The following is a 144,179-nucleotide window of genomic DNA, read 5'->3' on the forward strand; positions in this document are numbered from 1 at the left end:
ATCAGTCAATTTCAACTTCTCACGGGAAAAAAAAAGATCTTGCAAAGTTGGAATTGATTGATTGAACTTTTTAGTCCCACCCAGTCTGCCATTACCACTGCAGCCACACCCAGCCAATGGGCCACACTCAGCCAATGGGCCACACCCACCTGGCACTCGAGGATGCATAAATGGGTTTGGGGTTGCAGTTTGGGCACTCAGGCTCTAAAAGGTTCGCCACAACTGCTATAATCCATGGGAGATCCTTGTTCTGAAGGTCCCATCTTAGTTTCAAACAGAATCATGGCCACTAACTATAAGGGTTTGGCATTAGCTTTTCCCTTCCTAATAAGAGTTGCGTGAGTCAGCTAACAAATCAGGTAAATCATTGTAATACTGATATTTTGTCTTTCTCTTGTTTAAATTCATTATATTGTGAAACTTCCTCCTGCTGAGGCGGTATCCTGAAAATGTGATGTGGATTAAGGGCATGATTCACTCTGGAAAAGGAGATGATAAAGACAGTTTCAATCTTTGAAATTATATCCTTCTACTATGCTATATGCTAGTTTAGGTAATAACCTTATTTTGCAGCTAGATGTTAAATATTGTTTAGTGTGCTATTTGCTTTAGAATGCAGAAATTGGTTTAAATTGGTGTTTCCTTGAATCCCTTCTTGTCAAATATCATCACCTTCTTTTCCTCAGAGGATAATCTAACACAGGGTCCCCCAACCTTGGCAACTTTAAGACCTGTGGACTTCAACTCCCACTGCTATAGAGGGACTTATGATTGTAGAATTGGTGCTCAGCGTACAAAACAAAGTACATCAAATTGTTTTCATAATACTAAAAAAAAATTGATTTTTTTTAACTTTACGACAAAAATCTCTACTGTGTTACTGTTTATAAATATTAGAAAGCAAAACAAAAAAGAAGTGGCAAACACCCTTAAAGATAATATAAATATTTGCTTTTTGACCTCTTCTTTGTTCTTCAAATGATTTGTGGTCTCAAGTGATGTAAACTTCAGAAACCCTGCTCTGAATGTTTGTACTTGCCTTGCTACCGAATAAAAGCAGTCGTCGCTATAACTGATGCAACAGCAAAGTTCACTATCCACATAGCCACCACCTTAGTAACCATGTCACTAAGTTCCTTAGCATATTTTACTATCTACTCCTTGGCTAATATTTGCCTTATGCCTGAAGGATGGGTAAATCTCCAAAAGGTAAAACAAAATACAAAAATAATATCCTTTTAATCAAATTCTTTCAAATATATTGTAAATACCCAAAACAGGTTCATTGGAAAAAATCTACTGCATTCCTAGAATTTGCCGATATCTTTGTTTTATGCCTTGTCTTGCTTATAATGTGGACCAAATAGTTAAATTCATATTAGTCATAAATTACTATGCATTCATTCTAACTAAAACTGGTTATATTAATATTTAACCATATGTTTTCTTAAAATGAACCTTAATAACCATACTTTACTGTAATTTGATGTTTGAGAGATGAGAAATCTGTAATGGATCTGTGCAAAAAAGTGACCATGAAGAACTAGATCTTATTACTTGTTTTCTTGATTTAAAATTGTATCATAAATAGAATCATACATGTAGTTTATACAAGTTTATTTAGAATACCTTGGCATGCTTGGAATACAATTAATAATTAAATTAATAGCTATGCAGTGTAAAATAGAAATGAAATAACAGAACATGGAAGTTTACTTTTTACAAAAAGACACCCCAAGTGTATAATTCTTTTTATTGTTTATATCTTATTTCTACTGCATTCACTATTTAGTAGTTAATTTGCTCATGTTTGCAGTCTTGAATTTGTTGTTTATTATTTTAAACAAGATCCTACGAACTTCAAGAAAAGAAATGCTAAACTGAAAATCCATTATGTCCTTAAAAAGTTAGAACTTTGGCTGGATTGTATTCAGGATGTTTTCTTAACATTAAAAAAGATTCTGAAACTGGGGTACAAACAGTCCATTTCCAACATTTCTTCCAATGCTAAATGAAATACAAAATATATTACAAAACATTTTACATAGAAGACTACAACTTACCACAAAATTATATTTCATTAGAATGAATATGAAGAACTTAGTGTGAGATAAACAAATCAATCACTTGCTTCAATTTCTAGATTTTAAACATGGTTTATTAATTACTTATTTGGATATAGAAGAAGAGAGATCAGCACTCATTTTCTCTCTTGCCTGGATATAAATAGAACTCTATGAGACAATGTATGCTCCAGCACATCTGGATCCATTTTCAGATTTTTCGATTCAGCAAAAAAACAGACATTACTTCCTGCACCACTAAGTGCCTGAACCATCAATCTTAGTTAGATAATCTTAGTGAGGTTATTAATGAGATCCTATATTTAGGTATATTACTAATTTAAATAATAGTTTTAAATCAGGTTTCCTTTTACATATACAATAATACATATGTTAAGAGATTAACATATAGGACATTAAGTTAATTGCAATTAAATTACTTAGAAAATTAGTTTGAAGCTTACAGTATTTTCTACACATCGGGCAATATAAACCTTTCCACGATCATGCTACAAGTTTTACACAATACTTCTACTCAAATTTTCAAGCCGTTAAGATCATTTTTGCTTACTTGTAAAAAAAAATAAAATTCTCCCCAAATGAAAGAAAAATTCCTAAAAGTCAAAAAATGTTTTATTTAGTTCTTATTAAAACAATAAGTATTGATATTTCCCAATTCATATGGATTAACTAAATATTGGTCTTGTTCCAAAGAAATGAAAAACTGTTAATATTTCAAGTGAAAATTATGGAAGTGCAAAAATTCTCAAGTGTTACTTCTTGAAAAATGATATACCATATATGCCGGCGTATTAGGCGACCCGGCGTATAAGACGACCCCCGTCTTTATAGCCGGGCCGCATTCCTAGAACGTCGTCTTATACGCCGGAAACTACCAGTATTTCCGGTGTATAAGACGACTCGGCGCATAAGACGACCCCCGTCTTTGGCGCCGATTTCAGCGCTCGCGGAAGTCGTCTTATACGCCGGCATTTACGGTATGTTTTCTTTACCAAAGAAATACAAATTAGTTTATTTTTCTGCAGAAAGCTAACACCAGCTAACACAGTGCTTCTCAACCTTGACAATTTTAAGGCATGTGGACTGCAACTCCCAGAATTCCACAGCCAGCAATGCTGGCTGTGGAATTCTGGGAGTTGCAGTCCACATGCCTTAAAATTGTCAAGGTTGAGAAACACTGAGCTAACACCTTGTAAGTGACCACCTTTAAAGACCCACAGCATAAGACTTAATTCCATAACAATTTTTGGAGACATTCTGACAAATCTGAAGGAAAAGCTTTCCAGCATTTCTTTATATTGTCGTATTTTATCAGCAGAAACTACAACTAATGATAATCCAAGAACATGTTAGATACAGTTAATGAATACTTTAACTCAGTAATGTAGCTAAGACTAATGCATCCTTATTTTTGGAAGGGGCTCTTTACAATGTCTAGGCAGGGGTGTTGTGTGTATAAACCTTACAAGCAGCAGCCAACATATGCCCAACAGAGAAGAAAGTGAGACATTACAAATAGTAGTAAGACACTATTAATTTACACTGCCTTTAATGCAGCAACTCAGGCTGATTTTCTACAAAGGGGAGCACTCCACTAACATAGTATGCAATTCCAAGAGACAGCAAAGCAATGACAACAAGCAAAAGTAGCACTCGCCAAAAGCCCAGGTCTTCTACAAATTCTTGCCATGTTGTTCGGAAGCTGGACAGAACACCTTCCCCTTGTTGCAGGTTGGGGTTGAGGAGAGAGTGACTTTCCATGGCACTGTGAAAATAGAAATAAAAAGGTCACTGAAGACAGAATTTGGACACCAAACATTAATTCTGATTTACTTATACCGGAAACAGACAAAGAAGTGGATAACAATAGGATTAGAAAAACCAAGCTTGATTAAGCCTCTTTTCACTTTAAATGGCAACTGTGTTTCACCAGCATTACAAATGTTTCAATAGTATTTCCAGCAGTAAGCATGTTATACCGGAATTCAATTTATTTAACTAAAAATACATTGTATATTTTTTATAAAACTGTTTCATGCCCCAAACCCCACACGTATACACACTTTTATTGCTCTATCACATAGACCAGTGTTTCTCAACCTTAGCAACTTTAAGATAGGTGCACATCAACTCCCAGAATTCCCCAGCTGGCTAACATAGTTTATAGGCCTCTTATGAGGAAGGCATAACTAATCTATTTTAAAAGTTTCTTTTTTTAAAAAAAGAGAGTTTCTATGCTGTTTTTACAGCCAAAATCATTGCAAAACAGAAAAAAAATCCAGTCCTATAGTCTCAAATCCAGTAAAAATAATTCCAAAATGAAGTAATATCCCAATTCTTAATACTCATAATGCATAAGAGGGAAGGGTGGCGGTAAGGTCTATTTAAAAGAAAATAGAAATACATGTGAACAAAACATGTACATCTAGAACGGATCTCTATAAATGAGGAGCCACCACTGAACAGGTCTTATCTTATATTGCTGACAATATAATTGTATCTGCCACACTCCAAGATGAACCACAGCCCTTTGACAGCTCCATATATGTATATACAGACAGTCCTTCAAATAATCCAATTCCATACACCTTAGGCTTTAATGGTCAAAACCAGCACTTTGAACTGGGCTTGGTTGTGGAAGGCAGACAGTTCATTTAATATAATATTGGATTGACATGTTAGGAATGCTAAGCTTCCACAAGTATTTGAATAGCTGTAATTTGCAAAGCGAGAAACTTCCAAACATTTTTTAAAATCAAATCCATATGGAACATATTATAATTCTCTAGCCTGAATGTTTCCAAGGCACAGCAACTAAAATAAAATCTTTCATCCGTAGATCGACTCACAGCTGGCATGCTGCCCTAGACTGAGAAAAGGTAGTCTTATTATTGTAGCAATCAATGCTTTCCCAAATAGCATCAAGTCCAGCCTTATCCCCAAGCTACAAATTTAGGTCTTCTGAGGGAGTAGAACTCCATTCAAAGTTAGGGGTACCACCAAACAGGCTAATCAATTTGTCTTATTTGGACTAAGTTTCAACTAATTCATCCTCATTTAGTCTCAACTGTCTCCAGACATTTATGATCTCTGGCAAAAACAAAAATTGGTAACCATCTACTGTACATATTAATTTCAGCACTGCCTTCACTGCCCTTCTTCAGCAACAGCATCTAGAGCAGTGTTTCTCAACCTTGACAATTTTAAGGCACGTGGACTTCAACTCCCAGAATTCCACAGCCAGCATTGCTGGCTGTGGAATTCTGGGAGCTGAAGTCCACGTGCCTTAAAATTGTCAAGGTTGAGAAACACTGCTCTAGAGGTTAAATAGTCCATGGACAAAATATGCCATCCCAAAATCTTGACACAGCACTAAATTTCTCCCACCTGAAAGGACCCCAATGAATTATGCACAGTGTTATTAGCCCCAATCCAGTGAGATCAACACTGCAATAATTGATATCAAAGACTGCTGCAGATTGCCCATCAGGACAGGCAGTTATCTCTAACAAAGCTATCCTGGTCCCAAGCTAAAAGCTAGGTAAGGTTCACTCCAATAATCAATAATTTCCAAAAGTATATGGATCGAACATACCATCATTCTCTCCAGAATCTTCTAAGAACAGGCTGCCCAAATTTAACTGATTTTCCACCAGTACACGTCTCTGCATTTCTAAGATCTACAAGCATCATCTTTTCCCTCAATAAAAAATTAACAACTTTTAAAGGTACAAATAATGACTTGCCTCCAGAAGCTGTGGGTTCTCCAACAATGGAGGCTTTTAAGAAGAGATTGGACAAACATTTGTCTGAAATGGTACAGGGTTTCCTGCTTGAGCAGGGGGTTGGACTAGAAGAATTCCAAGGTCCCTTCCAATTCTGCTATTCTGTTAATTCTGACAGGAGTCACTGCCTCTTAAAAATTCTATATTTGAATGGGAATTAGCTACCCAGGCCTGGTTACTATCTATGGACCAGAACTCTATCAGATCCAGCAGAACAGATGTGTTCCAGGTCCTATCTGCTAAAGAGTTCCATCTGGTGGAGCCCAGGATATGTGCCTTTTCTGCTCCAGACCAGGCTCACTGGAACAGAATTTCCCCTGTATCTGTTAGCTGTTTGGAAAGCCTTCAAAATGTGGTTCTTTCATCAACCCTGGGAATGTCATGGTGTATCTACAAAGTGGTCAAATAAGACTAAATAATGGTGGTCATCCTGCTATCTTGGAGTTTTTTTTAATGTTTTTATTCTTTATGCTTTTATCTTTTTTTGTTATTTATCTCTGATGTATTTACACTGTGATATGGTTTTAATTGTTATTTTGGTGTATGCCGGCAAGAATCACTTATTGTGAGAGAGAGATATACGAGCTGGCTGGATGACCTTGGGCCAGTCACTCTCTCTCATCCCAAGCCCTTTCACAGGGTGGTGTTGTGGGGAAAATAGGAGGAGGAAGGGGTGTTAGGTATGTTCATTGCCTTGAGTGATTTATAAAAAATAATAAAAGACAGGATTTTTATAAATACATAAATATAAATAAATCAGGAGGAGTTATCACAAGAGATAATATGCATAAAGTACATGCCATTTCTCAGACTTCTTATTTTAGTTTTTAAATACAGTATTTTCCTCCCTACAAAGCTGTTTGTTTGTAATTACAGAATCAATTGTCTCATTCTCATGAGAACAGAAATAAGGGCTTTTTATATAAAATAGAGAAGTATCCATTGGTGCATGACAGAAAAAAATCTTAAGACTCAAGACAGTTAATGTATAACTGCTAAAGAGGTTAAATAAAGGTATAATATAATCTAAGTGGAAAGGTTATGTGGCTATTGAAAACAAAGTGGGCTCTACTTAAAGAGAGCTACTTAAAAATACAGTCTCATTCCACAAAACAACATAACATGTCTTGTAATGAACTGGTAAATACAAAAAGAAAAAAGCTTAATAGAAAATGTACCTATGTAGGCATTTATTTGTTACATTTACAACCCTCGGAATCAACTTCCAAACTGCAATTGTACATAAGTACAAATGCTGACTGGTTACGTCACACAGAAATAAATACATTCACAAAGGCAGTATTTTTGAACAAAAAAAAAAAAGAATTCATCCAAAACAATGTTAATTTATCATCTGTCTGAATATTTTATTTGGCAGTAGAACCACTTAGTATACTACAAGGGTGGGCAGTGTACAGGCTGTGGTTTTTAAGTCCCTGCATGCAGCCCTACAGAATTTCAACAGCAAAATACTCAAGAAACAGCCGCACAATTTCCTCCCATCTCCAGTGGAAAAGAAAAAGAATTAAAACAAGCCTTGATTTAGGCTTAACTCTCCAAAAAAAATCCAACTCTGAAAATCTAGGGGATAAAAAACCCTTGAAAATGTTGATCCTACCCACAAACATTTTCTGTATCTTATTTCTCTAGTCTAGACCACCCAAGAATTCAGACAGAAAATAAGAGGTGAACTTCCAGGCAAAAAAGAAAAATTGTTTCGTAATAAGACAACAGTTTCTAAAATACTGAAACTGCAAACTTGTAAAGGTCCCCACTTCCAAAAACAACAATACTGAAAAGAGAACAGAAACTGAAAACAGCATTGCCTTGTTTCCACCCTGTCCTATCTTTTTCAGAATGAAGATCCAAACATATCAATGTTCCAACTTGTTTTGTATAAATATGAATCATTAAGGTAAGCATGTCCAAAGCAATGGAGATGAGGTTGTGAGCATTCAGTCAAGTGCCAGAAGCAACAGCTCTTTTCTTTGCTATCTATTTTAGAATGCTTAACTATATAGCATGCAGCGGTCAGAAAGCTGTAAGTACAACTCCTACCTACTCTTCAAGGTCTCATATTCACAAAGGCATAGTGGCTTCCTTTAAAATAGCACAGTATTTTTATGAGGCATGTGATGTATTCTGTGAAACCCATATCTTTTGTATGAAAAAACTAGCCCACAAGTTACATTTGAGCTATACCACTTCAGAAAGCAGACTGGAGCTCAGTGGCTTCTCTATTCGAACTATCTAGAAAGAGAAAATAATCTCAAAGAGAAAGAAAAATTAGAACCTTCTCTCCAGCATTGAATTTTCTATGTGTAAGTATTTATTAATTGTACAAGGGACTGTCAAGTCATATTTCAAGTCAGAGACAATGACTTAGTCCAATTACGCAATTTTAGTTGACTCCTGAAGTTCATTGGCCACATGAAAGTCCAACTTCTTTAGAACTCTTTCCAATGAAGCGTCTAAACCAGTGTTTCTCAACCTTGACAATTTTAAGGCATGTGGATTTCAACTCCCAGAATTCCACAGCCAGCAATGCTGGCTGTGGAATTCTGGGAGTTGAAGTCCACATGCCTTAAAATTGTCAAGGTTGAGAAACACTGGTCTAAACATCTCCAACTGCAAAACTTGGGAGAAAAATGTCATATAATCAGCCCTGACCTTTTCCACTATGCAGATTAAGCTCCAAATACGACATTTTTTCCAATGACATTTAACCAACAAAATAGAATCAAAACAATGGGGGAGGGAGGGCAAACCTTTCACTTTCAGCTGTCTGCATTGTTTCCAGCTTTGAGTGTGCTCCTCTGTTGAACCCTTTCACTTCTTGCTCTTCCAAAGATTCAAGCAATCGAATCACATCTTTATTTACTCCTCTTCGTTTTGCCAGGACAAGAGGTGTTGCACCTTGATGATTGCTATGTGAAGTGAAAAAAAGAAGGTAATAGAACAGTTTCTATCTGAAAAATATATGCATATCAATTGTATGTCCCAAAGGTGCTTTTCTAAGAGGCAACTGGACTTTCTTATTTTTCTTTGAAGACGTTTCGCTTCTCATCCAAGAAGTTTCTTCAGCTCTGACTGAGAATCTCCACAGACATATCAATTGTATGAAAAAAAATTCAGTTTATCTCAGTTTATTGGAAACTATACCTCATTATTTTTCATCCACAAGTCCGAAAGTGCTTCACGTAATAGGGCCATAATTGCAGACAATAATAGCAGGTTAACAATCTGGCTGAACTTGCATTAAATTACATTATATTTGAAGTCAAGCACTTTGATCATACAGTTACTCTGACTTTATTTCCTGTGTTACAAGGATGTTATATTCTTGTGGATTTTAAAGCAAAAGATAATTTAATTAAGAGATCTTTGGAAAGAAAGCTGTTAATACATTGCTAGATCTCTCCCACAAAACAGTAGAAGCTGCTTTCTTTCAATGAAAAACTGAAAATCTCCAGTATTAATAGCAACACAAACATAAATCTAGCTATTGTATTAAGCAGAATTAATTAACTAGAAGTAGAAATACTTGAATCTTACATATGTTTCAATTGCATCAGATTTAAAAGTCAAGACTATGTATAAAATGATTAGATTTTGTAGGAGATTATTACATTACAGTATCGGGTAACCTCTATTCAGAAAGACAACAATATTTGGAATGATATAATTTCTTTCTGAAAACTCATCTTTGTACATGGATTGGTCAAAAAAGAGTTGTGAGAAGCGCTGAAATTGAAATTAGAACATTATTTTCTCTGTATTAAAGGTTTATGATTTCAAGAACAGCATGTATTTGGGAGATATTACCTTATTTATTTGATCCCACCTTAATTATTTTTACAAATAATCCAAGGCGGCCAGCATATTCAACACATCTTCCTTCTCCTATTTTCCCCACAAGAACCCTGTGAGATGGGTTGGACTGAGAGAGAGTGATTGGCCCAAAGTCAACCAGCTTTCATGGCTAAGGTTGGAATTGAATTTGCAGTCCCACTTTCTAGACTGGCGCCTTAACCACTACACCAAACTACCTCTTTTTATCTGAAACTTCAAAAAGTTGACATTATACATAGCTATTACTTTTTAAAAAAACCTGCAGGTATTCTAAAACTGTAATTTCTTTTAATGTGATACTTGAATTACAATTTACCGAATAGCTCTATGCTTACAGCCCTGTACAATATTAGCATAGCCTCCATTCTTGTCAATTGAAGCATAAAAAAGCCAATTTTATAATGTTATTGTTGCTCTAGGGAAGCCACTTTGACAGCATGCTAAGGTTCAACCTATTATTGCAGTTTTGAAGTCAGCCTCCTGCCATTATGGGTTGTTTTTACGTAGCAAGCATAACTGGGACTAGCAACTTGGTCATTAAAAGAAACAGCCGCTAAGCGAAATCCCAACTGTACTTATGATCTTACTTCAGCTTTCTTTTGCTTTATGACCTGTGAAGGTCATAAATACAAGGATTGGTTGTAAAGTTAATTTTTTATCACCATCATCAATTGCAAATGGTCAGTGTGCAAGGCAATCATAAACTCTGTAAAACTTTGGTGTTTGTTTCTAAAATAGATATGCTAAGAATGTTTTACATATACAGGCAGTCTTCAATTAATGACCACTCAGTCAGCAATTGTTTGAATTTGCCTTGGCCCTGAACCAATGGTACTTTTGACCGGTCCCTAGAGTTCCAGTCATTTCACTGTCTCTGTGGTCATGATCCAGGTGCTCAGCACCCTGCTTGCAATTGCAACACTGCAATTTCCTGCAGTCAGATGGTCGCCATTTGCAATCTTCTTTGTTGGCTTCCGACAAGCAAACTCAGTTAGGAAGCCAGTAGGAGCTTGCAAACGGCCATCCTGTTGCCACTCTTAACTGAGGATTACCTGTACTGAGATGGAAAGCTAAGATGGATAGTTGCTTTTTAGTTTTACTACTTATTGAAGCACTTTTGTTCTTTTGAAGCTGAGACAACAGGCACAAAAGGGGGAATAAAAGCAACTTTTAGGCAACAAGTATTCAGAGCTAAATTGGTTGGGTTTCTTTATACTTAAATAAATTAGGTGATCAATTTATTTTAAATGCAAGTGTAAAAATCACATTCAAGCTTTATCATTTGTACTTTTCACTTTCTTCATTGTTTTTTTGCCATCTAGATCAGGGCTTTTCAACCGTTTCACCCATTGTACCACTTTTAAGATATGGCAATATCTGAGAACCACCAGTCGCCTAGCAAGGTGTCAAAAACTTGATGACAAAAAAAAAGGAAAGAAACTGATAAAGTACAGGTAGTTCTTGACTTACAACAGTTCACTTAGTGACTGTTCAAAGTTACAATGGCACTGAAAAAAGTGCCCCCCAAGCCACAGCTGAGCAAGACATCTGCCTGCCCACACAGCAGTGCTCTTCCTCCTGTCCGAGGTTTTCATTGTTGTGAGCATTTCTGTTGAGGATTGGCAGCAGGGGTGGGGGTGTTTGGTTTTTAATCGCCCCGTCTGCTGGGTGGTTGCAGCAGGTTTTGGTCACTTCACATGACCCTGGGACACTGTGACCGTCATAAATATGAATCAGTTGCCAAGCATCTGAATGTAAATCACAAGACCCTGGAGATGCTGCAACATTCCAGTTGATCGGCGCTTCTTCTGGGCTCAGCAGAAGTGCCAGGATCAGTGCCAAGCTCCAGCTGGAGCCTGGTGCTGACCCTGATGCTTCCACTGAGCCCCGAAGAAGTGCTGATCCTGGCACTTCTGCTGAGCCCTGACAGCCCTGCAGCTCCAAGCTCTCTCGCTCAGGCTTGTGCGGTGCTGCCACTGGTTCAGTTTATTCCCCTCCCCCACTACCACTTTTCTGGGATGGTCGCATACCACCTGCCAGGTGCCAATGTACCACAAGTGGCACCTGTACCACTGATTGAAAAGCCCTGATCTAGATGGTAAGCAAGGCAGTCCCACCAGGACTTAATTTTATTTTTTTTGTATGGTGATAACAGTTACAGCACTGATTCTTCCTTGAAACTTCTGTTCCTTTATGAAGAAGTGATTCCCAAGTTAATTATGAAATCCACTGCAAACTTCAAATAAGTGTATGCTAATCTCATCAGTTCCCGCACTTTTGACACAACTTAATCATCATATACAAATAAAATATTGTAACTCAAATATAAAAATACAGAGGCTTAGCATCAATTATTTAAGAACAATTATTAAGTTTCAAACCACTAGGATACATGAACAGAGAGTTCAAAGAACAAACAATTCTGGGATTATTGTTAATTGTGTTTGTCAAACAGCTATTTATCTAGTACACTAAGTGCTTTTGTCTGGACACTTGCATATGACAGATGCTCGGAGCCTGGTAGAGTGAATATACAACATTTCAGAGAAAGATTGATTCATGAATTCTGAGAGCTGGTTGGGTGAGCACTGAAAAATAACGAAACACAAAGGACGTGCTGAACCATTTCTGTTTACATTGGAATAAATATACATATATTTCAAGTTATTAAAAGAGGTCAATTATTTTGAGATATCTCCATGTCAGGGGTTGGTGGCAGAATCAGAACAATGCCATCTACGCACTTGCTCTGGAGGAACCAATGCAAGTGCCCTCAAAATATTACTGGACTACAACATCAATCCTCATCACCATTGGCCATGCCGGATAAAATGGAAAAGATTAAATGTTTGGCAGCTACACTGTAATTGTAGTAGCCAAGATAGTACTAGAAATGATCACTGCTTGCTGGTTTTTTCACAGCTCCAGTGCAATATGATATCAGGTCACTTTTATACAGAATGTTGTGACAAGAACACATTACCAAGAATAGTTACAAATAATTTCTATGCTGTTATTATCCCCCTGACCTGAAAGAATCATAGTGGTAAGTGCTACCCAAGAAAAATACAACAGAAAAGTCATCATGTTTTTTGTCTTTCTATTCATAATAAAAGTAGCATGTAGAGTGGGTCAAAGAGGCTTTTGTCAACAGCTCCCACAATCCTGAACTTTAAGGATTAAGAAAGCTGAAATATATTCCCAGGAGCTATTGAAAGTGTTAACAGATAAGACTGATTTTTTTAGGCGTATGGTAGAGTGACAACCTTACCAAATATCTATCTTGAGTCCATTGGAGACGAGGAACTGAATGGTATCAACGTGTCCGCACAGGTGAAGAGCTGTGTTACCTTGGTAATCTGTGGCCAAAAGATCCCCCCCAAATTTGTGCAACAACTGAGCAATATCAACGTTTCCTCGAGCTGCTGCTAAGTGAAGACCTGTTCGGCCACGGTTGTCCCGGATGTTTGGGTCAAAGCCACTCTCCAGTAGCCTCTTGGAATAGTTAAAATCTCCATCAATGCAAGCTTGTAGCAGAGGCACATTTGTTTGTGAAGAATCATTTACAAACACGTAAGACATGACTGAATGGGAAATGTAGCCAACCTGCAGCTGAAAGTGAAATGGAAGAAACTGTTAGCCTTTGTTACTAAGAATGCCAACATTTTAAAAAAATGTTTTTTAAAAAAATCAGAAAAGCTATCATTTAAGGCAGGGCTTTTCAACCTTTTCACCCATTGTACCACTTTTAGGATATGGCAATATCTGAGTACCACCAGTCGCCTAGCAAGGTGTCAAAAACTTGATGACCCCCCCCCCCAAAAAAGGAAAAAACTGATGAAGTACAGGTAGTCCTTGACTTACAACAGTTCACCTAGTGACAGTTCGAAGTTACAATGGCACTGAAAAAAGTACCCCCCAAGCCACAGCCAAGCAAGACACCTGCCTGCCCACCTAGCAGTGCTCTTCCTCCTGGTCCGAGGTTTTCATTGTTGGGAGCATTTCTCTTGAGGATTGGCAGCAGGGGTGGGGTGGGAGGTGTTTGGTTTTTATTCTCCCCGTCTGCTGGGTGGTTGACTCTGGGACACTGGGACCATCATAAACATGAATCAGTTGCCAAGCATCTGAATGTAAATCATAAGACCCTGGAGATGCTGCAACATTCCAACTGATCGGCGCTTCTTCTGGGCTCAGCAGAAGCGCCAGGATCAGCGCCGAGCTTCAGCTGGAGCCTAGTGCTGATCCTGATTCTTCCACTGAGCCCTGACAGTCCTGAAGAAGCGCTGATCCTGGCGCTTCCGTTGAGCCCTGACAGCCCTGCAGCTCCAGCCATCTCTCGCTCAGGCTTGTGCGGTGCTGCCGCAGGTTCAGCTCATTCCCCTCCCCCACTACCACTTTTCTGGGATGGTCGCGTACCACCTGCCAGGTGCCAATGTACCACAGGTGGTACCTGTACCACTGGTTGAAAAGCCCTGGTTTAAGGGCAAGATCCAAAAGCTGAATAGTATACATTTGATGCTCCACACTATTCTTGGAACAGAAAATATTTCTTATACTTTTGATTATGATTCTCTCATTTTTGACAAGTTAATTTTGGCCACCACAATGATAGTTGTATTCTCTAGATAGAATATCGTACTTTGATCCCCAGGCTTATACTATAAATAATATACAGATTCCTGAAAAAAAGAGAGAAGGAATACGGTATACGTTTCTTCAATTGTCAAAAAACATAAGCCTATGTACAATGCTCAAAATTTTGTGAACTCTTTTGAACGTTCAATATTTCTGCATAATTCTCTGGATCATTTTCCTCAATAAATAAACAATTTTTAATCTCTTTGTTTAATGGAGTTCTCTTTATATAATTTTAGGAGTTGTGTGAAGAACAGATCATACTTAAGCTCATATTTGTGCAGAAAAACTAAAAATTCAAAAATTGAACATTTTTATTTTACACAAATAATTTCATTCCACTAAATAAAGACCAAATACCCAACGATCAGTCAGGAATACAAAAGCAAAAATGTAAGATTTGATTTATATATTCTCTTTCATTTTCAAAAGGAGGTTATGTGACAATCTGCAGAAGCTAACAGAGTCCACACAACAGCTGTGGTTGACAGAATGCATTTATGATCTCTATTAAGCAAACAGCAGCTGAGGAAGATACACTTTAAAGAAAAGCTGGCATTATAGTGTGATAAGCACATCCACCTTCTCAGTTTATGAGCTTTTCTAATAAAGTTCCCAAGTTTTCTTGGAGATTTTGTGCTATTATTGAATGGCTCTTAGCCTTTTAGCATCATCAGAGTGAACCCTGAATATTGTTCTCTTTCACTCTTATGAGAGGTAAATAAATGGTGGTCAGAGTTATTTCTTTAGTTGTTGCTTAGCAGAAATGCTGACTGAGGTCAATGTGCTCCTTCTCTTTCCTGAAGAATTTTTTTTTTCAGTCACGGCTGGATATAAAAGCTTTGTCTTTATCCTTGCCTAGCAAAACCTGAGGCCAAGATATACCCTGCCTGTGTTTTCTGCTATTTGGGGAAATGGTGAAGGATGAAGGAGACCAGAAAGGAATCCTGATTACTATAATCTATGGCTTCATTTGGGAAGGATACCAAAAACTGCAAAATCTCTGCCAGGATTTTTAAATATATATGTTAATTCTTCTGCTTTTCTAGATCAGGGGTCCCCAAACTGTGGGCCACGGCCCACTACTGCGCTGTGGCCAATTCCTAACAGGGCCACCTGAGTGGCGGGCCAGGGTGTGCAAGTGTACACAGCCCCACTCGCATGAGCAGCGGGCACCAGCATTTGTAGCCCCACTCACACAAGCAGCGGGCACCAGTGCTCACATGCTCACAGCTCCACTCACACAAATGAAGCTGTGTGCACACATGCTGCCTGCCCCTCACACAAAACCATCCTCTTTTCCCCCCCCCCTCCCTCCCACTGGGCCCACCAATCCAGAAAGGTTGGGGAACGCTATTCTAGTACAATCTTAGAATATATTAAGTGAAATATGTCAAAATTTTCATTTTTGTTATTTCTATTTGAAAACAATTCCTTTATCTAATTTAACTACCTTTTTTAAAACAGCTTTAACAGAAGTAGCACTAATAGGACCTCAGAAGTTCTATAGACTTTCAGCTCCCTCTAGAGGTCTGTACAGCTGTAACTTCAATTCCATCTAGTATGAGAGAACAATAAGGTGGCAAAGAGTGCCTTAATTTCTAACCTCCAGTATGGAATTTTGGTGAGCTGTAGAGTTAGCTAATATCTCAGTGGAAGCAATTCCTGCTTCCTTCATCATCCTTATCAAGATGCACAGCTGAAAAATTCACCCCAGCTTTTTTAGCCACTGTAAACTAAACTCCCAAATGCTTCTATTTTCTAAAGTTGAACAGCCACGCCTTTCAAATTGGTTGCAAAAAAAAAAAAAGTTAATCACTTTAAAATCACCACTTAAAAACCATCATCAAGTATGAAAACCTTTATCAACTTTGGTACAGGTAATAGTGAGAAATGTTAAATCTTGCCTTCAGCAGGTGCAAAATATGATCAAGGATTGTTAAATCTGCTCTGACCCACTTAATAGTCCAATGCACATCTATAACAGAAAAGAAAAATCTTGTTAGATATTCGGTTTTCTGATAAAATACCACAATGTACAATGTAAATTAACTCAAAAACCAACTTTTTCATATGCTTCAATCAGGTTGTTTGTAGCAGTATGTAACCAATCAACTAAAAATATCAGTTTTCACTTCACTTTTGCAAAGTCAGCATAAGCAATACGGTGAAGCTTATTACAAGCATTCCACTTGTAATAAGGGATTAATCATTAAGTTTGACATGGACAGCTATAATCAATTTGCTAAATAACTAAATAAAATTGAGAAGCTTATATTACCGTAAAATCAAATCAATTTCTGATTCACCTTTCTCATCATATGTTTTCAAACACCACTTTTGTAAGCGCATGTTTAAATGCAGTAGCATGTGGAGGGATCTAGATTCCTTCTATTTTTTATAACTTTGTTGCCTCTTGAAAGTAATTTCTCTATTTTTGTGGCTCAGTTCTTGCTAACCTTTTCTCAAAATGTGAAGGAAAGAGCTCCTGAAAGTAATTTGCAGATCAAAACCAAATGGAACATTTTACATAGGACCAGGCAAAACAAAGAGATTGAAGCAACCAAGATTGTTTACTAGGCCGACCCAGCCCTAGCCTTGTAAAGGCCAGGTGGAAGGCCCTTCCTTTGGCAGCTGGCGATGAGATCAGATAAACTGCAGGTCACAGGTTGTCTAGTATATTTATTATTATTTTACTGAAGGGACTCAAAATTATTCCCCAACATCTCCCCATTATACTTATGTGATATCCAATCTTGGTTTCTAGCTATTACAACGGGAGTTGTTCGTCTGGGTGACATTTTGTGTTCGCAAACTTCAAATGCACAATTTTGAATGATGGTAACATTTGCTTATTTGTCTACTTTCTTTCAATATCTATATGCTGCCTACTGTCAAATGCTATAGGTGGCTTACAATAAACAATTTAACTCTCTCCTTCAAATACATATAAAAATAAAATGCATATAAATAAGTGATATGTGCTGCAGATCCCACCTGCATATAAAACACCCTCCTTCTGTGCAAGATGGAAAAGGTTTTTCAAGTTTCCTGAAGCACATGAAGGATGAAGCAAACTGAAGCACTAAGACACGGCAATGCCAAAAATGGGGGCAGCGGAAAAAAAACCACAACTCCTAGTCCCATCAGATAACAATTGCACAGGGACAGGATTTGGGAGATAATTAACCCAAGGAGATTTGGTTGGACAGCAATCTTTCAGATAACCAGGACCAAAGCCACATAGGACCTTAAAGGTGATAACCAGCACATTGAACCATACCAGGAAACTCACTAGCCATCAACAAAACTTCCAAAGCAAAGAGGTCACATTTGCTGTTTCTTGATCTGCCCAAAGGGGTGACATTTCCAGATCCTGATATCCTCCACGCCCTGGGTCAGCACTTCCACTTGTTTAGCACTGAGATACATTGCTGAATAACATCAGCACACACTGACGGTACTGAACTGCATACTGGCAAATTACCACTCCCAGCAATTTTATGTAAAAATAAAGTAAGTGTTAAAAATAAGTGGAGAGTGGACCTTATCCACTTCCTCAGGTGTCACAGACTGAAAATAATCCTATATCACAAGAGAAAACCAATCCATGGATACTCTCTAACTGAAGTCTAACTCCTACCAAATGTAAGCGGCTTTATCCAGATAAAAATGTCTCACAGCACTCTTCAAATAATCCTGATTACTCTTCGTTAAAAGGGAAAGGGTTACCTTAAATAGGTCTGTTGGTTGGTGTTCAGCCAACATAAGCAAACCAAATATGTTTATAACCTAAATCCACATTATGTAGGCTTGAGCATGAATTCATACCAATCAGACTCAAGACAAATCTTTATCCAGCAGTACTTTAATCATTTTCTCTGCCACTTCATTTGCTAGAGCAGATCAGCACAGAGGGAGGCCACTCCAGTGCAATCCATTCCAAAGCCTTGGACGGCCTATTATTCCAAACCAGAAATTCAGCCAAATTTCCTGCCAAAAGAGCTCTGAAAACCCATAAAATCTATTAGAAACTTGGTGTGGGCCAATCTACTAGATCTCCCTTATTGTGGAGTAGGACGCTATGCCCAATTCCATAGCAATCAAAATAATCTATCCACGACAGGCAGATTACAATTTACAATCCCTCACTTTCGGATCACACCTTGTCTTCCACAAAACAGAGGGCAGATCTAGTGTGCGATTTTCATGTGGGTTGAGCTCACAATACGTTGGGTCTGATCCACGACTGTCATGGCTCCTGTGAACTGAGTTGCTCCAAACTCCTTGTCAAGGTGAATCATGTTGAAGTCTTCCAGGACTCATAAGTGCTACTTAGGCAATCAGGCTGAGCAGTCTTGGCAGGGCTGCCATGTGTAACAGGAGGATTTATTTATCAAATTTATATGCCACAACTAGCACACCCAACTTGCCCAATCACACAAATAATACCTCAGATCAGGCTATTTCCGGTCTAGCATCTCTAGGAAGCAACAGAGTCTTGTGGGTGCCAACAGCTAGGCTCCTCTTCCTCTGCCCACCAGAACCTGAGTGGGCAAATTTCCATGAGAACGTCCCCTGCTTCTCTCCCCATGAAGCCGTGGGAATATATTAATGTTAACTGCATAATTCTAAAATATTTTAAATAACAATTACTAAAAACCAAAAAGTGACTTAGTTGTCTGGTGTTTTATAAAAAGCACTAATAAGAAACATTTCTCGTTTATGTTTAGTATTTATTTTGTGAATTCTTTTTACTTTTACTAAATTCTCTATTTCTTCTGTGCATCACACTGCTCCTTCACAGAGTTCAAAAAGTGTATACATATTCATCTTCAAAAGAATAGATAAGTGATGATTTCTACATATTTCAATGTAATATTGTGTTGTTATTATAAGATGTAGCTCCCAGTGAGTGAAGGGATTGACACTGAAGAATAGGAAGATGTTACGGTGGACACAGAAGATATATTGCAAAATATCATAGTGAATATTATATGTTCACAATAAAAATTCCTCTGATGAGCTTATGGTCAATAAACTGATTATTTGCCTCTTTTGGTATGTTAGCATTGTATATTAAAATATAATCCTAACTCAACCAACTTGGTTGCTGGGAAAAGGACAAATAGAGTAAAATTACTATCTCCAAATAGATTTCATAGTTTTGAACATTAGAAATGTATAGAGGTTTTTTTGCCATTTCTATCAGCATATCATGAATGCATGCAGGCTTTATATTGCTAAAGTGATAGCTATGATTATGTAATTCAATGTTGTGGAAGTCACATAATTTTAGAGAACTTATAAACAAGAGAAATATAATGATTAACAAAATAACTCCTGGTTAGATAAGAACGAGATTCCCAATTTTGTAGACTTCCAAAATGCAGGGGAATTTTGGGGAATTGATGTTAATACATCTGGAGATTTTCAAAACAGGGAAACACTGAACTGGAACTTTTTGAATGAGCAGTTATTTAAAGTATAATTAAGCATAACAGCAGTAAAATACAAACAGAACAAAATACATTGAAACACACAAAATAATTTGTAAACAACTTCCCTTGAAATTTTCCTGAGAATACTTTTTTAAATGAATGAGCAAAAATAAATAAATAAATCATCGGTATGATGGCATATTATGTATTGAAATCTGTTGATCGTCCAACTCCAGTTGATATTATTAACAAGATAGCTTAAAGCTCATTTAAAAGGGGGAGGGTTTGATAAACAGCTTGCCGAACTACAACTCCCAGCAGCCTCAGCCAGCTTGGGCGTGGGTGGTTGAGGCTAGGATTTGTAGTTCGGCATCCAGTTAAATGTAACCAATACTAAACCTGATTCGATATTTGTATTTCTTGGTGTCAAAAAAAAAAAAAAAAAAAACAAGGAGAGTCACCGAGAACATTTTTGAAACGAATATTAATATTTCCAACCTACAAGCAGGATTTTTTTTTAAGCACGACCCTCGAGTGTCAGAAAATGCATCCAGGCAGCCTCGCAGGCTGTGAAACCAAATGGCGACTGAATTTTTCTACCTGGCGTTCCCATGCCTTGCTAAACCACCAGCACCGGCTCCCTCTCCAAGAACTCCCTCTTCCCCGTCCGCCTCCTCAGAGAAAACCCGCATCTAACCGGGCAAACGCAGCGGAGGAGGAGGCTCGTGTCGCCCAACTCGAGTCCCCGACCGGACAAAGGCTTTCTGGGCCGGCCTCCCGAAGGCGATTCCGCAGCGCGTCTCCCGCTTCTTCGGGGCCGGTCGCCTCGGCGGCGGAGAGAATCGCTCCCGAAACCAGGCCCCGATAGAGCCAAGCGGCGCGGTGAGCCTTCCCGCAGCTCCCGACCCAGCACTTCCGGTTCCTGGTCGCAGCTCCTTGCCTCTTGCACGTGAATGGCGGGAGTGCGTGGAGTCGGCGGAACGTAGCAATTTGTTGGGGAGAGCAAATTAGGTTGTTTGCATGGCTGGGGAAAGGAACATCACGGACATAGAAGTTTCATGGTAGGGACATTGAGTGATTGATTGATTACGTGCCATCAAGTCGGTGTTGACACCTGATTGCCATCAAGCTGTTTTCGACTCTTAGTGACCACATAAAGTAGATAGATTTTTCCCCGTGATGGTCCGTCCCTAATAATACTCGTCTCCACCGTAAGTCCATCCATCTTGCTGTTGGTCATCCTGTTTTCTTTCTTTCTTTCTTTCTTTCTTTCTTTCTTTCTTTCTTTCTTTCTTTCTTTCTTTCTTTCTTTCTTTCTTTCTTTCTTTCCCCAGCATTAGAGCCTGTCCCAGATAACTGGGTCTTTATGTAAGGACCCTGGTCATTTGCGTCTCAACTGAGAACTCTGGAATCTGTGTTTAAGTGTAAAAAATAGAGCCTTGATGAATGAAAGGTCCCCTCCCCCCCACAAAAAGGGTGTGGTATTGGCTCCTTTTCTCCAGATTTGTTTTTATTTTGCTTCTTTGCATGTTTGAAAAAGACATTATAAAGAGGCAACAAAAAAGCAGCTTTGCTTTTGCCACTTTGCTTTTTACCGTTGTTGTGTCTCCCAAAACTCAAACCTCGCAGCCCCTTTGGGCTCCTGCGTCGCAACTGGCGTCTCGCGCAGACCGGCTGATATCGGAGCCCCCTCCTCCCTGCCAGCCTGCCGGGATTCAGTGCTTAAGCAAGAATTCCTGCCCTTAGGTGGCAGAGAAGCCACGAGACCGGTGGCATTTTAAAGACTTCCTATGCTGTAAAATCTCACTCCAAGATGGAGGGTATAAAGTGACCTGAACGTACATCTTGGCTCCAAGGAAGAAGCTCTTGAGAATGAATCTGATTTTAAGTATCAATCGTTGCCCCCTTGGCATGGGTGCCCCCTCCCGTGGAGACATGCTATCCCTGCATCCTCACAAAAATGGCATGAACTGCCTATTGCATTTGCATTTTTTTGTGTGATGGCGCCATGTGGAGATATTACAGCTTCTGCTAGATGCAATTATGCACAGGCTAGAACTTCTGCTGTGTCTGGACTTATATCCTACCAAAGCATAATGAGATTTATTTGGTTTAGGTTGTGCACGAGCTCATGTACTGTGGCTTATTCATTGAAAATATAGCTAAGATAAAGCAGTAATTTAGCACCGAGGACCCCAATGTTTGTGTGCCAGAAGCCATATTTGGATAATACAGTATAGCACCATAGATCAGGAAACAAAGCCTTCACTGCAGCCAGAGGTTTCTGGTCTGAGGACTGCAGAGGCATAGCTAGAAAGGGAAGGTGGTAATGAAATATGTGGAATCTGTCCATCAGCAGGGAACTGTATGAAAACAAACTAGAATGGGAACAAATTTAGTATGGTGGGAGAAGTCATCAAAAGGAAGATTGAGTTTGAAAATAAGTCTGGAAAAAAAATCCATTAATGTATCCCTATAGGAATAGGGTTATCAGATACCCAGCAAAGGCAGGACTAACTTCTTTTTGTCCTCTGTCCAGCAGATGTAGACTTGAAATAAAATATTGCCCTGCATTTTGAGTATCTTTTGGAGGTGGGGAGTTAGGCTGTTTTTGCAATAATCATCATTTTGTTCTATATGTTGTTCTATATATTGACTTCTATATATTGTAACCTTCTTTCCCTTCTCGGCTGACAGTCTTGAAATCTGAGTTTATGTTGCTATATTTATTTCCCAATTCCAGCAGTCAGCTTCAATCTAACCCAGGGGTGTCAAACTGCCAGCCTGCAGACTGGATGCCTCATAGCAAAACTGCACCCATCCCATTGCCGGCAATGGCAAAAAAGTCGTGATACATTGCGACACATCACGTGATGTTGGAAGTTTGACACCCCTGATCTAGCCCCTTCAAATCTATGATCACTGTAGTTTGTGGATCGCATGACTTGTCCTACATTTCTATGGTGAAAAAGCAAATATTATCTCTATATTACCTTAGCATAGCATATGTTCTTGAAAATAAAGATATTTTTGGAAATATATTGCAACTGAAAAACCATATTTCATATACTTCACTCCCTTCCCGAGCCAGACTGCCATACTACCGTAAGGAGGATGGGCGGGGTAGACCTGATCCCCCTCTGCCATTTCGGAGCTAGAGGGGAGTGATGGCAAAAGGCTCTGCTGCCGCTGTGGGGCTTTCTTCATGCTCCATCCCACAGATCACCTGCCTGGCGACAACCTCTACCTTCACCAATTCTCCTGTGGCTTGCGCTGTCACTGGTGCCTGCCTCCGCCAGCCCTCCGTCACTGCCACTGGAGAGAACGGAGAATGGGGAGGAGAATGGCTCTGTGCAGCAATGCAGAACAGAGAAGAACACTTGCTTGCCGCCCTGCATCGCCCCGCATCTCCCTTCTCCATTCTCGAAATGGCAGCCGTTTCCTGCTGCTTCTCCTCCTGGCGCTGCTATAGAGCTTGGCGCACCATCGCCCAGCTCCTCCCTCTTCCTGAAAGCAAAAAAAATTCTTCACTAACCTGCTTTCCAGTTCTGGTGCGTTTCTCTCCTGCTGCAGGGAAACATGAGACTAAAGTTCAGTCAGACCTTCCAACTTCACAGCTGCCTCATTGTGGCAGCCAGGTGGGACAGAGTGGACAGGGTCCTAATTAGGGCTTATTTTCGGAGCAGGGCTTATATTAGGCCCATTCTCACAAATCAGGGTAGGTCTTTTTTGGGGAGTGGGGTTTATTTTTGGGGAAACATGGTAGGAGGTGTGCAAGTGACAGGAGGCATGGCAGAAGCACCGTGTGGCTTGGGGTGACCGCGAGAGAATGAGTGAAAGAGGGCTGTATTGCAGCACATGTTTTGTCAGTTGCTCCATCCTCTATAGAACTCTTTACTTGAATTATTACAATCCAAGCTCTGCAAACATCTATTATAATCCATATATGCTATTGGAAGTATTTCATGTAACTTCTAAGGCAGGGGTCCCTGACCCCTGGGCTATGGCCCATTACTGGGAAGTGGCCCATTCGGAACCAGGCTGTGCAAGTGGCAACTGAGTGTGCGTGTGCAGCTCCATTTGTGTGAGTGGTGGGTGCATGCGCCAGCTGCTTGTGCAAATGAAGTTGCATGTACTGATGCGTGTACTTACCACTCACACAAAACCATGTTATCTCTTACTCCCCCCTCCCCCGCAGTCTGCCAAGCTGGAATGATTCGGGACTGCTGTTCTAAGGTTTTCCACATTGGAAGACAATGCAATAGATTTTCTTAAGACACATTGCATTCAGCATATTAGAAATGTGTTTCTTTAAAAAAAATGCAACCAGTATTTTACATTTTCAGAATATTTATCAGACTGTGCCTCCCATATTACATTACTATTTTAAAACTCTTCACAAAAGTACTACATTTGACAATATTGTAATGCATTGGAATAATTCCAATAGTCCAAAGGGTAGTTTATTTCACTTATCAGTACAAAGAAGGAAAAGGGGAAATAGTAATCAAACATGTAGATTTTTCAATGAAGAATTCCTACATGAAATTATAGGGCTGTAAAAACGTCCTACAAATACATTTTCGGCCTGTATAAAGTTGGTTCCAGTTCAAATAGGAGATTCTGAGATGCTATACTTTCTACATAGGACATTCTTGCTATCATTCAGTACATTGCATAATTTATCATCTGATTAAAGCATCTGGAAAGTTTGTATCCCAAAAGGACAGTAATGAGGATTTGGTTGCCCAAACATTAAATACATTTTGTCTGACAGTTACAGGGAACGGAAGGTGTTATTTTGATCCAAGAAATAACATGTCTATTTCTCATGTGAAGGTCTTTTTTAAAAAATACAAAAACAAATATGTGGGTAAAATATTTACAAATCTAGCTGTAGCAAATTGTCTACAGCAGGATCCCCAGTGCTTGAGGACCATTGCATCTTCTGTTGCATCGACTGTTATTAAAACAATACAGACCTGTCCTCTTGTAATTTTGACATAGTACAGGTAGTCCTCAACTTACAACGGGACTGAAAAATGTGACTTCTGACCATTTTTTATACTTATGGCCACTGCAGCATCCCCATGATCATATGATCAAAATTCAGACACTTGACAGCTGACTCATTTATGTGGTTGCAGTGTCCTGGGGCCACATTTTGCAGAGTTCTGAAAGCAAAGTCAGTGGGGAAGCCAGATTCACTTAACAACCATGTTACTAACTTAACAACTGCAGTGATTCACTTAACAACTGTGGCAATAAAGGTCATAAGTGGGGCAAAATCACTTCACAAATGTCTCACTTAACAGCATAAATTTTGGGCTCAATTGTGGTCACAAGTCAAGGACTACCTGTAATGGCTGGGACCCTAAATGATGCAAGTTGCTAGTAAGGATCCTGGCTAAGTGATATTTTAAAACCAGCAAGAATGAATATTCTTTGTATCAGTGTCAATCACAAATCTTCTTCGCTTATCTTCTCAAATACACAGTCATCCTCATTTGATCTACTACTCTGTAGCCATTTTCTTGACTTAAAACCAGAATGAAATATCTGTAGAGAATAAAAAAAATATGATACATAAACCAATATAAAAGCATTGGGAAGCAAAAAAGTGCTACCAAATTTATGATTAAGAGAAAGAATTACACACTGAGCTTATGTTTAAATCATAACAAAGGAAAAAAAAGAATTTTCAGGGATCTGATCTAACAAATGCTATATGGCTATCACTGCAGCAAGTGAATTTAAGCACAGCAAACAATATCATCTTGTACTAAAAAGATAATTAACATCCGTATAACAATTTGTATTTGCATTTGTTGTTGTGCTTCAAGTATCCCCTTTTAGCAATTATGAGCTAAAGAAGAAAAAATTGTAGATGAGGAACAAAAACCCGCGATGCTATCAGAAGTTTGAAGCAGGAAATGCCCTAATAAATTCAGCCACTACATTTTATTAGCAATGAAGTCCCATAGACCATTTGCAATAATCCTGCAAGGCAAATATTTTAAGTTTGGGGATTGCAACTATCATATTTGTGGCTGCCCAGTGGATTATGATTTGCAATAGGCTACTTTTCAGTGTTCCCATTCCCTCACAGTCACATACATACTTCAGTTAAATGTGTTTCCTCTCTGTTGCATTAAACCCTCTGACTCTTGGGAAGACAGTTGTATCACCCCTGCTAATAGCCATGGTAAAGAGTTCTCTTACTATCCTCAACCAGCAATCCATATCAAGACTTAGAAATGATGACTTGTTCTCCATGGTTTGCCCATGGTTAATAATCTGCCCAACAGGAATATTGAGGTCCCTGAGAATTGCTTGGCTAAACACTGCTAAAACCGGGATATCCATATTTGTTTTAAGGCATTCTCATCAGAAAAAATAGGAATACAATGGCTAGGTTTATATGCACTGTGATTTGTGACTTATATATGAATCCAGCAACAGTGATTTATTAAGCTAACTATGATCAAAAGTAGCCATGGGTTGACGCAATTTATAACATTAGATAATGAAGTTCACTAATAGCTTCAAATTTCCAAACGTAATTGTCATCTCAGATCCCCCCCTACTCAACCAGTCTTTTTCCCACTCAAATAATGTAATTTAATTTACAAACCTGACTTGGGCGGATGCTTACTTTCTTAGCTGTATCTAATTCTGGATGCTCAATCTGCTAAATAGATAGGTTAAATAAGAAAGAAAAAGGACGTTACACAAAAAGGAAACACAGGTAGTCAGAATGTTACATCAAGTTTATTTCCTTGACCTGAGATGATGATGATGATGATGATGATAATAATAGTAATAGTAATAGTTCTTGCTTTGGCCAGACCCCACCTTGAATACTATGTCCAGTTTTCTGCATCATTCCAGTTTTAAAGAAATTAAAACAGGATCTGAGCAGGGGAATAAAAATGACCAAAGGACTTTGTTTTAGTCTCTAATCAGAAATGAAGGAGCTAAGAATGTTTTTGAGAAAGAAATTAAAAACAGATGTTCTAGCAGTGACAGATACTTGAAAAGATGCTATATAGAAGGTCAAGATCTATTTTACATCCTTCTAAAATATTGTTTTTCAGTATCAAGAACTTTAAGATGAGTGGATGCCGGCTAGGAGTTGAAGTCCACACATCTTAAAGATGCTGAGGTTCAGATACATTACTCTAGAGTAGCAGTTCTTAACTGGGGGCCATGTGGCTACCTGAGGGCCTTGGATATTTCAAGGCGGCCACAGGTGTAAATCATGTAACTGGGGCCATGTCATGTGCCAAAGGGATCAGCTAAAGGCAAAATGTATTATACTGCGAATACTGTCAGAATAGAATATAAATATATTCTATTTTCAAGCCAAATGGGTAAGTGTTAATCTTTTTTACTGGTAATGGGACCAAGACAGGGAGGGAGGGGGGGTGCAGGAGAGAAATGAAGTTGGAAGGGGGCCATGTGGAAAAAAAGTTCAGAAACACTGTTCTAGAAGACAGTTATAATAGAAATAAAGTTACAGGAAAACTTATATGGACAGATATATGCTGCCTTTAACTGAATAGCATTGGAGAAGTAACTGTAAAGGATGCTTTCATACCGGTAGCAACTATCATTGCTATAAGAACTTTTTACAGCAACAGCATTTATGTATGTATGTAAGGAAAAGTGTATGTAATCGGGGTTTTTTGTTTTGCTTTCATTTTGTTACTGCCAAATAGAAGATGGTTGTTGCTAAGGGTCAGAAAAAAGACTGAAATTAATTTGAGTTAAAAAAATTCTTACACAAGATGATACAACATTCTTTATACCATGAGGTATAAAGAAACATATCAGGACCACATTTTAAAAAGGTTGAGCTAGAACAGGGGTAGTAGGCAACCTCAGCTCTTTTATGGACTTCAACTCCCAGAATTCCTGAATCAGCATAGCTGACTCAGGAATTCTGGGAGTTGAAGTCCATGAGTCGTAAAAGAGCTGAGGTTGCCTACCCCTGATTTTAGAACAAAGAAGAGGACCATACCAAGCCAAATAAATTAATAAAATGCAATTAATACAATTTGCCATGTTTTCCCCTTCTAACAAAGCAACCATTTTCTCCTTGTAGTCAGCTGGACTGAGAGAAACAGCCTCAGCAAATGAGAGGTGCAGGGGGGTTGTTGGATGTTAGCCAGAAAACCAGCCAGGTGCAACACCAGAAGACTCAGGCACTGAGCCTAGAAGCTGAAGAAAGGAGCCTTCAGTGACTGGTACAGGCACCTGATATGACAACATGAACCATGGGACTTGTAAAAGAAAGGCTGCCTGCACTCCCACCCCACCCAGGATTTACTACAGTGCAGCATTATTACTTCTCTCTGTTTTACCAAAAGAGAGTTGAGCACTCATGGATTCTGAAAAGCAGAGAACAAAGTGGGAACTTAATGATTTGTACTCCCCTAGTTCTGGTGGGAGAATGAGAGAATGAGGAGAAAATAGGTGATGGGATCCTGTTAATGGGAACAGAGCCAACCGGAAGCCATAGGACTGGAGAGATAATGCCAGCTTTGCTCTGATATCTAATAATCAACACAAGTCAGGAAAATATCACCTCAGCACACGAAAGAATCCAACACTTTATAATCACACAAGTTCAGAGCACATTTGGAACAAGCTCAAAATCCACATGTGGAGATCCTCCTTTTTACTGAATCTTCCTCTTAGAAACATAGAATATTATGGCAAGAAAGCCACAAGAAAATCACTGATATACCCACAGTAGGTCATCATATGGCATTACAAAGATACTGCCAATAACTTAACCTCAATGTTCAATGAAATTAGATTATCAACTTTGCTCACCATCTCTTGATCATTCTTGGTTGTTGTCATCAGCTGCTCTGATATTATCTTTTTTAAGCAACTGCTTAGAAGAAATGCCTACAAAGATGAAATTAAGTTTTCATTAAAAGTCTGAATTCCTTTTTATAGTTTATATTAGTCTCAGCCTGTGATTTACTTGAAGGTGGTGGTGAATTGAAAACACACCCCTCCAAATTATAAACATTATAAAAAAAAAAAGTGCAACACCCAGCTTTCTAACTTGTGAACCAAGAGTTGCCAACTACAACTATAATCAGTCTTCCCTCCTTCTACCTACGCAGCACAAAAAAGCCAAAATCCAAAAACTCAGGAGAGAGAGCAGGATAGATTTTCCAGGAAATTAAATACAGAAGGAAGAAAAGAAATAAAGCCCTATTTAGATGATATTCTTTAATTCACTGGGCAAGCATCTCTTCCCAGATAAAGGAACTGCACATTCACCTGTTTTCCACATAGTTCTCTTTTCAATGAATGGATTTGTCTTACTCCTCCAGTTCATCAGTAATATGATCATTTCAATCCATAGGTAATTATTTGGAGAAAAAAGTTGTTTATTAATCAAACACATCCTTTAAAAAATCCCAGCTGATGTTTACATATTCTGGATTGGTTGCTAAATGAGATATCGTATGTTTTTTTTTTCCCCTCCAATTTATTACCATATGAAATAAACCCTACCAAATCTATCCTGAAGTGAACAAAAAAAGACCCTATGTCTTGTAACCAGTTAGGGAAAGGGGGAAGAGATGTAACTCAGAGGCAAAATATATTTTTGTTTGTAAAATATTTAGTCATTTAGGAAAGAGGATTTGCTGAAACCTTATTTGGATCAATATTAACAGGAATGTGTACCTGGGCTGGAAAAGATTAGTAACCCTGATATTTATGCAGCCATATAATAATCTTTTACTGTATATAAACCGAAACAAACCTGTTTTGTATTGAAGACAATCCATCTCCACTTATCGGATTCATTGTACTCAATTCTGAGTTCCAAGAATTGATCAAGTCCGTGGCCTAAAACTGATCCCTGAATAGTCAAATTGGAAAAGAATAACAAGAACAATAAAAGCCATATAACAGTATATCTTAAATTCTCCCATCTAGACCATGTGATTCTTTTTATAGAGAAAAGTCACTTCTGCCAAGGCAGGAAAAAAGAACAAGGACCTGGCTTCATATGCTTTGTAGAACAACTAAGATATATAATGTTAAGATGTCAGATAGAAAACGGAGAGCATAATAATAAAAGAAAGCAGCTCATAACCATTTAAATTCAGTATTTGCAGACTCTTAAAACCTGGGCATTGTGATCCTGAAAAATGTCCTTTCTTGAATTTAGCAGGAATATTTTGGAAGGAACTGACTTGAAGGATCATGTTTCTATTTTGCAGAGTCCAGATTTACCTTCCATCACCAGGCAGCCCCAAGTTTGAATAAAATATCAGAAAAGATCTTCCTAGCTCAGAGGCTTGTGATACTACAAGATTCTATCAAGGACTCCACCATGAGAATGAGGATAAACTGCAGAAATTTGAAAAATGAATGTCCTTTTTCACACCCTTTTATAAAATATATAGACATGCATGTATAGCCAACAGTTTAAAATCATGATTAATTGATGGGATTCTAAGTTGCTCACTGTCTTTTTCTTGGGCTGTGATTAGATCACCACATTAACGAGGAGGCCTTTGTAAAAAATAAGGGCAAATAAAGGGCAGATTCTTCCAGCCAGCAACAATAGATAGACTGTTAATGCTTTCCTGGGAATCCTTTTCTTTCTGTATTAAAAAAAAAAAAGGCAAGGGCCAATCACTCTAATTTGGCCTCGGGGAGTTTCTTCTGCAGAGACTTGCAGTGAGTGATTTCTGCTGCCCTGCAGGTGGAATTTTGAGGAAGGGAAAGAGGTTTCCCTGGAAGCATTCATGAGCCAGATGGAGACCTGGTTTGTGGGCTGGAGATTTCACTACATCTGCTCTAGCTTTTTTGGAATATACGTAGTCCTCAACTTATGACCACGATTGGGACCAGAATTTCAGTTACTAAGCAAGACAGTTATGAAGTGAGTCATACCTGATTTTGTGATATATATTTTTTTGGCATGGTTGTTAAACGAATTACTGCATTTGTTAAGTGAATCATGTGCTCATTAAGCAAGTGCAGCTTTCCCCATTGACTTTGCTGGTTGGGAGGCGGTTGGGAAGGTTGCCAATAATGATCACATGCTCTTGGGACACCGCAATTTTTGTAAATATATGTTGGTTGCCAAGTGCCCAATTTTTGATCACATGACCGTAGGGATGCTGCGATGGTTTTAAGTGTGAGGATCAGTTGTAAGTCACTTTTTTCAGTGCCACTGTAACTTTGAATAGTTATTAAACAAATGACTGTAAGTTGAGGATACCTGTACAGCCCAGGGATGCTTCATGCTTGCCATTTAGATGTTTGATGTGTTTCAAGAAATACCAGCTCTTGTGAGTACCAGAAATCATAACAGATTTTTGAAGTTTATAATCTGAAACTGAGTCCTTATAGGACTACTCAGAAGGAAAAAAAAGAACATTTGGGAGAAACATCTCAATGTCATATTTGCATCATATTCTGCTAATCAAGAAGTAGGAATAACTACTAAAAATAACCCGTTTATTTTCTTCTCTTTTCAGCCTATACAACAGGGATTCAAAACATTTTGGTATCAGTGGATATGTTGGCATTTTGAGTGCATGTTACAAACAGCTGGCATCTGAAAACAAGCTGATGAAGCGGTTCCTTACCAGATCGTCTAACTTTGTCTTTTCAGGGCCATTGTGCATATTCCCAAACAAGCAGAGACCTGAATCCCTTTTATTTTGACTTTTATTTCTAAGTCTAGAAAGTCTAAGTCTAAGCCTAGGCAGTATAGGCAGGGCCCACCCACATTCTTGGAAATAAAGATACTTGAGGATAGCCATTTGCCTGTTTCCCATTTATTTTTGTTTTTTGGGGGGGTGGGAATAATTTTTAAAAAATCAAATGGAGCCTAGCCAATACCAACAGGTCACTCAAAGCTTACATTAGTCTCTTAGGGATCATTGGCCTGGGTTATAAATGGCATTTCCTAATAGTCTTTCCCAACTTGGTAGTGTCAATATGTTTGAAATACAATTCCAAAAATTCCAGCCTACGTGGCTGAGAGGAATTCTGAGAGTTGCAATTTCAACACACATGGAGAATATGAGTTTGGAGAAGAATGTCCCAATTAATATGTGATCAGTGATGACATACAATGATTGCACAAATAGCTTCTTACCATATGTTCATGATATAGCAAATACACACACAGAATCTATGTATGGGCTATATGTTATTGTTCACAGTCTATAAAGTAAGAATATTAATGCACATAACAGGACTTCTGGAGGTACAGCAGCAGCAGCAATCAATAGTTCAGCACGGTACTTACAAGAAATGTGACCTGCCAGCACCTTATCCTGTTGATCTTGAAATTGACTTCTTTGATCTGATTGCTAGGCAACTTTATGCAGCAGCTAATTTCATTATTTCCCACATGAATAGTGGCAGTACAACCAACTTCAGGGTAGTCACAGGAACAAGGAGCAAGTTGTATATATCCATAATGCTGGATCTCTCGAACCAGCTCTAAAAACTGCAAGAGAAACAGCAACTAGAGGAGAGCAGTAGGTTACACATAACATCTGTAAAGGTGTCCAACACAACCAACTTCACAAGAATCTAGCTGGCTCCAAAGTCCTTTCTAATCACACAGTATGACCAAGTGCCAGCTAACTGAATAGTATGAGATTCAATGCAGTGATTCAATGAAAATACAAATGCCAAAAGTTATATGGAATGTTTAATTGATGAGAAAAAATGTGCTTTCCAGGAGCAGCCCACCAATATATATTTAATTCTCTGGATAGGTAACTTGCATCATACATTCCTTTCCTACATCTTCAGATGCTGAAAAACTCCTAAAGATTCTCCTCAACAGTTACAAACTATAATTTATAGTAATCATGGGGAATAGTTTTAAATATCCAAAATTCACCCGCATATTCTATAAAGGTCTAAAAAAATACATCTTATTTTCTTATATGAATTGCAATCTATAAACTTGCTGGGTATATCTACGCCCTAGTTCTTCCAAAATTGTAATTCCAGTCTAGCATGAGGTAGTATATAAGTTCTGCTTCTCTTTCGTGTTTATTTATTTATTTATTTACGAGACTTATATACCGCTTTAAGTGCAAGCACCCTCTAAGCGGTGTACACCAGTAAGCAATGTATATATATATTTACATTGCCCCCAACAATCTGGGTCCTCATTTTACCTACCCCGGAAGGATGGAAGGCTGAGTCAACCTTGAGCCGGTGAGATTTGAACCGCTGACCTGCTGTACACAGTCAGCTAAAGTGGCCTGCAGTACTGCACTCTAACTGCTGCGCCACCTCGGCTCATCATTTTATAGCATTTGCTTTTTTAAGTATATACCAGGAAACAGATTGGAAGAATACCACTATTTCAAACAGCATAAATAGGGAACTGAAGCTGATCAGAAGGCTGTATTCACCTGGGCCCAAGAAAGTTTGATACAAGACAATGTAAGGGAAAACTCCAATCTTTGCACAGGAGCCATCCTCCTGCTGGCAACCTTGTTGTCCCCTGCCTCTTTCTGCACAAATAACTTTGCATCTCTTCCAAAAACAAGGACATGACAGTGACAGACAAAACCAATCCAGCTGGTGCTACCATAGAAGCAATGACCAAAAGGCAATGCTTCCAACAGATTGGAATCTATTCCCATTTTTATATAATAATTTCTAATTTTAATTATTAGCCTAGGCATTTTATAAAAATTAATAGACATCAAAAAGGAATGGTTTGAATACATTCTGCATTCTGCACTAATTTATTTCTTGTAAGTTGCAATTTCCCCTTTCTTGTGATTAGAAAAAAAAATGGAAAGAGATGCTCATAAATTTCAGTGTATACATTTGCTTATTTGAGTGGGGGAGTGAATTATAAATAAATTATGAACATCAAGGCACTGGTGTAAAGACGGATGAAAGTCTAGCTATCCTTTCAATATAATTAAATGCAGTTCTGGCCCAGACCCCTGTATGAATATATAAATTCCAGTTGCAAGAAAAAAAACAAAACTTGGCTTCCAAACATGAATCCAATTATACCAAATATACTCTAATTATTCCAACCCCAAAGGATGTGTGTGTTTTCTTAAGTAGCTTTCTTTTCAGTTTTCAGATCATTTGCAATTTGAGGAAGCTTCACAGAAAAGCATTTACAAGCTGAGTATCTTTTACAAGTCTTCAGTTTAATTACCTCTGAAAGAGAGGGGAAGAATGTGGTGGGGCTTCAATAACATAAGAACGAATCACTCAACTTCACTGGAACTCTGGGGGGATTCAGAAAATGGGGGTAGGGATATTAAGGAGAAATCCCACTGCCATAGGAGAAGGTTGCTTGATAATTTACAGTTAAGTTGACAAAATGGAAATTCTTCCTAGTAAACTTCACTGTAATATTTGTTATATGGACTTAATTTGGCTAAATCTTGCAAAAAAATTAAACTGAGAATAGTTAAATAATTTGCATAGAATAGCAGTTTTATCTGTAACATTCTAGAAATACCTGGCTTCTATAAACCAAATATCTATGCATCCACTTTCAAAAATGCGGATGACTATATATTACAATGAGTATATTAACTGCTGTTGCATGACAATATTTCACTCTACTGAACAAAAGCCTTAGTTGGGAAATCAAGAATGAGGTGACCTAGAAATGTAGTAAACACAGTGATAAATATCTTCAGCATCATTCCCAAGGCTGCCATCGATGGTTTGATGCAAATAGCCATAGCTTTCAGTGGCTGCTTCCTCTCCATGCAGCTTGCATGGGCTGTGATATGAGAAGAACAAGTTAATCCAGTGATGGTGAACCTATGACATGCATGTCAAAGGTGACATGCCACAATATTTTGGGTGCCATACCAGATTTCACCAAAACCTGACAACTATTCTTGAAAGGATATCCTATGTTTTTCAGAAACTGAAGAAAGAGTTGTGCAAGAATGGGGTGTGCTCTTGCTCAGCCTCCAGACCTCTGGAAGTTTCAGGAGAGGACCATGCTCTCATGCAGCCTCCAAAGCCTCACAAAAGCTGCAGAGGCAATGGAAGTTCATTCTACAAAGCTGTTTCAAAAACCAAGGTCCTTGTGGACCTGGAGCAGCCTCAGGTGCTCCAGGTCCCACAGGGGCCTCTCAAGAGTAAGAGCATACCATCTGAAGGTAAATAGTGTGTGGCAGATCCTGGAGAGCACTGGACTGTTGAGGCAAGGTTCATGAGCCTCGGGGAATGATGCAAAGTGGCCTTTTTGAGTGGCAATGGTGACCCTAGGGCTGAGGTCAAGGCCTGGGCAGGGTACAATCTACCTCTGTTCAAGGTAGATGTGGGGAAGATTGAGAGTTGTTTTGCTTTTGTTCGCCTAGTGGGGTGACATGCCAGCATAGTCAAGTTAGGCATTTTCTGATTTGGGACAGGCCAAGCCCAGAGTGCCATCACTGAGTTAATGTCTTTGTTTTAATTCCGATTGCCTTTCCTCTAAATCAGTATTTTTCAAACTTGGCAACTTTAAAATCTGCAGACTGTAGTTCTAAGAATTCCCTATGGTAAAACATAAGCACTTATGGTAATAATGGTTCAGCATGGTGGTTTTGATCTTCATTTCTAAATGGCTAAATTTGATGTTTAAAAATCTGAAAAACCCACATGGATAGGAGGTTGATATTCTTCTTCAAATAAAACTGAAGAAAAGGCAAGTCTTTAAACATGAATGCATTCTCTGGTATCTTCGGATGATAACATATATTCTGAAAAGGACCACCATAATTTAAAAACCATGTTACCTTCAATTTATTTGGTGCCTTTTGCAGCATTAGAAGCTTTTGCTTCTGTTCCTCTTTAGGTTTGACCCAATTCATCTCTAGCTCCTGTACAACCTTTTTTGAGAAAAAACCAAAACAAAATATATAAGCAAGTAAATGTTAGACTAGAATACATATGTTTACTTTCTGTAGGCTAGTAGCAGGATAGAGTTGAAAAACTGTGTTAATTCACAAATAAATAAATCATAGGTCATTTCATCTCAAAATTTGCCTAGCAATTTTCAAAAAGACATGCTTCTTCTTAAGCATACCTGCATGTAAAGTAAGTTCACCGAAGTTCTACAGTCCATTAACACTTTATCTAAAGAAGGATCCATATACCTGCCCAATAATGTACAAGGAAAGAGAAGCCATTAAACCAGTGGCATACATGCAAAGAGAAATGTCACCAAAATATTGTAGATAAAAAATAAATAAAAATAAACTGAATTTAAGCAACCAGTTCACACTTTTTATTGCATGTTATGATCGTGCTTGATACTACATGTATGATACATTCCTTAAAATCATTTTGTATTTTTGGTTTTATGTATGTGCCAAAAGCACCACAGATATACATAAGTCGCATGGAGAAGAACAAGCTTATTTTGTTCTTGTTTTTATTTATCAGACTGATGAATCTATTACATATTCAATAGATAAATCTATATTCAATTATGATACTATGTTTATAGAATTAGTGAAAAAACTCATTAGGTGCTGGAGAAAAAAATGTAACTGGCCACATATTTTTCAATGTTCTTTAATTCTTATGAAAAAGGCTCCACCAGGGTCTTTACCAGATTTTCCAACCATGGACTTTAATGGACAATACAAACATAGGGTGGAAATTAGATTCTAATGGACAATTTGGATTTGATTTCCACTTCAGATATGCTGTCCAATAATATTTCTGATACATTGACTGATATGACAATTCTGAACTTTGGGGAATTTTGAATGTACTGCTCTCAATGCATTTAGAAAGTGCCAAATTACTATCCCACAAGCTGTAATATATATGGAACTCATATTATGATTTTTCCCCTCCAGCACACTGGTATTTTTAAAATATTTCTTGCTAATTTCATTTCTGCTTCTTGCTCACCATTTTCTGATCCCAATCTTACAAGCCGATTCTTTTGCACTCCGGAGACTCACATAAGGAAGTTCAAATTCTGCTAGTTTTTTCAACACTGGAGAGGTATGGGTAAGAAGAAAGGGGGAAAAAACATTTTGATTTTTTTAATGCTATTACAAAGAAATACATTTATATCTAAATGTAGTGTTAATTAAACACAAGATTGGTGGGGTGCTAAGTATTCTGTGTATGTGCCACAAGCTGCTGACTTTTGTGATTTTTATAAATTATGCAAACCTGCTGATCATAGGAAGAAACAAGGAGCACTTACTCATATATGCTAGTATCTTAGAATCTCCTGTCGAGATTCTAAGATACTAGCAGATTTTCCCCATTTACTTTCAAATGTGTCTTCCTAGCCATAAGTTTTAGCAATAGGTATTATATTGGGAGCAGGGAACCTGGAGTTTTTTCATATCCCCTGTGTGTTTGTTTGATCTGCCGGCATGGTGGGATGGGGAAAATGAATATATTTGAATTGTTTGAATTGCACTATTTATAGGTTGAAAGATGCTGGATGAATTTTCTGCGGGTTGAGCTTAAGCATAATCAATTTGCCACTCTCTGGAAAATGGATGTTTTGTTGTGTTTCGTATAATTAAAGGTAAGATTTTGTATTTGGGGCCCAGATTCTGCCTGCCTTGTGCTTAGTCTTCAGTAACTAAATATGCCACTTTAAAAAAATTGTAAATTGTGGTCATGTGACTGCAAGATACTGCAAACTGCCCTAAATTCAAGCTAGTTACCAAAGGCTTCAAATGCAATGACATGACCACAGGGGTGGGGGGGGGGGAAATGTTGGCTCTTTATATCTGGATTGGGGAGCCTGTTGTAACTTGGAAAGATTGCTAAGTGACCAGTTATGGTATTAAATAAGGACTGCTTGTATACAGATGGCATGCAACATGAAAGTAATGTGTGTTACACAAATGATTTCTTACTGGATATTTGTCCATTGTTGTGATCTTGAATAAGAAATAAGCTGAAGTATTGTATTAGCTCCCTAGAAAGTTCAATCTTGTATGATATCACCTGGAGGAAAACAAAAGATGCATTTTCTCCTTAAACTGTTGAGTTAGTTATCAAATTAACTATTTTAAGTTCCATAGCTGTTTTGTTTAAAAAATTAGTGAGAAACTCTTGCCTCTGCTGACTGTGTGTAGGTATCTTTACAAATTCTCTCCTGCAGGAAATATGAATACAAAACATTTTTTTTCTCCCAAGTCTTTTTCAGATAGTGGGATAAAATATTTTAAGTAAATTTTTTAAAAAATTAAAAAACCTTCCCAAGTGCTCTCTGGTGAAACCCCAAGTATTGTCATGACAAATAAGCACTTTGTTGACTGGCCTATCTCTTTAGGTAGTCACAACACACTCTGGCCTGAGAAAATAAGTTGAATCCTAAACCAGTTTGGGTTGGCTTGTGTCTTAGCACTCAATCACTATGGTTTATACATTCAATCACTATGGGTGTCTGCAGGGCATGGTCTATAAAGACAAGATGGTGGCCACAGCAATACAACTGAAACTCCACCCGTTTTTGTATTACTTTTTAAACCATATCCTGAGGATAGCTCTGTATAGTAATTCCAACGTATGCTGCACAAACCATACTGGCTGGGTTTTAAAATTTATGGATTATTCAATAAACCAATAAACCACAATTAAGAAACCCTCACTTTGTGTGATGTGTAAGCCCATTTGCTGTTTTATGAGGCATCTGTAACAATATATTTCAAAAATGGGAAGGCTGCTAATTATGCTTGGACACACTTCATATGAGATGCTGCCAGATCAATGTGTATATATTACTTGCCTCTAGCACTCTTTCAGCAGTGTCTGATGTCTGAATATCAATCCTGAGATACCTTCCATCAGGAAGATAAACATCCAAAAAAGCTTGTTGGGTTTGGATTTTAAATGTTTCCTGCAAGACATGAAAGCTTAATGTTGAAGGCATTGATGGGTGGTCTCATAAGTATGCTGAAAACATAGCTTTATTTCAAGAAAAAGTATTTTAGTGGTAGACTAGGGGAAAGGTAAAGGAATCATTAAGCTTATATCACTTTTTCCAAGAAACCAATCATTTTTCTGAATTTATAATGTTCAGGCAAAAACTAAATATTTTACATAGGGGAACAAAAGGTGCAATAAAATTGTTCATAAATTTATTGCTAATAAAGTTTCTAGACAATCTATAAAATACCTTATAAAAGAATATACTAGGATGTCAGAACATTTCCACTACATTCATTTGATAATTATTATATTATCATATATAATATGCTATATATTTCAAATTATGGATTGTTGTACAAATGGCATTTATGCTTTGATAAAATTTATTATTGTTCCATATATCAGTTTTCCTATTGAAATGACATGAAATGAAATTTAATGGTGAAAAAAGTAAGGTTCTACATTTAGGCAAGAAAAACCAAATGTACAGGTATAGTATAGGGCAGTGGTTCTCAACCTGTGGGTCGGGACCCCATTTGGGGTCGAATGACCATTTCACGGAGGTCACCAAACAAGGCTGTCTGCCATTTTTCCCCCCTTTTCTTTGGCCACGTCCCTGGCACCCAGTGATGTATAAGTGGTTGGGGGTCACCACAACATGGGGAACTGTATTATGGGGTCACAGCATTAGAAAGGTTGAGAACCACTGGTATAGGGGGTACCTTGCTCAATAGTAGTAACTGTGAGAGGGATCTCGGAGTCCTAGTGGACAATCATTTAAATATGAGCCAGCAGTGTGCTGCAGCTGCCAAAAAAGCCACCACAGTGCTAGGCTGCATTAACAGAGGGATAGAATCAAGATCACGTGAAGTATTAATACCACTTTACAATGCCTTGGTAAGGCCACACTTGGAATACAGCATCCAGGTTTGGTCACCACGATGTAAAAAAGATGTTGAGACTCTGGAAAGAGTACAGAGAAGAGCAACAAAGATGATTAGGGGACTGGAGGCTAAAACATATAAGGAACGGCTGCTGGAATTGGATATGTCTAGTTTAATGAAGAGAAGGACGAGGGGGGACATGATAGCAGTGTTCCAATATCTCAGGGGCCTGTCACAAAGAAGAGAGAGTCAAGCTATTTTCCAAAGCGCCTGAAGGTAGGACAAGAAGCAACAGATGGAAACTAATCAAGGAGAGAAGCAACCTAGAACTAAGGAGAAACTTCCTGACAGTTAGAACAATTAACCAGTGGAACAACCTGCCTCCAGAAGCAGTGAATGCTCCAACACTGGAAGTTTTTAAGAAGAAACTGGACAGCCATTTATCCAAAATGGTATAGGGTTTCCTGCCTGAGCAGGGGGTTGGAGTAGATGACCTCCAAGGTCCCTTCCAACGTTGTTGTTGTTGTTGTTGTTGTTGTTGTTGTTGTTGTTATGTATGCTATATTAGTGGACCCAGAAAGAGTCTTTTCTGTTGTGCATCTGCCCTGTGAAATGACAACCCCTCCTCCAAAAATGAGCCCGACCCTCCCAATGTTTAGGAAGACCCCGAAGATACGGTTCTGCTGCAGGGCCTGTGGGTGCAGCCATGGCAGGAAGCCATTACAGTGGCTTTACTGAGCTGATGTAGATGGAATTATGCTGCTGATCATGATTTTCTGTTTTGAAATTGATTATGGACAGTTTTTATGTTTGTATATTGATTTTTTAAATTGGTTTTATTGGTTTGTTTTTAGTTGTGGTGAACTGCCCAGAGTGAGATGGATGGTCATGGGCAGCCATGCAAATCAAATTTATAACAAAGAAACATTGGACCACCAAGTTAGCTGCTGCAAGGTTGCACAGGCTGACTAGAAACAAAGCGTGACAATGACAAAGTAGCAATAATGAGGCATTGGAGGATCTGCAGAAAATACCATTTGATTGCAAACAAGAACTGGGGGAGGGGGGTCACAAAATAGACAAAGTAATAGAAAACAAACAAGCTAAAGTGCTCTAGGATTTTAGAATTCAAACAAACAAGCACCTGCCAAACATTTTAGACTAACAACTGTTGCTAAGAAAGACAAAAAATTCTGCATAGTGGATGTAGATGTGCCTGGAAAAAGCAGAATAGAAGAAAAAGAACTGGAAAAAATCACAAAATACTGAGACCTACAAATAGTGGCAAAGAAAAGCAAAAATAGTACCAATACTAATAGGCACCTTGGGTGCAATAAAACTGGAGCATCATTCAAACACCATTGGCATTACAAAATCACCATCAGTCAATTGCAAGAGGCAGCTTTATTTGGAACAGCTTATATTCTGCCATGATACCTTTAACACCATCCAACAAGACTATCTGCCTATCCCAGGTCCTTGGGAGGGACTTGATAGGTAGACCAAAATGCCACATCCTGTCTAAATATCTGACTGACTGTGTAACTAATCATAATAATAGCAACAACCTATATCAGTCCACATCAGTCTCATTTAGCCAAAAGACATAGTGAAAAAAATATGCCAGCTGGGCGCACAATTTCACTAACACACAAGGATAAAACATGCAAATGTTAAATTACAAGTCTTGGCCAATGCTTTTAGGAAATAATGTGGCAAATTTGATAATTAAAACAATACCTGAGATATTCATCAACCGCTTAATTAAAAGTTAGCAATATTGAATGCTATATCATTTGCAAACCATTTCCCAGGACTAATCATGAAGTTTAATTTTATTTGTTTAGACTGAAATAGAATAAGAATATTTGTTTGCCATATTCATTATATTCCAGCAATTTGATTGTGCTGTCATTAATTACAGCATCAGGAATGCTTACTATGCTTATTTTATAGAGCAATCCTATGATGTAGTGCTCTGGGTGAAAAGAGAAACAGAGGCTCCCATTAAACTATTGGAACAATCCTTATATTATTTACAAATGTACCAAGACTTTAAAGGGAAACAGTTTAAAATGATGTGAAAATGGCAAGACAATATCCCTAGAAAAATGGCCAGATCCCATTAATCAGAGATTATGCCAGTGATATGCCAACCACATGCCCACGTGACAGGCGATAAATTACAGCTTGGCAGTCCTTTTATGCTTCTCAACTCATATGGAACGAGCACACAACACAAAAGACAGGAAAGAGAAAACTCTGCAAACCAAAGCACGTGGATATTTTCTTAGGAAGAAATTTACAGAGGATCTACAGAGAGTGCAGGCAGCCCTCCTTGAAAGCACAAAAGGGGGAAATTATTTTGACAAATGAAGAAGAGTTTCAGCTATAAGCATCCATAGGTGAAGATTCCTACACCTTCATTAGGGGAGAAGGAGAATGAGTTGTATACACTTTCTGCATGCATGCGTAACAGGTGTAAACATTCAGCCCGGAATTACAGTCGTAAATCTCATACTGGTTATTAAGAAGGTCACATGTAACCGTGACCGATTTGATGATCTTTTTTGCAGGGGTCATTAAGCAAATATCATGATCGTTAAGTGAATGCATTTTAGCCACTTGGAAGTAAACACCAGTTTGTGGCAAAAAATATTGTAAATTGTGATCACATGATGAGATGCTGCAAACAGTTGTAAATGTGGGCTGGTTGCTAAGCACTCAAAATGTGACCATGATAGGGAAACATCTCTCAGAACTTGGAAATCAGGTTGTAAATAGCTCTGGAGAGGTGCGTCATAAATTTGAATGGTCACTAAGTGTCACTACACCAGTAGTATAGGAAAAGACATTGGCAATATTATATTTTTATGGCTCTGATAGAGAAGCATGAACTAGAGCTCACTGGCAGAAGGCCTTTTTAAAATTTTCACTATTGACTTTACTTTAAAGATCTGCCATTGATAGGATGTGATTTACACACTAGAAGAGCAGAAGTGTTTCCTCTGTACTGGCACAATCTCTGCCCCATTTGAATCATCTCATTTTAGTGGGAAAACTGGCAAACCATCCAAACGTAACTAGCAAAGCTACTGGGTATTCCAAATGATGCATCAGTTAACATAGCAGCATAATTATATCATGTATGTAAGTATGTATTTATATATATATTTTCAGCAAGTATTGCAGGCCCAATTGGGAAAAGAAAGTTCAGGACCGTATAAGTTGGAAACATGCGGAAGATGCCTTCATCCTGCAGTGGATAGACAGTGGTTAAAATGATGATGATATATGTGTATGTGTGTATATATGTGTGATTAAACTTTGGAATTTATGAGTTGTGCTGCTGACTACTAATGTGGCTGCTTCCGGAAAAAAAAAAAAGACTTGGACTAATTCTTGGAAGTAATGGTTATCAATGGCTATTAGCCTTGATGGTTGGTATGATGGCCTCTGAAGGTCAACCAGTAGGAGACTAGAGGACTTTCAGTTTTTGGCCACTCTGAGAGAACAGAGTGTTGGACTAGAGGGGGGTCCAATCCAGCAGGACATTGCTTATGGTTTTATATAGCAGGGGCCTCCATCAAATTCTATTGCTTGGAAATACACACTGAATGTCCCATAATACACACTGAATGTCCCATAAAGAGGTTGACACACTTCTTTCAACTTCTCAGCCAAGGGGAAATCAGAAACAAGAATGCTACACAATGCCTTCAAGTATGTATCAGGTGGTAAGTGACACCGCTCTGGTAACATAAAGGAGATGTTGACATTTTTACGTCAACACACCTCTCACCTCTTGTCCTGCCACAAGTCCAAAATATTTACTTTAATTTAATGCCAGATCTCAAGAAGCTTATCATACTTTAATGAAGCTTTCAAACTGGTCCCTAAGGGACTAAAAAGATATCAGGTCTTTTATAGCAAAACCTTCCTCCGGTCAACTGAATGCAAGAAAAAAACACCTCATGGTATATTCTAATAAAGAACATTATGAAACTGAAAACCTCACGTGTTAGTGTTTATTTTTAAAATCCCTGTGTTTGAGCTGCTTTAAAAGTAGCAATTTATCGCTGAGTGTATAGCTCTTATTTTTAGCCTGTAATAAGGTTAAAATGGTTAATTTTAAGAATAACTTCCAAAAGATAAAACAGTTTGAATTCAATATCTGCCATATAGAAGAAAGTAATTAAGAACAGCTCACAGATGAACATAGAGGTGGTCCTTGACTTACGTTTGGTTACTTACCAACTGAAGTTATGATTGACCCCAAAACATACTTATGACTCAAATTAATTCAATTCCCCAGCCCCCCCATCATGTGATCATATCTTGAGCATTCAGCAACCGGCTCACATTTATGTTCATATGCGGTGTCCTGCAGTTGCATGTCCACAGCTTATTATTAATTTTTTTTTTGCCAGAAACTAGCATTTACTTTTGGTTTCTCTCAAACGATGCCCACTGTAGATAATGGGTTCACTTAACAACCACAGATGACCCTGGTGATTCATTTAATGACCACTGCAAAAAAATGTAGCAAAATCAAGTTGGTCACATGATGATCCACTTAACAATTTATTACTATTTATTAGCACAATTGATTGCTGTAATTCCAGGATCAATACCAGTAATAAATTAAGGACTACACATACTAATACACACAAAATGCTGGCTGACTGTTGCTGTGGGTGGAGACAAGCTGGACAAAAAGAACAGAGGAACAGAAAATGGCTGGCTGATATAGTGAACGTCAGTACTCCATATTTAAATATTTTATTATAGACCTCAGTAACAACAAACTAGCTTCTAGTCTATAAGGACAGGAGCACAAGTAACTGTCCTTCTCTTACCACCTTTCTTTGAAACAAAAAAACCTTACCTGCTGTAATTTCCTAAAGAAACTAATAAAGACATCGCTGTTTGTAACACTTGGGTCAACGGAAACTGAAATAGAAGAAATTGCAATAGAATAGAAAATATATCTTAAAATATTCAACAGATGATCAACAAAGAAAAAAATATGCATAATTTATATAAAATAATTAAAGTTTTGATAAAGGCATATATAACTCAAAGGAAGTTTAAGATTTTCATAAATGAAGTGTTTTCTTTCATTACCTACAGATTAATGTTTAATCTCGAGAAATTAGATTCAGTTTAGAATATTTGTACAAGGTGAATTCTCTGTGCTTTTTTTTTTTCCAGACTGCAGATTTTTCTGAGGTCAGAACTTCCACTCCAAATATCACTGGATTCCCCATTCAACTACAGCATTTTCTGAGAGTCCCAAAACCTCATGAAAGACTGTTCAAAAAACCCAGTGAGCTCCAGTAGGAAGGAGCTGGTGCAGAATTCCTGGCCCTTAAGAACTGCACTAAATGCAGCCCAATATATCTGCTGATAAATATCCTTTAAAGTCCAAGTCACCTAAAACATCTTTTTCTGCACAATTTCTTCCAACCCCTTTCTAGGTTTATGAAATCATAGCATGCCCAATTCAGTATTTGCTTGAACGCTCATTAAAAATCAGTTGCCAAAGTAGTATTTGGTAATACCATTCTGTAGATATTGTTCTAGCTGCGTTCTCCTTTCATCAGCCATTGACTTTGTCATTGCAAGGTAAAACTTTGGAGGAAACGAAGGCATTCCTTTTCCAAAGACTCGTCTTAGCTGAAAAGATAAATAATCTTTAAATGGTACTAATCTGTTAGCAAATATCAAGTATTTATTACTTGAAGATGTGCATTAATAAATTCCCAAAGGTTACTTCCTTTAAGGATATTGGCCTTCATAACAGATCTGAATTGGCCTGTTCTTATGTTACCAACAGAAGAGAATATATGCAACTCAGTGTTGAATTGTGCAGTCCTTGATACTCTCTGAACTAGGTTGCTTGTTTGCAGAGTCATTATCTAGTCATTACCCAACTAGGTAACAACATCAGTGTGGAATTTGCTCTCTGGTTACAGTATATACCAGTGGTAGCAAACCTATGGCACGTGTGCCAGAGGTGGCACTCTGAGCCCTCTCTATGGGCACACGTGCTGTTGCCCCAGCCCCGTCTCCCCCCGCTGTCCCCTCCTCACCAACAGACCCCCCAGAGAATCGGCCCTGGGTGTGGTCCGCGCGCAGCAGCCCAGCCACGGACATGGCAGCCAGGCAGTGGGGACAAGACTCTGCCCTTGCGCCCCATTGTGTCCAGATGATGCTGTAGGGTGCAGGTAGAAGGCGTGGCTGCCATGGCACTGCAGGGCCGCCTGGGTGATCTGCGATGGGCCATGGAGGTGGTAGGTAGCCCTGCGGGCTGGCAGAGCAGGACGGGGAGGTGGGCGGGCGGGAGCAGAGCAGTTTTTGGGCACTCAGTGTCTAAAAGGTTCGCCATCACTGGTATATACTGTACAGTAGCTTGGTCTGACAGTGTTGGTATGGGCGTGTTTCTCCTTGTTAATTCCTTGATTAGGGTATTCTTTTTCTGGTAGATTGTTTGGCATTAATCCCTGCCTTTAATTCTCTGGGTGTTAATTGCTGGAGAGAATGCATTCTGGTCTGTTTCCTTCTTAGTTTTTTATTGCTCTTGAATGTTGTGTAAAGGTAGCTTATCTCTATGTGTCTACTGATGACTGATATTGTCTTGAGTGTCAAGTTTCCAGGAATTCCTCAGCATTTCTGGATTTAGCTTGAATTTCACAGATTCCTATTTGAAACTATGGTTTTGTCTGTTCATGTGTTGTGAATTTATGGACTTTTAGTTGTGTCATAACTACTAGTTGGTGTACATCGATGTGCTTTGCTAATCTTCATAGTGGCTTTGCAATTCTAAAGTCTTTAAGATCTGATCTGATGTCCTGGCAAGAGAGGCTAATAGGTTTATAATGCTTTCAATGACACTACCTATTTGATATTGTGAAAACATCATCTACTGATATAAAATATTTCAATGATGCAGCAGATAATTAGTCATATAAAAGAAAAATCACTAATGCTATTTGTGACACTATACATAGGCAACATAAGAATGTACTGTATATAGATATTTTTGGAAACCTAGATTGGGCAGAATAAAACCAAACTGAGTGCAAGATTTAAGAAAAGTCTCAGTTTATAAAAAGAATAACAAATACTATCAGGATGAGATATAGCAATTAAAACTTATCAAAAGGTAAAACTATTTTCTATTAGAAAAATAATAATTTTGGAGCAAACCCATATTGCTATGGTCCTTATATGCATGTAGTGGTGTAAGTAGTGTTCCCATATTTCAAGGTCTGCCACAAAGAGGGGGGAGGGTCAACCTATTTTCCAAAGCACCAGAAAGCAAGACAAGAAACCATGAATGGAAACTAATCAAGGAGAGAAGTAAAATCTACTACAGAATTAAGAAAAAAATCCTAACAGTGAGAGCAATTAACCAGTGGAACGACTTGCCTCCAGAAGTTGTGGGTGTTCCATCACTGGAAGCTTTTAAGAAGAGACGGGATAGTCACTTGTCTGGAATGGTTTAGAGTTTGCTGCTTGAGCAGGTGGTTGGACTAGAAGACCTCCAAGGTCCCTTCTAACTCTGTTATTCTCTCTTATTCTCTATGAATACTTTGTGTACTCATTGAAAAATATCATTTTATTCTTCTTTCTCTCTTTCCCTTGCACAATTGTTCAATTTTAAGAGATTCTCTAGTGGAGAAGTTCAAGAAAGTCAAGAAATTGGCCATTAACACACAACTGAAGTCTGGGCTCTTTTTACATGTAGCTCACTATATGAAAAGAAAGTGGGTCTTTCATTGCATTCTTACAACTGCAATTTTGACTTTTTTGATCTGCTTCACAGATACACAATTTGGTGAAAGGACAAAGAAACTTTTCTTTCTCTGGCTGATATTCTTATTTCCATAATTTCATTGGAATAATTAAAGGTTCAATAACAATGGTATTATTTACACTAAAGACCTATTTTCTGAACATAGTTTTGATATGTATGGTCCTCACTTCTTTCATGGAAAGCCCCAGTTCTGAAAATACTCTAAGGCAGGGGTAGGCAATCTCGGCTCTTTTATGACTCATGGACTTCAACTCCCAGAATTCCTGAGTCAGCATAGCTGACTCAGGAATTCTGGGAGTTGTAGTCCATGAGTCATAAAAGAGCCGAGGTTGCCTACCCCTGCTCTAAGGGAATATTATCCAAAGGCAAAGTGGAGAGCCTCTACTGTTGTATGTCCCTGCACACACACAAAGTTTCATGCAGCAATAAACTGCTAATGTGTGAACATTTCTTTCATGTACAAAGCTAGAAAGATGTCAAACATGGTGCAAAATTTAAGCCTGAACTGTGTCAATGACCCTAGGGCCTAGGCAAACAAACCAATCAATGTTATAAAAGTACCATTTGTCTTGTGGCTCTCTGATAGACAATAAAAAAACCCCAAGAAAAGTGGTTGGATGAGGAAAAAAAATAAAGGGAATGAATTCTTCATCTTACCTGTTCATTCCAGCGATGCAACTGACTGTAACGTAACTTGCAGAAAAGGAAGCCCTCCAGATATACAGAATATAGCTGAAAATACACAGTGTCTAAATAGATTGTTAACGGAACTCACCACTTGCTATCAGTTGTGTTCAACCTTGCATTCCTACCGGCCAAGAAAGAGGAACCTCATTCCTGTGGACCAAAATTGACCTTGGCATGCCCCAACTCATAGTGGCAGCCACAATCACACTAGGTGTGAACAAAAGGGTTTTGATTGCATCATTGTGGTCATCATTTTGACTTTTCTTACACAAACACACACACACACAGTGCTTTTTTTCTTTAAAAAATAGGTGCCGGACCTCACACACATCATACAACCCGCCTTGCCTACCCTACAAGGTTCCATCCAAAAAAGGTGCCAGAACTCCATTCTGGGCGTTCTATGAGAAAAAAAAAGCCCTGCACACACACATCATGAATACCTTTGCGCACAGATTTGTTATAGCTTGACCATCTTTTTATTCAGGAGGACTGGATCTTGAGACTAAGTCAGACTTTCTCAGCTTCAATGACTTTAAGACAGGCAGACTTCAATTACCAGAATTTTCCACCCAGTATTTTAAGTTGCCAAGATTGAGAAATGCGGGACTAGTTCTATTCCAGAAAAGATACCCATTACTTCAGTCTGGAATATTCTAAAGGAATAAATGTTAAACTATATCCCACCCTGCCAAGGAAATTAAAAGGAAGCTTGTGAATTTTCACAGATCACCTGATAGGAGTGTTACAAGCACAGCACAAGAACACTTGTCTTTTCTCTTTTTGTTCCCACACTTCCGTTGTGATTTTTAGTACCTATTTGAGCGTTCATTCCAATTTCTGTCATAAACTTGTTTGTACGTGTTATTTCCTCGGCAGCTTTGAGCGCTGGCCAAGTTGGTGAAGTTACAAGTCAAACCAAATCAAAACTATCCTTCCTTTCTCCCCCCCCCCTCCGGTCCCTCTCGAAAGCTCCTTCTGATCTCCCCTTTCCTCCCTTCCTCTCAAGCCCCCTCACAGACGCTTCTCCTCTCAGGCGCAGAAACGCGCATCCAGGCCGGCCAGCCAGCCAGCCAGCCAGCCAGCCTTGCTCTCCCGCTCAGGGAAGTCTTTACCCCCGGCAACCACGCTCCCACGCCGCCCAGCCCACACTTCGCGCGGGCACTAGCTGCGCTCCCGCCCCACAGAACCATCTTTGCTCTCCTTTCTTCCTTTCCTTTCGGGGCTGCAGGAATGGGTGGGGCACGCTCACTCTCCGGGTCGCCACGACTGTCTTAATCCCTTCCAGGCCGCCAGCGCTGCCCAACTGTTGATCCTCCCACCCCCACCCCCACCTCCTTTAAACGGGATCGTCGGCCATCAAATCCACCTGCTGATGCCCCCCCTCCGCCTCGCTCCGTCCCTCCCCACCCGGCGCACTCCGCTTCCCTCCGCCTTTTCCCGACAAGGGCTCTCGCCTGGATGAGGCAACTGGGGGCCGAGGGCACAGTTCCCCCCCGCGTGGGGCATCGACCGCGGAGCGCTCGAGGAGCAGAGCATGGCTCGCGCTGGAGCACCTGGCAAGGTCTGGCACTGCCCTTCCCGCCTCCCCTCGTGTCGGGATCCACCCCTCCTTCCCTCCCCGTTAAGGGAAGCTACTCCACCACGTAACGGCCGCCAAACTTCTCCAGCAGCTCTTCGGAGAGAGGGATGCTGAAGTGCATCTTCATGGCGCTGCCGGCCGCCCGGAGCGGAGTCGATGGAGCCGTCTGGCGGGGCCAAGGAGGTGGAGCAGGGCGGCCGCGGTAGGATTTGTTTGCTCCACACGTGACGGAGAAGGGGCGCGGTTGCTTCCCCCCCCCCGGCAGGCGAGGAGCGAGGCGGAGCGGGGGCAGGTGGAGGTGATTCTGCGGAGCGCGGGGTTGCCTCGCTTAACGCGCTACCTAAGGAAGAGGAGCGTCAGCAGTGGCCCCGAGCCGCGATGGAGCTTCGAGTAAGCTAATGGGTCAGCTAAAGAGAAATCGCTTTGCATTCGATTATTATGTTTAAGGGCAGCTGCTTGAACAACCCTCCTGTGTTTATGATGACTCCGAGCTCTGCTCTTGCAAAGCCTGTATTTCCTAAAATAACGAATTATCATACAATTAAAGATCAGTGGTTCCAAGGCCACCTTTAATTAAGTTCATAAAATCTCAGATTTTATTCAAAAGCTTGCCTCACCACAATAATTTGTGATTTTGTGCTGATGAAAGTCAATATATAATAATCTGGCTTTGTGTTGAGAGATGGTGTGTCCTTGCAGTATCAAGGGCCGTCTTTAAGGACTCCTAAAGAGAACTTCATAGGTCACAAGCAGTGCTCTGAATTTTACAGAGAAGCTACTGAAAGCCAAGGTAGCATCTGTAACACTGATTTTATATGAAAGGAGTAACTCTCATCTTCCAGCAGACTGGGTGCTGCATTCTCCATCAGTGCCAGCTTCGGGGTATTCTTTAAAGCAGACACAGGTAAAACGCATTGCAGTAGCTAATGTGGGAGATAGTAAGGGCATAGTATGGATAATCATTGCCTAGGCAATATGCTTCAGAAGGGACTACAATAAGAAACAACTGCACTGGAAAAAAAGCCTAACCTGCTTCTTTGGGAAAACTGCCTCCCCATATGGAGACATGACTGGAACAGGAGAATTGCTAGATGTTTTCTGAATAAATAATACACTTGCAAGATTCAATCCCAGCTTGTTTCTTCCCATTCCAGTTCTGTAACAGCCTCTACATCCTGAGTCGGGACTTTAACTACAGGTCAGCCCAGAGTGGTGATGTATTATTGAGTGTTACTAATATACTGATGATGTTGTATCCCAAACTGACAATGGCCTCCAGGGGCTTCATTAGTCATATTAAACCAGTGGTCTTCAAACTTGGCCCTTTTATGACTTGTGGACTTCAAGACCTAGAATTCCTCAGCCAGGCATGCTGACTGAGGAATTCTGGGAGTTGAAGTCCACAAGTCATAAAAGGGCCAAGTTTGACGACCCCTGTATTAAACCCTCTGAGCCTCTTGAGCAGCAGCAGTTCTCTAGTAAATACTATCTACTCAGGAAGAATTAGAACCATGTAGATGAGGCCCTTTGGCTCCCAGTTTTCAAAATGGAGCCAGAAGGATAACATGACTGATGGCAGTGGAGGCCACTGAGAGAAATAACAGTAGCTAGGATTATATCCTGGACCTTCATCCTAGCTGATGGCTGTTTGTGCACAATCTACAAGAGAATGCAAGAACACCACAAAAGCATTCTTTAAATATAATTCAGTGGTCTGGAAGTATAGAACAAAAAGGAACCAGAATCACAATGTAAGTGGGTTAATAGCCTGAAAACAAATGCTGGTACTTGTTATTGGGTACAACATAAAAAGCAGCAGGATGGTTTGCAGCATAGGTCTTTCACAACAGAGATTAAAAGACAAAAGAAAGATGTGTATGCCCTCACTCATAAAAGGCAGATCTACCATAGACCTAGACTTATGTCCTTTCTCAAGAAAGGTTTACATCTTATTTTGATTTATTTTCTTTCATCCAATCCAGTGCTGTCTATAAGCAGATATTCAGGGAGCTTTAACATTGCCTGATGATACTGTCACAAAGAAAAAGATTTGAATACCGTAAAACCTATCTCCTGATGTTCTCTCACAAGAGTTTTATGTATATTTTAAAAACATCAGGGGCAAAATAGTTCCTTGAGAGACTTCATATAACAGTTCCCACTTTGTGAACTAGTTGCTAGAAATACCATCTCCATCTAGAACATAAAGAATTGCAAAAAAGTGCCCCCAGTTGTGAAACCTGCCAAGCACTCCAGAAAGATCCTTGGACAATAATGCCATAAGCTGCAGAAAGAGCTGGGACAGTGTTTTCAAATTTGACAACTTTAAGATTCCAAATCCCAGAATTCCCAATTCAGTATGCCGGCTGGGGAATTCTGGGAGTTCACACAGCTTAAAATTGGAAAAACATGGATCTAGGATGCAGCCTAGGCAAGCCAAAAGATTTGACATACTTGGTCTACATAATCTATTTATGACAGTATGAAGCTGACCTTGTTAATTTTCTTGCCTAACCATGAAAAATTGGAAACTGGCCTGCATTGGAAATTACCTAAGTCTGAGGAATCCAGAAAGGCCTTCTTAAGCATTACTCTAAGAAGTGCCTACTTTAAACAATGAGATAAACTAGCAAATGAAGGGAAATTAAAATGCTGCTTGTATTCATATATCATTAGCTGAATTGTGTAGAACAAGCATGGTGGGTCATGCAGGAGAAAAGTAAAATATTTCCTTTTCTTCTACTACTAAATAGAATGTTTGACTGATATAAAACTGAACAGCAAAAAATCTTATGTAAGAACTTAGTTTCTTACCAAATAAATCCAACTGCATGTATATAACAATGCAAAACCCTTCCACGTATCATGTTTTATTCTTCTCCAATAGGTCTTAGTTGTTTCTTCAACATCTATCTTTCTTTCAGTCTCTTACATTTGCATCTTAAATTAGGGGTAGGTGTAACATAGATTATATTATGATTTATCTTTTCAGGCTGACGATTGGTGATTTGCCTTGAAATTTCTGATTTCTGAAATAGGATTATTCTTAGCTGGCCCCAAGCTCCCTCAGTGATCTACCTCAGTTCCTTGAGACCAACAGAGAAACTAGCATGATGGATAGATTGTTTGTACAGAAAAATGGGAGGTTTGTGTGAATTAACAAATGACCATTTGAAAAACAGTTATGGCATTTTATTCTCTGCCTTTGATTTACATACCTCTCATGTGTAGAACAAGCTGTAATTACTGGAGGTAGAAGTAGATTAATGATGATAGCACTGCCAGTCCAAATCTAGTGTAAACATCAGCTTGCAGACTGACAAAGAGACTGACAATCATCAAAGCAGAGCAGATGCAGGTTGCCCTTCCTTATAAAAGCAACAGGTGTCCTTTCCTTTCTAGCCACCATCACACCAGGAGAAAATGTCAAGCATTTTGTCATCCTAATTGTGTGTTTATATGTATACCCGTATACACACGCACAAATCTCATTAGAAAATAAAGTACTCTAAAATTGCCTTATAACCATATACCTCCTTTTAATAAATACTTTTCTGAGAATCTGTCAGAATCATTCCTTGAATTGTTTCCCTGTCTCAGATATGTAAAAGAAAGCCTGACAAATAAGACCAATCTTAGTTTCCAGAAGCTTATGGAGGTCAGAACTGCGACCAAGTTGCAGCACAAGAGATCTCAAAAGGGCTGTATCCTAAGATGCCACAGCATAAATCACTGAGGATCCTACTCATTGAACCCCAACACTTAAAATGGTAGAAGTTTGTCAAATAGGCCAGTCAAGAAGATAGTAGTAATAACCAAGCATGCTATCAATTGTGGAAGATTACTAAACCAGTTTTCAGGTGCCCATAACAAATCAGTAGACGTTTATTAGAAAGAACAAGCTCTGCCAAGAAAAAAGAGTCAAAGCCTGCTATTTCTTCAGGGAGTATGAAGAATTTTTTGAGATTGATCGGAAAAAAAAAAAAGGCAAGAGTTTCCTGGTTTATATTAAAAGAAGGGACAATTTTAGGAAGAAACTGGAAGTGAGATAAAAGCACTATTTTATCCCGGTGGAACACAATGTAAGGCGGATCTTCAAAAAGTTTCACTAACGTATCAGAAGTTACTAATCAAAAACATATTTTCATTTTCAACCAGCAAAGATCAATTGCAGTTAATGTTTCAAATACTTTAACATTAAAGTAGAAAGAATGCTCTAGGACAGTGATGGTGAACCTTTTAGAGACTGAGTGCTCAAACTGCAACCCAAAACCTAATCATGTATCATCGGGTGCTGGGTGGGTGTGGCCCACTGGGTGGGCGTGGCCGTAGTGGTCATGGCAGACTGTGTGGGTGTGGCCAAGGTGGGCATGGTCACCTCGATGTTGCTCATGGGGAGGGATGCCTGTGGGGGCTGGGCAGGGTTGGGGGAGATCCAGAGGATCTCTGGCAGGTGGGACAATGGACAGGAGGCTCATCCTGCATGGTGAGGTGAGGCAGGGCGGGAGTGCCAGTGCTGTGGGGCAAGGCGAGGCGGGCCGGGGCGGCTGCAGCCTGACACCATCGGCTCCCGCACACAGGCCAGCAAGCACATGGAGGCTGACAGTGTCTGTCAGCAGCCACAACCTGCGGGCCCCTTGACCGTCACACTCTGGGGCTCCGCAGCCCGTCACCAGCAGTTGAGAGAAGCTGCCTCTCAGCTGGACGGCCAGCCAACAGCTGAGGAGGCGATGCATTGGGTCATGTCCAGGGAAAAAGAGAGCATGCGAGGCCAGGAGGGATGAGATGGGGGGGGGAACCAGCCATGCTGGGATACATCCAGCCACGTGGAACCTCGGCGAGTTAGCAGGCGGCTAATTGAAGAGGGACGGTTGCCATCTCCAGAGCATGGCACGTGTGCCCACAGAGAAGGCTCTGAGTGCTGCTTCTGGCACGCGTGCCAGAGGTTCGCCACCACTGCTCTAGGAAGTAACCAGAAGGTAAAACAGAAGATAAAGTTTCTAAGGTCCTTTGAAGAACCACTTTATAAGCAATTACGAAAAAGACTGTTTAATATTCTATAGGAAAAAGCTGTAATTGTTGAAAGATAAATCTTTGAAGAAAAAATGTAACGGTATGTGGAAATGAACTTGGAGATAGCAGCCACAAACTAGACAACCATAATGCAAAAGGTGTCTTCAGTCCATGGAAGCCAAGGAGACAGGGGAAGCAGTTTAGAAGGACCTTCCCTAGTTTTTCCATAATAAAAGGAGGAATACTTTCCAACTTTCAAGATTCTGTTAATGTGATTTACAATAAAACAAAGAGGTGCTTGTATTCACTGAGGTGCTTGTCTGGATTACCTTGAAGGGCTAATGAAGTGAAGTAAATGGCAACAATTTTTGATTACCACAGAAAGATCCAGCAAAGGAAATGGATTGACATTGGGAGAGCATATGAGATTTCTTTCTGATTTCATGGAGCATTGTTGGTTGGGTAAACGATCTTTCACCTTTAAAATTAATAAGTTCAACATCTTGCTCATATAGAAGACATTGGTCACTAAACAAAGTTAATTAGATGGTATTTAATAAATAACTCAATTAAAGAAGGAAAGGACTCAGGAAGGTTTTGCCTTACAAGAGATCATAACGCTTACCACTTCGACGTTCCTAGTAAGTGGGCCATGGGCCATGGCTATTATCCTGTTTCATTTAGTAAACTACCAACCAGTAACTCCTGATCACTGTATGTAAACTAGATGCTAGGTAGCTGTGTTGGAAACCTAAAGATTGACTGGGAGCTTCTGGCTGAGGAATGCGCAGGCTTTGGAACAGGAGAATATATTATCCAGGTATTACTGTTATGGCATTTTTTTTTAAAAAAAAATAGTAAATCCAGAGCAGTTTGTAAATAACATTTGACAACTTTATTAGTGACTGTTCATTATAGAAAAATCTTGTAGGGAAAAATTTGTGGCTTAAAGCATTGATATAGACCTATTCCTGCTTTTATATATACCGCATGCTCCATATGTGAGTTAAGATTCCAAATAAGATGCATTGAGGCAACTTAAATTTTATCCCAGTTCAGAAAGGGATTAAAGTAGGGTGTTCACTGGCCTCTTTGCTTTCATCTTTTACATAATACCTCTAGATCAGTGGTTCTCAACCTGTGGGTCGGGACCCCATTTGGAGTCGAACGACCATTTCACGGGGGTTGCCAAACAAGGCTGTCCACCATTTTTTCCCCCTTTTCTTTGGCCATGCCCCTGGCACCCGGTGAGGTATAAGTGGTTGGGCGTCACCACAACATGGGGAACTGTATTATGGGGTCGCGGCATTAGAAAGGTTGAGAACCACTGCTCTAGATCCTGTATTTTCCAGTTTTTGATCTTCCTAAATAGCTTGAGAAAGTTTTCCCTGTGAGTCCTTAGTGTTCTCCGAGATTGTTTTCTTGCAGAAATTTCATTACCAAAGTAGGTAACAACATCAGTGCTAGTTTTCCATTTTATGAAAATGGTACTTTATTCCAGACACCAAATAGCCTCAAGAACCCTGCAATATTTTTCTTCTGATTAGAAGATAAGGTAGTTGTCAATACTGAGCAACATTGACAACAGACACACAGCAACACTGAGCAGATCAAGCGCTTTCAACCATTTGGCGTTTGTATTCCCTGGCTCAGGTAAAGGGTTTCAGATAAATTTGCAGTGCAGACAGTAAAGTGATATGGATTTTTCTGTTTAAAAGAGTGATTTCATTCTTGAGTCATCAAATTATTTGATACTACTGTTACTGGCTCAAATTTTTATATGGAGTTCACTTAAGTTCATGTTCTATTATTATCAAGAAACACTGCATTTTCCTTTTCAAATTCCCAACGGTGTCCATAACACCTCTTTGTGGTTGAAGGCCAGTTTACCCAAGGTGGAGATTCATACTTGGCTTATTTGTTTATTTATGAGACTTATATACCGCTTTAAGTGCAAGCACTCTCTAAGCGGTGTACACCAGTAAGCAATGTATATATATATTTACATTGCCCCCAACAATCTGGGTCCTCATTTTACCTACCTCAGAAGGATGGAAGGCTGAGTCAACCTTGAGCCGGTGAGATTTGAACCGCTGACCTGCTGAATACAGTCAGCTAAAGTGGCCTGCAGTACTGCACTCTAACTGCTGTGCCACCTCGGCTCATCTTTAATCTCTGGCTAAAGCTTGCTATTTCTCAGCAAAGTATTTAAGTGCGCCTTGCTATTACCTTTTTTAAAAAATAGGAATTTGTATAAGCTTATTTTATTCCTTTTGGCAAAATTCCTAAGAGATGCAGCTTAGTGCTTGGAAGATAGCTACATTTTGACAATATAGTGAGCAACGTTTAACACCAACTCTCTAACAGGAATCTATAAATCTGTTGTTTTACTGTAGCATTAACCTAATGTTTTTAATTTTTGCAGGATATTGTTAATTACTGGTCTTTGCTTACAATACCAACAATAGCAGTTCAGGTTTAGGTGGCCAGTATAGTATAATTGAAAATGGGGCTGACAATAAGTATGGTCAATAACAGCATTAATCAGGATAAGCTATTTGGAGTGACTTGAACATGATGAAGCAGCGAAGGGGTGTGGTAGCACTTGAAGTTGACCAAATCAGAGGCTCCATGACGCCAGCAATCCGATGCAAAACAGGAGTCAATTGACCTGGGATCTTGACCTTGTATGCCAAATACATGAAAATATTCTTTCTTGGAAGAGCATTATCTTCTTGGGAAATTAATGAAGCCACTTAGTGGCCTATTTTGGAGACTCCAGCAACAGATGTTTGTGGCAACCTAGTCATTTGTGAAAAGAAATGCTGTTTTTAGATATTCAGTGCACTTTCTTGCAAATCTTTTCTTTCCTAAATACGATTGCAATCAGAACTTAGGTCAGTTTGAAAGCTCCTGCAGTGATAATAACAGGGTAGGGTGCCAGAGCTGGAAGCCTGGTAGGGTGCCAGAGTTGGAAGTTTAGGAATTGATCTCTCTAGATTTCTATGCACATTTTAATCCGTCTTTCAATTTTTAAAGTTACTTTCCTGACTCCAATCCCATCTTTGTCAGTCTGGAAAATTTGACCCCAGAATGAAGCTTGGAGAAACAATGAATGCTTATAGTGAAGTGTTATGCTCAAAACAGTGAAACATAGTTTGAAAGATTTATCAACTTACTGCCAGTCTTCCTAACATATTACAGAATATGATAAGTATCGGTAAGATGTCAGTTATTCTTCTGCTCCATGCTTCGCATTTGATGTCATCACAAGCTTTGGATGAGTTCAGCCAATCCAAAGCACATCCATAACAATGTAAGCTATTCTTACTCTCCTCGTCCAGGCAGGAATCTTGTGTTTTCAGGGCTACAAGTTTGTACAATATGCTAAAACTGCAGAACTTAAGATTTGATTGGTCAGTTATAAACTAATACCTATTATTTATATTATCATTTTAGCCATTGTGTAATCACTGCAGGATAAAGGCCTCCAACCAATTGGCTTTCTTTTGCCAATTGCGCCGCAATACTTGCCAATGTCGTCAATCCATCTTTTTTTTAGATCTCTTTCATGGACACTTTTTATCAAGTGGGATATACATATATCTTGGCCAACAGGTATCAATGGAAGGTGATACAATAAAGGAAATTGAACAGCATGTTAAATGTGGTTGGCAGGTATTTGGCAAGCTAAGCATAATTTTCAAGAACCTCCCCCTATGCCTAAAGAGAAGAGTTTTCGATCAGTGAATGCTACCTGCTCTAACATATGCCAGTGAAACAAGGATATTAACCTCACAATCAATACAAAAGCTAAGAGTGGCACAAAGAGCCATGGAAAGATACATGCTTGGCATTACAAGGCAAAATAAATATGCACATGGATTAGAGAACGAACAAAAGTATATGATATCAAGAGTAAAAAAATGGAAATGGGCTGGTCACATAGCCACCATCATAGAATGGATCCCACTTGATTATTTATATAACAATCTTATTTCTCAAACATTTTCAAGGTTACACCACCACTGGTGGCATACACGTATATACCATAAGTAGCAAAACTTAAGAGATGCTACCTACAAGTCTACTGGCTAACCTAAAAAAGTGTGTCCCTTTCCATAAGAATTCCGAGTCTTAATGTCATTCTGCAGGACAGATTACCTAATACCATTTATCCTAACTACAAAGACAGGATAATATAGCTCAATGCTCACAAATGAGTATCAAAACAACTGCTTTTGGTGTCCTGTGTTCCATTACTTTGCTTCTATACAACAATAATTAATTAATCCCAGCTTGTTAAACCCAAGCAACAATGGGAAAATATTGATTTGCAAAAGGAACCAGTTCAATCCACTCTTACTCTTTACAAATATTTCATTACCTCATTTATTTCAGGTAGTGTCGTTGTAAATATCTGCTCTAATTCATCTATCTGTTCTATCAGGTCTGCTGTCATTATGAACACCACTCTATTCCAATTCCCAAATGTAATAGCTTTTTAAAATAGCAATGAGGGATTAATTTAAACCTATTTATATTATATTTTCCTGTACCCCTAATAATCGTATTACTGAAATTAATCTGAAAGTATCCATTCAGTTTTAATAACTTGAATAAACCGAATAACTACTTTTTTTCCAGCATTCAGTATTATTAAGAATAAAACTAGCTGTTTATAGTCCATTTTTAAATTTATAATCAACCTGTTAATAGCATAATATAAACGTATCTGAACTTCTAGTACAGGACTTTATAAATTCAATTCAGATCATTAGAAGAAAAAGAAAATTCAAAATGCCAATGTTTAAGGAATTTTTATTAAAGCAAGAATTGTATAATCCAAATTATGGTTCTTTGCTCAGCTATCAATCCTTACTGCTAACTACAACAGTAGTGATATTCTGAGCTTTTCCACAGTAAATTACAAAATTAAAGAAAGGAATGCTTTAAATTTTTTGTAGTGTGCTGAAAATTCTTTTTTCCCCGGGGTTTATAAAACATTAATTTGTTTTTTAACTTTTGCTATTTTTTTTTGGATTTTAAATCAATAGGTAATCTAGGACTAGGGGTTTTGCTAGTCCTGGCATTTGTTGTGTACATAAGCTTCAAAGTTTCCTTTCCTTTTTTTATTTATTTTATATTTTGCAATGTTTTTCTCAATATTTAGTAGTTTTTCCATGTTTAGATATTTTTCCTTCGGTGAAGCGATATAATAATACGTAGTCCTGGGTCTTCTGTAATCAAAAAAATATAAGAAGAAAGAAACACATTATTTTGAGGCCCATTTTCACTGTTAGTGCATTATTTCTGAGTCTCAAAAGCATTCTACACCTGCTTAATAAATCTGTTCCTTAAACTGGAAGTGAAATGGCCACTAAGCAAACATGTGATGGGAGAACTGCAAAGCTCACTGGCTGCTACTATCTGATTTCATGAACAAAAATTATACAGGCAGAAAAGCATCTAGCAATATTAGTTAAATATTTCCATTAACAATGACCGGAAGCTAGATGGATGCCTGCAATGAAATGCAACCCCTTTTATTTCACATATAAAGCCTATTCTCATGAATACTTACATTAGACACTTGGAACTCCTGCTGGATTGTTAACTGCTTTTTGAGCAGCTTCTTTAGCTTGATGGGCTTGCAGTACGGCTACAGCTTCATCAACCTAGTTAACGGGAAAACTGGATTACTATTATTTCTGTTAAAAAAATAAAATAGGCTGGATTCCAAAAAGAAAACCAACACTAACTGAAGAATCTCCCTACCTTCGAACGAAGAGATTCAGGAGACTCAAGCATGTGAAGAAGTTCAGAGTTGTCAATTTCCAACAACATACCAGTTATTTTACCCGCCAAAGTAGGGTGCATGGCTTGGATAAGAGGGAACAGACGTTCTCCTAGAAAATAATTCACAATCCATGACTTTACAAGACTGCACTATCTGTGTATCTATCCTAAATGGAACTACTTAATTAGTTCCATTCCACTACCACAAAAATAGTTTTTTCTTTTGGCACAAACTAGTTAAGAGAATAAACTCAAAGGTGCTTTAACAATGGAATCTTAAAGACTGGAATTTTGAACAGCTAATGCCATTATCAATAAAATGATTTGATTATTAAGAAATTCTTCTCTTGAAATCCTCCTTTATCCTGCAACTATGTAACTAGCTTCTTCCATCTGACACTTGCACCTTCTCTTTCCTCTATATAACTTTCAGGTGAGTTAACCTGATTTGTAATAGTGAAAATGTAAATAATGTCAACAAAGTTTTAAAAAGAATGTCATAAGGGATGCATGACACATATTCTTGGACATCTGAGGACTGAATTCAAAGTGCATGCCTGCATATAGAAGGCTTCTGCTTAGAGAAATGTAGTTTCACTCTTTGCATTTAAACAATGCATTAGGAAAAAACTGAGCTGCTTGCAATGCTTTATGCAGTGGACAGGAGTACTGATAAATAGGTGGTGCCACCTGCAGTTATCTTCCTTTTGTACTCAGTTCAAATATATTGCTGTAGCTTTCTTTCCATGCCCTCAACGTGACACACCAAAACCTGCTGTCCCATTCTCCTCATGTTCACATTTGCTTAATAGCAACTTACCCAACATCTGCTTTTGTTCTTGTGGAGGGGCAGAAGCCAGCATGGAAGCAGTCAATGGTTCCTGACCTTGTACATGGACAGCAGGCTAGAATTTCAGAACATTGAATAAGTTAACTAATTTGTTTTGATAATTTTACATCAAATATACTGATTAAATTTGCATTATTCTCATTCAATCATTCAGATCTGAATATCACAAAGAGCAGAATGCTGCATCTGAATGGCAAACAACTCACTGGAGTAAAACAGACTCTATTGGATATACAAATGAGCTTACTGACAAAATAATTTTACTTTAACCTATGGCCAGCTAATTCATCCTTTTCTTGAGTAATAAAGAAATCTTGAATAGAAATCCACCCAAAGCCTGCTTTCACAATTTATTTTAATGTATTTTGGATATTTCTAACTTTGCCTAGCTTCCAGCTGTTTTCCCAACTTTTAAGCTTGTTCCATAGTTTTTATGCTTACCTGCTGCATAGCAACCTGAGGCTGGGTGTTAAGATGCTGCTGAGGATTGCGAACACCTGCAGCATACTTATACTGTGAAACAGTGCGTACAGCTGGAGTGGCTGCAGCAGCTGCTGCTGCTGGACGTGGACCCATGGTTTGTGTTGATGTGTTTGCTGAAAAGAAAAGGATTTCAAGCTAAGAGAGAACACTTTTCAACTGTATTATGGATAGTCTGATTGCACAATTTTTGCTTAAGGGTTTTTAAAGTATATGACATTCAAACTTGAAGGTGCAAATGAACTGCATATATTTAACCAATTATCCTAATGTAATTTGAGTATATAATTGACAAACATAAATGACAAAAAGAGGAATTAAAGAAAACTAGGTATCCCACTCACTATACTTCTTAGTATTTTTCTATCCTTACTGCCATTGCTTCCAACTTACCCTGTGTTGTTTAAAAAGTAAAGTAAAAAACCCTTCAGAACTCACCAACACGCTGTGTTGACATGACTCGTGTAACTTGTGATGAAGCTGGCCTCATCGTACTAAATGGTGGTCTGGGAGCTGTAGGGCGGATGGCACCTGGCATATTCTGGAAAGCTGCTTAAGATAATTCAAATATGTATTTTAGAAATTAATAAAAGCCCACATTTCTTTGCTATAGCTCCCACCCTTTGGAATTCTTTCCCTCCACAGGTGACTGGGCCCCCGCTCTCCTGACTTTTCGAAAGAGTTTGAAGACCTGGCCAACTTGCATAGAACTCACTGAGCAGCATGCAACCCTGAGGGTAGTTGGTATCTTGATGGCCCTCCTCACATCTTTTAGCTCATTCTATTCCTGCTTTCATCTGGCTCTTTTACTGATTACATTTTTATAGTCTTTAGGGTTTTGTGTTTCAATTGTACACCGCCAGAATCACTCTGTTAGATGGGCAGTATCTAAATTCAATAAATACAAATAAATTCTGTAAGAAAACCAAGTCACTTACGATGAGGTCTGGCACCCTGAGCAGCCCAGCGAGGACTTGGTCTAAGTTGAGTAATCTGGCTAGTAGGATAGTAGGCTGCACGGTTTTGTGTCTGTTGGGGATAAAAAAGAGTTGATTTATATTCCACCTATCATTCAGGAGAAGCCAGGATTCACAAAGCTGCAGCATTATGAAATTAAACATTATTCCATTAAGCTTAATTGCTGGACTATTCCATGTAAAAGTTCTGAAGGCTTTCTAAAGCAGTAGAGATAAAACTATATTAACAGCCATCATATACCGTATTTTCCGGCGTATAAAGCGACCCAGTGTATAAAACGACTCCCAACTTCGGCAGCGAGTCGCATGCCTAGAAAGTCGTCTTATACGCTGGAAACTACCGTTATTTCCGGCGTATAAGATGACCCCCAACTTCGGCGCCAATTTCAACATTTTCAAAAGTCGTCTTATACGCCGGAAAGTACGGTATCTCACACAAAGCTACAGCTACACCAACTATATCTATAGATAGATAGATAGATAGATAGATAGATAGATAGATAGATAGATAGATAGATAGATAGAGATATTTAATGAAGTAAAGCTTAATAGGGAGAGGTTCAAACCATACCTGAGGGATAGCTGCCATGAAATAACCTGAAGGAGGTGCTGGTTGGTAAGGGTTGATGACAGGATTGGGCACTGCTCTCACACTTGCCATTCTCTGCATATATTGGTTGGTGAGATGAGCCTGGCGTTCCTCTTTACGTTGAGCTAAAGCCACATATAGTGGTTTGGTGGCCACAATTCTACCATTCATTTCTGTAACTGCTTTGGTTGCTTCTTCTGGTGAAGAAAAGCAAACAAATCCAAATCCTTTACTGCGGCCTCCTTCCATCATGACCTATCAAAAGAAGCACACAAGCTTAAAAACATTGTATATGAGCACTGCATCACACTGTACATCTGTATAGAATGTACCATTTGCACTTCTACCAATGACCGACTAAACCCCCAGCTAGTACAGATGGCTACACTTGAACTATGCTATCCTTCCATGTAGCCTACTGACTGGACTGATAACACGAGACGTAAACAATTTCCCAATTAACATTTGTCTGCAACCGTATGTTGCTTACCTTTGCACTAGTTATTGTGCCAAATGGTGAAAATTCTTTGCGCAGACGTTCATCATCAATTCCATCATCTAAATTTTTCACGTATAGATTTACACCCTTGGGGAGGGAAAAAAGAATGTCATAAACTGTAAAGAAGGTAAAAATTCAGCAAAAATGTAACTATCAAAGTGAAATTTTACCTGGTATCTTGTAATCCTATCCTGCTTCATTTGTTCAAATTTGCGTTTAAGCTCTGTTTGTCTTTCAACTTTTTTCTGAGCTCGACCAACATATATTTGCTTCCCATTGAGTTCCTTTCCATTCATCTCATCTACAGCCTTTATAAATAAAAAATATACTTTAAACTGCTGTTAACTGAATATACAATACTCAAAGCATAAAGAATTCTTATAGAAGATTTGATAATATGAAATCAATCCTGCATAAAAGCACAGACAAGACTTAACATAGTGCAATGTGCATCAACAAAAACAAGAAAAATCCCAAAATTAAATTAGCCATAAAATATTCCATAGCTAACACAAAATCATATGCAGGCTTACTTTTTGGGCATCCTCATGTCTTTCAAAACTGACAAAGCCAAAGCCTTTGGATTTTCCACTTTCATCAGTCATAACTTTCACACTCAAGGCAGGTCCTATAAAGCATACAAAATTTGTTACATATATTTGCCATCCACCTAAGTTTAAAGAAAATCTATGCCATAGTTTATAAAGATTCTTCCAGACGGAAGGGCATCAGAAAGATCAATAAACCCACTTTGTCTTACATTTCTTAGCTATTACAGTAACCGTAAGAAAATTGCTACTGGTATTATGGATTGAACATATTTTTATGTTGTAAAGCCCTTCCCCTATCTACTGTCCTCCAAATGGGTTCAATTAAACTCCAAGCGTGCCCAGTCAGGACAACAGTGGTATAGCTGGGGAAAATTGTATTGCTTACATATTGTATCCGATGTTAAAAGCACTATTTAATGTGGCTATTTAATGTAGCACATCAAACATTTATATTTTAAAGAAGTCAAGTCAGAAAAAGGGTGTAAATCTGTGGGTAAACAATTCTGGGTGCCTCTGAAGGTAAGTGTTCATTAAGTACAATTTTAACATATTTGAACTAATCAACACTTGCAATCACCCTGGACCTGTCTTTATAGCTGTAGTTCTACTGTTTATGACAGCAAATACTAGTGATATTTTGACATAGATTTATATACGTGGATAATCTGAGAATTATAGGTGCCATAATTAGTTAAATACATTGTATATACTCATGTATAAGCCGATCCATAAGAAGATACTTGGGTTTTTGACAAAAATACCATGAAAAATGTCGATTAGCTTATCCGCCAATGAAACATTTTCCATGGTATTTTGGTTAATAATTCGACTGTCAGCTTAGCTGTGAGTATATATGATATGTTGAAGTAATTATGGTACTTTATTCTTTTTACTGTTCTCAGTCTTTCGTCAACTGTCTTTAGTGGAAAGGCAATACAATATATAAATAAAAGAAATGAATTAAAACCAGTAGCCACAAAATCACATTCTTTAATTCCTATGCATTTAGAATATTACAGTTCTTGCTAACTCCAGTTAAAAGCTGGGCTATTACAATGCATTCTACATGAGGCTACCCGTGACGTACATTCGGAAGCTACAAGTGGTGAAGAACGCAGTGACATGGGCAGTTCTTTGGGCCTTTAGGTTACTCCATGTTACACCACTGTTTTATGAGTTGCATTGGCTGCTGGTTTTCTTGCAAATACAATTTAAGGTGTTGGTTATTACCTTCACGGCACAGGAGGAACCATCTCACCCCAATGGGACTGGCTCACCCCACCCATGCTGGGAGAAAGGGCATGCTGCAGAGCTGTTGGTCAAGGAATTTTGACTGGCTGGGTCCAGAAAAGCCCTTCCTGCCCTGGCTCCTGCCCTTTGGAACATCGTACCCACCAAGGTGAGATCCGCACCCGCACCCCCTGGCATTCTGTAAGGGCCTGCTGACCTGGATCAGTCAACTGGGCTTGGGCCCCAAAGGGAATACACCCTCTAGAGGCGGCTGTTGGATTAAGAAAAGAACCCACCTTCTCCCCATGTACTTCATGCTCCCTTTCCCATTTTTCAATTATAAATTATCATTATCATTTATTGTCTTATCATAATGTTTACCAGTTGTTCATGTTTGTAAGCCGTCCAGAGTTACCTCTAGATGAGATGGGCGGCATACAAATCTATTAAATAAAAGCTAACATTAGGGAGTTGCAGTTGGGCAGAAATATTATAGTAATATACCAACTCTTCTCTTTTTTATATACATGAAAAGATCAAGACATTACCAAACTTGCCAAAGAGTTCTTTCAGTCTCTCATCATCCATGTCTTCTCCAAAATTCTTGATGTAAACATTAGTGAATTCCTTAGCACGAGCTCCAAGCTCTGCTTCCCGCTCTTTGCGTGATTTAAACCTTCCAACAAATCTAGTTTTAAAAGGCAAGACAAGAAGCTGCTTAGATATTTTGAAAATGCTCGCTATATGACTATGTCTAAAGGAATACTCTTTATAGTCAATCTCTGAGGTGCTCACCCATATGTTGTGTCATTTCCCTGCATGCGAGCAGCTGCCATAGCACACTGCAGTACACGTTCAGGGAAATAGCAGAATACTAAGCTTGTCTAGTCTCCTCTCTTACAACAGACTTCTCAGAATGGAGCAATTATATTACCCCGCTGTGCTTTCCCATCCAGGGAAACATAGCAAGTGTGGTATGACTCCTCCTGATTGTGACATATTATGTCTCTCACAGTTCTTATGCAATACATAAGTTGTCCCTCTTTGTTTTTTCCTGAATATGTATTTCTAATAATGTAAGCCAACATTGGAACAAGAGCGTCTAATGTAGATTTCTGTAAAATGAATTTTTCTAAATATGGTTTAACTTTTAAAAGCTCGAAGAAAAACACTTTTATACTCACACTTTACGATCGTTAAGTAGCATTCCATTCATTTTTTCAATAGCTCTTTCTGCAGCTTCTTGTGTTTCAAAATGGACAAACCCATAGCCTTTGGATCCATTCTCATCACATACGACCTGTGAAAGTATTGGAATGTTTGTGAGATCAATTGAATCTAATCATATTAGTTCCAATTTGAAACATTTTCCCATTTTTTGCTTTCTTTCCACTCACCTTACAAGAGAGGATGTTTCCAAAAGCTGAAAATGTATCATACAAAGCTTTATTATCAATTGATTTATCCAAGTTTTTAATGAAAATGTTGCCAACACCACTTTTTCGAAGAGATGGATCACGCTGAGACCACATGATACGAACTGGCTTGCCTTTAATGACATCAAAATTCATGGTATCTAAAGCTCGTTCAGCTGTAAAACAAAAATATTGTTTTAATCCTAATAGAATAATGTCATTGTTTATAACTTCAACTTTATTGTTTGCTTCCTGAACTCCAAAGAATGGTTAGACTACTCATTCATCTGAAAATTGTGGAAGTGGCAAAGAAAAAGTTGACAGTTTAGTAGATGCAAGCTATACATTTGAAAGTGAAAGTACAAAATTTTGTACTAACAAAATTAATTATATTTTAAACTTTAAAAAACCGGATAGCAATATTCACCTTCTAATCTTGACATTTAAAAAAATTTAGGTGGTTAATGAATATATCATACTGTTGTACTACAAGTTGCAATAAGTATAAAACCAACCTGCACCACAAGTATTTTTTAACAGATGGAATATCATTCTGCAGTTATTAGCTTGCCACTAATAAAGAAATTTCTACTCATAAGCAAAACAACTAAAAGATTTCTTTAAGTATGACAGATTTTCTGCTTAGGGAATAAAAAACTGGAATCACACTATGGCATTTCCAAACTAATGTAAAATAAATCCTATTTTGCCATAGTATAAAAGGGCTGTTTTTTAGTAAATGCAGGAAACTTGTAAAATTGACTTTTAAAGTTCATCTTTGCTAAAGATATGTCTTCAAATTCCTATTTCATCTGCAACTCAATAAACTTTAATTTCTAAAGTATATAAAATGCTACTCAAGTTGAATCTAGAAGATGAATGTTAAAGAGTGTATGGTAAAATAGGCAAATTTGGGGGGCACAATGCTAGATAAATGGGAGAATGTATGGACGAAGGGACTAAAATTTACATTAAATTATATTTTGAAAGAAAACTTTATAAAATGATGTATCATTGGTACTTGATCCCAGATAGACTAGTGAAAATGTATAAAGGGATTTCTAATTAAGTGCTGGAAATATAGTCAAAATCCAGGTTCATTTTATCCTATGTGGTAGTCTTGTAAATATATAAAAACATACTGGATAAACATTAACAACAATGCAAAAAATATTTAAGATACAAATATTAATGAAACCTGAAGCTTTTCTTTTAGGTATGATGGACTAGTCAATTAAAAAACAATTTGGGATACTATTCCTTCACAGAGTGACAGCTGCGAAGATTTAGAGATGTCGATTGTTGAAGAATGGATTTTGAAATTGACTGAATTAGCAGAAATGGCGAAATTAACTGCTTTGATTAGAGATAATGGAATAGACAGCTATATAAGAGACTGGAAACCAACCATTTGTGAACCTTCTATGTGCTAAATATAATAATAGATGGTTAACAGAAGGATTTGAAGATTAGTGTAATGTTTAGCTCAACCTGCTTTTTCTTTTTTTTATTTACTTAACACACACACACATTTGTAAAGGGGGAGAATTTATTGCCTTTTTTCCTTTTCTTTCAGTACTCAGCCAGGGTGGATTTTATATGTTAAATATTAAATTTAATTGACCACTTTTTCCTCTTTTGTACATTTCCTTCTTTTTTGTTATGGCTAGGGTTGAATGTATGTATGATAAAACAATGAACTTATTAAAAAATAAATAAACCTTGCTCAATGAACCAGAAAGTAAAAAACCTCTGCAATACCACTGTCTGTTAGCCAATAACAAAAGGGGGATGGAGGGAGAGTCAATGGGACTAAAGTTTCAAAGGACTACCGCAAATTCAAAAATTAATTTGCAGGCAAACTAGAGCCTTTTGTGCAAGATTGCATCTTGTTACCCACCTATGTTCAATACAGAACAATGTACCATGAGAAATAACTGGAAAAGCTTTCCCCATTTCCCAGCAGTCTATGAATTGTTTCCTTATACAGTAGCATCTAGAAATTGTCTATCGGGAACAGAGAAACAACCCATAGGAATGATGCTACAGCTGTTGCATTCTGTATCCATTTATACACTATTACATCTCACAAGGCATAGTACATAACAGTGTTAGAATCTGCTAAAATTAAACATATAAATAAGTATTTTTATACCCACTACCATTTCTATAATCCCAAACAAATTTTGTAAAGCTAGATTGGCTAAAGATACAACTAGTCAATATCAGCAACTAAAAAGCTTAACCAGGCAACCATGAATAAAAAGTGTTCATAAGATCTATTGTCCTTTCAGGAACAATGCAAAGTGCAGCAACACAAATGGCAATAGTCAGCAAGGAGCATGTTAGGAAATGTGGTCAGACTCTGACAGACCCTCTGATGGAAAACAGAAGAGCAAGGTAAGGCACTGGCCCCATATTTTTAATTGCTGGTTTGCAACAGGAACTTCAGAGCTTTTAAATCTTAATCTGAACATGGAGTGCTAGTTAAATGTGCTACCTCAAGTTTTTTTTTTTTTTTTTTTTTTTTTAAGAATGCAATTCTGAAACAACAGCTCCACCTGCTGCTTTCAAGGCAGAGCACATACAGTGGGAGTTGCCAATTCAGTAGAGGTACGCTCAACCCTTTTGCATAGGTACAAAATTTCTGAAGGCAAAGAAAATAGAGGCAGAAGTCAATGGGAAAAAAGGAGAAAACACACATAGTGTGCCAATTTAAATTATTCTAACGAAGTGTACAGATCCTTTCTTCCATGTTTACTCAAATCCTAGTACTAATAAGATGAAGCAAATTATAAGAATTTGAACTCTCAAAAACATAAAATATAGTGATATGCTGCAGAGATGTTTTGCTTACATATTCTATTAACTCAAAAATATAAATTATTTTCAAAACAATTCATTGAAGCATTTAAGTAAATCCTAAATAGTTTTTTTCAGTAACTGTATATGCTGTAGTCTATACAGAATTTCTATACATCTCCCGCTTCTCTCTTTGGATAATAATGCCCTGAAAAAAGCATTTCAGGATTACCTGATTAAACTTTATTCTTCATTTTTAAAGCCATTGAAAATGCAAAATGTTAGAGAAAAAAACTAAACATCTTTAATTAAATGCATAGCTGTCCTGAGATGGTAATTAAGTTATTAATCATTAACTAAATTTGATGTGACAGTAAGCTAAAATTCTTTCAATTCAGCTTTGATTGGGAATAAACAATATATTGGTGAATGTCACTTCATAGTTCTCCTTTTATTTCCTCCGACATCAACAGTTTATTAGTTCCAATTAACTGCAAAACTCTCTAGTTTATTTCTCCAAAAAAATCATTAGCCATTGTTTGTTTTTATCTGCTGTAGGTTTATTTAATTTAACCAAAACTCTGGAAATTCAGGGTTTATTTAGATAATTTAAAAGGAATGAAGTAATAGCATTTGTAGCATATACCAAGATATTGTTCATTCATACACAAGCTAGAATTCTAAAGAATTCTGAATTCCAGCTTACTGTGATGTCTGAACACAACCATTATTTTCTGGAATAAATGAATCCTCAGCTGAGAAGACATTTCGGCAAAAAGCTAGCTGGAAATACTTTTTGAGAAACGGATCTTTAGAAATAATCCTATTTCTGAGTAATCCCTACAGCCTCAATGAAGAGACTGTTATTTGCTGACTGAATTTATACATAATCTGTCCTTCAATATACTGCCATGATTGGACAATCCAGATTTACAGGACTAAAAAACAGTGCCTCCCATTTTCAATTCATGCAAGACACTATAAATTGGAAACCAGTTTTCCATAATGATTTACCGATTTTCAATGTGATTTATTTTTCCTCAATGCATTGTCTATAACTATATGACAAGAAATAAGGTGTATTAAATAAATCCAAAATAAATCAAGAAACAATTTTTATTTCATTTATTCTTCATTGGCCATTTCAAGTACCATGGAAAAATACAAGAACATATTAAGGTGTGTATATGAATTTTAAAAATGTACTTTTTTAGCCTAATAGATGTTTGCTTCAGTATGCCAACTACTCTTGAAGCAGAAAACAAAATCACTTTGAAGATGATTTAGGAATAAAATCCAATTCCTGGTGCCTTTCATTAACAATAGTTCACCCTATCCATCAGTATAAAGTCTAGCTATGCTGGCTTAGATATCCTCCAATGGCAAGTCAGAGGAGTTTTTCTCAATTTCTGGTCACTCAAGACAGTAAGGCAAGCTATGGAACTCGGAAGAAAACAATGCTATTTTACACTTTAACATATGTCACAAAGCCAAAACGTTTTAAATGCTTTATGCAACAAAAAAACAGTTAAGTGTCAAAAGACTTCAAATGCAATAATCAAGAAAATGTTCTATTAGACGTGGACCAAAAAGATTTTAAGTAGGCTTTCAAAAAAGCGTTTAAAAGATGAACATGTTTACTTTTTAATATACGGAATCGGGCTCATCGTTGCTCTCCGGAGCCAAGGGGCTAAAAAGTACTCCATAGGAGGAAAGGATAATTAAACACGGCCTATATTGGTTTCAGTGACTGCAGGGTTCAGGGCCTCGCTTCCGCCTTATTCTTCCTCCACTTCTTTAAAACTTATAATTAAACTGGAATTTCCGCCAAGCTGCCTTTCATCAGCGCTCCCGACTCAGCGCCTTCGCCGGCGGAAGCGAGCGCCCGACACGCCCTTGCGGGGGACATTTTAAGGCCCTGCCTCGTGATCCAGAAGTCAGCGTAACCCTTCGCGGAAGTGAAGGGCCGAAAAAGGCCTTTCACGGCCAGGCCTCACCCTTCACTTTCGGTATCCTGCCACGAGGACTGGCAAATCTCCCTCCCCCCCCCGCCTCGTTTCTCGCAAACGGCGTGACCGATTCCCCCTTAACGGAAACCCAAGTAGGGGCATCGCGTGCGGGCCTCCCTCGCCGTCCTTTCTCCCCTGCCTGCTCTCCCGAGCGCGGGGAATTCCAGATTAGGCAGGCGCGGGAAGGGATAGGCCCGAGACAGCGCGCTGACTGTAAAATGGACGCGCTCGCGGAGGAGACTAAGCGGCAGCCCGCGTGGTGACTGCGAAAGAAAGGAAGCGGCGGCCGTGGGCCAGACCCTGAGGGGAGAGCCCTCCCTCAACCGCTCTGGCCTTCCCACGCCGGAGCACGAAACCCGGCTGTCTCGTTCCCACGTGTCCTGCTCTGCCGCTCCCGTCCCTCCTTTCCCATGTGCTCGCTCGGAAAAGTGGATCCCGGGAACGCCCGCGTGGGGGCGAGACCCCCTTCCTCTACTCCCCCCTCCGCGACCCTCCCCGCTTTCTCACCGTCGGCGGGCTGCTGGAAGTTGACATAGGCGTAGCCTAGCGAGCGCCGGGTGATCATGTCCCTGCAGACGCGGATGGAGAGGATGGGCCCGGCGGGGCTGAACTTCTCGTAGAGCATAGCCTCGGTGACATCGGGGTGCAGGTCGCCCACGTAGAGCGAGGCCATCGGGTAGCTGGGAGCGCTGGGGTTCATGCTGGCGGGGGGACGGGGAGGGGGAAGAGGCGGCTGGGTAGATTCGCGAGCGCCGAGGAGGCCGCGACGGGCCGGCGGGTTCTAAACTCAACGGCTCCGCGGCGGCGGTTGGCGACGGTTGGCGACTTGCTCGAGCGCTCGGAGCTGCTGGCGGGTGGAGGAGCAGGTGGTCCTCCTGCTGCTGCTGCTACCGCTGCTGGCGGGTCTTCTTCCTGCTGCTGCGTGGATGGAGGTGGTTTGGGCGGGTCTCCTCTCGGCTAAGCCGGGTCCGGGACTTCGCTTCGCTTCACCGGGTTATTTTATACCAAACCGGCCGGTTGCAGGTGGGGGCGGGTAGTAAGGCGAGGATTTTTTTAAAATATTTTTTCGGATTTTAATATTTTTTTTGGATTTTTAAAGGTTTTTTTCTTCTAGTAGTAAATGGTGCGGCAGAGCTGGTGTGTCCGGGGAAGGCCGGAGCACACACACTGTGCACACAGCACCGTCATCGGCCGGGGGACAAGGGGGAGGCCACCGCCCCAGCCACGCACTATATATAGCCGCCCCGCCCCCAGCCGCCTCCACCGTACAGCACGCCACGCACTGAGAAGCCTCTGTACGCATGCGTCGCCTCAAGGGGCTGGGGGAATGGGAAAAGAGCACGAAGAAAGAGGCGGGGCAACAGCTCGTAGCGCTTAGGTAGCACGTCTCCCTTTAGGAGGAGACGCAGGTGCCCAAATTTGGGCACCCGAAGGCGCATGAGCAATTGGTAGAGGCAAGGGAGGATGATTTTTTTCAGTTCACAGACTTATGACCAAGGAAGGAGGGTATTACCAAAAGGGCTGTCGAGAAGTAACCCGAGAAACGCATGGGCTTTCCGCTCGCTTGTGTAACGGCATACCCGTCATAGTCTTCCTTTTCGGGACAAGCAGCGTTATGCAAAGTTTGGACAAGAAAGCCTAATTCTGTTCATGTGTTCCAAAGCGCTGCAATTCAGACTGAAGGCGAATTATAGTTAAACAGACGGACGCGAAGACAGACTATGAAGGATTTTTTTTATCAAAATCATTGAACTGAGTTGATTTATGATTTATATACTGTTAAAAGTTTCCTGATAAATTAATTTTTTTTCTTTGGTTCAATTGTGTCGGATTTTCAGAAATTTCGTGGACAAGCCCCTGCACTTTTCTTGGCAAGATTTTTCAGAAGTAGTTTGCCATTTCCTCCTTCCTAGGGCTCATAGAAAGTGACTGGCCCGAGGTCATCCAACTGGCTTGATGCCAAAGTTGGCCTAGAGCTCATGGTCACTTGCTACCCAAACTGATACTGGCTTAAACTACTACACCAAACTGGTTCTCACTGATAATTTCCTATAAAATTGACATACATCCACACATATATGCTTTTCGGGGTAAAGTGGTGTTAGATAAAGTGAGAAAATGAACAGTAATGAGCAAAAAAAAAGTGAAAGAAAAAACTAATTGGATTATACAAATATTTCATACATTACCTTTTGTTCTTTAACATTGTCACTGTTCTTTCTTGAGAATTTCATCAACTCCATCTAACGTGCTCTTCATGTTTTCCCCTTAGCATGTTTACGTGTCATATATTTTCCTTTTTAATCCTCATACTTTGTATTCTCAAACCACAGCACACTTCTTTCATACCCGTTATTCACATTTGTCTTCAATCCAGTGCCCATTTATTCTAGACTTATCTTCCTTTATTCTATCATGTAGATACTAAGGATCGCACTGTATTGAAGTGTTTTTTCTGTTTTTCTTGACATATTTAATCCTTACTTTCACTGAGCAAAGTAGACAAAAGTATACTGTTAAACATTTTCAGACATTTATGTCCATAGATGACTTACTATCCAAATTTTACCAGTATTTGTGTATTTTAAATTTTCTCCATTGATTTTTCATTCTTCAATAAACATTTATGAGATAGACAGACAGATAGACAGACAGATGAAAGATATTAGACACTCTATTTTCCCTTCAAGCAAAATTAATATTTTTGATGCATTATGCATACTGCATCATAGTGTGTCAAATATTTGCTAAAAATAATTTTCAGCAAACCATGTACTGTATCATCTGCATACAAAATACAAATGCATTCATTTTCCAAGCCAACACAATTTGTCCTTGCCAAAGGCCTGGGTAAAGATTCCCAACTTCAGGACCTTTCAAAATCCTGGTAGGATAGGGACTGTTCCTGTCTCAAATATTAATACCTTTCCAGGTACATTTAACTAATTAACTTCCCTATCTTTCCCTTTATTTTTAGGAAAAAAACCAAAAGCATTCTTCCAATTACTAGATATAAATGTAAGTTCATATATGTCTTAAACAGTTACAGAGCATAAATATGTGTTTTTCAAACTTGGCAAATTTAAGATTTCTGGATTTCAATTCCCAGAATTTCCAGCCAACATTGGGTTTAAATTTGGGGTTGCAGCCCAAGCCAAAATGGTCATGAAGATTTAGAGCAGAAGAACTGGACGGGAAAGTCAGTCCTAACAATATGATGAAGTTCAGAAACTGCTGGCCTCTAAAAGCCTCTGCTCCTCTAAGCACCCTAAAGAATTGTGTTAAGACAAAAAATGGTACAGTGTGGAAAGTCACACACCCCCCAGAGAAAGAAATATTTTTGGAAATATTTAAAAGGCAGAATATAGTTCCCTTAAGAATTTTAAAAGCAGAAACCAACCCTGCCCCAAGTCTGTCTGTCCCAAACAGAAACCAAGTCTGCAGAAATGCTGGTGATAATCTTGTCAGAACGACTGGAATCAGGAAATTGGGATTAGGAAGAAAGATCCTTAGAATCAACACCAAAAATCTAAGCGTCATCAGCCACAGCCCCAGGGAAACAGAATATCACCCTTGGGACATAATAGGATTAACCCACCACCATCAGAATACCAGAAAGGCACACTCAGACTCAGGTCAAAGTTCATGCCATAGGAACAACTCCAAACAAAAGGCTCCAGAGGGTATAAAAACCCACTCCCTACATGTGCTCACTCTCTTCCAGAGCCATCTTTCTGTCTGGCTCTTCTCTTCAATAAACTGCAATCTTCTTTCTAAAGCAGTTGCCATGTTGTTTATTCCCGGCTTGGACTGAACCATGATGAAGACTTTTCCTTCAACAACAGGATGATAATAGGATGGGATCTTTTCATGTTGGCATGTCTTCATCATGCAAATGGTATATGTAGGGGAGTCCTAGATTTAGCTAGATTTTGTCTTTTATATCTTGCTTTTAATTTCTTTTGTTAATTATGTTTTTCTTTTTTTCTGTAATTTGCACAACAATGCTTTACCACATTGGGAATCTCTGTGGTATCTCAGCCTGGTTGCCTATCTGCCTATCTGTCTGTCTGTCCCTGGAGTTTATAGGGCAGGGAGCATATTAAATTGCTCACAGAGCTTTTTGACAGCATATAAAGAAAATAATAACATTTATACACGGAGAGAATCCTTCATGTGTGTCTGTCAGTTAAGAAATCTTTAACCATAATTAGCCTCTAATCTGAAATGCAACAACTTGAGATATGTTAGCACAGTTTTTGGAGGAACAAGCATATGGAACTTTTCTAGCAAAAACAATGAAGACTCTTATGGCAGCTGAGAGACCAAGAAACCACCAATGCAATTTTATTCTAGATAATGTGATGGCCACAAATATTTTGAATTTCTTTTCCTCTTGGTTAGGGTTTAGTAACCAATGTAATTGCTCAATTTTTTATGAGGCCAATAAAATAAACATGCAAACACCTAGGCTAGTTTATTGATAAATTCATGGGATAAACTGTTTACAGATAATATTAGCTCTCAACTGACTATTTTACTGCTAGAGTTGCTAGAATTTAGCTAAAACATAAAATTAGTTATGTTATTTATAGAATTTAACAATGTTTTAATTTCTTTAACTGGTATGAAGATTTATCTAGATTTATTTATTTATTTATTTTTCTCTATTATAATTTATGTCATGTTCTTCCTAAGATCCTTGTGTTCCTAATTCAGCTTACCTCCAAAAGTCTCTGAAGATGCTTACCCTCAAGTACTAAGTCAAGAGTCTCTCTTGACTGATAATTTCTGGTTTCTTTAACCATCTTTGGGGCAATAGCTTTTATTAATTGTTATTCTTTTGCTGATTGGTATTTTTTTAACTGTGTATGAGTCCTTGAGTGAATAATACTATAAAAAGTGAATAAATTAAATATTTCTTTCTCTGGATTTTTTCCATACTATTTATATACAGATTGAAACAGTCTCATCATTAGTTTAAATATACAAATCATATCACATAATCCAAAACCAAACAAATAAATGTGAGCACCAGGGAGTGCTAAAAAATTTAATAAAATTTAGTAAAATGTCAATAAAATTACAATAAAACCAATAAACCCACCACTCCCTACTACATGTGGTCAGCTTTCCCAGAGCCATCTTTCTGCCTGGCTCTCCTCTGCAATAAACTACAACCTTCTTTCTAAAGCAGTCTCCATTTTGCTTATTCCCAGCTTGGACTGAACTCTGATGAAGATTTTTCTTTCAACAATAGTATGGCCTATCTTGAAATAATACAAAAATAACATTATCTAATAGGTAGTTTATTGCTGAGACAAGGTCAGTAACAGCACCAGATACATCACAAATTGGATGCTGTTAAAGATATTACAGTGAAACAATACAGAAACATTAGAAAGAGTATAGAAAGATCCAAATGAGAGATTAGGCCAGCGACATTTAGAATGGAATATAGAAAATCATTAGGTCAGAATAACTGGATTTGGTTTTAAGGTTTGATTTTAACATTTTTGTTTTAGCTAAGATGTAACTGTAAGCCTCCCAGAGTTACCCTATGGTAAGATGGTGGCCGATAAATTTTATAAATAAACTGTCTAATTTAGCTTGTTTACTCAGCATTTTGCTGAGAGGCTTTCATTTACAGTAACTTATCATTTCTTCCAAGGACTGAATTTGGGTGTTTCAGCATGCAAAAATACCCTTGTGGAATATTTGACGAAGCTTCCTTAGACTCAGCAAATGACTGAGTCCAGCTTGGTCAGCTTTCCCTGCAGCATTCAGCAAACATTGATTGCCTTGTGTACATGGAGACAGTGAACCTGCTAGCAGTGGAAGCTCTAGGGACTCTACCAGGAAATTCAAGCTGCTACAGCAAATACTCTCCAACTGATACATGATGACACACCATGGTAACCTTGTTGTTTTTTGTTCTATAACCCTCTTAACTGCTAATTATTTTTTAACTGGGGTACATAACCAGTTCTGCTAAATTATTTATGGGGTTTTGGTTTTGGCTCTGTTCCTTAGAGGCCACTTATTATTTGTTAGACTTGTATCCCCTCTTTATTTGATATCACTCAAAACAGTACTCATTATGCACCTCTTCCTATTTTCTCTATAACAAATCTGTGAAGTGGGTTCATTTCTCATAGATCAGGAAAATGTGAAATATGTAAAAATAATAGCTGACACATATGGCTAAAGAAAAATGGTTGATGCGTACAGCTGTTTAACATATTCTCACCTCTTATTCATGATAGCAATAACAATAGCACTTAGACCAGTGGTTCTCAACCTTTTTAATGCCGTGACCCCAACCGGTCGTAAGTTGAGGACTACCCAACCAGTTGTAAGTCGAGGACTTTCCCTGCCCAGGAGCACCGCGCATGCGTGGTGCTGCCCCCTGCGCCAGCTGAGGCGTAGCTGGCAAGCTGCAGAGACAGTGCAGGCCGACCACCGGCTGGGCCACCAGCTGGCCCAGCCCAAGGGAGGTAAGGCACCCGCCGGGCCCCACGCGCGCCAGCAACCCTTCCTGCGCCCGCCGGCCTCCCATCTCCCACCCCTGGCCCTCTTTTACTTACATTTTTAATAGTTGCTCAGCAGGGAGGGGTGGAAACTTCCAGACAGCTTGCCTTCGCTGCAGACAACTTGCAGCACCGTTTGCAGAATGGGACTTTTGGCCAGCTCAGCAGGGCAGAGACAGCCTGGACAATTCCTATTGGCGTTTGAAAGCCAATAGAATTAGACTCTATTCAAGACAGTCTATTCTATTGGCTTTCAAAAGCCAATAGAATAAAAGGGAGTAGCACAGCTAAGGAAAAGGGGGAAAAAATGGCGGACTGCGTTGTTTGGTGACCCCTGTGAAATGGTCGTTCGACCCCAAATGGGGTCCCGACCCACAGGTTGAGAACCACTGACTTAGACTTATATACCGCTTCATGGTGCTTTACCGCCTTCTCTAAGTGGTTTACAGAGTCAGTATATTGCCCCCAACAATCTGGGTCCTCGTTTTACCAACATTGGAAGGATGATCAAGATATCTCTTCTGCCAGGTATATATAAAACTTTTGTTTTTGTATTTTTTAGCTTTTTAAAAATTATCCTTTGTATCCCATTTCATTATGCTAACCAAAATAAATATGTGATTGATTGACTTCTTATTCAGTTTGTGATCCCCTTGTTCTCCCTTTTTTTCTTACCAATCATTCTTTGGCTACATCTAGAATCGGTCTAGGGCCAATAGGAGTAGCTATAATTGAACACTAAATGAATATTAACACACAAATTAGAACTTCTGTCACACGTTCAAACAAGTTTCTTTTAGATGTGTTGAATAACTTCACCAATGTAATACATGCTTTTTCTTCATCAATATTGTGTGCTATTAAACATCGAATTCTCAAACTTTTAACGTCTTAGCAAACCTCAGATCCCCACAGACTGCTAATTCCATGGCAACCAGCAATTCATGCTCTGTAAAATTAACTGAAATAAAATAATATGCTTGTTGCTGTTTTTAGCTAGATTTGGAAACTAGAAATGAGTATGTTGGATGCTGTCACAGTGGAGAAGTTCTTTTAGAAACTTTGATTTCTAAAGGAGCAATTGCAACTTAAAAATGAAAGTGTAATCGTTGGCTGCAAATAAGGTCAAAAATGGGAATTCTAGGCCAATGAGACAGAACAAATGGGAACCAACCTAACATTGGAATTTGCTTTGGAGAACAAGTACATAAGCAAATTCCTGAGATCATTCAAACAGTCTGTCAAAACAATTCTTGGAAGTGGGTCATAATTCAAATATTTTAAGTGGCGTTCAAAGGTGAGAAGGGGAGCAAGGGGGGGGGGGTAAGGAAGGCATCTTCTTTAAATGTTCTTGCCAGCTCAGTTCCTTCTTTTTCTGCAGAACTAACGGGTGTGTGTGTGTGTGTGCGTGTGCGCACGCGCTTTGCAGAAATTCTACAGCTATAATTTGAGAGGCATTTCTATAAGCAGCTTTCTTGTTAGGACAGTCTTCATTTTAAAGGAGACTCCCCACTATCGCTTTTTTTTTCATTTTCCACAGCCCATTAATGTTTTTCCCCATTACTAATAGTAAGAAACCATTTAGTATTAGTGACCTGGATAGGAAACAATGCAAAGAACAAATCTCTAGGAACTCTGATTAGTCAAAAGTATTAGAAGGAAAGTGCATATCTGACTCAGAAATGAGGTAGCAATATAGAGGCAATTTGCAGTGACAAAACCCTGTTCCATTTTCTCCAAATCTTCTGATGGAAGTGACTGGAAATCTGAAATCTTTATGAAGGCTCCACTAGGAGACATCATCAACATAATAACCCATTTGCACAGGTTTGGTGGTGGGTGGGAGCTAGAATCTTCTGCATCATATTATAAATGCCTATTCAATTTTATGTATATGCATATGTATCATGTGTATGCATCTGTCACTAATGTCTGTGCAATAAATCATGATGAACTCAAATGCAATTATGATTCCTGTTTCTAAAAGGAGCTTTAACTCTTTTTTAAACCCTTTTTTTAAAAAATCTGCTGATTGGTCCTATCCTGCTTACAAAGAACTCACAGGAGAGAATTTGGGCAAGTGCCTGGTCTGCTGTTCACAGAAAATGGCCTTCTGCTTGTGGAATAATTGAACATGAGCCCATTATTTCTAGAGTTCTAAAACAGCAAGCTCCTGTATTTAGGTCAAGATATGACCCAAGTGGCTGGAGAGAAAGGTAAAGTGAGAGATTAGTTGGAGAGGTATCATCAAGCAGGGTTGAATTTTTGATAGAAATCTTGAACTCTCAAACCGAGGAACCAATCCAGATGTGAAGTCTCTAGATGGAAAGAGCAATGCAAGGCAATATAAAAGTCGTTCTATGAAAACAAAATACTGTGGTGACAGAGTACACTTCATACCTAAATTAACCCTGAATATCTCCTTTAAAAGCAGGATTTGCTGGTAGTTTAATCTGAGGTTTAGAGAACTTTTTCCAGTCATAGGATGGCATTGTGTATGGGTCATTCAATAATTAGAATATATAACAGAAATGTGAAATAAGTCTAACAAGTATATTGTAGTTGACTTTATGAGCTGCTACCACTTAATATAGAATACAGCATATTTCAGATTTATGAAGAACAGAATTAAAAACCACATTTGATGAATAAGCCATCTGAGTCTTTCTTGTTCCATTTGGTAATTGTCTCAAAATTCTACAATTGAAACAAGGAGCTGTTTGATTTCCCCACACCAATGCAGTTCCTGCCATTATCAGCCAACAATTGTCCGGCTGTTTGGAGATGATGGAGATTGTGCCATAACCCATCTGCGAGTGCCATCATATGAAAGGGTGATTTAATGCTAGTATAGAATGCCTGCCTATTATATGATTCTGTAAGAAATTCTGCAGAGGCAGAAGTGGGCAGCAGGTAACTCAAACAAGCTGGTCTGTCCAAAATGTAGATTGGGAGAGGCTACCATTCATTTCAGCAATCTTTGCCATGTCATTTCATCATCAAGGATCTGAGATATGCACCATCTCTGGTGAACATTAGTGAATTTTAGCCTACCTTAACTGGAGAGCAACAGCCTGTCTGGACTTCCTGTTCCTTGCACACACACCATAAATTCCTGCTGTTGGACTTGCCTTTTCGCTCTCCATTGTGTAGATTGGCTGAAGCCTAATCCTTTGTAATGGAAACTGGAATATAATTATGGAGGATTCAAATCTGAAAACAGAGTTCAAGCATCGTGAGAATGATTTCAGATTGGATACAGAAACTGTTCAATTTGCCTGCAAAATAATTCCAGCACATATAAAGGTGTACATTTAAATGTGACCCATTTGTAAATTCTAATTCCCAGCATGTCTAAAATTAGATCATTTAATTTACATGAGTTTGGACAAAACTTAGTAGCACTTTTTCGTGCGGCTGCTGATAAAAACAGGATCACCAACATGATTGCCAACGTCCAATAACAGATATGGCACAAGAAGAAGAACTATAGCTAAAAGTTTTGTTCTTGGGCTTTCTTTCTATTTCACTAGTTGAAAACATCCAGTATGCGTGACAAATTCTGCCTGTTTCTATGCTTGTGATTGCAATAGGACAAAGTGCTGCCTTTTTTATGGGTTACAGATCTAATTAAAGAAGATGACTGTCCTTTGGCTACTATAACCTTTATCTCACCTTGCTGATTGTTGATTTTAGTCAGCCTTAAAACAAAAGTTATAAATAAATAACTCTCCTATTGAGATTTGATCTTCACTTCCTGCAAATAATTACTTCCATTGTCCAATTAAAATACACTGCATTTTATAAACTTTATGAAGAAGAAGAACATTGGGTCTCCTTATCTAAAAGTTTATGTTGTAAAAAGCAACTATAGAAGCAACTTCATTAGAGAATAAATCCCACATATATATTTACTATTGCTGCTTGTAGTGGTTTCACATAGTTTCTATTTCTTTTTCAGTAATCATAAGCCAATCAAATAGGTGAGTGTTATTGTTGCCATATAACTGGGTATTTTTAAAACTATGATAGTCTTCTGCAATCAGAAGCTCTCTAGATTCCTTCCTAACTTCTAGCTGAATGCAAGACAGCTATGGTTTAACTTTCCATGCAAGTACCGTAGGTTTTAATCTAACAAACCAAACAGATGTCTCTTTTATATATCTTTGAAGATTCTACAGATTATGCCTTTTCCTCAAGCTATTCGGTGTGCTCATCAATGGATCTAATTTAAATGTTATATCCTGCAGACTTCTTATTATCACCATTCATAATGGTTCTGAAAGAAGTCCGAGTACAGTGGGCTATCATAACCACTTTCTGTCATCTTCAAAGGTCTAATAGTTTTGTTAGCTTCTCTATTAAACTAGCATCAGAGATCAAGATGTGGGAAAATAAAATAAATTATTTGAGCATTTTGTGCGGTTCACCAAAGCAACATGTTAATGTTTCTCTGGATAGTTACCTCATACATTTGTATTTCACATGGAGAATATTTAAAGAAGATTTTGCTCTGTCCTACTACATGTCTTGTGTTAAGCAATTTACTTTACCAACAGCAATCTGAAATTTATAGTAGGAATGATACCACTGTGCAGTATAAGATAAAGGTAAAGATTTTCCCTATCCAATCGGGTTTTAGTCTAGGGGGATGTGCTCATCTTCGTTTCTTAGTTGAGGGAGCCAGTGTTGCCCAAAGATGTTTCCATGGTTATGTGGCCAGCATGACATCACACTGCAGCACAAAGCATGTAGCAAAACATGGAATACTGTTATGTTCCCACCAAAGTGGTACCTATTTATCTACTCGCATTTTCATGCTTTCAAACTGCTAGGTGGGCAGGAGCTGAGGTAGGAATGGGAGCTTGCCCCATTGTGCAGCACTCGGGTCTTGAACCTAGGTTGTCAGCTTTCCAGCTTTCCAGCTGACAAGCTCAGCTTCCTAACTCAGGAGTGTCAAACTGCTGGTCTGCGGGCTGGATGCATAACGCCAAAACCGCGCCCACCCCATTGTCAGCAATGGGAAAAAAGTTGCGATATGTGACGACACATCACGTGACGTCGCGAGTTTGACACCCATGTCCTAACTGCTGAGCAATCGCACCCCCTCCCCCACTGTACAGTGTATAGTTAATAATTGTACAATTGATTTATCTTACCCATATCAGCACTGTTCTTCCAGCAGAGGAATTAAAAGCCAAAAATTGTTAATTGACAAAAATTGTTAACTGACAGATCACCTCAGTCTTGAGATGACAGATTTGTCATTTGAAATTTCCAATAGGCTGGTCACTTAAATTTTCTATCACAGAGTGATAGAAGTTTTTACGAAGAAACTGGACAGCCATTTCTCCGAAATGGTATGGGGTTACCTGCCTGAGCAAGGGGTTGGACTTGATGACCTCCAAGGTCCCTTCCAACTTTATTATTATTATTATTATTATTATTATTATTATTATTATTATTATTATTATTATTATTATTATCATCATCATCATCATCATCATCATCATCATCATGAAGTAGTTGCATTGAATAACCAATGAATAAATATTTCAATCTCTAGGAATGCTTCCTGAAACTTCTCTTATTTTTTTATATTGATAATGTAACTATTGCCTTTAAAAGTCCTTAATTGCTTCTTTTAACAATGTTTGGCAATAATATGATGCAACCAAGATCTTTTACAGCCAGTGTTTGTCAAACCTGGCAACTTTAAGATGAGTGGATTTCAACTCTCAGAACTTCCCAGCCAATGTGCTGAAGTTACCAAGTTTGACAAACATTGCTCTACAGCATCTTTTAAGGAAGGGCTCTGCCTCCTTAAGCACTAAAAGACAATTTACTAAGTATCGGAAAGCAAAAAGCTTATTGTCCTGTCTCCATTGCTCAATAGTGATTAAAAGATGGGTAAATTTCTTTCAACCTTAGCACCTTCAGCTGATGGCTTGGAATTTGAGAGCTGCTGACAGGGAAGGATCATAGTTGTCAGTACTTTTTTCCCCCATACACCAGGCAATTGCCATCCTCAAGGCTTGTTTTTAAAGGTCAGGCATTCACTGAGCATCAAGGCACCACGTAGTAAAAAGCTTATTGAAAACTAGGCACATAGAATATACCTCCCACAAAATATTTCACCATCATGTTTGTTCATTCCTCTTTAATTGCCCTGTTAAAATCCACCCCATTAAGATGGTCTTGTGACTCATAGAAACTTAGATGCAGTCTGAAAAGCCTTTTCCTTCGGTCTCTTCTATCAGTGTTTCTCAGACAGAAGTCAGCCTCCTCATCAATGAAAATTTAGAAGTCTTATGTATAATTTGTTATTATGTGAGCAAGATAGTAAGCATGTTAGAGTCTCTGAATATTAAGACATCCGATATATTGTATAAATAAGGATTATGAGAATTGGTCCAACCCATTTGGAGAGCACTAGATCCATAACTAGATCATACCACTGTCAGGGTCGAGCAGAATAAAGAACCTACAAGTTTTTTCAGTTCTACAGAATTTTTCACCAGGCAAGAAGATGAATGAAAACCAGCAAATCTCCTAATTAAACCACATATTTCATCCATGAAGTCTGCAGCTTCACACCAGTTGTAAAATAGAGATTGTTGAGTGTCACAGAAGAAACATTTCTCCTACTATTTTCCCTCCCACTTTCAAGTCCTCTGTTAGGTTGCACCACATCCTCATACATTATTGTGTAAGCTGACAAGCCCTGGTTGTGTGTCAATAAGATAAAAGAGGAGCTTGAAGCTTTCATAAGGGAGTGTCCATTTCTTTTAACTTATACAGGGTGCTTTGATAGCACTCTCTGGCTCAGTCAGTTTGGACACACTGTTCCGAGGTGATCTTTAAAGCGTTGCCGGGTCCAATTTAAAAGGGATTCTAAAGAACAAGGTCTCCCCCCTCCCGTTTTCTCTGTCCATAGGTGATCACAATTTCTCCTGCTGATGTAAAACAGTCTGGGGTGTGTTTTTCTGATTGCTCAGCTGATTGAGGAAGGTTATAAGGAAGTGTTTTTGCAGCAAAGAAAATTTTCTACTTCACTTCCTGTACAGATGTTATTCAGCCCAATTGTTTTATGACACAGTATAAAAGCAGAAAGAAGAAATAATACCATGAAAACCTGCCATACCAGAATGAAACATATACAATTCTGCAACCAATGAAGCAGAAATGGCAGTTCCTGACTAGGGAAAATAAAAGGGACCACTTAGTTTTGGTGTTAATTGCATGAATGCAAATATTTGTTCTATATGTTAAGAAAAAAGCAAACCATTGACTTATGGCCAATAGGTTCTCTCCATTATAGTGGGAAGTCATGATGGTCATAAAGCGGGTCACCCGCTTTACGACCTTTTTTGCATTGATCATTAAGCAAAGGCTGCAGTTATTACGCAAACCCATTGTTTGCTATGGGGCCTTTTCACTGAAAAGCAGAAGTAAATGCCGGGTTTTGGTAAAAACATCTTTTATTGCAGTCATGTGATTGCAAGTGCTGCAAACAGCCATAAATATGGGCCAGTTGCTGGGTGCCTGATCTACAGTCACATGACAGCAGAGGGGACAGCCATCATAACTTGGGACATAAGTACCTTTGGGAAGTTCTCGTTACTTCAAATGGTTGCTAAGCAACCAGTCATAAGTCAAGGACCACCTGTAGGTACTGTTGTGGAGTAGTGGTTAATCCAGCCTGTTTTTGCCAAAATTTAAGCAAAACCCACCAAAAACTACCGTAGTCCGTGCGTACACAAATCACTCAAGCACTAAAATCACCCAATAGCTCAGTGCAAGGGAGAAGGTCAGACTAACTCAGAATTTGGCTGAGATTGCCCATTACATTAATCAGTACTTCTCAAACCTGGCAACTTTAAGATGTGTGGACTTCAGCTCCCAGAATTCCCCAGCTGTATTAAACCAAAATGTAGTGTACATGGTTTTGGCTTAGCTATTTGTGAGTCCAGATGCTGTGGCTTCATCAGAAAATCATAGGTGAAGCAACACAATTCCAGACTAAGGAACAGAAGCACAACAAGAGTAACAATATTTATTAAAATTGTATGCCATCCAACTCTCAGCAACTCTGGATGGCTCACAACAATCAAAGACATAACAATGACATCAATAAAAGATAAAAGTAAAAGATGGCAAACAGGATGGAATGAGGGTTCTTGTTCTTCCTCCATTGCAGGCGTTAGTGAAGAACCATATCTTCTTGGTTCTTCTAAACAACAGCAGATTGGGACCATCTGCGTCTTGGGGTGGGGTGGGGGATCTTGTTCCAGAGGCCAGGTGTTCTGACAGAGAAGGTATGCTGCTGGGGTTCCAGTAGATGACACTGTTCAATTGAAGGAGTGCATCAACCCTGCAGGATTGAATAGATTGGGTAGATACTATGGGACATAGGTGGTCCCTGAAGCCACCAGGCCCTATTGTCATGTAGAGCTTTATAGCACCTCAGATTGCAAACTGGCAATCAGTGCAGCACATGAAGCAAAGGTATTACCTAGGCATATCGAGACATGCTCCACAATTCCCGTGACATTGCATTCTGGACTGGCTGAAGCTTCTAAGGGTCTTCAGTCACAGTCCCACATACAGCACATTGCAGTAGCTTACCTGCAAGGTGACTATGATTGACTATCTGAAAAGCCCCCTGATCTGCGAAAGGCTAGATTCATATAATATGCCACACTATAAAGTGGTTTGGCCTGGCATATTCAATAAATCCAGCCACTGTTTTTTTTTCAGTGAAGCATGGTTAAAAAAAACATAGTTTGGTAAAAAAAAATATATATGTTAAGCTCCAGCAGGATATTCCAAAGGTGCTTTTTCAGGAAGCAACTGGACTTTCTTGTTTTTCTTTGAAGACGTTTCGCTTCTCATCCAAGAAGCTTCAGCTCTGACTGGATGGTGGGGAATGGAAAGATTTATACTCCTTGCAGACAACTGGTCATTTTCATTCTTTTAAACTTTAAAGAGTCGTTGAGGCCCCTTGGAGGTTTGTCTGCGCCCTCAGGGTCACCGAGGTAGTGCAAATGTGGGCGGAGCCTTCTTGGCTGCAGGATGTTTTCTGCCCTGTGTCCCTTCACTGGTGAAGGCAGGCTGTTGGGGATATCGTTCAGCAGCATAGTCTCAACACCGCACTGTTTTGGAGAACTGCCAGAGCTCTCTTGAGATGATGCTACCTTGGCATTCTTTAGTGATCCTCTAGTGATCAAGAGCTGCACTCACATTTACCTTTCCTTACCGTTGGGCTCAGGGCACCCCAATATACTGTCACTCCAAGCAGGGCAAACATTTAAATGGTGACTCCAAGAGGCCATAGTCTACATGGCACTGCTGCTTTCAAGCAAATCCATGAGGTTTATAAGGTCATTCACAGGAAAAGAAAGCACCATAATGTAAAGTCTCCCTCATATATGTAGCCTCCCTCTATGCAGTGTTTTTCAACCTTGACAATTTTAAGGCATGTGGACTTCAACTCCCAGAATTCCACAGCCAGCATTGCTGGCTGTGGAATTCTGGGAGTTGAAGTCCACATGCTTTAAAATTGTCAAGGTTGAGAAACACTGCTCTATGCTTACAGAGATACGGTAATTTATTTCAAGGCCTTGTTTAGCAGGAATGACTTTGCTGCAAGAGGTGTATGTAAACAACACAGCAGTTTACTTTTCCTTGAAAAAAGTTGGGTGAACTAGGTTGCCATTGTGGTGTCTAAAAGCTAAATATCATGTCACACCAAAATCCCCCCAAAACAGATTACTGAAATTCAATGGTGCCATTTTATTGGTCTTCAGGGAATTAAAACTTGGTTTGGGGACAGAGAATCTCTGGAGGGATGCCATTCCCGTCCCTAATCCTCAGTCTTTCCTTTGGGTCATCTTTGGCCTGTTTCTATGGCATTTGAAGGGGAGGGGAGTTAAGGATGGGAATGGGAGCAGAAGGATGCTGGGAGGAAACAGCTCCCATCCCTTCTGTATAAAAAAAACCCCAGAGCAACCCCAAACCATTCCAGGTTGGCTTCCCCACATGGCTTCAGTCAGGAGAATGCTGACAAGCCCTCCCTTTGGGATGGGGCGGGTAGCAGTAGATCTGGCTAGACCTGAGCAGTTTTGGGGAATGTGTTCTGAACAGCCAGTCCCTGACAATGAGTTTTGCAATACCCAGGCTTTTTCTTGGAGGGCAAATAGAGGATTTGGCTAGATTTTGCAACCAAGGAATTAGTTGAACTTGGCACAAGGCAATCTCACCTCTTTGGAACCACTTCTGATAGATTAACTGATAAATTAACAGATCCTTTCCTTGGTGTTCCTGCAAAGTACTACCACCCTACCTGCAGTCATCCCAGTAAAATGGGCTGTGGGAAGGGGGCCAGAAAGTCAAAATGTGTATGCTAAAATATTCAGGCACTCTCACTTTAAAATAAAGGCTTGCTTCCATGTCATATTGCAAGAGGTTTTTTGTTTTTTGTTTACACACGGCATTTGCATCCATAAAAACATACTGAGTTTGAGCCAGTTGCCATTTCTACATCCTATCTTCTCCCTACTCATTCCAGATTTGTTGCAGAGGACTGGGCGAGCACCGGAGCGGATACATGCAATGGGATGATGTCTACATGAAGGGAACGACATGACATTGTCTCTGCAACAAAATGCAGATGTTGGAATAAACACATGCACTTGCGCCAACCATTGGATGGAAGGAATAAGAACCGAAGCATTCTTCTCCATTTTCTATTTTTCAGTTCAATTACAGAGAAATGTCCTATCCTTCAGGTAATTAGTAGGTTGGGTCGTTGTTGTGTGAAACCCATGCTTAATCAAGAGAAGGAAATACCTGGTGAAACCTCAAATATGGAATGAGATACCTAGCAGAGAATTTAAATTATTTTTAATTTACTATAATACTTTACAAACCATTGGCAAAATCCTTAATTTTAATACATTTTGCTTTTCATCCCTTTTAATATAGACTTTGCATGCAGGAGTCCTCAGGCTCAGGTTTGGTGCAGTAATTTCAAAGCTGAAAAAGAAAAAACCAGATCTGGTAAGATCTGATTAGTAAAGGACGACTATGCTGAGTTGGATGGATCAACAGAGACAAGACAAGGCTGGTCAATATGTTCACAAGGAGGTAGACATGTCCTTTTTTTGTAGGAGACAAAAGTAGGTGGATGTTTGCTATAATCATGCAATGTTACAGAAGTTATTGTAGCATGATACTGAACATCTGGAATTATTAAAATTACAAACACTATAATTTCTGTAAGTTTACATCATGGGTGTCAAATTTGATTGCGTCACGTGACATATTGTGATGTACTTTTTTTGCCTTTGCAGAACCGGGGTGGACGTGGCCTGCGCATGACACATCCGGCTCGCAGGCCACCAGTTTGATACCCTTGGTTTACATCCTTTCCATGTTGTATTAAACAATGTGGTGTCATTCCAAGTAGAAAAACATTTTTTAACCTATAGGGTTGATTGGTCAATGATAGAAATAGAAATTACAGAAATGATAGAAACTCTGTCTGTCTGTATGCCTATGAGGATTATTTTGGTAGAAAACTTGCCATGTTGTATGATCTAATTAACTTGTGTTCTGAGTCCTGTATCATTCTGGATTTAGATTTCTGAAGTGGTTTTTTTTATCCCTCTTAACTCCAATCCTCCCTTGATTTTTAAACAAACAAACAAAAATGCCATCAGAACTTTCTGTTTAGCAATTAATTCCAAATAGATTGATCTGCTCTGATGTAGACTAAATAGGGTTGCTTTTACAGACAAGGGTCTTTGGTTCAGAATGTGCCCATTATGTTGCTATCTGGAATAGCAGGTTAAATGGCATTATTACTGCATGGCTAAATTGGTGGCTACCAATTTATTTTCAGGTTTATTTCAAACAGCTGAGACTGACCTTCGAAACATTAACAGCCTCTGATCTGTTTATCTGCCTGAACAGTAAAATGGATATTTGACACCCAGTTTTGCAGTTCTCTGCTCTGAGAGATATGGCACATAGAGAGGAGAAGTTACCTTCATTGTTTCTGCCAGAGACAACAAAAAATACAGGGTTGACTTTGCTTTTCCTCCCCTTCTAGTTTTTTATAGCATTATGCTTAATAGGTTGTTAGCCTGGAGTCAAGACTGCAATTTTTAAAATGGTGATACATTGCTTAGTGATAACTAATAATATGCTCATTATGGACCAGAACAAGTTGATCGGTGAATTCAACACTGGAGACCTCAAAGCACAGATAAGCTACCTTTGAGGCAGTGGATGCATTTAGCACTAGAAGGTTGTGTCCCCAAATGGCCAGCAATCTATTCACAATATGGCATGGCATGGCAAATCATGAAACACTGCTTAACAGGACATAATTACGTTGTTACTTCCATTTTTTTTAAAAAAATATTCTTCCTTACTTTTCAAAAACACTTTGACCACACTTTTATCCTTTTGTGCCAGACCACCATATCTGAGCTACCAAAATTCAGACAACCATTGCAATCATAATCTTTCAGCCCAACCTATCTCACAGGACTGTTGTGGGGGGGGGGAGAGAAGAAGGGGGAACACTATGTCTATCCCCTTGTACATAGTGGAATACACTACAGTCTGTGCTCTTGAATGAAGATCAGGGCTTATATTGCAGCCAGGAATATTTCACAGCTGAAAGATCTGAGATACACTAATTCTGCCTTTCTCAAATGACAATATTCCCGTTTGCACACTGCTTGTCCTCCCTAGTTGTCATGCAATATTTCTAATGGGAAAATATGGGAATATTAGAAACAAAGCCCCTCCCTCAGTTCAGACACGCTGCTGATGTTGCATTTCGATTTCTCTACCGCAAGAGGGCACTGCTGTAATAAAGCTGCGGAATACAAAGAAGGAATGCTGCAAAACAAAATGTTGTCATTCCTTGAATTCTGAGACTATGCTCCTGTAGATCAGAGGGGGATGAGCAAGAGCTGCATTATTCACCAAATAATACTTTGGCCATTAAGCAGATCTGTATAAATTCAAGGGGTCTCCTATTTTGCACCCATACAACTCTAGAGATGAGTAGAACCCTTGGATTGTTTTCAACTGCGAATTGAAGCCCCCAGCTAATCATTAAGAAGTGTTAAGAATTTGGCACTTTTTTTTTCAAGCTTGGTAGATGACACACTTCATGGATAGGCATCAGTTTTCTCTCAAGTGGATGCTCTTGTTAAAAGGTCCAGAGTTTTTGAGCTACATTTTTTTTAAAAAAACCTTTACAGACAGACACCAAGCTATTTCCTAATTTTCTTGATTGTCTGCCAAAAATGTATTCTGCCATCTTGAGCTAAAGCTGATTGTATTGTTATCTACACCATAGCTGGGGAATTCTGGGAATTGATCTCCTCCCATCTTAAAGTTGTTGAGGTTGAAAAACACTCTATACAATTAACATTTCAAGAATGGAATTCATTCTAGGAAGACATTGGAGCAGAGTTCCCAAAGAACTATTTCTTCATCCTTGAAGATTATTTTCTAATTCCTTGCCCCATGTTGATAAAGAAATGAAATATTGACAATCAAAACCCCAACAACAAATAGTGTTTGTACTTGAGTTTTTGCCAAAGAATCCAAAAACAAAGCAACTGGTGATGCAGGTGAGGTTTGAGAGAAATATTTTAACTTGGCTTTGTCTAAGTTTAATTTGAGAGCAAGGGACAATTTTTTCTGCCTCTCCAGAACTTTTGAATGATATCTCCCATAAATTCCAGGCAGCACATGCAAATCTCAGACAATTTGGGAACAAAACATCTAAGAAGCAGCTGATTCCCTGCTCCTCTCTCTTCCTTTATATGACCCTGTAATATCTTAATTCAGGATAGAGTTGTGGGACTGAATGGAGCTGAGTGTTTACTGGTTGGATGCCCTTCCTGACACCTACATAGAGTTCATAGCAGATATTTTCACTTTGGGCCCTGAGAGAGAAACTTCTACTGCTATCTAGGTTTCAACCTTCCGAGATGGAGGTGAGCATATTTACCAGTAGGCCACCACTCTGGAGTCACAATATTCCATGTGGCTCAGACACCATTCTTATGACACACTTATCTCAGACAGCCCCTAACTCTCTCACGAATCTCATTACTACCAGCATCCAATCGTATTAACTGGGCCAAACATTTCTGGTTTAGGAAAATGAGATCCCTGCCCCAAACTCTTAGAAAGGACCTGGGCTGGATCCCTTACACCCAAAAGTCCTTTAGTCTTTCCCCAATAGTTTGGGCAGGCAGCAGTAGTCATGGCTTGACTATTGTAAAGAAACAGTATTTATGAAATGTTTTCACTTGAGGTGGTGGTATAATGGAGAGCTTTCCTTTTTCAGCTGCTCTTTTTCTTGAAAGATTATGTTAACAAAATGGGGGATGGGATAGTAGTGAAATTTGGGATTTAGATTAACCCTATGCAAGACAAAATTTGCAGCTATATGTAATCCACATTAGGGCTAGTCGACCAGGGCAATTGACCCCTCAGTGTTCCCACAATGTACAACCTGTACCCACATATGAACCACTTAAGCATGTGGTAGGAATAGAGTCTGTTGCATGTCTCAGGTACTTTTCTTTAAAAGATATTACCTGCAGCATTTCTATCTGCTTAGCAGGGGATGTTCCCAATCTCTGCCCTCCCCTCTGGATATATGAGCATTACTAGGCTCAAGAGTACTAGCCAAGGTTGCATTTAACTGAGCTGGCTGGAAATTCTGGAATTGTTGTTTCAGCTTCTTTGAAAACGAGTATGCATGATTATAAGCTTGTGTGTGGTTTCTCTTCCATCTGCCTTGGTAAATAGAGCAGATGCATGGCTTGTTGCAGTACAGGGTCAACAAGCTGAGCTAGAGTTATGACTTTGGTTTCGCAGAGTGAAAAAGAGAGAACATTCATTTTTGGACTAACTTGTTTTTCTTTCGTGATTAGGTGGAAGCAAGAAAGAGCAACATCGTGTCCAGCTGACATCAACAATTATCTAGCTTCCTTGTATAAAGCAACCCTATCTCACAAAGACATGAATTATCATACACATTTCACAATGTAATATCAATACTTTGACAATTAATATAGTGAGTATCAGGCCCCAAAGACATCTCATTCAGTTACACATTCTCTGAAGAGTTCATACTCCCAAGAAAGAGGTTTTTTTTTATTTACTTGAGGAATAGTTTTCTGTAATGGAATGTGTGTATAGCTTTGGGGGATGAAAGAAAAAAATGCTGCCTAGGAAGCAGTCACACAAGAGAGAAAGGAGCCCCCAAAGGCTTAACAGCTAACTAGTAATATTAGTAGATTATTTAAAAAATGGATGTTTTGTTGTAACCGTACAGCAAAATCTTAATGTAAGTTTTATTTATATTTGCTGTAAGAGAAGTTGAAAGTCATTCTTTTTTATATCTTTGCTTTTTCTCTTTTTTTGCATTCTTATTTTTTCTTTTTCTTAATTTCTGTTTCTGTTAGTTTTTATATTTCTGTTTTAAAATTTAGTGTTTAAAATTTGATAAATTTAAAATTTAATAAAATTATGCAAATACAGAGAGGAGGAAATTTAGGAAGGATCTGCCCTAGTCAGTCAGGCTCTTAAAAGCGATGGTAGGATATCTGTACCTTCAGACTTATAAGATTCTGTTAATGTGGTTTTACAATAAAGTAGAATTAGCTCATCTAGTTGTGTTTCCTATCTGGTTTACCTGGGATGGCTGACATGGTGTGACTGTAGATTCTCCTCCAGAGTGTTTGGTCCACCATTGAAACAGAAACTGCTGGCAGAATGAATTCTCTCTCTTTATATATCTCCCTGGAGGACTGGCATACTTCTTTGTGGATTACACTCCAGGGAAGAAACAAGTCATGACTGCTTGATATGAGCTAAAGTTTTCATAATATTGCACATTTCCCACTGATGTGATGAGCCCTCTTCATATGAGATACCTGTTTTGTTTGGAATCATAGTGATGTCATGTATATGAGTGAGCAGTTAGAAGAGGATCTAAACATCATTGTGTTAATCTCATCTTCATGTATTCATATACTTAATTTTTAATGGTTGCTGCTGTTTCTTATTGTTTCTTTGATTTTTCAGATTGGTTGGAAAAGCAGTAAAACATTAAAAAATCTGTGCAATGGTAATAGTACAAAAAGCAATGAGAGAAATGTGATTGCCTGGGTGCTGGAGCACAGGGGGGTAATTTTAAAAAATGCCCTCTCCAAAAGGGTGCTTTCCACCCATGCAGGCTGGGAATTATGGGAGCTGATCTATTATAATAGTAGGGCCACCAGATTGGTAAGGCTAACTCAAAACACCTATGCTGCTAATTCTTCTCTGGGATACCTGCTGACCCCATTTTGTGTACACTTTCTTGAAAAACAATATCCTCAAATGCTGCTGTTATTATTACATAATAAGTATCAGATATGTTATTTTAGATATAATACATTGTATCTGAGGACATCACTCTGGGTGGAGAATCAAGTGGCTGATGCATATTTCCCATCTCTCTGATCCCAACCCTTTCCATAGCATCTGTAGCCAGAAAGAAGTGGCTGCTGGCAGCACTGCCAAATAGCAACTCCCAGCATTACACTGCTACTATTTATAATTTTGCCTCTGCCTGCATTGTGCTGATGAGATAATAGCATCACTGTTCAACTGTGCAAAGCTATTGTTCTCTCTCTTTCTCTCTCCTCTACCCCTCCCTCCCACTTAGCTGCATTGCAACTGTCTCTCAATTACTTTAAAAACTATGCATGCATTTCTCTCTGCCTCTGAAAAAGACATGCTAACAGTAGATCAAAAGCTGATTCAGAGAGCATCTCCCCCCCCCCAAATCTCCATGTCTTTTCCAGCAATTTCATAGCTGTCATACTTCAAGCTCAGTTCTGTGTTTCATCCAACACATCTTGCCTCCAGTAGAGCTGGAAATAATCGTAGGAGTTTCACAGACTCACTCACCCCCTTTTGCTTCTCAGCAGTTGAGGATTTGTTGCAGGCAAACATCCAAGGCCAAAGTTTTTATTCTGAAATGCTACCTCTGGTCCTCCATCCTGCCATGCATATACACAAGACGTACTTTGAAATTGTGACTCCACGAGAATGTTTGTGAATGAAGGCTCAGAGTGAAATAATATGAAACTAGCATTTTTGAAAGACCTCTCCTTGAACAGTCCTCAGAAGACTGTTGAATCCTTTGGGCAAGGTTACCCATGGATCAAGGGTCAAAATAGTGTCCCTGACCATATGATCAAAGTGGGGGTTTTGATTGTATGGTTACAGCTGCCCCGTTTTATTCATTTCCCCACTTCCAGTTGTGGACACCCCTGTCCTTTTGCTTTCTCACCCCATGTAATGGATAAAATGCTGTGCTTCTATCTAAAAAAAGATGTGTGAAGTCATACACCATGAAATTGACTTGAAAATTTTGGTCACATCACTATCTCCCAGCTGACTTGACAATATTCTTGTGAGACATTTGTTTGCTTCAGACTGTTTTTGTTTTCTTCTTTTAAATTACACTGGTCAATGATCAAGTAAATTTATTGATTACTTATGATGCATAATTGGGCTAATCCCATCCATATCTTTTTGAATAATAGAAGAAATAAAAAAAACCCTCATCCTCCCATCTGGGGCTATTCTGAAAAACTAATAGAAAAGCGATGCTGTTGTGAAATACAGAAGCCTGCTTGATATCTGGCACCAAATGTTGAGTGCAGGACAGGCTTATCAATGGATTTCTAGCTACAATAGAATGTGCGGTTTGTGAGCCCTAAAGACCCCTGGCATCAACACTCGCAGAGTAATGGAGGGCTCCTTGTGGGCTTTTTAAATTTAATTAAGACATTAGAACAGAACAGAAAAACAGAATTGGAAAGGACCTTGGAGATCTTCTAGTCCAACCCCCTGCTCAAGCAGGAAACCCTATACCAGGGATTTTCAACCTTTTCACCCATTGTACCACTTTTAGGATATGGCAACATATAAGTACCACCAGTCACCTAGCAAGGTGCCAAAAACTTGATGACCCCCCCAAAAAAGGAAAAAAGTGATAAAGTGCAGATAGTCCGACTTACAACAGTTCGCTTAGTGACTGTTCAAAGTTACAATGGCACTGAAAAAAGTGCCCCGCCCTGCCCACCCGGTGGCGCTCTTCCTCCTGTCCGAGGTTTTCATTGTGAGCATTTCTGTTGAGGATTGGCAGCGGGGGTGGGGTGGGGGGTGTTTGGTTTTTATTCCCCCCGTCTGCTGGGTGGTTGCAGCAGGTTTTGGTCACTTCACATGACCCTGGGACACTGTGACCATCATAAATATGAATCAGTTGCCAAGCATCTGAATGTAAATCACAAGACCCTGGAGAGGCTGCAACATTCCAGCTGATCAGTGCTTCTTCTGGGCTCAGCAGAACCGCCAGGATCAGCGCCGAGCTCCAGCTGATCCTGGCACTTCCACGGAGCCCTGACAGTCCCGAAGATGCACCGATCAACTGGAAAGCGGCGTTGGTCCTGGTGCTTCTGCTGAGCCCCGACAGCCCCGAAGAAGGGCCGATCAGCTGGAAAGCGGCGCTGATCATGGCGCTTCCGCTGAGCCCTGACAGCCCTGTAGCTCCAGCCGTCTGTCGTTCAGGCTTATGCGGTGCTACCACTGATTCAGCTCATTCCCCTCCCCCGCTGCCACTTTTCTAGGATGGTTGCGTACCACCTGCCAAGTGCCAATGTACCACAAGTGGTACCCGTACCACTGGTTGAAAAGCCCTGCCCTTTACCACTTCTGACAAATGGTTGTCCAATCTCTTCTTAAAAACCTCCAGTGTTAATTTAATGTCTTCTTGTGAATGTTTTTCTTTTGTTTTGGTTTTAGATAGTATATTGGTATGCTTTTGATTGCTTTTAATTTGTTCTTTTTACCAGTTTTATCTTTTACCATGGATGCGGAAGATATCAGAAGTCTCACACTTGTGGCAATATAAAACTTACTTTAAAAAGACAAATATAATATCTGTATTTAGTTTAGGTTGCTTAACTATGATTTATTAACTAAATTATAATGGCTGGATTCACACAGCATGTTAAGCCATGAATATGTAAATCATAGCTGACAATACTTTAGAAATTCATTCACAATAGTTAGAAAACTTTTAGAACAGTTTATGGGTTTTGCTGCGGTATAAGAGAAAACTCTTCCAAGAATTGTAGAGATGTGAACCACGCCAACCCAAGTGATGACTCACCAAGCTGGAGGCAGCCTCATGGCTGAGTATGATGGCCTGCTGCAATCTCCAATTTTTGTATTGCCAGACAGACAAAAGATACATCCTTAGTTGCTGTACTTGAGTTCTGAACTCTGCTTGGGATGTACCCCCCCTTGCCCTGCAATGCCTTAGCTCACACTGAGTTGATTGCATCACAAATGCTATTAAGATGATAGTTACTGCTGCTGCTTTCCAAAATGGGTGAGAGGAGAAACGTACTTTTGGTATGAAGGCAGAGCTATGTACCATAGCTGCCAAGCTATTATGTCAACGCTGCTAACATTGGATGTTTTTGCTTTGACAACATATGGAGATGCAACCATTTTCCTTCTTATGTTTTATTCTTAGAATTGGAGTGATACTGGGGGGGAAGGAGGAGGAATGTGCATGGGAGTTTAGTTAGACATAACAATACTGTAACTAGTGTGAGAACCAAGGTTTTTGAAATAAGAGATGATAAGAATTGGCGGGTTGGAGAACTGGAGGGAAAGTCTGCATTTCAAACTTATTGGAGAATGTGATTTATGACTGTAAATTAGAGGAGGGAATTGTGCTTTGATACTATGTACTCAGGGGAGGAGAATTCAGATTTTGGCTTTCGCTATGTAAGTGCCGATGCTATGCTTCTTGAATAAAGATTCTTTAAGGTAAACAATGCCCTGAAGTTCTTTGAAGAGTTTCATCTGTCTGAACCATGACATATTATCAGTAACCACAACTTTTCTTGTGGTGCTATGCTTGGGCTAAAAGGGATGGATATTTGTGGCTTCTGAATAGAAAAGAAACATCAACAGTTGTATGCAAGGCACTTTAATTTTATCATCGAGGAACTGCAGTTTGGACAGCCATGCAGTTCAGAGGAAAGTTTCCATAGAAACTTCAGAAGTGGCCTTTTCTCTTTCTAAATATTAACATTACTGTTCCTGTTTTCCCACTTCATAGAATCATATTGAAAAGAAATTGAACTGTTGATATTCAGTTTCAAATTGTTGATATACAAACATATGCTAGGGCATGACCCCCAACCGGTCGTAAGTCGAGGACCACTCAACTGGTGCAGCACCCTTTGCAGAATGGGACTTTTGGCGGGCTCAGCAGGGCAGAGACAGCCTGGACAATTCCTATTGGCTTTTGAAAGCCAATAGAATTAGACTCTATTCAAGAGAGTCTATTCTATTGGCTTTCAAAAGCCAATAGAATAAAAGGGAGTAGCACAGCTAAGGAAAAGGGGAAAAAAATGGTGGACTGCGTTTGGCGACCCCCCGTGAAATGGTCGTTCGACCCCAAATGGGGTCCCGACCCACAGGTTGAGAACCACTGTGCTAGGGCATCCTTGCTAATTCTATGCCAATGCTCCACAACCTATTTATTAACTTATTAACTACTTATTAAACTGTTTAATTTGTTGTTATTGTTAATTACGAAGTCGTGTCCGACCCATCGCGACCCCATGGACAACGTTCCTCCAGGTCTTCCTGTCCTCTACCATCTTCTGGAGTCCATTTAAGTTCACACCTAAAACTGTTTAATATTGTTGGACAAAGTACAGATAGCCCCCAACTTATGACCGGTCATTTAGTAACCTTTAAAAGTTATGATGGACCCACCCCAAAAGATACTCATGGCCTGGATTCAAAGTTCTGACAGTCACGTGATTGCATTTTGAGTGCACAGTAACTGGCCATTTGCAACGTCCCAATGTTATGTGACCACAATTTATAACATTTTTTGCCAGCAACTGTTGTTTACTTCCAGTTTTCACCCAAAAACTCTCATTGCAGAAAATGGGTTCACTTAACAATCAGGCCATTTGCTAACAACTATTGTTTTCACTTAATGACTGCTGCAAAAGATGTCACAAAATTGGGTTCATCACGAGTTGGGACTGTGCCTCAACTCGACTTCGACCATCATGAAGTATGACAAATTCCATGGTCCATTATGGTTGTTGAGGAATACCTATATTGCAAATCAATTTATCTGGAAAGACAGATAAAAGAATAGGGTTAAACACATAAATACTGTATGGAAATATTCAGATGAAATGGTGAAAACCTAAGTTTGTGTCACTTTTAAGATATGGATACTTGATGCCTCCTTCTCCTACACAATAGGGGTGTCAAACCACCGGCCCGCGGGCCAAATGTGTCATGGCAAAACCGTGCCCACCCTATTGCCGGCAATGGAAAAAAAGTTGCAATGTGTCGTGACACATCATATGACGTTGCAAGTCTGACACCCCTGCCCTACAACTTCCCTGCATTAAAGCTGTAGGTTAAAAAAAAAAAACTTACATCAGTGTTTCTCAATCTTGGCAACTTTTAAGATATGTGGATTTCAATTCCCAGAATCCCCCAGCCAGCATGGTGCAACTTTAAAATGCACCATCTTAAAGTTGCTAAAATTGAGAAACATTGCTTTAAACAAGCATTAAAAATCATTTTTTGCCAGTCACACTGAAATGTGCAATATGTTCTACCACTCTGGACCATGATACTTTAGTTTGCTGGATGTTTAAGTTAGTCCTTGCACCAGAGCAGTTAACTTGGTTATGCAGAGATGAAAAAGAAGGAGGACAATGGATAAGGATGGTGTCCTACTAGACTTAAAATATTGTTAGATGTCAAGAAAAGAAGGCGGAAGCAGTTATATAGCTGAATATATCTGTGCTTTTTCTAGAAATAGCATCTTGGCTTTGCAGCAAAACTGAGGCTGTTTGGAGATATATTGGTGTGGCATGGATAATTTCCTGTTTTTTTCCTTCTGGATTTCCCCTAAGCAAGAAGGGTGGAGGTGGTTAGAAACTTATTTTTCAGACTCCTGTTTATTTTCTTTAATGAGATCCATGTGCTTAAAAATGTGCCAGGCTTTGAAAATTTGGGAGTGGGGAAGTTACTGCAGATGGGAGCAGGGTGCCTACATACATCAGAGCACAGAAATGGAAATGCTGATAGTTCAGACACAGTATGGGGACCAAGGGTTGAATAACAGTCAGATTCCTTTCCAACAGCTGAAATTCAGCAGATTTGGAGTAGGCAACATTCAGAATGAGACATAAAGCCCTTGCTCTCTCACCGTCATCCTCCCCATTGCCTCTTTTAAGGAAAATGTTTTCTGGAACAGTTTTAATAACTTGGTAGTTGTCTGATGTAGAGAGGAGATTAGGAAGAGAAATAAGGGCTTTCCTCATAATCATTCCTTTCCTACTTAAAATTACTTGCAAGGAGGCTGTCTGCATCTCAGAAGTCTCTTATAGTCGTTATTACTTTTCTGCCTCTTCAAATGGTCTGTTTGTTTTGCCTGTGTGATTTTAGGCCTTTGGAGGGGTTAGGGAGGTTTTTAAGGCAGGAAATGAGTGGTTTGCTTCCTGGGGATTCCTTACTCTTGTTCTCATTCTTATAACTGTGTTTCTCAACCTTGGCAACTTTAAAGCATGTGAACTTCAAGTCCCAGAATTCTCCACCCAGTTTGCCGGGTATGGGGAATTCTGGGAGTTGAAGTCTGCATCTCTAGAGATTCTAGAGCAGGGGTGTCAAACTGGCAGCCTCTAGGCCGGATGCGTCACATGGAAGCCGTGCCCATCCCAGCTCCAGCAAGGGGAAGTCGTGATACGTCGCGACACATCATGTGACACAGCAAGTTTGACACCCCTGCTCTAGAGGTTTAAAGGTTTCTGAAAGTTTCTTTCCATTACAAGAGAGAAAGGAAATCTCTCTGCTCTTGGATCTTAAGCTGGACTTTAAATCCCAGAAATCCCCAGCCAATATGCTGGTTGGAGAATGCTGGGAATTGAAGTCCACTTCTTTTAAGACTGCCAAGGTTAGCAAACCCTGTCTTGCAACTTAATATTTAGAACAAGACGCCCCAAAGATCCTGTGCTATCATCACTTTTCTAGTCATGTTTTCTAGCCCTCAGCTGGTTGCCATAGAGTTGTGCTCTCCTGAGCTAAACAGTGAATTTAATTTTACTAATATCTGAGCCCTGACTGAAGTTCTGAATGGGAACCAAAATATTCATAACCTTTTTAGAATTGTACACCAACTTCAACATATTATTGTTCCCCTAATAATAACAGGGGGCCCCCAACCTTGGCAACTTTAAGACCTATGCTGGCTGGGGAATTCTGGGAGTTGAAGTCCACAAGTCTTAAAGTTGCCAAAGTTGGGGACCCCTGCTATATACAGTAGTGGCCAAAACTGTGGAAACCTTTTGGGAAAAGTGTACAGTAGAAATGCCACCTTTGGTTAAGTTTCCACCAATTTTCTTCTAATTTCTTTCTAACTGTAGCCTTGTTCACTTAATAATATTATTTTACGTCACTTTCTGGGCAACCCGGCAACTCTTTGCACCATTACTTAATTTTATTACGTTTCACAAGCTCACTAAATGAAAGAACAAAAAAAACCCAACCAACTTGATAGTGATCACATAACATACTGACAAATGTCCTCCTCTCAGCTACATGACATCCATTACTGAATCCTACTGTGATCTAACTGGCTCATTGCCAAAACAAGATGACACCTGATTGGGTCTCTAAATACTCGTGTTGTGCTTCCTTTTTCTGGTTATTTGGCTATAACGTTTCATAGAATACATAGATAATTGAACAAACTTTGTTACATTACATTCTTGATTAAATTATCTTTCCATTGATATGTAATTTTATGGTACTACTCCAAAAAGAAAGTGGTGTTATTAGCCATCAAACCTCAAAAATACTTTTCCCAAAAGGTTTCCACAATTTTGGCCACTACTGTACTATTAAAATTCTCATTTCTGTAACCTTTACTTGAGTTGTTTTGATAACATAAGATTCTAATTGGTGGTCACTGCAGCAACTCTCATGGTAGAAATGTTACATGATGACTCTTGGTGTACTAGCTGAAAATTCCAGAGATCTTCAAGGGTAGTTCGACCTTCTGTGCATTGCTATAATCCAGCCACTAGTTTTAAAAAAGTATGAATAATTGAAAGAAAGGTCTCCTGATGCAAAGGAAGCTACAGCTGGCTCAAAAGATGTAATTATGAAAAGGCCCTTGTGGTTGTGGCCTCCACCTGCTGTTCAAATAGGACCTGTAAGCCCAGGATGACTGCATCCCATCTAGCTCCATCTGGGAAAAAAGCACTGTTCCAATTAGAGTCAAAAATGGACAATCCTTAGTCAGCTTCCAAATTAACAGCTACTCTCTTGGTAGAATTCAGCATATGCCTGTTTAATCCTTTCTAGACTAGTTGCCAAGTCTGTTATCTCTTGCCTAGCAGGGTGAAGATATAAAAGTGGGAATCATCTGCATATTGATTACACCTTATTTCCTAACATTGAATTACCTTTCTTGAGATGTTAATAGTAAGCGGAGACTGAACCCTGTGGCACTCCATAACTGTGGAAGAATATAGTATGGATTCCTAGGAGGGAGAGGCTGAATTCCAGAGGGCAGAGACTTAGTTGGTGTGTGTGTGTGTGTATGTGTGTGTGTGTGTGGTTAAGGCTCCTCCCTAGCTATAGTGATGCAGATGGTGGCTTTAGTTTGGTAAGATTTCTGTCTACAGGTGCGGAACAATAAAGAAAACTGTGGAGAAATTTGTATCCTTCTTAGTTCTTGAATTCTATCAATTATTTCTGATCTGCCTATAATACAACAAAGAATTCCAAGTGAACAAAGAAAATGTTATAGACCAGAGTTCCCCAACTTTTTCAGCCTTGCAGACCTGGGGGGGGGGGGAGGTGGAAGATGGTTGTGTGTAAGCGGCTGGCAAGCGTGCGTGTGCCAAGTGCATGCAAATGGAGTGTGCATGTGCTCATTCATTACTTGCGCAAGTGGGATGCGTGCTTGTCTGTTTCCCCGGACCGGTTGCAAACACCTTACAGGTGGCCCAGAATTTGGGAACCACATATGTGATTTATCATTTATAAAACAGCTCACTTCTATCTATAGAACATTGATTTGAAAGACAAGTATAATTTTGTTAGGATGAAAAGAGAACATACTCCTTCATAATATCCCTACAGTACTGAGCATTCGCCTACTAAGACTAATTGACTTAAGGAACCTGAGGTGTCTTTATCAAGTCAAAATTTGTACTTTAATGCCTGTCATATTCATTTCTCCCTTGAGTTTATAGAGCTCAATTGGCAAATAACCATTTTCAGTTTAACAAATTACATCAACTCCAGTTGCAAATGTATTTAACTTTTTCCACCTGTCAACAGGACCCTTGCCTGTATTATTTTAGCTCCTTGTCCCAAAATGACTGTGTAAAGCTGAACTCTTGCATTTCAGAGAAGAATAACAGCTCTTAAAAAGATGCCCTTTAAAGAGGCTGCTTCTGGTTCAGAAGCTTTGAACAAAGCCATACTATATAAAAGTTATTTCACAATAACTTCAGTGAACGAAATAACTATGTTTTTCTTTTGTTCTAATCTTTCAAGTCTTTTGTGAGTCTCTTATAACTTATTTGTAGAGCTGGCACAAGATCTGGATACTACAAGGGAGTAATCCTCTTTTCAGAAGCTGTTACTCAGTCTTGAAGCATGTAATAACAAAAAAAAAAAGTGATTCACACTGATTGGGAGAAGGAAGGCAATTCTCAAAAGTAAACTCACACATTATAAGAGCTGTATGAAGCCATTAGAATTACCTCCCTATTAAAAAAAAGTTCTAATCTTCTACAGAACTTTAGAAATACAGTAAGAGAAAAAAACAGAGAGATAGAAATGGATTTGATTACTGAGCTGATAAATCAGTGATGGTGAACCTTTTAGAGACTGAGTGCCCAAACTGCAACCCAAAACCCACATATGCATCGTCAAGTGCCGGGTGGGCGTGGCCCATTGGGTGGGCATGGGCATAGCCCACTGGGTGGGTGTGGCTACAGTGGTAACCGCAGACTGGGTGGGACTAAAAAGTTCAATCAATCAATTCCAACTTTGCAAGATCTTTTTTTTCTGTGAGAAGTTGAAATTGACTGATTGAACCTTTTTTTTTTTTTTTTTTTTGCACACGATGGCAGAGGCCTAAAGCTTTTATAAAACCCAGCTGAAGGCCCAGAGTTGAAGTCCATGAGTCATAAAAAAGCCAAGGTTGCCTACCCCTGGGTTAGGGTATAGGTTTCAACTGGAATTGCTTTACCCTGAGCATAAAACTGGGAAAGTAGCAATGCATTGAAAATACTTCTGAGCAACTAAAGAATTCAGAGAAAACAATTTTGAGAATTTGAGGTCTACAATATAGCACACATACATTGAGGAGGAGGAAGACTGCCACTGTAAACTTATAATGCTTGCTATAAGAGAACAAATTATTAGAAGATTATGAATCCCAAAGGATACCACAATGCTTCCAAAATCCATCTGAGTCATTTCTTATTCATGAAGGAAAAACCAGTGCAAAGAAAAATCTTCCTAATCTCCCGTTGGGTATTTTAAGCATTTTAGGAGATTCTTGGCATTTGTGAGAACTGTAACTCCCTCTGCCTCCCCTACTCCCCAAAATCTAACTTCATCCTAGCCATAAGACAACCTGAAAACATAGGACAGATTCACATCATCTACAGTTGTATCATTTCATGCTTGCAGTTCATTGAGCTTAAGAAGCCTCCTCATACATTTTCAATATTTTCAACTTAAACAGGTGCCAACAGTAGACATTTACAAGAAAAAAAAATCAATCTGCAGGGAGTAAAATATTGCTCAAATTGATAAGCTATCTCTCTGACGTTGAATTTACCCATTTGGATTTTGCCTGTAGAGAAACATTGCAAACTTAGTTTTGTAAACTAGTCAGACAAATTGTGTTGATTTTAAGTAAATTAGCAAAGATGCCATGTATGAAAAACCTCAAGGCTTGCCTCAGCATGCTTTTTATTCTGGCTATCAGTTTGAAATCTTCCGAAGACCTTCAATATTATCCTTCTACTCTCAGAATGAGATTTTAGAAGATAAGGAGACAAGCTACAAGAAGTATTTTATAGTTAAGAGGAAAGAAACCATCACCCACCCCTTTGTGGACCTAAGAAGATAGTAACAGGTTTTTCCCCTTCTTGGTCAGCAAAAAGCTTTCAAGCTGAAAAAGGGATATGCAAGGGGGAAGGCGTGTCTTATTGGCTTTTCTGCAACTTTTGAAGGATAACCTTATCTTCCACTATTGCTGGAAAAACTGCAATACATTGGAATTACAGCCATACTACTGAATCTCTAATGAAAGCACAGGAAGCAAAGTTTTGCTATTAATTTGCCCAGATTGTATATACAGAACATCCCCTATATGCTTCATCAGAAAAGGTATCAGATGACTTTGTACCTGAGATATTGAGATAATCTTCACGTTGGGCCTGCATTTCTATTCTTCAGATCTTCTTTGCCGTTTCCAGACCAATGTGTGCATGGGAAATGCACAAGGTAATTTCCACAGAAGGAAATTTTCTCTGAATTGATAAAACCCCAATTTTGGCCATTTCATGAACATGAATTAATCTTTGCTGCCTGCTTTCTAAAATGGTGAAAGGGAGAGAGCTCAGACCATAAAAATAAAAAGCTTATAAATGAGGGATCAGAAAACAAAATATTTTACATGCAACTATTACCAGAGGTACTGTATATTTAGATGATAAAAATGCTGACATTACATACAATTTTTTTTTGTATTTATCATAATTCATATACAACTGGAATTGTCTGACTTTGATTTTTTACCATGGTGAATTATATATTTGGGACTTCACCATTCATTGCAATGACTAATTTGATAAACATAAAAATTTTGCACATGCTCTCTACCATGGCAACAATGCCTCCCAGTGGGAACTGAAATATCCTGGTAGACAGTAATCCATTGGGAAGCATATCTGATGATGATAAATAATGCCTTGCATTGGCCTTCATTAATGATATCTCTCAAGGAGTTTGCTTATAAGATAATGGTAGTTGAGAAATAATATGCTTTATTTTATAGTCAATACCCAATGATCTCATCTGCACCATAACTAGACATCTATCAATTTTCTACAAGCAAGGGCTTGGCACATGATTTAGTAAACATGTGTTTTAAGATTGTTACAAAAACATATTTTAATAATTCAGGGCTGAATTCAGTAGCTGCAATTTTGTAGGGTTTACATATATTAACTACCACCTAATATTTCACTCTCAAGTTTCTTTGGTAGTTTCCAGGCAGACCAGTCTCACAAAAATATGGAAGATTATGTTACAATTTTTCAGATTCTGAATAAAGACAGCTTCAGAATTAGCCCAATCTGGCACCGCAGACAGTACAATGGAAGATATCTTCAACAGAAGTTGAGATGTACAGGAAAGCTACTGAGAAAATAGTTGAAAAGTCCATTCATAAAACTTTTATTCCACTTACATCAACTTAATACACATGTTCTTAACAGTTATGTTTAGATTGTTCATGAAAATTTTCAGGAGACATTAAACAAAGCTAGCCATCATCTCAAGTTATTTCCCTGTTAACTATTTTTACAGCACATGCATGTTAGGCAAAGTATCAAAAAAAATCACAAAAGCAAAACCCTAAAAAAGTTAAATACATGGGTTTGTTTTACTGCTGTGCTCGATATACAGTGTAATTATGGATATCAAGCATTTCATTTTTTACTGCATCTTTACTTGTACATTTGTTCTTAGGTTGCCTAAACCATTTAAATACAAATAAATTGTGTAGCAAAAATAATGAAAGCAACAGCAGGTAACTTTACAAGTAATGGAATGTGAACCGTTTCTGCCCTTCTCTAGAGAAAGTTCATTTGGTTAGCAAGCCACTTTAAGGAACATCTTTCAGCTTTAATCGAAGATGTATTCTTGGATTGTAGATTCCACAGATTCACATGATTGACATGTAATATCCATGGGACATAAATTTTTCTTTGCTGTGCGTTCCAACGTTGAAGTACCCACATTCACTACACCTATGTGGTTGCAACCATCATCCCTTTTTTAAACCACTGTGACAGACCAATATGCAAGCAGTTTTTCATTGCTCAACATAGGAAGTTGTTTAACATTGGCTTTTGTGGGAAGCCACAAAGTACCAAGAGTACTATGCCAAACATGTAAAACTTTTATAAAAATTCCACATCCCTATATTGGCCACCTTGGATGAAACAAAAGTTCCCCAAATGTTAACTGGCTCTATTCCCCTAATATTAAACATAAACCACATGGGAAATATAGAAATCCAAATAGAAGTAACATAAACCTGTCATAAATCGTAAACAAAAACTATTTGTGGGACAGCATGGATGACAAATGGTCTACTGTGTAAATTTTTGAATGAGGCAGACAAAAATTGGAAGGCTGGTTAATTCTCCCCTCCTTCTCCTGCTTCAGCTTCATCTCCTTGGGTATCTGATGTCCACAACTGTTTAAAAAAAAATGCAGACATGTGTTACTGTTTAACATTTTAGTGGTACAAAGTGTTCAGCAGGATTATCTCCTAGAAAGCTATGCTTTAAGAAAAGAGACTCAAGAGTTAAAATAACTAAGTAAAATAAATCCATACGACAAATTTTTACCAATTAGACTCCAGTTTTTATTAACAATGCCTATTTGATAACTTAGCATTAATCTCTTTATTCTTACTTGTATAAAGTATTTAAAATGCCCAAATACTTACTGTCAAATTGTCTCTCAGTAACTGCATTATTAGTGTGCTGTCTTTATATGACTCTTCACTTAGCGTATCAAGTTCAGCAATGGCTTCATCAAAAGCCTATGGTTAAAAAAAAGTACATTTGTACATGCAAAACCTGTTTAAAATATTAAATGCAATGTAATAATTAGATTATCAACTCACAGTCTTCGCAAGGGAACAAGCTTTTTCCGGTGAATTCAGGATCTCATAATAGAACACAGAGAAATTTAAAGCCAGTCCTAATCTAATAGGATGTGTTGGTTGCATCTCTTTTTTGCTGATTTCAAAAGCTTCTTGGTATGCTTGTTGTGACTGCTCCACTATCCCTGAAAAAACAGAGTAAACATCACACTAGCAATTTTATTTGGAGTTCAAAAGTAAAAGCATCGATTAAATTTATTCATCACATACACATAAAAGATAGTTTAGTTTCAGAAAGTGATTCTTTTTAAAATATATGCAATATTTACAGAAGTATGCTACTTCTTGCAATTTTTATATTGTTAAATTTATGAAATATACCTACATTTTCAGATTAAAATCTTAAAAAGAACCCGAAAAATATGACTTTCACAAGTTTGTTACTTCTATAGTTTTTGTGTCTGCCAGAAAAAGCTACCAGCTATTCAATTATCTGAAAATACTGTCAAAAATAATAGTATTTAGGCTAAAGAATACCAAGAATCTTGCTCTACTTATTTCTTGCTTATATTAAGGTGGTTCTTACCATCACAGCAATAGTACTTTTCCAATAGTACTTTTCAAGTGATATATTACATCTAAATATAGAAATCTTGGTTCCATTGGTTCTAGAAAATATGGTAATTTTAAAACGGAATTTAATTTTAAAACAACACACACACAAAAAAAAGTCCAAGTTTCAAAAAGGGTAAAACTGGTCAGCAAATAGTTTAATTATTTAATTTTGCTTACTGGCCTGTTTATGCTTGGGCAGTCTTTTGAAATCCAAGGTCAGGCACCTGGGTGGAATACATCACATCATATGTGGGTAGAGGGCTAGAAGAGCCTTTTAAAAATTGTAATATTTTGAGATCAAACAATTTTTGTTTTATATTTTTATCCTGCCTTTCCCCCAATATATAACTCAACTTGGTGAACATACCCAATAATCCTTCCTCCTCCAATTTTTCCCCACAACATCACTGTGAGGGGCTGAGGAAGAGTGACTGGCTCAAAGCCACCCAGCTGGCTTTCATGCTTAAAGTGGGACTATTACCTTCATCTGTTTCTCTCTTCAAAATATAAATGATGCTGAAACTTTATGCAATCCTAATCAGTGGGGAAAAGGGCTACCAAGGGCAAAGGAGTTGCTTGCAGCTCTGAACTACCTGCTGCAAGTCCTGGGCCAAGAATTAAGGAGTTTTGTGATAAGATTTAAGTCTTGCCCTTTTAATACAGCAACATTTATTAGATAAAAATTGTTCCAGTGCAGAAGAGGCAGATGCTATAGAGGCTAATTATACTAATTTTAAAAAATGACCTTGTGGCACAACCAGTATGGAATGATGGAATGAATGATCTAGATCAGAACATCTATTTTTAAAACAATGACAGGAACAACTTACTTCAGCCTTCCTGAGCTTGATTTGATGCCCTTCAGACTGTTGGATTACAATTCCCAGCCAGCAAAAAAATACAACAATAAAGGCCTTGTTCTAAATAGGCAGCAAATGATTAAGAACTATATTTTATGCTGGCAAATTCTGATAGTCAAATGTATGTAGTATATTTGGGATAACTATCTTACTAATACCCAGAATGAATAGTTTGCTACTCACAACAAGGAGCAACTATATTTTCATTTTATTATTGTGTCAAGTTGCACCCAAAGAAAAATTGCCTTGTATTCTATAACCCGAGAGCGGAGTAGAAGAGGGCCTTTTCCTGAATAGTAGATAGATAGGCATCATGGACTTTAGGGCTTAGTCGTATTTATACAGAAATGAGTACTTGATCATACAATCAGATCCTAAATATTTAAAACTGAAAAAAAAAAACAACCATTTGAATTATGTTCAAGACACCATATGATTCCACCACAGTACTGTTAACTGGCACATTTTGCAGAAACTGAAATTTCATGAGTCTCCAAACCTGTTGTAACCGATTGCCCAAGTTAACATTTGTTAATTTTCCATCTCCAGAAACAAAAGAAACTGGTAGGAAGGAATTCAAATGGTCTTAATTCTTTCCACGCTTACTGTGCAACTTGAGGAAACCACGTATTATCTTCACATTCTTTGTTACTCAATATCCTGTGTGAGGGGTACAGTTTTACCTGTGCTATTAATCTAAATACTCCTTAATGAAGTGAGAACATCAAATCAGGTAGTTCTCAACTTACAACCACAGATGGGACTGGAATTTCGGTCATTGAGCAAAGCATTCACTAAGCAAGATACCACACGATTGCTTTGATCAATATTGCAATCCCAATTCTCCCAGCTGTGTTTGTTAAGTGGAAGGAGTGAAAAAGCTGTGTGTTGAGGGCAGGCAGCTCCCCTCTATGCAGTGGAGAAACAAGGTGGGGATTGTGAAGATCCCCACTTCATCTTTCTAGCCCGGTATACAAGTTCCTCTTCTCTCCATTTGGAAGGGAACTCATGCACTGGGCTGGAAAGACGAGTGGGAATCACAGAGATACAAGCTTCATTTCTGTAGCCTGATGAAGATTCCCCCCCAAAACCCCCCCATGCAGAGGGAAAATCCTTTGGCAAGCAGTAGCGTGCAGCCTTCTTTGCCAGGTTCCTCATTGACTTTCTGGGGAAGCTGGCAGAGAAGATTACAAATGACAATCACATGATCACAGCGAATTTAGCAACCAGATATAAGCGTGAATAGGCCTGCTAAGCACTCAGATCACGATCACTTGATCGCAGGAGGGGGGGGGGGGAACCACAATATTTTATGAAGTTCCAGAAATACTTTATGGACCACAAAGCACCTTTTCCAAGCTGTCATAACTTTGAACGGTCATTAAGTGACTAGTCGTAAGTCAAGAACTACCTGTAATGTTTTGATACATTCACCATCAGCACTTGGATCCTTATAGGTAGATTTTCAACAGGAAAACCACTTTCTTGCCCATTATGCATGTGTGGAGTACAATGTGTGTGTAATTGGGCTGGGGCTTCTCTAGGACATAGGAGCCATCTGCTATACGGTTCCTAGCATTTTTGTAAACACAGGAGCAGTTACTTCCTTTCTGGATAGCCACAGAAACATGAAGCATCAGAAATTCTGGTCAGTTCTATCAGAAGTATTATTTTAAAATAAACATGCTTTGTTTCAAGGTGCACTCCTCAGCCCAGATAACAAACAAACAAAAGTTAAGTTGAGGTTACAGTGACTCGTTACTTTGTGGCAACCTTTTTGATAGTGTCCTCAACATTCTACATGTGGTCACTGGTCCAGAAGAATTAGAGACCTCTGCTCTCTATATGCAAATCTCATATAGAGCCCCCCAGTACTGCTTACATACCACTCTTACTTGGGCTTGCCTTCTTTTGCATCTACAAGATCCTGCAGTCTAGTCATGCAACAAGATCGGCTACATTCATCACACCATATCACCATTACCTTGCCATTTGTCCAATGATGCAATTCAGTAAAAGCTGGTGATTTGGCCAGTATTTGTACTAAGGAGATTTATCTCCCTATGCTATTATTCACGCTATCAATATTTAGGACACAACTGGAAGGTATTACAGAGATACTAATAAGAGTGACACAGCAGGCTCCAATAGCCATTAATTCTTTTTGCTCTTTTCTTCCGTAATCTGAAAAAGAAATCTTAATAAAAACTTTGCTTTCTGAAAGCTGTATTTCCATCCCTCAGGAACAGATTTTGGTCTCTCTTCCCATTAGCTCTGAGGCAATTATCTCAGGAAGCTCTAATTGCCTATGTATTTATCAATAAATAATACTCATTTGCACAATTATTTGGTTCACTTTTTTACAAAAGATTTAGTGAACATACATTAGATGATGCTGTGCATACACTGAAATCTAATCATATGATATAACCTAAATAACTATGTCTGGTCTTCAAGGTTTCATCCATCCCAGTATCTCTACGTTCACGTGATCATTATTGGGGGTGCTTGGCAACTGGCCAACACTTATGATAGCTGCAGTATCATGCAGTCATGTGACTGCCATTTGCAACATTCCCTGCTGGCTTTCCACAAGAAAATCAATGAGGAAGGTGGCAGGGAAGGTCACAAATCACTCCCATCCATTTTTCTTAAGGAACCCAGCTATGGAGCATGAGACCCCTTGTGCACACTCTTACACTTCACAGGAGCCACTCCCTGCTGGCCACGCTTGTGCCATGGCAGCTACTGCCCATCAAACCATCAACCTGCTTGAAAGTTGCCCACGATTTGTAACTTTGTGGTGGATGTCCCACTGGTAGAAGTCACAGTCACACGAGCTCCTTGCCTAACAGTGGCAATGGGACTGCCGGTATTGTTGTTGCTAAGTGATGTAGCCACATGATGTTGTGCTTTATGGCCACATTGCTTAGCCTTGTACATTCCGGTTCCAGTTACTGTACTTAAGCAAGGACTATGGCCATTCATTTAACAATGGTTCAAAATTACAATGGCTTTGGAAAATGTCACTTATGACCTGTATTTGCTCAGGTTTGTTGCATGCCAAGGGGGATGCTGCAATTGTTGTAAGTGTGAAGAGCGGCCATAAGTCACTTTTCTTCAGTGGTGCTGTAACGTCAAAAAGTGACTAAATGAATGGCTGTAAGTCAAGGACTACCTGTAAAGTTTTCTGACAGAATAGCCATTAAATATCCCAAATCAATGTTTAAAGTTGTGAAGAGACATAACATATACAGATGCACATGTATATGATATTAGTAGATATATTATAGTAATTTAGCAATTGAACTAACTGTAGAATCATTTGACCAGAAAGGATGGTTTAAAATTTAGGTAATTATTTCTTGTGACAAGAGCAGAATCAGATTGTCTATAATTTTTGTCTGTCCTTCTGAGATAGAGATATACATGTAGTTACATACAGATACACACTCCATCATGTCTAATTGGCAGTACATGAAGTCAATAATAGTTTGCAGTGGCAGGAACTAGGAAATAAAAAGTTTTTATTGCACAGTATGAACAGAAGATGAAAGCAGGGGTGGTATTTATAGATTTGTGCCCTGCCTCCCTTAAAAATCCATTTTTTTTCTAAACATCCATAGGTCTACAAGATATAAGGGAGAAAGAATGCTATGAATCACCAATAATTTGCCTAGTTTATGATGTAGATAATCCTATTTCCAAATTCCAGCTTAAACTAGCAGCTTCTTCTTAGCCTTTTGTTCAAAAAGATGAGCAAAAAGAGACAAATCTTTGGGGAGGCTTTGCTTATGCATTTTGTATTTATTAAGAATATGTAAAATGGAGAAATTCATTTCCTGGAACCAGAATGGGTTAATCCAAACATATGGGGGTGATTCATAACGTGTGTGTGTGTGTGTGTGTGTGTGTGTGTGTGTGTGTGTGTGTGTAGGAACAGGAAGTAACTTATAGTATTCTGGACAGTCTGACTACGCAAAATAATATTTAAATGCATGGACCATTCCAGAATGCTTGGATTGGCCTGTTGTGCAGAAGAAATGGAACATCCCGGGGGGGGGGGGGGAGAGGAGGGAATAATGTCCCAAAAACAAATAGAACAATGTTTCTTAGGACTGTGCAACACTTTGTATTTGAAGGCAAAAAGAGTTAACTTCCACTGTTTAAACCAAACATATCTTCTCTCGTAGGATAGCCATATCATTCTGGAAAAAGGAATATTTTGTTTAAGGAATATCATGTAATTAGTAAAAGTATGCCCCCAAACATTTGGAAACCTTTTGAGCTTTAAATCCAAATAATTATATTTGGTAATGTTTTCAGAATTAATGATCACAATGAAGATACCACCTTGTACTTGATTTTAAGCAAAAATAATACCATCAGTGGCTAAGCAAGACTATTAAACACCCTGGAGTAGAGCTTTGAAAAAGTATTGATTTTCCAGATCTGAACGTCTGACATATCCCTTTTCTTCTCTTTTCAGAAATACTACTGAAGAGATGGATGTCCCATTTTCAGTCCCCCTTAAAATTGCTCAGTAATGCACTTTAGTTTCAGCTCTATTTGCAAAACAAATCCCTCTTTTCAACATTTTCTTCTACATTTATAGCTTTAATTTTCATTTAGAAGAAGAAATGGTCTTGACAGTATATTTCTGCCAAATATCTTCCAACTCCTATCACTTCACCCCAATTTCAAGCAACTATAAGGTCAGAAAATTTTGCCTTCTCAAGTAATTGAAGAGGAAAGCAGAAAAGAATTTTGTATCTCTATTTTAATCTCAGAATCTTTTCTTTGTTCACCAGCTCTATTTACAACTGGCTTCTATCACAATGTCTCTGAACTGACTCAGTTTTCTCTGGCTTCCGTCTGTCATTTCTCCCCTCCCCTTTCTGATCATTAAGTTTTCATTCTTCCCTTATCTTGCTATCCCACCACTTCAAAAATTCTGGATTAGAAATCAGCCACATTTTCTCACTGACAAAATTGTCCTGATCACGTTTGACTGATCTTCTCAAGTTCTCAGTGAACACATCTCAAGTCAAAAGAAACAATCCAGACTTGTAGCCATTCCAGCTTAATCTACATTCATGCCTGACATCTGAATTTCAGATATAATCAGCAGCTGCCATAATTTTAATAAGGTATTGATAACTTTTTAAAAAAATTAAATGGTATCCATTTTCATTCAGGTGCCAAAGTCCTGCTATTATATCATTTTATGAAATGTACCTTAAAGAACACATACTGGAAAACAATATATATCTTTTGTTCATGTATAAACATAATTCAGTTAGAGAGGAGGACTATGAGAGAGGACTATGAAGATGTTGCCTAAATATATAGCCTTGCAACAATTAACTGTATGTATTCATATATCAACAAGAACATGTTTATATCTTTATCTTTGAAGCAACTGGTAACCCTCACTTACATGTGCTGGGAATTGTATTCCAATATGTCTCCAGGAAACCAGTTTGGGGAATAATACCATAAAGCAACATTCCATTGCTGCAAAATTCAGGTATATGTTGCCATTGCTGAAAATATTTAAAATATTTCCTTTACTGACTTATATCAACAGCCTCACCCACAGCTATTATTCTATTAAAGATGAATCTGTGAAAATGCAATGTAAAAAATATAACACACTGTACCTTTCTTGTCATCACCAGCAGCAACCTCAGCCAAGTAACGGTAGTAGTCTCCTTTCATTTTCAAATAGAAAACTTTGCTTTCTGCTTGGGAAGCATTAGGAATCAAAAACTTTTCCAACAGAGACTGCAATTAAGTTTCAAAAAAGAGAAGGGTTTACATATAGAGAACTTTTAATGTTATCAGCTATTAAAAATGGCTAAACTCTGCAATTAAGAAAAAAAAGGGTTTACAGAGAACTTTTAATACGTTATCAGCTATTAAAATGGCTAAACTCTTATAAAAAGTTTTTTTATTAGTGCTACATAATGTTAGAAATAAACTTAAAATGTCTAGTCTTCTTAAAATTAGCTCATCTGAATATGCATACTGATATTTAGCATATGTGGCTTCAAATAAAATAGAATCAAATTCATTTGGTTCCATTTGCTTTTGAAAGTTATAGAAAGTAAATAGTAACTAGAAGATTCAATAGCTCTATGTCTGTAGCATCTCACTGTTCTAATAAGGCATAAAGTGACTGACTGATGTCTATACAAAGCATTTAAGTGTTGCTAGTCTTTCAGCAATAAAGATATCTTCAAAATGAATAACTACTTTTATAACTTTTAAAACACCCAAATAACCCAGTTAGTACTCTTATTTTAGAAACTTTATATGCAAGCATTAATTCAGAGGTTTCAGTATAGCTTATAATATTGTAAAATAAAATGCAAAAAGCTGCATGTACGCGTGTATTGTTTGCATACGTCATTCTGTGTTTCCCACCTTGAGTAACTTATGAAATAACCATGAAATAAAAAAATCAAATAAACAAACAAGCAACCCTCTTACTGATTCCACTAGCAAAAGAAACTATATGAAAATGAACCTGCTCAGTTTTTCTAATAATGACTTCAACCTAAGGCTAATGCTCAATTCAACTAGAGAAGCAGATCTAAACTTGCAATTTGGTCTGCTTATATGACCAAGTTATTTAACTATTACCTCATATACAGATATTCTAGCAGAAAAACAGCTCCCACATGGCCACTATAAGGTTATGTATCAATAAATTAAGATTAAAAAATACAATAGTAACAAATATATTGATGAAAAATTTCCCAATTTAACAGTTATTACAACTCCATGTCATAATAATAGACCAACTATTTCTGCCTTATTTTTACATGTAAGTCAAGGTTGTGAACATACCCAACACAACTTACTATTTTTCCCACAACAATAGAGGGAAGTGGGTTGGGCTGAAAAAGAGAGAGTGATTGGCTACATCACCCAGCTGGTTTTCATGACTAAGGTGGGACTTAAATTCACAGTCCTTCATTTTCTAGCTTGGTGCCTTAACTACTAGACCAAACTGGATCAAATCAACATATACCAAAACTATTATATATAGATTTTCCCTTAAACAATAATAAACAAGCTACTATGCATTCCTCTAGATGTTTAGCATTAAAACAGAAGAAATTTTACATTAATCCTGGTCAGCAACAAAGTAATGAATTAAAAAAAACATGTTTCAATACTAATGACAGAATACTGTACTTCCAAAAGAATGTCACTGAAGTACAGGTTGTAAAAATTAGGATATAATTAAATATAATTTTAATTGATATACTGGATATCCAGCAAAACTGGGAAGTTACTCTTAGTAGCTGTTGCAAAAGGTTCCAAACAGTTTGCAGGGTATACGCACAAAAATATTGCAACAGAAGGAGCCTCAGTGAAGATTTTATCCAAATTGTGCTAGCAAATCAGAAAAATGATATAATGATCAAGAGATAGGAAGAGGTCAATCTGCATTTCAATACAAAAAAAAGACTTAATATAATGTGAACTATTGCACAATATACTTAGTATTACATGCTAGCCAAATAATGCTTAGGATCATCCATTAAAGTTCAGAACCTAGAGTGGAAAAAGAAATGCCAGATGTTCAAGTCGGCGTTAGCAAAAGCCAAGGAACACAACGCATTATTGCTGATGTACACTGGATAATTGAGAAAAGCAAAGAATACAAAAAATTGTATTGTCACTGCGCTTTATTTATTATAGAAAAATATTTGATTCTGTGAAGTATATCAAGCTGCAGAACATGCTCAGAAAAATGGGAATCCCAGAATATCCTATTGTTCTCTTTTGAAATCTAGCTGGAACATGGAGAAATAGGATGACTCCAGGTTGTTGAAGGATATATATTAAGGGAAGGTAGTTTGGAAGATGTTGAATTAGTTTTTAAACTGGAGGAAGAAACATCAACAACTTGACTATACAGATGATATTTCTCTTGATAGCTGAAAATGCAAAGGATCTGCAAACTCTAGTAAGAAAAATCAAGTAATACAATTAAAAACATGGGGCTAAAATTAAATACGAAGACCAAATAATAACATCAGGTATACCAACCCTCAGAATTGACAATAAAGATACTGAAGTGGTGGATAGCTTCTGCCTTTCAGGATCAACCATAAACAGTAAAACAAAACAAAATGAACAACAAAAAAACCCAAACAAAAAGTACACTTGGTAGAGCAGCAATGAAGGCCTTGGAAAAGATATTTAGCTGCCATGATGGGTCTACTTGGAAATAGCAGATTAATGTAAGCAAAGGTACACTTTGTGACACTTTGAGGAAGCAGAAATTGAACTTTGAACAAGCAAAGTAGGAAGAATATTGATGTTTATGAACTTTGTATTGGGAAAGACTTCTGAAAATACTGTGACCAGCCAAGAAAATAAAACAAATGGATGTTTTAACAAATCATACCAAAGTTCTCATTCAAGCCACAAATGAATAAACTCAAATTTTCCTACTTTGGACAAAGTATGTGAAGACTTAGCTCCCTGAAAAGATTCTAATGCTGGGAAAGGTGAAAGGAAAAAGAAAGATTGACTAGGAAGGAGCAAGATAGATACAATTAGCTACCATTGAAAGACCAGGTTAGGAACAGATTGTTATGGGTAAACAGAGTCAACAATAATCTGATGGCACATATCAACAGTTACTTTAAAAAGTAAACAGAAATTGAACTCCACATGAGATCATTTTGGCACCTTATTTCAAAATAATAAGTTGGAAAAAAGCAACTAGACCTTTATACAGTAAATAAAAATTCTGGAAGGTGCAAATTTAAAGATAAATGACCAGAAATTTCATACCAAGAATAAGACTGGTAAAGAACAGCTGTTGCTTTCTATTCATCTTCTGAACAAAAATGAAGACGCTAGCAGGGAAGAGAAATCTCCAATCTGCAATCATCTTGCAGCCCTAATAGGCTAGCAATTTTTTTTAAAAGCCCAATAATTTTAATATTTAAGAGAAGAACATTATTCAAGAAGTCAAACTGACTAGCATTTCTTAGAGGAGAGAGAATAATTTGAAAGCAATCTCACATTTTGTTTTATAAAGACTGAATTTAATAGGACATTAATTCTATTAATACGTTTAAGCTGAAGCTTTATAATATATCATCTGACCCCAAATGAAAAAAAGCTTTATTCAGCAGCTTGACATTATTAAGGAGTCAGTTCTGCTTGTATCAGTTTTTAAAAAGGAAGCATGTGTGAAAGAAGTGTTATTAGAATCTGGTCTATGTATCTGAAAGAGAAGAAACAGGTAGCATGGATATTGATAGAACTAAGCTGAAAGAAAGGGAATATGTTCAGCTTTTTTCTGGATACCAAGTTCTGCCGCCTGTATTTGTAAAAGCAATTCTATGCACTTTCTAGCTGCAGATCAAAACCCATGAAATTGTAATGGATATTGATCAACTCATACATAAACACATCAGCACTATTAGTGAACAGCACTTCTTGCAGTTTGATGCCATTGTAAAAAAAAAATACTTGTGCTTTGAAGAGAGGCCACTTTCTTACAAATAAAGTGAAAGATAGGGAAAGGATGTAATTCACAATTGCAAATAAGCCATGAAATTTGTGCCTAAAGTTCAAGAATCTTCTCTTTACTATTCTCTTTGATGTTGGCAACATTAACATGTTTCAGAATCTTATATTTTCTAATGCCAACATACTATATTTTCATGCAGTGAAGAATTTCTTTCCTATTGCTATATGCTTATTAATATGCTTTTCTCTCAATAATTCTGTTTCAACACCTTTCCCAAAAGTTGGCACACAGTAATATTACTTTACAAATCAACTATCATATAGGCACTATAGCTACACAGATAAATCATGAAATGGCACATTATCAGCAGCTAATAGGTTGGTTGTCCTGCCCAAACTATGTCCAAACTCCTGGCATGTTGAAAATTCTTGAACAATTAAGAATATATTCTCGATGATAGTGTACCGCTTTTTTACTTTTAGCACCTTACAATATATAGTGTTATAACTGGTACAAGCTGGCAGCTTTGTCCATGTATTCATCAAACCCCAAAATGCAACAACTCTGGCTGAAATGTTTGCTGTCACCATTCATGTTTCCCCCCTTGAAATCTCACTATTTTCTCAAAAACCAATCCAAGCCATAGAAGGCAGAATATGTAGGCAAAGATGCATAGTAATTCAGAACCACACATAGTATCTAGAAATGTCTATGGTTACAATATTGATATAGTTTCTTGTTTATATAAATCAGAAACAAAAAGCATATGTAACATAAATTAGATAATTCAGTTTTAAATACAATTATATCAAATAATTTAGTATGTGTGATATATTATATATAGTTTGACATTTGAGATTTTATTCAGAACGGAGTTCCTATCACTATTAAGTTGACCCATTATATAATTATATTGCAAGTTTAGATTCCCCCCCCCCCGACAAATAAATTGCAGATGGCAAAAAACTTTGTTCCAATAAATTAACCTTCTATTTAAGATTCTTTGCTGGCCTATTATGATGAAGAAACCAATTTTTAGTATTCAGTTTCTCATATGCAGATGTTGATAATGAGCATTAAAATCAACTGGGATTTCAGTAATTATACTAATGATGAATTGCACTATTAATGTTCTACTTCCCTTCTGATGAAATATTTCACTTGACCCAAACAATTGTGACTCACTAAGAGGAATGCAGCCATAAAAGTGAACAGTTTCCCCTCCCACCCAATACTGGTCTTTCTAACTCAGCAGTTCTCAACCTATGGGTCGCAACCCTTTTGGGGGTCGAACGACGCTGTCACAGGGGTCACCTAACACCATCGGAAAACACATATTTCCGATGGTCTTAGAAACCAAGACACCGCTCTTCTATCCGGCCACCACCACCCTCCTCTTCCGCCAGCACCTGCTCCTGCCGCCGCAGCGCCATCCTGCGGCGGCCATGCTGACTCCCAGCTGCTGGCCGAGAGCTGGGCTGACTCCCAGCTGATTCCCAGGAGCCGGGCAGACAAGCGGAGGCTGGGCCGACTCCGAGCTGATGTGCGCACACCGGGCCGACTCTCAGCTGGCTGTCGGGAGCCGGGCAGTGTGTAGTGGCCCCGCCGGTTCCCCAATGACGTCTGGACGCTGACCTAACTCCCAGCTGACAGTTGGGAGTTGGGCGGTGCTCATGGAGGGCCATGTGGATGTTGGCCGGCTGCTGGCTGCGTCCTCCCCGTCTCCCGGCAAGCCCAGGGGCTTGACATGCGCCCCTGACGCCACCCCGGGTTGGCTCAGCTGTGTGGGCGGCTGGTCCAAGCTGGGTCTGGGCCACTCCGTTGCCGCCACCACTGCAGGCTAAGCTGAGCTGCAGCGCCGAGCCGGTCCCCACCCCTCCTGGTTGCCTGGCTGCACTCTGCCCCCGGCCACCCTCTGCACCACGCTGGAGCTTCCCCCACGCTGCCCGGCTCGCCTCCCTCAACGTCGGAGGATGCCTCGGCCCTCTGGCACCCAGCGCGGCCCTGGGGTTGGCGGACAGGAGCGACTCCTTCCCAGCTTGCCGGGCTCCGGGCCTCGCAAGCGGCCAGGCGGCGGGGAAGAGGGCGATGCCCGCATCTGTGTCGGAGGCCAGTCGGACGGGCCAGGAGGGGAGAAGCGGCGCCTTTCGAGCGGGAGCTGGCGCTCCGGCTGCACCCTTCTTGCGTATGATGAGTCGGGGAAGGGTCGTGGCAGTGAAGAGCTGCGCGGCGTGGAAAGGGGCTGCCACGATCCTGCCGCTGCAATGGCGCTCAGGAGGCTGGAGGGGAGGGCAGGTCCCGGGGGGGGCGGCTGGGAGAGGGCAAGAGGCTCCAGACTACCATCCCCAGCAGCCCTAAAAAGCACTGTGGAAGAGTGGGGAATGCTGGGAGTTGCAGTTCATCACCATCTGGGAAAACATGACTCTCCAAAGATCAATCCTTCCTTCCTTCCTTCCTTCCCCCTTCAATCTCCTTCCTTCTCCATCGCCTTCATTTCCCCTTCAATCTTCCTTCCTTCCATCTCCATCCCTTCCCCTTCAATCTCTTTCCCCTTCCTTCCTTCCTTCCTTCCCCCTTCAATCTCCTTCCTTTTCCATCTCCTTCCTTTCCCCTTTAATCTTCCTTCCTTCTTTCCCCTTTCCTCCCTCCCAACATTTTTGAGGAAGGAAGAGTAAGCTTCTCCAGTGAGCATTGCTATATTGTTTTTGTGATTAATCACTATGCTTTAATTATGTTTAATTCGTAACAATGAAAATACACCCTGCATATCAGATATTTACATTGCGATTCAAAACAGTAGCAAAATTAGAGTTATGAAGTAGCAACTTCAATAATTTTATGGTTGGGGGGCGGTCACCATAACATGAGGAACTGTATTAAAGGGTTGCGGCATTAGGAAGGTTGAGAACCACTGTTCTAACTACATCAAGTCAACTGTAATCTTTATATTATTTAGATCAGGGCTTTTCAACCTTTTCACCCATTGTGCCACTTTTAGGATATGGCAACATCCGAGTACCACCAGTCACCTAGCAAGGTGTCAAAAACGTGATGACCAAAAACAAAAAAAGTGATAAAGTATAGGTAGTCCTCGACTTACAACATTTTGCTTAGGGACTGTTTGAAGTTACAATGGTACTGAAAAAAGTGCCCCCCCAAAGCACAGCCGAGCAAGACACCTGCCTGCTCGCCCAGCCGCGCTCTTTCTCCTGTCAGAGGTTTTCATTGTTGTGAGCATTTCTGTTGAGGATTTGCAGCGGGGGTGAGGTAGCGGGGTATTTGGTTTTTATTCCCCCCCATCTGCTGGGTAGTTGCAGCAGGTTTTAGTCATTTCATATGACCCTGGGACACTTCATAGTAAATCACAAGATCCTGGAGATGCTGCAACATTCCAGCTGATCAGTGCTTCTTCTGGGCAGAAGTGCCAGGATCAGTGCTGCTTTCCAGCTGATTGGTGCTTCTTCAGGGCTCAGCAGAAGCACCAGGACCAGCACCAAGCTCCAGCTGGACCCTGGCGCTGATCCTGGCGCTTCTGCTGAGCTGACTGCCCTGCAGCTCGTCTTCTCTTGCTCAGTCTTGTTTGGTGCTGCCACCAGTTCAGCTCATTCCCCTCCCCCGCTACCACTTTTCTAGGATGGTCGCGTACGACCTGCCAGGTGCCAATGTACCACAGGTGGTACCCATACCACTGGTCGAAAACCCCTGATTTAGATGAATTCTTCAGTTTTATTCTATTGGAATATTCTGGAGGAGTTACACCTAATCAATTAGAATTACTGATTTCTGACAGAAAATTAGAAAGACTACGTTAACTTTAGCAAAGGAAATCTTAAGTGTTCTGAAATATGTTCATTCTGACAAATACATTTGTTTTAAGAGTGTGACGTGTTGGAACTTCCTAAGCTTTAGCACTACTGATCTCCAACTCAATGAAACTGGAATGAGGAAGGAATCTCCATATGCACTTGCAGATTACTGAGGTTTTTAGACTTCTGAAATGTTTTCTTCACAGAACCAGTTCTTGAAGTCAAAACCTATCCTTCATCCTACTAATAATATACTTTTAAGGCTGTGTTTTACCTTTGGGAGGAAATTCATTCCAGTGTAAGGATCCAGTTTTTATGATGCTAAAGTTATCCTTACAATAGATCTCAACTGCCATCCTGACTTGCTGATCTTATTACAATTAAAAATATTATTTTCTAGATCATAGCAATGCCTCTCCATTGATACTACATGAAAAACGTATTTATGAATTAGCAAATACTATACAGTGATTCCATTGGAGTATTTCTTCCACCTTTCATTTATTTACACTTACTAAAAATGAAATTATCACTACATGTAATAAAAACCTGTGGCAGAAACATCCTTTTTGTTTATCAGTTAAGAATTTTTCATTTGGAATTCACTTCAAAGAAACCATGATTCAATATTATATGGATGCTGTAATGCAGACTTGTCAATCTTTGGTGCCATTATGAATAGTATGTAGAAACTATTGTTTAATAATATAAGATAATGGATTGAAAACTTAAGTAGTTGATTTGTGACAATTACTTCAGTTCATTCTGACAACCTCACAAGCTTATTTGCAACATTTTAGAATTTTTGCTCTCTGTATAAAGAAAAGAAACTAACCAATGGTAGTGTGAGCAGAGATGGTTTCATACAATTTTATCTTTTTGTTTAGATGTTATCTGATATAGTTTATTTAACAGAGCTAAGCTGTCATTTTGAAATCTGGATCTAAATGCTTGGAAAAAATGTAAATGAAGCCATTTCAATGAAATTGTCTAATAATTCCAGGTTTAAAAACAAGGTACCTCAAATTTTAACATACAGACAACGCATACAAATGCGTGCGCACGCACACACACAAACTCTCAATGATTCCAGAAGTTTCACAAGATATAAAATGGACTTTCTATTCATCTGCCAAAATATTAAAAGTGCTTTTATTTAAAAATTTCCAAAATCCACAATCAGTAACTATTAGCATTAACCACAAATGGTCAAAATTATAGCTGTTTTTATAATTTTCAGATGTTCTTCATCAAGCAATGTTAAAAAGTACATATTATAAAGGGGGAAGAGGAAAAGAAAATATAAAAGATTGACAATATCCAGCCAAAGAATTGTATGATCAGTGTTTTAAGATAAGTCTTGTTATTTATTTAACAGATGCAGGCTTTAAAATAGTAAATTTTATCAGAAATGTTTCTATATTATATTTATGATTGATTGTGCTAAAAGGCTTCAGGCTAATCCCTGGTTTCTAACCATTCCCAAAACCAAATATGCCACATGCAATTAAATATAGTCAATCAAGTCAAAACCCTTCATAGTATTGTTTAGCATTTTATAAAAATATGACCAGAAATCCATGAAATTTGCTCTGAAACCACAAACATGTCAATTACATCACTGACAAGAGAGGCGTATCATTCAGGCTTAATTATTCTCCTTTGTGCCAAGAAGTAAGTATTACAGCTATGTTGGAACTATATGGAATTATTGATTGGAAGCTAATGTACTTTGTTATACTTTTGCCTAAACTTAACCAAGGCAAAATTTGTGGTCACCAGGATCCTAACCTTCCTTTCAGCCCAGACCTATGTATTTTACTTGAACTAAGGGGCTTCCAGATAGGCAAAATGGTTAGTAAGACAAAGTCAGAAAAAGACAAACTGAGTTACAAATAACTGAGTCAATGTTGTTTTCAGGTGTCTACCAACAACTTGTGCTATATCTCTGACAGGTACTATACAGTATTTTCCAACACTAAAAAAATAAAAATAAAAACACCCTTCCTTTGTGATCCCTTAATTCGGGACAGAGTTGGGGTGAATGAATGGGGTATTTTCCAACACCATCATATTAAAATTCAGCAATCTCATGCTGTTTAGCGCTGGAATAGGGATAGTAACTCTTCTTAAGATTGAGGGTAACCTCTATTCCTGAGCTCCAATCTTAAAGGTGAGGCTAGGACTCTTCATCACAATATTAGCAAGCATAAAATATGGATTCCTAAACCCTGTAATTCTTCGCCAGTTGTTAATTGTGGGAACTGACATAAGTGTAGCACCATAGCCTGTGAGATAAAAGAGGAATCTGGAATTGTGTTCAATTCATGGATGGTGATTTTAATCTCCCTGGTTTCCATGATAGTCTCTATCTCATCATCCCTGAGAGTGATCCCATTGAAAAGAATATCCATATAAAATAAGGGATGAACCATAAAATATTTTCCCCAGCCTATTTCATATTTGCATAAGTAATTGTAAAAAAAATATAGCTTATAACCTGGGACACAAAATGGACAAAATATAGTACACAAAAGGTAATTCTATAATTTCAACTCCAGCTCACATGCCAGAATAAAGTCATTCAATTTTGAGAGAGAAAGTAAGTTTATACTTTAGGGACAATGCTAGAAGAATGGGAATTTTTCTCCACTGGGAATTTTTCTCCACTTTTCAATCCCAAAAGGGATGCTCAAGTAGAAAAGGGAAACAACTGCTCATCCTTTAGGAAGCAAAATATTAATTAACATTCCTTTTAACAAATACAAAACAAAAAATCTTGACTGGAGAGGCTTTTTTTTTAACTAAAGATCTAGAAGCTACATCCACTTCAGGTGTAAAGAGTGCAGAACAAGGACTGGATTTTTTTTTAATATATTCATGGAAATGATCTTGGTGATAAGTGGGAAAGTGGACAACAGATGGGAAAGGACAGGTCTGAATTATCACTCTAAAATTGGTCACCTGTGTGCTGTATCCGCCTCCACTTCAAGATGAAGAAATGCTACACTGCCAATGTAAAAGAAATGAAAACTTTCTTTTCAAACTCTTGATATAATAATTCTACTTAAAGAGTGCCTATTCATATAACAATAAAAATGTCCCAATTTCACATACACATAAAAATTGTTCCTCCTAGGAATAAATAAAGACCCTAAACACATAGTCATATCAACTCTCTCCTGGGTCATATTCTTTATAAAATAAGATTACAAAACGTTAGAGGCCGAGTAAATTTAATACTTTTAGCTGATGAACTACGTTCTAGGTTTACTGATGTTTGACAAAACAGGAATTTTTCAACATAGTTTACACCAATTCAAATTATCCAATTAAGCAGTTTCCTTCCCTAATTTATAACTAGAAATTCACAAGGTTTGCCATCAGTTGAAGTGTTGTAATAATCTGGGTGAACCAATTTATGACATCTGATGAAAATGGAGAATACAGCTTTATATTATAGCAGAAAAGTAATTTAAATATTCAGATTTATATAAGCTAACAGATACAAAATCATCTGCATAGCTTTAAAAGTTGTATTGCAATGAGCAGTGTTTTGAAAAAGGAAAATACCGTATTTTCCAGCGTATAAGATGACCCCCGACTTCAGAGAAGGTTTGCATGGTTAGAAAGTTGTCTTATACGCTGGAGGATACGGTATTTTCCGGCGTATAAGACGACCCTTGACTTCGGAGAAGATTTGCATGGTTTAGAAAGTCATCTTATATGCCAGAAAATACGGTATATTTTTGCTATATCTAAATAAAATATACTTGAAAATTAACTGGCTAACATGTTATTTCATATACATCAGTGGTTCTCAACCTTTCTAATGCCGTGACCCCATAATACAGTTCCCCATGTTGTGGTGACCCCCAACCACTTATACATCACTGGGTGCCAGGGGCATGGCCAAAGAAAAGGGGAAAAAAATGGCGGACAGCCTTGTTTGGCGACCCCCGTGAAATGGTCGTTCAACCCCAAATGGGGTCCCGACCCACAGGTTGAGAACCACTGATATACATTCTACCTCTCCTGTGATTATCACTCTTATTTCCTTAAGGCTTTATATGGAGAAAAGCCAAGGTAAATGAATGACCTTCAAATTAATATGCTTCAAATATGGCTTTTGGACATGCCTAAGCAATATATTAAGATGCATGTTAACTATGATAAAATCATTGATTCAATGCATTAAAGGACAATTCTTACTGAAATATGTCCAATATAATATAAACCCAATGTCAAATATTTAAACACAAAAGCTACTGGAAGAAAGAAATTGCTGGTTTATCAAAAAATAAAACTTAAAAAAGCACATATGGTATTGCTAGATTTTTTTTTTAATTCATACAATCACATTTAAAATCCAATGGTGTAGTTACAGAAAACTTGCTTGGAACTTACAGTTCAAAGTAGACTTTTAGTACTGTTGCTGCTCTTTCCCCTCTTTAAAAGTGCTCTGTAGGGATGAGTCATTGCTAACATTACATCATTTTATCTAGGGAGGGGCCTGATTTCTGTAGTGAAAATTACAACTTCTCATACAAAGCATATATCCTCTAAGTTACACAGATAATAGATAAGATTGAAATATTTTACTTTTCCAAAGTACTATGATCAAACACACTTTCCATTTACCTTTAGTCAATTGTAAATTATTTGAACACTGACATTGTCAGCAAGACTTAACATGTTATTGCAATATCTAAACAACATGCTAATTTCCAGGTATAATGTTTTAGAAAAAAGAAAATTATTCTACTGATTTTCTAAATATGGCAGTACAACAGATATGAGATTTTAAAAAACACATTAAAACATGGAGTTTGCCTAAACAATTTATCCACTCTAAAATGTTAAGAAAAAAATTAAAACAAATTCTTACCAACACATCATTACAGATGTCTCTTAATTCAGTCTCAATTTTCTCTCTGTATTCTCGAGCCATTTGCTGTTTTTTCTCAGCACCTTCTGTCTTTTGTTCAATACTTGAGACAACTCTCCAAGATGACCTTCTTGCTCCTACAACATTTTTGTAAGCGACAGAGAGAAGATTCCTCTCCTCATTGGATAATTCTGCTCCTTGCTCAGTCACAGACTTCATGCAGGCTGCCATATCATCATATCTCTCAGCCTGCTCGGCCAGTTTGGCCTTCTGCACCAGCTCGTTTTTATCCATGCTGATTTCTCTACAGAATGAAAAATTTCAAAATATTATCAAATATCTACCAAAGAAAAGTATTTGGCATTGAGTTTGTCTCTTAGCAAGGGGCATGGACAAATTGTTTAGGCTCCAATCTTGTATGCATGAAAAACACATGCAACTGAATTTGATTAGCTTTAATCCAAAATGAGTATAAGATTGCAAACTGAGTTCCTATAATTTTGTCAGAATAGGAAGAAAATAATTTGGATCTCTGCAATTTTATAAGATCTCCAAACAAGGAATGCAAAGCATTCCCTTGGAAGCTTCAGCCTTCTATCCCTAGATGATCCTGACTCTTTTTGCTATTTTGAGACAACCATTTTGGAAGTTTGCAATGTTAAGAATTTTGTTGGACAATGTCTTGTGAAAGTCAATTCTTTTTCAAATGAAACTCAAGTTATAGATAGTATCAGCTTCTTTACACTCTTACTTCCTTATACACAACTAAGAAATTTTTGATTATTTATCATTAAATTTAAAAGCATTAAATGTAACTACTATATAGCTAAACCAAACAGATTCTAAAATACATGTTAACATTAGAATACACAGCTATTACATTGGACAAAACTCAGTTCTATTTAAATATCTAGGATGAAGATGGAAGTGCTACAATCTACCCTGCTCAGGTTCGAAAAACTTTTGATTGTAATCTATCACAATTTTAGTATTTCAAAGAATGATTACTTCTGAATTTTCTTATCTATAATAAAATTTAATGCTAGAGAATTCTAAAACGGGAAAACAATATTTTACATTTAAGTGGTTCTGTGCCTCACTTGCAAGGGATGATCGCGTACTTCTGCTTTTTAAGTGAAAGGGAACAAGTTGGGGGGGGGGGGGAAGAAACGGACCAATTCCCTGTAGGGCAGACGCTGCGAACCGACTGTATAAAATGGTGCTGCTCATGTGGCCACGGGTATGTTGCTGCATTGGCACAGCTCGGAAGGAGACCGAACGGCGAGGCTACGGCGCACAAAAACGAATCCGACCGAGATGTGGGCGAGGAGGAGGAAGAGGACAAGATAAGCCAGGCCAGACTTTGGTCGCTCCTCCCTGCGCCGCAACCGCCCGCCCGGTTCTCAAGACGTGAAGCGCCTTGTCTGGGCTCTTTGTCATGGCGGATTCGTGTCAGAGCCCAGCCCACTTCTGTGCACGTTAATTCCCCCTCACCTCCGCCCCGCGCCGGGAGGGAGATGCAGCATCTCCGCCCCTGCAAACCGAAGAAAAGGGGAAGCCCAGGCGGCGCCTAACAGCGGGAGGACGAGCAGACACGCCCGCCCACCTGCCTGCCTGCCTTCCTGCCCCACTCCTTCTCTGCCCTGCGGCGCCATCCCGCCCCAAGGGGGCCTCTGGTACCGCCGCGATGAGCTGCTCCAGCCCACCACCTTCCTCCGGCGCTCCTTCTCCCCCGCCCAGAGAGGAGGCGGCAGCGGCGGCTGCTCCTTTCACGGCGGCCCCGCGGATCTTTTATGCGGCGACGAGCCGCGGATCGCACCGGTTGGATGCGCCTCTCCCCGCGGGAGGCCACACCCTAGAAGCCACCCTGCAGTCACTCCAGGCCGGGAAGGAGAAGGCCCCCGCCTTCCGAGGGAGAGATGCGGGGAGGAATAGAGAAGCCACCCGACTCCCCAACATGGCGCCCTCACAGGGCACTCCTCATTTTACGCCTTCCGCCGCCCTCATGGAGAGGTTGCTCGACACCCCCCCCCCGCCTGGCACGGGTGAATAAAGGGGAAGCCGGGCGGGCTAAGGGAAGGGAGGGGACGGGGCCGCAGCTCCTTCCCCCTGCCCGTCTCATACGAAGGCTTCCCAACGCCAACCCCCCGCCCGCTCCAACGCGATAATAACCCCAGCGCTCCGGATGCGTGGAGAAAGGGGCACCGCCCCACGGCTTCACCTGCCACCGCCTAGCTCCGGACAGAGGGGCTCCCTCCCAAAGCCGCACTACTTCCTCCCGCTCCCCACAAGGGGAGGCGCGGGAGGCTGCCCAGGCAGGTGGGGCCGGCCGCACCTGTGCGAGGGCTGAAGGAGAGAAGGCTTCCGCCGCCGCCAGAGAATGAATGGCTCTTCCCCAGCAGGCCCCTCGGACGAGTCAGTCCGGCGGAGGGCCGGTAGCCGCCGCCCTTCTGCCCCAGGAAGAACGGGGCCGGCGAGCCACCGCCTTACCCTCGTCTTCCCCTTTCCTCCCTTGCGGTCTCCTGTGCCCACTCAGCGGGTCCTGCTGCCCCACCTACGGTTCCGCAGCAAGAAAGGAGGGCGATCACAAGGCAGGTCGCCACAGAGCGTCCTGTAGGCCGTTACCTGCGAGGTTAAGGGTACCAGAGTCTCTAGGCGGGTGGACCGGCGCCGACTGTGCCTATATCGGAGCTCGCTCCGCTGCAGCCTCACTCTCGCTCTCTCAGCGCCACACACAGGGTCTCCGCCAATCACCGCGTCGCAACGCACGGGCAACACAGAGCCATGACGTCAAACGATACCATGGCAACCGCGCGCGGGCACGCGCCTGCGCCTACACTTTTCATCTCTCTCTCTCTCCCTCTCCTCCGACCCCCCCCCCACCGTTTTCTGTCCCTTCGTTTCTCGTTCCTACCGATGCGATGACTGCTCTAATCTAACCGCCGCCAGCGTGCGCTCGTTCGCGCGGCGTATCGGCCACGCCTTAACCCTGCTGTTACCCTGTCCCGACGACGGGGTACGCGCGTACGCGCGCTTAGATTCTCCCCCCCCCCCCAGTCTACCGCAGAGCGTGTTCGCACGCGCATGCGAGAGGGCCGCGCCTCTTCCCAGTGCAGCCGGCAGGTCAGCTCCTGAGCGGGTGGAGAAGGGCAGTGGGCCTCCGCTCTGTCTTTTTCGGGCCCGTAATCTCTACGTTACCGGCTTTGCCCATTCCTAATATTTTAATAGTGGAGGCAAAGTGGACCCTCGCGCCCGGAGGCGACAGAAACGCCCGACGCCTCCTTCCCTCAGATGCGCGCGTGGCCATCGCTCGACTCTCTTTTCCGGGTTTCCAGCCTTGGAGGCCTTGAGCCAAGTCTCAGTCATTCAAGGCCACAGAGGAAGTTCTCTCAGGTCCCTTTTCAACGGTTTGCTATATTTGCTACATGTTTGAAAGGGCAGGAAAAACGTGCGGGCGTAACGGGAGGCTCAGGCCTAACGCTGCGATCCGTTTTACTTTTTAAATTAAGCTGTGGAGCCATCTTGGGAAATGTACCGATCCCAGTACAGTATAGTTGACCAAATACAAAAGGTGACCTTGGCCGTTTTCAGTTGTTTTTTCAGTCTTTTATTATGTGTTGTATATGAACTTGCTCCAAAGGGCTTGGTGTTTATCCATGTGTGTCTGAATATTAAAGTTCCAGTTTAAACTGCAGTGTTATGAAGAAATTATTAACACTGCTAAAGTGCACTTTTTATGTTATCTTTGTGATAGAAAATGAAAGGAAATAATGCTTTTGAATTCCATAAATAAAAATACAATATTTGAGAAGCAATCCACATTTACATTGCACAGATTTAAACTATTTCATGCTGCCATGTAAATGATTAAAAATTGTATAATGCACTAATCTTTTGTTAATTACCTTAGGATTTTAAAATGTTGAAGTCCTGTAAATGGCAAAGATCTTAACAAAATGAAAAAAGAAAAAATGGACAGAAATACAAATTAAACTGTTAATTTTAATAAAGTATGGTAGCTTTAATGTTACAGCTTCCTAATGGATTCTTGTACACTTGTGAGAAAGGTCTATTAAAAACCTCATAAAGCTTTGAAAGCAGATATTTGTTATCCCCTAACTTTCATTTGATGACAAAAAAGTGTACGCAAGCAAGACATAGGTTAACCAAGAATTTAAAAACTACCACATATAAAGGGCCCTCACTAAAAATGCTGCTATGCATAATATCAGAATTGTTTGAAGTGGTCATTAAGTTTGATTATTTGCATTTATGAAGGTATTCATACCTCTTAATGTGTACAGCAAATACTCCAACTTGACTCTGTTCATGTTTATTGGAATTCAGTTCTCAGATTTCCTAGCCAATGCAATCAACATGCCTGAAGACCAACAGATTGGTGAAAACTGTCTTGTAGAAAGAAACCTCACAATTATTTGCATTTCTAAGTTCAGCTGGCATAGCTACTTTGAATACAGTAAGACCATTTTAATTTTCAAACATGTCAATATTTGATTTCCATTTCAGTCCTAGACAAAAAATTTTTAAAGTAAAAAAAAAATTGATTTAACAGATTGCCAAAAAATAGTTTGAGGGATTTGGAGACTTTCAAGCCTGGCATTGTATTTCTTATTCCATAAAGATAATATTAAAATAATACTTGCTTAAAAGGTTTTTGGAAATACTCTTATTTGCTATTTATTTGCCCAAGAAGTGTAGTGTTCTTAGATAGGCCTATTTTCTTTCATTCAGGTGTTGCTGTACACTAACAGAAAAGGAAAAAAGAATATGTCTGAAATGATTAAGTTAAATGTCTTCATCAGGGACAAGAAATCTTTGTACCTTTTTTGGGCCCCTGAAAAGGAATTTAATCAAGAATGTGCTTTAAAAATGAATTGAAAATGCAAGAATTATAAAAAGAACCCTTTTATTTAAGTAAAGGTATTTGAAAAATGTTGAATACTGTATTATTTTAGAAATCTGTACTTTATTGCATTTTCCTTAGCTTCTCTGAATGTGTGAATGTCATTTATATAAAGAGAATCCTTATTTCATTTTCTTAGCACCTAGCAAATTACTGAGGGAATATAGTTGTTCTTACAAAAACCAACACCATTTATTGATTTAGAGTATATGTCACTGACCTCTATTGGGTAATTTCAACGATGTTTTGAAATATGTTATTTTTTTCACCCTTACTGTATGACCTGTTCCTCAGGAAATTGCTTTTCTCTAGTTACATTTGCTTTAAATTATCTTTTCTCATATGCTCTTACTTGTTTGTATCTTAATGTAGAGCTGTCATACCTGGACTGCATGAATATAGATGACCACTGGGTGGAAACAAAGATACACAGAAAACTTTAATATACTGCCATCTTGTGGCTATCTGAATCTATGTTTGGTAGCTCTACTTAAATGTCAGTGCTGAGAGAGAATATTTATATCTCAGGATTAAAATGAGGGGTCCTTGGTGTTCTCTGAGTTTGATTGTTTTCTTGCAGACATTTCATTACCCAAACTACGTAACATAATCAGTGCTAGTGGAGAATGAGGTTTGCTTTCATTTTATATTCTAGGGCTTTGCCCTGTCAGTATGGGTGGGGGTAGTCTTGGGCTGTTGGTTGGGCTGTTTACTCTTTAGTTGAGCTTTGGTTGGGATGTTTAGCTTGTTTGGTAGTTCCTTGATTGAGACATTATTTGCTTTTTGATTCTTAATCTCACGCTAATCTTGGTGTTACTCTCTGCTCATCTGGGTGTTTATTGCTGGTGAGGAGATGTTCTGATCTAGCAGATCGCAATAGCAGAGCCCATCCATGAACACCCACTAGCAGTCAAAATAAATAGTGAAACCATAGTTTCAACTGGTAAACTGCCCATCCTAGACCAAGCCAAGTCCCTAAAACACTAGAGAATTCCTGGAAGCATAGTACCCTGACAAATCAGCCATCAACAGGCACATAGGAATAAACAATTTCTTTTTACCATTCAAAAGAGACAATCAACAAACCAAAGTCAGACCAGAACACTTCCTTATCAGCAATCATATTGTGAAGCATGCAGACGACATGGCAGTCCGTCTGGTAAACTCACAAGATTCCTTTTTCTTGCCATGCACATGTAAACAGTACATAACCCGAACTATACTTTGTCATATATATGGGCATATGCATAATTCTGTATTTATTTTTGTCATACGTAGTGTTCATTGGTGGTGACCCTTTGAGAGCTGAATGTAATGAAATTTCATTTTAATGTATGCCGATTAGTGTACATTCAAAGTAACAATAAAGTTATTCTATTCTAATAAACACCCAGATGAGCAGAGATTAATGCCAAGATTGACATGAGACTAATAATCAAGAAGCAAACAATAACCCAATCAAGGAATTGCCAAACAAGCTAATAATAAACAGCCCAAATGAAGAACCACGGAGAACACTCCCACCAGCACTCATAGGGCATGCCACTACTAGAGTATAAAATGAGAGCAAGCCCCACTCTCTACTAGCACTGATGTTACCTAGTTTGGGTAATGAAGCATCTGCAAGAAAACAACCAAGCTCTGAGACCATAACGATCCCTTAAATGTCAGTGAATGGAAAAAAACCTTGACTGCTATCTAGATGATTTATTTGCAGTTCTGCTTTCCACTGTCTGATAATCAGGTACATATAATAGAAATTTGAATTAGGAATACAGCAAGCTGCCTTGTAATTGGACTAACTAGGAATATATTTTGAGCAAATGTTGTTCTCTGTCTGCTTTTTTAAAAGTACCAAAGGTTAAACCTAGTCTATTAACTTGCATTTTATCCCTGACTTATACTTCATTTTATTATTCTGTTACAACTTTTAGTTAGTAGCTGCTTGCTAACTATATGTATACTTACATGGATAAAAAAAACTAATGCAGGCAGTAATTTCACTAAAAATAACTCTAGGCATACTACTATCTTAATTACACTTCCAGGAAGTTAAATTGCATAAGAATTTTGTTGGCTGTTCTTCATGCATTTGTATGGGAACAGTCTCACAGACATCATATGTAAGATAGCAGGATATTCCACCCCAGGATTGAGGTCATACTATACCAAATAGTCTCCGTGTTTGCTTTGAGCTACCAGAGTCTTCTGATGCATTTAGCCAGTGAACACTTTTTCTTGTTTGTTACAAGTTACTCAAGTACATTTATTTCATTTACTTTTTTTGAAAAAATGAAGACATTAAAATCTTGCCCTGAACATTAAAGACACCAGGCTGAACAGTTGTTCAGTAGTTTTTGATTTTTCAAGACCTGATAGTCATCAACATGCCAAGATTATCTGTCAGTAAGTGCTTTGACTTCTTGTAACCTCATGCTTGTTTCATGAGGACCACACATCAGAGGTTTCCCAACCTTTTGGGCACCAGGGACCGGTTACGTGGAGAGAGGTTTTTCCATGGACCAGAGGGGGCGTGGTTTTGTGTTCTGCCTGCACCCTGCAGATGGGGCTTTGCTTGTTTGTGCGGATCGGTTGCTGGCATGGCGTGGCCTGATACTGGTCCACGGACTGAGGGTTGGGGACCCCTGCTCTACAATATAACTTTTTTTGTAAGAGGAACTGCAAAGTAATGCAAATAGACATTAGAAAAGACAAAGGCTGTAAATAACTGTTGTGCACACTCAGATCTCACAGAAATACAAAGAGCTTAATCACATTGATCCATTCCCCCCAAATAAATTGTATTTGCAATTGTTAATACTTATTGTTTAATCTATTTGTTGTTTTAAAATTTCAATAAAATGATTTTAAAATATGGTTATTAGCTTACAGATTGACAATGAACATACCCATTATTCTGTCTAAATAAAGTTGAAAATAAGACTTTATACCTTTAACTATAGAGGAAAGCAGCATCTTCTTATCCATTTAAAAGGTGTATATATTTACAGGCACCAGGGAAATCAGGAGATTCGGGCTGTTCAAGTGGGTATAAAGATTTATTGTAAGCTTAAGCTTTCTACAAGAATCTGAACTATAATTTGGCGGTAGATAAGGAATTCACAGTGGGCTGGACTTAGATCTCTTATGGGCATAAAGGGACTCGTAACTGATGACATGTTTGGCCCCTCCCTCAGGCTCAGCCTAGTCATCTCCTACATCTGTCTTCCAGCTTTTGCCCATCAAAAATGGAAGCCACATTTTACTTGTGTCAGAAAGCAGCATCTTTTGTGAAGCCCTGATAAAATCTGGTACTTTATAAGGTATTTCTGTGTAACAGTGAGTGTGGATGTAGAACACACAGACTTTCAACATTTTACTGACATACAGTGGGGCAAAAAAGTATTTAGTCAGCTTGTTTGTATGTGGTCACCTACAAACAAGCAAGATTTCTGGCTCTCACAGACCTGTAACTTCTTCTTTAAGAGGCTCTTCTATCCTCCACTCATTACCTGTATTAATGGCACCTGTTTGAATTTGTTGTCAGTATAAAAGACACCTGTCCACAACCTCAAACAGTCACACTCCAAACTCCACTATGGTGAAGACCAAAGAGCTGTCGAAGGACACCAGAAACAAAATTGTAGACCTGCACCAGGCTGGGAAGACTGAATCTGCAATAGGCAAGCAGCTTGGTATGAAGAAATCAACTGTGGGAGCAATAATTAGAAAATGGAAGACATACAAGACCACTGATAATCTCCCTCGATCTGGGGCTCCACACAAGATCTCACCCCATGAGGGCAACATGATCACAAGAACGGTGAGCAAAAATCCCAGAACCACACGGGGGGGGGGGACCTAGTGAATGACCTGCAGAGAACTGGGACCAGCGTAACAAAGGCAACCATCAGTAACACACTACGCCACCAGGGACTCAGATCCTGCAGTGCCAGATGTGTCCCCCTGCTTAAGCCAGTACATGTCCGGGCCCGTCTGAAGTTTGCTAGAGAGCATTTGGGTGATCCAGAAGAGGATTGGGAGAATGTCATATGGTCAGATGAAACCAAAGTAGAACTGTTTGGTAGAAACATAACTCGTGTTTGGAGGAGAGAGAATGCTTAGTTGCATCCAAAGAACACCATGCCTACTGTGAAGCATGGGGGTGGCAACATCACGCTTTGGGGCTGTTTCTCTGCAAAGGGCCATGGACGACTGATCCATGTACAGGAAAGAATGAATGGGGCCATGTATCATGAGATTTTGAGTGCAAACCTCCTTCCATCAGCAAGGGCATTGAAGATGAAACGTGGCTGGGTCTTTCAGCATGACAATGATTCCAAACACACCGCCTGGGCAACAAAGGAGTGGCTTCGTAAGAAGCATTTCAAGGTCCTGGAGTGGCCTAGCCAGTCTCCAGATCTCAACCCCATAGAAAACCTTTGGAGGGAGTTGAAAGTCCGTGTTGCCCAGCGACAGCCCAAAAACATCACTGCTCTAGAGGAGATCTACATGGAGGAATGGGCCAAAATACCAGCAACTGTGTGCCAACCTTGTGAAGATTTACAGAAAACGTTTGACCTCTGTCATTGCCAACAAAGGATATATAACAAAGTATTGAACTTTTGATATTGACCACATACTTATTTTCCATCATAATTTGCAAATAAATTTTTCCAAATCAAACAATGTGATTGTCAGGATTTGTTTTCTCATTTTGTCTCTCATAGTTGAGGTCTACCTATGATGACAGTTATAGGCCTTTCTCATCTTTTTAAGTGGGAGAACTTGCACAATTGGTGGCTGACTAAATACTTTTTTGCCCCACTGTACTTGAGAAGGATATAATGAGGGGAAAGGGCATTAATGAGCTTTAGCTAATCTTGTTGGTTTTACACAAACTGGTATCAAATGTAATGAGAAATATAATTGGGCAGATGTTACTGCAATCATCGTCTGCTAGCAAGTTTACCTTAAACATTTGATTGGCCTGTATGGAAAGAAAATGAAGTACAAACTAGGATTTTAGCTACTATAGCTGTTTATACATGTAAGATCTTCAGATAATGATTTACAAAAATCAAATTAATGTGAAACATTCCATGGATAGGTTACATATCAAATTAATGGGATCCTCGGGATAATAGAATGAATAGAAACCCAGATGCTTACAAATATTTTTTGTATAGTAAGCAAATGAGAACACTTTAGCACTTTTATCTAAATCTACTAAGATGGCAGAATATGCTTTCAATTTCTGCAGAGAAATGTTTTAAAGAATGTCAGTGTTTCAGCAATTTAAATAGTTGTCAATATTTAACATAACGGCCACTAGAACTTTTCAGAAAGGAATGGTATGATTGGCAGATTTTTCTATCCATGAGCTATTTTAAATCTGCATGTAATTTTTATATCTGAATAAATACTGATGTAGAAATTAAGAAAATACTCTCTAATCGGATGATACGGATTAAAAGTAGAAACAAATACATGGAAAATTGGTGCATTGTTCTCAGACCAAAATTGAGCTCCCTCCCTTTTGTTTTGTCTTTGCTTCATATATTCTGTTTTCTTGCTCATTTCCAAATCTCTTGCACAAGAAAATAACTGAAAATTTATTTAAGTGATATTTCTAAAAATATTAGGGGGAAAGATTATTTACCTAAATTTAGAATTGGAACTCAAATGAAATACGGGTAGAAAGTTCAGGTAGTACTTTGTCATGTAAGTAATGCTATGTAAGTAATATTGAAGTACAGGTAGAAAAAATAGAAATATTACATGACATTAACTGAATGTAAAATTATTTTACTAACAATGGCAATAAATATTTGAAGTTCTTAGTGAAGTTCACTCAAGGACTAAACATAAATGTTAAACAACTGAATAATAATCTCTTTTTAGAATTAATTACTATTAGGACAGAAGTAATTGTTCCAGAAACATACTATATTTTTAGGTACATTTATTTCAGAAGAAATTGAGACACTCAGCTAGGATATACTTCGGAATGAATACTTTAAAACTACTCTGGATGAAATTATCCATTAAATGACAGGGACAGAATCATATACTGTACATAACATCCTGAGCAGTGAACTTTGTTATGATTATGACTACTATCAGTATCGTGTATATATCTTGCTGCCTCCCCAAACAAAAAAATAATCTGAATATACATTTAAGTTATAATGTGAATAGCAGTATCATATGGTAAAGTGTTTCTTTGGCTTGCTCAGGCTTATCTTTGCTGATCACATAGCACAAAGATTGCCATCTTGCCCATCCCATTAACAATACAAATCCACACTAATCTTTTTAGCTGTGTTCCAGTCTTGGGAAAGTTGAAGAAAGCTATTATTAAGGAAAGTCTATAATCTTGCTTATGTGAGACCAATCTTCTTAACTGAGTTCAATGCAGACTGCATTTGTGCCATGTTCTAAAATCTATGTCTCTTGTTCTAGAGTACAAATGCAAAACTGTGAGGATTGGATCTAGGCTTTTGTAATATTTCACAAACCAGTTACAGAGTCACAGCACGTCAAATATTGGCTAATAAAAAACTGGGTAAATAAATCATTCCCTATATGCCTAAGAGCAACACTTAGTACAAGTCATGCCGGAAATAAAATTGAGCAATCTTGAACTTTCTACACATCAACTGTATGTTTTAAAGTTTGAAAGAGGCTTTCAGTAACTTGTTCATTCTCTCCACTGTGAAACCAGAGAGTAGGAGGCAACAGAGCTTTGCAGGAATATAAGTAATAAATGTTGAGGGATCACTCATGAAGATGTGAATTATGGTAACAGATAAGAACCAACCTTCTATAACATAAAATGCATTACGTTAGACTTCAGATGAACAGGCAAGCAGGGTTGTATTTGTTTTAAATTTTGTGAACTTAAAAATACATTATGAATCTTGTGAGAACATAGCTTTGAAAACTGTGTTCTTATCCTGGGATCCAGAGACATTTATTTATGAGACTTATATACAGCTTTAAGTGCAAGCACTCTCTAAGCGGTGTACACCAGTAAGCAATGTATATATATATATATATATTTACATTGCCCCCAACAATCTGGGTCCTCATTTTACCGACCCCGGAAGGATGGAAGGCTGAGTCAACCTTGAGCCGGTGAGATTTGAACCGCTGACCTGCTGAACACAGTCAGCTAAAGTGGCCTGCAGTACTGCACTCTAACTGCTGCGCCACCTCGGCTCACTTGCCTCAATTGTCATTGCACCTATGCCCTTTTCATAGTATAAAGTGAAGTTATGCAAACTTTTGGAAAGGGGAACATATGTGGAGTTTTGAGATCGGGTGTTTGCTCTCGCATTATGGTTCCTAGAGGAGCAAATTGCCCCCTCACTAAATGGCTGCCATTGGAGGGCCAGTCACAAAGGACCAGTGTACTAGCACTCTTCCTTCCTTCCTTCCTTCCTTCCTTCCTTCCTTCCTTCCTTCCTTCCTTCCTTCCTTCCTTCCTTCCTTCCTTCCTTCCTTCCTTCCCCAAATCCCCCTTCTCCTATTTTCAGGACACCGTTCTACCCTAACTTATCTTTGGCGTTTTTCTAGGCAAGCAGATACCATCATAGAAAACACAGAGTCCATTGTTTTTATTTTTGAAGAAAACGTGGCCGTTTCGAATCAGAATCATTTATGGAAACGGTGATGCTAGAAATGGTTGTTGTGCAGAAGGCAAGCTGCCCGTTTGACAAGAAGTAATTAAAAATGTGTAAAACTCCAGGTGAGGCAGGCAGCCTGGAAAGTGCCAAGGGATCCATCCATCTGTTTTTGCCCTGATCCCTCTGTAATATTTATGAATGAAATGGGCAAGATAGTATTTTGTGAAATATGTTTACTGCTCCCTGCGTAACTGAAATAACACTGTAAAGGAAAGTCTTTTCTGGACTTCTATGGAAGGAATGATAATGTGCACATATTTATATCTTTGTATCATCAATGTGCTACACTGTATGTTTCAGACAAGGGGCCTCTTTGAAGAAGAAGTGCTCTGATCTAGTGGGAAAACTTGCCAGCCACTCAACCAAGGAAACCTGCTGTTCAATTGCTGTATTGAGAAACATCAGCTGGCCAGCAAGCTAGGATGCCTGCCAAAACAACCTGCACCAGCTTGTATTAAGCTGGAACAACTCAAACTATGAGTAGGCTTTGCACATGTTGGCCAGCCACGTGTCCCTACTTGGCTTGCGGGACACCCAAAAGACTAGATAGTGGCTGCAGCTGCATTTCTGCTCTGAAGAGTGTAAGGTTATGCTTAAGCAGACTTGGGGCTACAGTGTAGGCCAAAACGTTTGTTTTAAATGTTGGTATATCACATTGGGCTAAGGTATGGCCTAACTATGGTTTGCTGAATAAGCCACAATTGGCCAGCTGTCACAATATATGCTTTAACAGAATAAGAGAGTTGGAAGGGACCTTGGAGGCCTTCTAGTCCAACCCTCTGCTCAAGCAGGAGACCCTATAACTTTCCAGACAAGTGGTTGTCCAAGTTCTTAAAAGCCTCCAATGATGGAGCATCCACAACTTCTAAAGGCAAGCTGTTCCACTGGTTTATTCTGTCAGGAAATTTCTCCTTCTAGGTTGCTTCTCTCCTTGATTAGTTTCCAACTATTGCTTGATAAACTATAGTTGTCAGATTCATAAAACATAAACCCAAACCAGGCAAATCACAATATATAATGTGTGAATATACACTCTGGGCCTATTGTTTGACAACTAGAGTCACAAACTTCGTCATCAGCAAGGAGTTCCATACTGAAGGCTGAATTTCTTTGATTTATATCCCACTTTTTTCCTGGGAGCTGGCATATAGGGCAATCTCCTCCATTTTCCAGCAATAATTACCTGAGAAATAGGTTGGGCTGAGATAAAGTGACTAAGCTCCAAGTCAGGAGCAGGCTTCCATAGCAGAGAACGGATCTGAATCTGAGTTTTCTCAGTCCTAGCCTCACACTTGAACCACTGCACTAAAAAGGCTTAATCGGGCTTTGTAAATAATGTGTTTATTTTCAAATTGCAAGTTGAGTTTATGACCCCAAAAGGAAATTCAATTCATGGCCTTATTCAGGAAGAAAGGCAGCATTTGAAAGCAGATTTGGCTTAAATAATTCACCTCTCTCTCTTATTTTTTTATTTCCTGAATCAAAACTGCAGTTTTTCTCATTCCACACAGAGAGCTAAAGGAGATTACGTCATCTTTTGCTAAGAGAGAAGGTATGTTCACAACCCCCTTCTCTGATTAGTTTTTCCTAAGCAGAACATTGCAGAATAGCTCTCTATCCAGGAGCAATCTCCCAACAATTAGCTCTCACTGAGGGGCATAACTTTAATATCTCGGCCAATTAACATTCCTTCCTCAAGTCAGACTCCAGTCAAGAATTATCCCGAAGGCAAAACACACTGGTAATCTTTGTTAATACCAACAGCAAAGCTCAGAACAATGTGTTATTGTTACAAGTGGCTGCATTAGGATGTTTGGGTGGGAAACATTGCATAGCAGGACTAACTTAAGAGAGTTGGTTTAGAATTTCATTGAAAAAATAAATCAGCAAGAACCAGTGCAAAGCAATTGGGCTAGGACCCAGGTAGCTCAGATTCAAGTCTTTATTCAACCATGAAATTCACCAAATTTCATGTACCCTGCTTGCTATAAACCTCTCATTAACCAGCCATAATATATTTGCACACGATGCAAAGCCAAAACTGTACAAATAAGATTTTGGCTTAGCAGCCAACCAAATACTATGGGTCAGTTATGTGAAAGAGAATGGGATGAAAGGCATTTTAAAATGTTTGTTGAAATGACCATTCAGTATGAGATATATTAATGTTATCCAGCCTTTTAAAGCTACATGTTTATTCCCTTGAAGTCAGTGGAATTTTAATAGGCTAAATTTATGGTGTACTAATTCTAAAACTTAAAAAAAGTGTGCTCCATGGAGTCCTAGGCTAAACATGCCTATTTCAGTCCCTGCCCCCAGTGCAAAGTATAGAGCTGCCCAAGATAAACAATTTATCACCAGGTTTCAGTTACAAAAATGGGCTGTAGACAATGTGTGGTCCCAGTTCAGTTCTTGAAGAAGGCAAGATAGGATAGGAGGTAACAAAGCAAATAGCACAAGCAATGTGTAGTATTTAGTTAACAAATTATGCCTCAGACTGTATTTATGGAGATGTTAATTGCTTTTAACAAAGTTCACTCTCAAGATTCAGAACTGCCACAGGAATTTCACTTGAGGAATAGCAATGAGTTAGTGGCACTGGGTGTCTGTTTTGTCAAAAGATAGAATTAAAATATGACCAAGCAGAATTTCAAGCATTTTGAGAGCCGTAGTGGCTTAGTGGTTAAAATGTAGTATTACAAGCTAATTCTGCCAACTGCCAGTTTGATTCTGACCATCTCAAGGTTGACTCAGCCATCCATCCTTCCGAGGTCGGTAAAATGAAGACCCAGATTGTTGGCAATATGTTGACTCTGTAAATCACTTAGAGAGGGCTGTAAAGCACTATGAAGTGGTATATAAGTGCTATTGCTATTGCTATTATGAAACATTCTCATCTAGGCCATGGTGGCTGAGGCAGCTAGAATTTGTAGTTCAGCAATATTCCAAGGGTCTTCTATTCCCCAACTAGCTCTCTTATATTTGCGGGCTATGCACTTTAATCTAAAAAATAAAGAATTTTGGCTCATTTCTCTGGAACAAAAGATGGAGAAGCTCCTGTTTCATCAGCTAGGACATTTCAAGGATGGTCTTCCATCCTCTCTCATTTTTCTGGTTTTATCACTTTATTTTAAGACAACTGAATATACTCAGTCCTCATTGGCTGGTTGATTCTTGCTCCATGCCAGGATCTCCTCTACAAATTCTGTAGGGGAGTCTGTCTCACATGAATGCAGAAGGCAAGACAGAGAATAGTGTCTTTTGCAGAAGTTGATTTGGTTGAATGATAGGAGAAAGTTCCTAGCAAGATCATTGCAGCACTAGAGGGATGTGGCAGCTCCCCTTCCCTGGGTGTGTTCAAGCACAGCCTGAAA

The 144,179-nt window shown here is 39.0% G+C and overlaps 4 protein-coding genes and 1 long non-coding RNA gene across 17 annotated transcripts; 1 reads left to right on the forward strand and 4 right to left on the reverse strand.

Moving 5' to 3' along the window:
- Positions 1–3,498: 3,498 nt before the first annotated feature.
- Positions 3,499–20,692, reverse strand: ANKRD46 (ankyrin repeat domain 46). Of its 4 annotated transcripts, none has more exons than XM_039328809.1 (6): positions 20,495–20,692; positions 18,809–18,903; positions 16,264–16,334; positions 12,993–13,333; positions 8,638–8,796; positions 3,499–3,849 (listed from the first exon to the last, which is right to left on the reverse strand). In XM_039328809.1, the coding sequence occupies exons 4-6, from the start codon at positions 13,301–13,303 to the stop codon at positions 3,633–3,635; spliced, it is 687 nt and encodes a 228-aa protein (XP_039184743.1). In that variant the 5' UTR covers positions 13,304–13,333; positions 16,264–16,334; positions 18,809–18,903; positions 20,495–20,692; the 3' UTR covers positions 3,499–3,632. The 4 variants fall into 4 exon arrangements, with proteins under 4 accessions (XP_039184743.1, XP_039184742.1, XP_039184741.1 ...); XM_039328808.1 differs by having other exon boundaries at positions 20,398–20,692; XM_039328807.1 differs by lacking the exon at positions 18,809–18,903.
- Positions 20,693–25,038: 4,346 nt separating this feature from the next.
- Positions 25,039–49,944, reverse strand: SNX31 (sorting nexin 31). Of its 6 annotated transcripts, none has more exons than XM_039328803.1 (14): positions 49,740–49,944; positions 48,067–48,141; positions 45,152–45,266; positions 44,476–44,540; positions 38,561–38,671; positions 37,686–37,776; positions 36,712–36,799; positions 35,876–35,945; positions 35,586–35,678; positions 32,102–32,305; positions 29,591–29,689; positions 28,639–28,716; positions 26,453–26,485; positions 25,039–25,356 (listed from the first exon to the last, which is right to left on the reverse strand). In XM_039328803.1, exons 1-14 carry the CDS (start codon positions 49,803–49,805, stop codon positions 25,258–25,260), a joined length of 1,287 nt encoding a protein of 428 aa, XP_039184737.1. In that variant the 5' UTR covers positions 49,806–49,944; the 3' UTR covers positions 25,039–25,257. The 6 variants fall into 6 exon arrangements, with proteins under 6 accessions (XP_039184737.1, XP_039184736.1, XP_039184735.1 ...); XM_039328802.1 differs by having other exon boundaries at positions 26,453–26,488; XM_039328801.1 differs by having other exon boundaries at positions 26,432–26,485; positions 49,740–49,942.
- A 9,548-nt stretch (positions 49,945–59,492) lies between these two features.
- PABPC1 (poly(A) binding protein cytoplasmic 1) lies at positions 59,493–73,109 on the reverse strand. Of its 5 annotated transcripts, none has more exons than XM_039328812.1 (15): positions 72,400–73,108; positions 67,064–67,257; positions 66,851–66,966; positions 66,224–66,354; positions 64,419–64,513; positions 64,056–64,193; positions 63,877–63,972; positions 63,369–63,641; positions 62,759–62,849; positions 62,259–62,372; positions 61,782–61,936; positions 61,311–61,395; positions 60,470–60,600; positions 60,276–60,369; positions 59,493–59,931 (listed from the first exon to the last, which is right to left on the reverse strand). In XM_039328812.1, exons 1-14 carry the CDS (start codon positions 72,590–72,592, stop codon positions 60,277–60,279), a joined length of 1,905 nt encoding a protein of 634 aa, XP_039184746.1. In that variant the 5' UTR covers positions 72,593–73,108; the 3' UTR covers positions 59,493–59,931; position 60,276. The 5 variants fall into 5 exon arrangements, with proteins under 5 accessions (XP_039184746.1, XP_039184744.1, XP_039184747.1 ...); XM_039328810.1 differs by having other exon boundaries at positions 66,215–66,354; XM_039328813.1 differs by having other exon boundaries at positions 62,259–62,369; positions 72,400–72,592.
- Positions 73,110–107,048: 33,939 nt separating this feature from the next.
- YWHAZ (tyrosine 3-monooxygenase/tryptophan 5-monooxygenase activation protein zeta) lies at positions 107,049–131,032 on the reverse strand. Its single transcript, XM_039328867.1, has 6 exons — positions 130,816–131,032; positions 128,191–128,494; positions 115,652–115,775; positions 108,535–108,698; positions 108,355–108,450; positions 107,049–108,099 (listed from the first exon to the last, which is right to left on the reverse strand). Exons 2-6 carry the CDS (start codon positions 128,482–128,484, stop codon positions 108,040–108,042), a joined length of 738 nt encoding a protein of 245 aa, XP_039184801.1. The 5' UTR covers positions 128,485–128,494; positions 130,816–131,032; the 3' UTR covers positions 107,049–108,039.
- A 198-nt stretch (positions 131,033–131,230) lies between these two features.
- LOC120301491 lies at positions 131,231–135,991 on the forward strand. The gene is made up of 2 exons (XR_005554914.1): positions 131,231–132,667; positions 132,943–135,991. It is a non-coding gene; the product is annotated as an uncharacterized LOC120301491 (long non-coding RNA).
- The last annotated feature ends 8,188 nt before the right edge of the window (positions 135,992–144,179 follow it).

Source organism: Crotalus tigris, unplaced genomic scaffold, assembly GCF_016545835.1.
Source record: "Crotalus tigris isolate CLP2741 ecotype Arizona unplaced genomic scaffold, ASM1654583v1 scf7180000024384.25900115:4084858, whole genome shotgun sequence".
Taxonomy (NCBI): domain Eukaryota; kingdom Metazoa; phylum Chordata; class Lepidosauria; order Squamata; family Viperidae; genus Crotalus; species Crotalus tigris.

Bases quoted from the DNA above. Each gene is read 5' to 3' on its own strand.
- SNX31 (XM_039328799.1), bottom strand. From the start codon at position 49,805: ATGAAGATGCACTTCAGCATCCCTCTCTCCGAAGAGCTGCTGGAGAAG. The intron at 44,541-45,151 runs GTATTACCAAAT...CTTCTATTTCAG, and splicing joins AGAACAATATCTACAGAATG to TTTCCGTTGACCCAAGTGTT. The intron at 38,672-44,475 runs GTAAGGTTTTTT...CATGTCTTGCAG, and splicing joins TCTTTAGGAAATTACAGCAG to GAAACATTTAAAATCCAAAC.
- ANKRD46 (XM_039328806.1), bottom strand. The intron at 8,797-12,992 runs GTAAGGTTGTCA...CACTTCACATAG, and splicing joins GGACTCAAGATAGATATTTG to CAATCATCAAGGTGCAACAC. The intron at 3,850-8,637 runs GTTTGCCCTCCC...CTATTTTCACAG, and splicing joins CAGACAGCTGAAAGTGAAAG to TGCCATGGAAAGTCACTCTC.
- YWHAZ (XM_039328867.1), bottom strand. From the start codon at position 128,484: ATGGATAAAAACGAGCTGGTGCAGAAGGCCAAACTGGCCGAGCAGGCT. The intron at 115,776-128,190 runs GTAAGAATTTGT...ACTTAATTGCAG, and splicing joins ACATCTGTAATGATGTGTTG to TCTCTGTTGGAAAAGTTTTT. The intron at 108,100-108,354 runs GTAAGTATTTGG...TTTTTTAAACAG, and splicing joins TACTGAGAGACAATTTGACA to TTGTGGACATCAGATACCCA.
- PABPC1 (XM_039328810.1), bottom strand. From the start codon at position 72,592: ATGAACCCCAGCGCTCCCAGCTACCCGATGGCCTCGCTCTACGTGGGC. The intron at 62,373-62,758 runs GTAAGTGACTTG...AATTATCTTAAG, and splicing joins TCAGGGTGCCAGACCTCATC to CAGCTTTCCAGAATATGCCA. The intron at 61,937-62,258 runs GTGAGTTCTGAA...TTTTCTTTTCAG, and splicing joins CATGTCAACACAGCGTGTTG to CAAACACATCAACACAAACC.